Raw genomic sequence first — 144,179 nt, 5'->3', positions numbered from 1 at the left:
GACATTCAACATCCAAACTGATATCCAAATCTTAGCCATGTCTGATGATATTTCTGAGTGGAGAAGAAATTAAACAATCAAATGCTGTATTAGTATTCATGCTAGGCAATGGACTCAATAAACAAATGACAAAAATATATTCAAAATTATACCATGGTAGTTTCACTTCACACCCCAAATTTGCTACAATTTTCCTTCCTTAAGTGTTCTTTATCAAAAATAATGAATTATTAGTTTCATATCTGAAACAAAATATGAAAGAAAATACTTAGATGTTAAACTCTACCCTAAAATGTTCCTTTTATTTCCTTTTGTTTTCTAAGCCTTTCTTTGTCTGAATTAAAGCTATTATAAGCAGATACAATAGCCTGGGTAATTTTAAAGCTTCTAAATTAATATCAAATCTAAATTAATTGATCAAAACTTTCATGTTGAATCCAAATTACAACTGATTCATTTCAGCATCACAAACATTATAATTTAATAGATTTTTGACTCAGGTTTTTAAGAATAATAGAATATTGGTCATCTTGTGAAACTATTTCTTTGTTTCTGTATAACTGAATCAATTATAAACTAATGAAGTAATGTGATCTGTATTTGTATATATTTAATAATATGAAGGTCAATTGTCAGTTTCTTTGTGATCCAATTTGGGTTGATTACATAATCAACTCACTAATTTGGCTGAAATGTATAAAGATTTCATAAAAGCAGTTGAAATGCTGGGGCAAGCACTTTGGTGTTGCAGGTAAAGCCTACAGTGCCGGCATCCTCCACTTCCCATTCAGCTCTCTGCTATGGCCTAGGAAGGCAGTAGAAGATGGCCCAAGTCCTTGGACCCCTGCACCCACATGGGAGACCAGAAGAAGCTCCTGGCTCCTGGCTTTTGGCTCCTGGCTACTGATCAGCACTGCTCCAGCCATTGCAGTCATCTGGGGAGTGAGCCAGAGGTTGGAAGAGTACGCTCTCTCTCTGCCTTTGCCTCTCTGTAACTCTGCCTTTCAAATGAAATAGATAAATCTTAAAAAAAAAAAAAAGCAGCTGAAATGCTGTGGATGACTTCCTACATTTTGAATCATTGCTTCGTATAACATAAATGGAGGTTATACATACTCATGAAATCTTGCAAACTTTTTGTGTTTTTATTTTTTGAGAAAGAAAGAAGTTATATTATTAAACACACTGAAAATTTTGTTTTCTATACCATTGTGGAAATGGAGAATTTTTTTTTATTTGACAGATAGAGTTTAGACAGTGAGAGAGAGAGAGAGAGAGAGAGAGAGAGAGAGAGACAAAGACCTTCCTCCCGTTGGTTCACCCCCCACATGGCCGCTACCGCTGATGCACTGTGCTTATCCAAAGCCAGGAGCCAGGTGCCTCCTCCTGGTCTCCCATGTGGGTGCAGGGACCCAAGCACTTGGGTCATCCTCCACTGCCTTCCCGGGCCACAGAAGAGAGCTGGACTGGAAGAGGAGCAACCGGGTCTAGAACCCTGTACCCCTATGGGATGCCAGCACCACAGATAGAGGATTAACCAAGTGAGCCACGGCACCAGCTCCTGTTTTTGTTTGTTTGTTTGTTTGTTTTTTTAAGATTTATTTTATTTGTTTGAAAGACAGAGTTACAGAGCGAGGTAGAGCCAGAGAGAGAGAGGTCTTCCATTCCACTGGTTCATTCCCCAGATGGCTGCAATGGCTGGAACTGTGCTGATCCAAAGCCAGGAGCCAAGAGCTTCCTCCAGGTCTCCCATGAGGGTGCACGGGCCCAAGGACTTGGGCTATCTTCTACTGCTATCCTAGGCCATAGCAGAGAGCTGGATTGGAAGAGAAGCAGCCAGAACTCAAACCGGTGCCCACTTGGGATGCTGGCATTTCAGGCCAGGGCTTTAACTCGCTGCACCACAGCGCTGGCCCCCAAGGAAATGGAGGGTTTACTTGAGTTAATACAGTAATCAATATTGGTGTGATCCATTACCAAACACATTGCTATATTGATTGTAGAAATTTGTATATATATAATTTGTAATAAAATTTTACTAGTTTGAATAAATGAGTAAGAACAAAATTATTTCCTTTCTTTTTAGATGTATGATTTGCCCAAGAGATAAGTAATTTGCTTCAGATGATACCTAGACCAGGACCATAACTGTAGTAAGAAAATCAGTGAAGTCCCAGAAATCCTTAGAGTCTAAGTATTTATCAGCATCTACATCTGGAAAATACTAAGTAAAATATATTCAGTTTGGGGAGACATATAAGGCTTTTTCATCCATTTATTTCATCATATCTCTAGTTAAAATTTTTCTCCATGTTTAAAATTATTTGTTTATCAGTGTAGAATGTGTTTCCTTCCAAGTAACAGAGTAACCTCGCAAGTAGTGGTTGAAATGAGTACATCCAGAACAAGACCTGCTGGAGCTTGTGTGTTTGTTCTATATTAGGATTCTTCTGTTGCTCCACTCTGCTATCCTTAGATGGTCTTTGTTCTCAATTTGCAAAAGGCTACCCACTTCCATCCCTTACTACTGCCTGCTACCAATTACCCTATCACCAGCCACACTGAACCATTTTAAATTCTTTGATCGGGACAGGTTTATCCCAGGCTCTGCCCCAATTTTTCACTCTTCACTTCATTTCTGAGTTTGGCAGAATCACACGAACCCTTCAGACCTCAGCTTAGACAATGGCCTCTCCAGGGAATCTTTCATGATGGCCACACTCAGGGTTGACTGTGCTTTTTAATCCCTCGTCTCTCACAGCACTGCATTTCCACTGTCTTACTCCCTGTCTACTTGCCATACTGAACAGCGTGTCCTGTGAAGACAGACACTACACGCATCTCATTCACTGCTCCATCCCCTTGGTCTAACGTCCAATAATAATTTGGGTTTAGGGATTTATTCAAATATATACTTATTTTATAACTCATTTGAAATAAACTCTAAATAAGAACTCAGTTATTGTGATCTCTTAGTAGCTCTTTGCCTTATAAATGTTACTGTATACTTGCCTTGTGAGAAACAATGGCAATGGAGTTCACTGATTGTACATTTTGCAGACAGTTAATAAGGACACCAGGAAAATGTAGAAGAATTCTGAAGAAGCATCCAGTAGCTATAATGGAGAGTCTAAAGACAGCTCTCCAGAATACAGGAGATTGAAGTTGTAACGGAAACAACTTTTTAGTCTTCTTCCATCACTCGGTCCCCATGGGGTGCCAGAGAACAATGCTGTGCATGTCATAGCTTACCAAATCTCTTTTAAATATAGAAATAAATTGTTCACAAAGAAGGGGGGAGAATGAGATGGTTTCTATATTAATTCAAAATATGGAAATAAATCTCAGAAAAAAGTCAGGTTAAAAATGATATTGATTATGTAGATGTTTGAGGTAAAAGTTGTCATCACCAGTTTAAGATGGGATAATTCTCTATTTTGCAACAGAATTGACTTCCCTTGCCTTTAGATCCCTTTAGATCCAGGTTATGGATCTAAATAATAAAGCAATCATGATTGTATCTGATAATACTGATGTGGCTTTCTACTTTGAATTTAAATCTCTCTGAAAAGAAGAACACTCCCAATGTCTTTTTGCATATGTATGTGAAAACCATTCCTTGTGTTAATTACTGGTGTGAAAGAATTATCAGGTTAAGCTTGAATATCAGAAAGGTAAAATGAGGCTTTCTGGATATTACTGAATCTTGTATATTCTAGAAGATTGTTTTATAAAAAGAAATTTTGGGAAAAGAGTATCCAAGTTTCCAAATGCACATGTACATACAGACACAGATACATGCAGGTTTACATATCTGGATGTAAAGATTAACAGTCAATAATCGCAAAATTATTGTTTTAATTGCCAATTCACATCACTAGGGTGTGGCACAGATCCAAGTAACTACTAGATTATTACAAAAGTAGTGGGTGGCAGACCTATTCAACTTGTAGGTTTCTGGTTCCTTATTATTTCTATTTCACTCTGCTGTCCCAGGGTCCCCAGGACTGTGTGTACATCTTCCCAGTGCTGCCAAGGTGGGTAGCACTCAACTGTATTTGCAAGTCGAGGTCTGGTGAATTTTTTTGCATCTCTGTCCTGGGGTCCGGCATCTTGACTCCTGAGAGGCCTTCCAAGCTTCAAGGAAAGCCTTCAAAGTTCTGTAATTAGGATTCTTGATCACTCAGCAAGCAGGCTGAGTGGAAGGGTGCAGTGGTTAGGTATCAAGACTGGCAAAAACTCAAGGCCTTTTGTATTTCTTTTTGCCTCTTCTTCATCTTCTTACTTCCTGCCACAACCTGCCCCACTATTAACAAGTTTAAAAGGCTGTGTAAGCAGTCATTAAATGTTGATGGGAAATTTCTGGACCACTCCATGTCTACAAACAAAAGCTCAGAGCTGGGAAGCATTGAACACTTTCTGGCTGAAATAATTCATGGCTTCAAGTCCCGAGCACAATCTTGGCTCAGGAAGAAAGGTGGGAGGGTTCTCTGCCTTTGAGTTCGAGAATTCATATTCCCTGAAGTGAAGAGAGAAAAGAGTAATAGATGGGGGAGATAGTGTAAAAACACATTCTTTTATTACGTGGGAGTGGGAGTTCAGGGATGTATTCTGTGGGTTTTGTTTCAGTGCTTTGAAATGGGTCCTAAACAAGTATAGTTGTAGTCTAATGATACACATATGTTTGTACTAGCTATGTGGAAAAGATTGTTAAGAACATTTGGTTCAAGGGACAGAGGCCTTCAGACAGACAGTGAGAAGTCCAAGTGGCCATTATGTAATTATATTGAGGACTTTTTTGAATGAGACTTATTTATGGGAGTTTCGCAAGATAGTTGAAAGCACACAGAGCCTTCCCAAGTGCGTTTTCTCAAGGCTTCTGAAGGTTGAAGCCCAGCAGCATCTCCCATGTGAATGTCGTGCTCCCAGCCAGTTTTCCAGGTGTTTCAACTACGGCGCAGGAAGTACAATTCACGCAGGAATGCGTGTGAAATCTTCCTCAGCCAGTTATGTTGAAGATGGTCATGGGTTTATTTACTTAAAAGTTCCCATTGTTTTTATTAAGATTCTAATAACATACTTGAGAAAATGAGTGTGTCTGTTTCTCTCTCCACTGCAAATTCAGTTTGTGGGTAATTCCTGAATTTTCTCATGCTACAAAATCAGTTACATGTTAATATAAAAACATTTGAAGAGATTTTCCCCTTCTAGGAAACAATACTACATGGAGAATCTTGTAACTTTAGAGCTTGGATTTATAAATCCTTTCTAGTTTACCAGATAATAACTACTTCCTTCTTAACCCTCTGCTTAACTGTAAGGCCTATCAGCAGAAAACATAATAATCCATAAATATTATGAAAACCTCTTCAACATGAAATAGGATGCACAGATTAGTAAACATCAAGTAAGTAATTTCCAAAAGTGTGGGTAAGAGTGGAACTTACGCTTTTTTTTTGGGGGGGGGGGGGTCTGGGGCAGTCTACACGCCTACACTATCTTAAGAACTTAGTCCAAGTATTGAGAAATTTTTACAACTGGAGATACAAGTGTTTACGACTGAAGAAAGAAAGAACTCTTGTGCTGGTGGGTGACTATTCTTGAGTTCCCTTTCCTCAGCTGTTGGAATCAATGTCTGAGGCCAGCTTTTGGCCTAGTGGTAAAGATACTCTTTGGGGTACCCACTTGTCATAGCACAGTCCTAATTCCACTCTCAATTCCAATTTGCTTCTAACGGGCACCCAGGGAGATAGCAGGTGATGGCTCAAGTCCTTGGGTCCCTGCCACCCACATAGGAGACCTGGAATGAGTTCTGGGCCAACAGACAGAAGATCTTCGTGTGTCTCTATCTCTGTCTCTCTTTTTCACTCTCTGCCTTTCAAATCAATTCAATTCAAAATATATTTTTTTTTTGACAAACAGAGTTAGTGAGAGAGAGAGACAGAGAGAAAAGTCTTCCTTCCATTGGTTCACCCCCCAAATGGCTGCTGGGGCCGACGCATTGTGCCGATCCAAAGCCAGGAGCCAGGTGCTTCTCCTGGTCTCCTATGTGGGTGCAGGGCCCAAGGACTAGGGCCATCCTCCACTGCCCTCTTGGGCCACAGCAGAGAGCTGGCCTGGAAGAGGAGTAACCGGGACAGAATCCAGCACCCTAACTGGGACTAGAACCCGAGGTGCCAGTGCCACAGGCGGAGGATTAGCCTAGTGAGCTGCCGTGCTGGCCCAAAATATTTCTAACATTACTGTAGTTTTCCAACTTGTTTCATTGACACCTGTAATGAACATCCTCTTTTTATTAACTGTACGTTCTTCAGGCCCACCGTCCTCTCTCCATTGACTTTTGAATTTTCTGTGACTTCATGATCTCTCTTCCATGTTGAAGACTCCTTTCACTCTTAATTTAACACATTCCTCTTCTGATACCATCTTAGATGATTTTGGCATCCTTATTACATGATGTTTATAGTTATAACTATATAGTTACTTAATAATAAACTCTCGGGGCCTGCGCTGTGGAACAGCAGGTTAACACCCTGGCCTGAAGTGCCGGTATTCCATATGGATGCCTGTTCTAGTCCTGGCTGCTCCATTTCCCATCCAGCTCTCTGCTATGGCCTGCAAAAGCAGTAAGAGATGGCCCAAGGACTTGGGCACCTGAACCCACGTGGGAGACCCAGAGGAAGTTCCTGGCTCCTGGCTTCAGATTGGCACAGTCCCGGCCGTTGTGGCCAACTGGGGAATGAACCATTGGATGGAAGACCTCTCTCTCTCTCTCGCTCTCTCTCTCTCTCTTTCTCCCTGCCTCTCCTCTCTCTGTGTAACTCTGACTTGCAAATAAATAAATAAAAATCTAAATAATAATAAACTCTCTCCATTTCCCTGAGCACATCCTAGCATTAGTTGTCACATCTCGCCAAAGAAAATTGGAACTTTTACTCTGGTGGTAGCAGAGTTGTACTGGTAAGGACTGAACAACTGCCTTTATTGGGATGGGCAGTATAAAAGGAACCGCCTGATTTATGGCAGTTGCTGATGATGCTGGTCTAAGTACTTCCCCTGTGGCTGCTGGGAAGAGAGGCCTGCAGTCAACCCTTCAGCCGGTGCAGGCTGACCTCAGCACACCACTGGATCATAGCTTCAGAGTCCAACATCTCCTTGCCTGTTTTTTCCCTCTTTCAATCTTCAATCTCTATTATTGCCAGCACTTCTCAGTCGATAATCCTTTTTTTTCCTTCTGTGTTAAAGTTTATTGGTGATCACCTCAAACACAGTTCCCCAAAGAATCAAATTCTCCAGCTCTTGTCTTTAAATGGCACATACCCTTCAAAGCCAATCCAGGATCAACCAGGATCTGTCTGTCTGTCTGTCTCTCTCTCTCTGGACAAAGTCATGTATCTGTTCATGAACACTATATCTTAATGAAGTCTCTAAATTCTAGTGAGTCTGTTTTTTGTCATTACTTTGAGTTACATCAATCAACTCGTTCTGTTGCACCCCTGAACAGCCCTCACCACCCTTCGCTGTTGCTTGTAAGTCTCACACTTTAGCTCTAGTCTTTCCGCAGAATTCCTTCTTGAAGAACAAAAGAGCCCGTGAGTGATGTCATACACTCCTCCCAACTTTACTTGTGTCCCTACTCATCCCTTCCTACTCTCCATCTGCCTTAAGGAGAAATAAATACCCTCTCTTTCCAAAACGTAATCATTTCCTTTTCATTTCTGAGGAATTTCGTCTTCTGGTCTTGATTTGCCTCAACCTATCAATTCCCTTCTTTCCACAGAATATTTTTCAGTCTGTCTCCTTCTGCTCTTATCTTCCTCTTTCACTAAAATCTGATGGAACCATCCCCAGCTTTTAAACTAAAGCAAGCAGAATTCCTTTTCAACATGTTTTCACATAAAAGCACCAAATGTTGCTTTTTTCTTTTATGTCTCCCTATAAATTTTTTTTTTTTATGTTTTAGATGTTTTTCTCTTCATCTCTCCTTCTTTCCTTCCTTTGTGGGACTATAATTTCATTGGATGTCAGACCATAAACTTCATGGGGATATAACGTCTATGAGTTTGTAGGACCATAAACTTCAGGAAGCCTGGCACTGTATCTTTATTGTTCATAGCACTTTGGAATATGTGTAGGCAAATTATAAACACTCATTGAAAAAATAGGTACCATCATGCTATCATCTGTGCTGAAACTACTCTCACTTAAGCTATCAGTGACTTCTTGTAATTTCAAAATGAGTCTTTTTTTTTTTTTTTTTGAGCAGTCTATATAGCTTTTTGTTGCATGGGAACCTTCTAGAAACTTCTCAAAATCCTGTTCTTGATTTCTGTATACATATTCTGTTTTGCTCCTGTCTTTCTGCACACCCTTTCTTATTGGCAATTTTTCTTCTACCTACATCATAAATTTTGATGAGTACCAATATAATTTCCTTTCTGTTTTAGTCTTTTCCCTGTGAAGTTCCATCTTAATACATGAAGAATGTCTAGGTATTAGCTTGTCTGTACATCAAAGGCCAAATCTACATGTTTGAAGCTGTATTAATTGTTAATATAAAAATGTTGGAAACAAAGGCAAACAGATCAATAGACTAGATATATTCATGTATGTAAAATCAATTGATTTTTGGTAAAGGCACTCACATAATTCAATTACAATTTTTAAAGAAATTATGCAGTATCAACTGGGTATGAGAATATTTTTTAAAAATTAATGAAAAATGGAATTGAAAGATAGTTTTGAAGCAAACATTTTATTAAATATATGCATTTTTTTTCGTAGTATGCATTTTTCAATAAACTTTTTGAAGTTCCTTCATATGAAAAAGCGTTATCTTGATCCCTCCCTGGCAATAAACAAATGTTAACTTGAGATCCATTTTAAACTTAAATGTAAATGCTAAAACTATCAAGTTTCTAAGAAAGCAGATCTTTGTGACCTTGAAGAAGACAAATTTTTCAAAGCAAAATTTAAAAATCACTAAACATAGAAGAAAAAGCAGATTTTATCAAAATTTTAAAACTCTGCTCCACTGAGTAAATTATTATGAAAACAAAAAAATGTATATAGAATGTGAAGGAATATTCTCAATATATACATTCAACAAAGGAGTTATATAAATCAGCAACAACTTAAAATCAAAAAGGGGCTAAAAACTTAGCTTTGCAAAAAATAAGACACATTAATGGCCAATAAACACCTGAAAAGATTATCAGTATAATGGGTCATTATATACGAAATTACAATAACAATAGGCTATTTCTATATATATAATAAAATGACTAAAATGAAAAAAATTGACAGAAGTGTTATACACTTTAGAGGGCAAGGAGCAACTGGACCTTTTTCTTCCTGAGTATGATACGGTGCATTCACTTTGCAAACTATGTTAGCAGCTCCTTCTGAAGTTGAACTTGTACCTGCATTATAATAAAGCAATTCTACCTCTAAGTATTTATGACAAAGAAATTGAAATATTTGCCACACACAAAAATGTTTAAAAGAACATTCATTTCATCTTTCTTATGATATCAAATGTTTGGAAACAACCTAAATATCTGTTTATGGGAAAACAGAGAAACATTTGTGGTATTTTCATACAGTGTATTATTACTCAGCAATAAGAATAGTTTAAAGTATGAGCTCCTAATACACATAGGCAAATCTTAAAATCTATATGTTGGATAAAAGAAGCCAGATCCTCAAGTCTGTATAATTCCATTTACATGAAGTTCAAGAACAAGCAAAGCTAATTTATGGAGCTAGATATTCAAATGTGAAAGGACATCAAGAAGGTCATGAAAAATGGAATTGAGAGGTAAATTTATTTTAGTGTGCAAAATTTGATATCCATGAATAATTTTCTCATTATATTCATTGTTCATGAATGCTTTGAAAACCTCTCAAGTGTATGGAGTTCAATTTTTTTTTTACACGAAAACAAGCTTATCTTTTAGTTTCATTTTCCATGAACTTTTTGAGGTATCCTTGTATAGGTTGTCCATGAGTGGAGGATGATTTTCTATGAAGAGACAATCTGGAATCTTCTAAAGTCACGTCAACGCTTTGAATCTTAATGAGATAATGGTAAGACAATCTATATTATGAAAATCCATGAACACTAGAGTTAAGAGCCATATTTTATTCCATTCAAGTATAACAACTAAAATTAAGGTATTACATTTTCCATGTCTCATATCTCAGAATCTAAATGTTTATTGAAAATTATTTATAAAGTATCTCTACTTGTATAGCTCTAATAATGGACTCTGTGTCCCCCAGCTCTCAATTTTTCTTCTCTTTGGTTTCACTCTTGTAATTAACAGTGTCACCAAAACTTCGGTTTGCCAGATATTGGCACATTTGATCTATCATTGTCTTCATCTCATCTGTTCCATTCTGTTTGTCAGATCTTAGGAATTCCACTTCCAAACCACACCTTCTCTCTTATCAGCTGCTTAGCTTTGCTACCACTTAAAAGCTCTTACAAAGATTTCCATCTAATCCTCTTGCTTCAAGTATGAATTCTTTCTCTCTGTTTTTCATACAACTCAGGGAAATCCAAGATGTTTTCAGAACATGACTACGAGCTCCAAAGACTTTTTACTGTGTACAGCAGAGTCTGAAAACTGCTGGGCCATGAACTGAGTTTAGTCAAGGTATATATCTGAAACTTGGGATGTTTTTCCCATAAAAATTTGAATTGTCAGTTTCTCTGAGCAAACTCAGAAGGTCCCACAATGGTTAGTCTCACAGAGCTGAGCTGTTCTGAGTTAGCCTCATTTTGCAAGGATGCATATGTGAGATGGTCCCCACTGTCCCTCTCGCTCCCCAGGACATGTGCTCCTTCACACAATCACTGAGTTGCCTGGTGACCTTTCACAAATTTGCCCCACATGTTCCTTGAAAGTTCATAGGTTTCTTTGATTACTTTTATACCTTTCTTGAATTTTCATCTTTCTTCTAACATCACTCCATCTTCCCTTTCTTCCTATACATCAATTTCTCTATTTAGAAGACTATGACTCCTACATAGTCTTCAAAAGTTTAAATCTTCTCTCATTCCTCCCTGAAAAATAGTATTTATTATGATTTATATATTCCCGAAGTACCTTATATCATCATGCAATTTTGGCTACATTTCTGTTCTCTAAACATCACAAAGTGATCACAGCTTACTGATCCTTGGATCTCCAGGAACTGGCACCTGCTATGTACCTATGAATTATTTCTTACCAAAGTGTTCCAAGCTGGATATTACTGCTTCTGGTACATTTGAAAAAATTGCAGTTTGGATTATATGTCTGATCAGTGAAGTGTGGATCTATCTCCAAATTTCTAATCCCTGTGATTCTATGATTGACCTAGAAGGGGATGAATATGTTGCTGAACATCAATACATTGTGTTTCCTCCAGAGAAAATAAATATAGCAAGAAATCTTTCTCCCATGAGGAGTTGAGCTTCCTGATGGGTCAAAAGACCACAGAAGTCAGATCACAACATAATCATCAAATGTGCATTGCATTATGTGTTTTCCAAACAGCTGATAGCATCCAACAAAAGTTGATTTAAAATTAAAAAAGGAGAGAGAGTTAGTCTCTCTGACTTTTGTTTTTTTTTTTGTACCATGAAGTCAAACTGCCTGTTTAAAATATGAATGACAGACAGTGATATAATAGTTTATGCAAGAAAAACCTAGGGGGAAATTTAAATAAGTGTATTGTTTTAAGTAGATATATTTTTGTATAGTGGGAATTATGGTCATTTTAGCACACTTAAGAAGTGCTATTTAAGAACACTTAAAAAGTAGTTATTTAATGAAAGGTAGACTATTCCCTGTAAAGTAGGAGTAATGAGCTCATCAGTAAGAGTAATGGGCTCTCTGAGGCTAATTCACCTGCCATTTGAGCCCCAGACAGCTGCGGAAGCTGTTGGTGTAGAACGTGTTTCTAAGCAAACGGTCAACTGAACAGCCTCTTAAAAATACTTTCATGAGAGGTCGGCATTGTGGCATAGTGGGGAAAGCTACCACTGTGATGCCAGCATCCCATATGCATGCCAGTTCATGTCCTGGCTGTTCCACTTCTGATCCAGCTCCCTGCTAACGTGCCAGGGAAAGTAATGAAAGACGGCCCAAGTGTTTTGGCCTCTGCAACCATGTCAGAGACCCCGGTGAAGTTCCTGGCTTCAGCCTGGCCCAGCTCTGGCCTTTGCGTCCATGTGGAAGTGAACTGGTGGGTGGACAATCTATGTCTCTCTGTCTTTCCCTCTCTCTCTGTAACCCTGACCCTCAAATAAAGAAATAATTTTTTAAAAATACTTTAATGAACAATCAAATCTGTCTCATTATTGTCCAGAGCCTCAGCCTCTTTCTTGAAGTAAGGGTCTCCCCACATTGTGTGGTTGAGCTCCCCTCTCCAGCCCTGGGCCTGAAAACAATGCCTCCTGCAGCTAAGCCTGATCAACCAGACACACTCACCCCAGATCTGGACTCAAGGCTTGGTGACGCTAGGAAGCCGTATTAAGCAAAGTCCATTGTGACAAGGGTGGGACCAGTGGCAGTTGCTCAGTGTTGGTGGCCGGTGGGAAAAGCTGCCCTGTCTGTGCCAGAGGAGTGTCAATGCGGACTCATCTCTGGGTTCCCTAGCATGGGCTTGGCATGGCTTCCTGTCAAATCTCTTAGCCTGATCCCTGGTAATTTTCGGTAATTCTAAAGACTATTCTATATCTCCCCACTTGCAATAGCCAGGGTGGGTCGCTTCTGTGTCTGGGAACCCTGATAAATATGTCTCTGAAATGATGACCTTGGAATCTCCACACAAAAATCCCACATAGAGAGGGTATGGGCATCCACATTGCCCACATATGGCTTTATAAGCTCTTCTCAGGGAAATCACATAGACATGAGGAGTGGTCCCATAACACCTCGTAAATATGCACTTAATTATGTAAAGCTAAAAACAACAAGTTGTCAAGTAGGGACATGATCATAATAATTTTCAGTTTCTTCTGACAATCACACCAAAAAATACTGCCATTGCTCTAATGCACCACTTCTGGAAACAGGCATGGAATGGTTGTAATGTGCCTATTTAGTTCTGAATCCATGACTTGATTGGGTAATGAGGGTGGAAAATTTTCCAATTTGAGAACAATATGCATTCAGGGTCAAAATGTAGTTCTCACAGAGAAACTTGAGATAACTGTAATAAAAAACCCATGCAGAAAATCTGAGGAACCCTATCATCTAATCCAGCACACTCCATTTCTTGCACAAGTTAAGTTCTTCCCATTTTGAAAATGTTCCTGTGCAGCAATGCTTGTAATTAAAGGCTTGAAATAAAATGAAAGCTACCACGGGAAACATTTTATAATGCTGAATGAAATGAGGATAATGATCAATGGTGAAAAAACATATTTGTACATATAGATTTGTGTGTGTGTGTAAGACATCTTCAAGATATTCATGGAAAATAGATAGTATGTAACAACTCTGCATGGATTTCAAATTATTTTCACCAGAATAAACTCAGGCTAACACAGAAACATTATGTGGACCTGTTAGTGATGCATTGCACACAGATGGGTCTAGGAGGAAATGACAAGGCCAGGAGGATTTGGAGAACAGATTTTTCCCAGCATAAAGGGCACAGCATGAGTCCCAGGTGCTCCTGGATCCTGTTGGCTGCTAGATCCCTGGAGACAACGTAGACTAAACCAAGTGGATGCTGAGCACACAGCGGATCAGTCTCACAACCGAGCGACCCCAGGTTACAAGACCCCTAATGTTATGACGGGGCTGCTTGTAAATTTAAAGACATGAAAAAAATCAGAAGCCACCTCATGACAGATTTTTATCTGATTATCCTTTCCTTCTGGTCGGGAAACAAATCTTCCATTGTAAGTAATGTGACTTCCATGGATGGGAATGAGAATTTATGTTGAAGCTGAAAGCTTTTAATAATTCAAATCAATAAATAGCAAATTAATCTACTTTAAGTATGAATTAAAATGATTTTAATTGACAATATTCTTCAAATTGTCTACAAAAACTGCAAAACTTCTTGGAAAACACCTTGTTGATATTGATACATTTATTGAAAAACACACTGATATTGTAAATTTAGCATGAATTTCAGCAGCGTTACTTTAAACTGTTTTAATATGCATCACTTTCCAGAGCTGGTTTAGGTTAACATTAAAATTGAATGCGAAGGACATAGATAGATTTCCCAAATTCTCCCTTACCCAACATATGCACAATTTGCCTTCTTATGAGGTCCCACATCACAGTGGAACATTTGTTATGATAAACAAACCTATATTAACACACATGACACTCAAAGTCCACGGTTTATTGTTAATGTTCATTCTTGATATTTTACATTCTATGCATTCTGACAGTTTCATGACATATATCCATTGGTTTCACTGCCCTAAAAATCCTCTGTATTCTGCCCATTCATCCTTTTGTCCTCATTAACCCCAATCCTTTTGCTGTCTCCATAGTTGTATCTTTTCCAGATGTCATATAGTTGGAATCGTACAATATGTATTCTTTTCAGATTGTCTTCTTTCACTTACGAATATGTTAAGTTTCCTCCACATCTTTCACAGGTTGACAGTTCATTTCTTTTTAGCACTGAATGATATCATTGTCTGAATGTACTTGATTGTTGCCAAGTTTTGGCAATGATACATAAAGCTGCTACAAACATCTGTGTACAGATTTTTGTATGGAAGAAGTTTTCAACTCCTTTGGGTAAATACCAAGAAGCGCAATTGCCCGATCCTGCAATGGGAGTATATTTAGTTTTATGAGAAACCAACCAAGTTATCTTCCAAAATTGTTGTACCACTCTGAATTCGCAGTGGCAGTGAATGAGATTTCCTGTTACTCCACATCTGGGCCAACATTCCGCGCTGTCAGTGTTTTGAATGTTGGCCATTCTAACATGTGTGTAGTGGTGTCTCATCATGGTTTCTTCATCATTGGTATCTCATTATTGATTTTCTAGATTTATTTATTTATTTGAAAGGCAGAGTTACAGAGAGGCAGAGGCAGAGAGAGAGAGAAAGAGAGAGAGAGAGAGAGAGAGAGAGAATCTTCTATCTGCTGATTCACTCCCCAGATGGCTGCAATGTCCGGAGCTGGGCTGATCCGAAGCCAGGAGCCAGGAGCTTCTTCTGAGTCTCCCACACGGGTGCAGGGACCCACGGGCTTGGGACATCTTCCACTGCTTTCCCAGGCCATTAGCAGGGAGCGGGATGGGAAGTGGAGCAGCCGAGTTTCAAACCAGCACCCTTTGGGGATGCTGACACTGTAGGTGGCGGTTTTACCCACTGCGCCACAGTGCCGGCTCCTCAATATTGTTTTAGTTTATATTTGTCTGATGGCATTTCACATGGATCATCTTTTCGTATGCTTGCGGGCCTACCTCTCTGAGGTCTCCACTTCAGCTCCATTCTCACAGCTCCACTAGGCATCACTCCATTGGATCCTTCCTGCAGGACTTCAACCTCCAAACTTTATTTTCTTGGCCTTTCAGGTCTCCCTCTGAGATTTGGCTCATCATCAGGACCCCGTAACTGCTGAATCTTGTGGATCTACAAATTCTGCATCACAGGGACACCAACACCAAGACTGTTGCCAGCACAGGCTATACCTGGGCTTGTCTGAGCAACAGCTGCAACCATGGAATGCTTTGCCTGCTGAACACAGGGAAATGAGTCCCAAAGAATTCCTGTGTGACAAGCCAGCAGAGAACATCTCAGGTCTCTTCCTTGAAACTACTCTGCCCTGGAAGTTCTCTGAAACAAGTTGTTCACTTAGCGGCCACTGGACCTGTGATACAAAGATGACCTGGAACTTTCTGTCGTGCCTTCCAGGCCTTTTTCTAATTGTGCTGGTACAAAGCATTTGGCTTCTTTATATTGATGCAATGTCTTTATCAACTGTTCACTCAGTCATACCCTCCTTGGCTGTGCCCTTATACACATTTTCTTTGCTCCTTCCATAGTCAGGCTGAAAATTCTTCAAATCTTTCTGCTCTGTTTCCATTGATCCCTAGTATGACTGTAAATATGAATACAATTGGCCAATATTAGCCATGCTGCAGGCTGAAAGCCGTGCGGTTCAGAAATCTCTAGAGTAAGTTAGCTCATCATCCTTAAATTCAGTACTCCACACAAAGCCTTAGGACATGGATACAACACAATCAAGTTCTCTGCCAGTGTGTAACAATGGTTACCTTTAGTTCAACTTCCAACAGAATTCTCCTTTCCGAGACCTCATCTTCAGGGTCGTTACTGCCCACATTGTTGTCCACATTCTTGTCAGGACCACTTTTCTAAACTCTGGGACTTTCTAGCTCTAGCCTACTTGTCTTCTGAGCCTTCACCAGAGCTGCCCATCATGCTCCTCTTGCAGTACTCTAAGCTTTTCTTAGCCTGCTCTCTCCAACTCTTCCAGTTTCAGCTAACTGACCAAGCCAACGTTTCCACCACCTGATATCAATTTCCTATATCATTCAGCACGTTACCTTTGTTTCTTTTTTAAAAAAGGATTTGCTTAGTTCATAGTTTCAGACGTTCAAAGTCAAAGATCAGGTGGTCTCATTGTTTGCCCTCTGGTGACCACATAATGGTGGATGGCATCATGCCATGGCTGGAGCACATGTCCAAGGAAGCCAGAGACTTCACTTGGTAGGGCCAGACTCAAGCTTTTATCACAATCCTCTTGCAAAAACTGCCAACAGTCCTTTAAGAAATTCTTTATACGCTTAAGGGCACAACCACAGTTGTCTCAAGGACTAACATCATACTGGGTTCCAAACTCCCAACACATGTATCGTTGATGGACACACCAAATTTAAAATGTAGCAGTTGATATACAGGAATGTAATTGACTTTTCTATATTAACCTTATATCCTGCAGCCTTGCTGTAATTGCCTAAGCATTCCATTAGCTTTTGGTTTTGATTCTTTCTGATTTCCTTTTCAGATGATCCAGTCATCTGCAAGGACAATTTTATTTCTTCCTTTCTAATATGTATTATAATATTCCTTTGTCTTGTCTTATGGAATTATCTACTATTTCTAGCATAATGGTAAAAAGGAGTGGTGAAGGGCCAGCACTGTAACATAGCAGATAAAGCCACCACCTGCCGTGCCAGCATCCCATTTGGGCGCCAGTTCGAGTCCTGGCTGCTCCACTTCCAATCTCGCTCTCGACTATGGCCTGGGAAAGCAGTAGAAGGTGGTCCAAGTGCTTGGGCCCCTTTACCCACGTGGGAGTCCTGGAAGAAGATCTTGGCCCCTGGCTTCTGATCAACACAGCTCCGGCCATTGTAGCTAACTGAAGAGTGAACCAGCAGATGGAAGACCTCTCTCTCTCTCGGCCTCTTCCTCTCTGTCTTTCAAATAAATAAATAAATCTTAAAAAAAAAAAAAGGAGTGGTGAGAGAGTATCTTTGTGTTGTTCCTATTTTTACTGGAAAAGTATTGATTTTCCTTTGTTAAATATCATGCTAATGGTGGTTTTGTGTATAGATATTCTTTATCAAAATGAAGTGCTTCTGTATTCCTAGTTTACAGACAAGTTTTACTATAAATGAATGTTGGATTTGTCAAACTGTCTCTATGTCTATTGATATGATTATTCAATCTTTTCTGTTTTTAACCTATTTTGTGATAGATTACATTAATTGTCAAAAGTTGAATGGTATTGAATACATGGGATAAATCTCAATTGGTCATGGTGAATTATTCTTTTCATTGTTGAATTTGACTTGCTAATATATTGTGAAGAATTTTTGTATCTTTGCTAATAACAGATAATGGTCTGAATTTTTTTAATAAAGTCTATGGTTTGGGTACTATGGTAATATTGGTCTCAGAATAATTTGGAATGTATTCTCTGCAAGATAATTGACACACTCAATTATTTTTGTTTATTTGGAAGAGAGTTTATTATTCCTTCACTTTTGAAGTATGATTCCACAAAGTGCAGAATTCTATGTTGATAGTTTTCTTCCCTAAAAAGTTTAAATGTTTCACTGTATTCTTATCTTGCTTGGATGGTTTCTAAGGAGAAGTTGGATGAAATTCTTATCTTTGCTTTCCTGTAGGTAAGAATTTTTTCCCCTCTGACTTCTTTCAATATTTTTCATTTTCTCCAGTTTGAATGTGATATGCCCTAAGCATAGCTCTTTATCCTGCCAAGTGTTCTCTAAGCCTTAGCACTCAAAATATCCTGTTAAGTGCAAATATATACTGTATCATCAATATTTACCATGAAAAAAGTAAAAAATTATTATATTTTATTAGTTATATATGAAAATTATAGCATTTAAATATATTATACTAAAATATATTGCTAGAAATAATTTTATTTTGCTTCCTCCAACTTTTAAAAATATGGCTAATAAGTAATCATATTCAGTTTACATTGAAATTCTACTGGACAGAATTGACAAGGAATCATCAGTTACATAACTTTTCTTTTTAATTCTTACTTTACTACTTGACTTTCCCCTATACCAGCTCCATTGACAATAAGACAGCCAGCATGGAGACTGTATTGTTAATGAGCAGGAAACAGCCAGCACAGCTATTATCAAATGCTGTTAAGCAAGGAATGTTAGAGACAGAACTTTAAAGTAATGGATCCAACCACATGGACTGAGTATTACTGATTGGCACTCAGAATGCATATCAAATGTCTTTAATATTTTCTTTATATTGCATGCAATGCAGAATTGGAATGTAAATTTTCCAGCCTTCCCAGCCACTAGGCTGATTGAGGGTCCCTGTCAATGAGATGTGACTGTGTAATTTTTGGAACTCAGGAGGAAGCTAGAGGCTGTTCCCTTTCCTGCGTCGGTGGTTCTCAGGGGCATAATACTCTAAAGTGCATTCTGTAGTCATCAGTTTTGGGGTAGTGGCAGCTATTAAATTGGTAGCAGCTTCCTACCATTTCCTGACCTCTGGATGTCAGCTGTAGTGGTAGCAACTTGGCACCTAGTGACAGCCCAGTGGTGTCTCTAACTCTTTCAAAAACTTCCCAAGCAACTAATGATCTGTAGAAAGAAACTCTTTGTTAAAATACTTAGATTGATTTCTATTTTTTTTCAGTAAAATTATAACACTCCTCATTTTCAGATAGAGAAAAAATTGGACTAGAATTAAGCCCTCTCATATTCTTTATGATACCCTACATCTGTACATATTTAAAAATTACATAGTAGAGTAGAAAATAAATGCTTAGTATTAAGTAGACTGCTGTTTGAGTTCTAGATATTGTACTAACTAGCTGTGTGGTCTGTGGCTAGTCACTCGATTTCCCATGCTTTCAGTTTCTTTATCACACCAGGTTACTGTAAATATTGAGATAGTATTTATTAAATATCTTAACACATAAAAAGCTAATAAATGCTCAGTCTTTTCCTTATGTTATAAGTGATATAAAAGATAATTGCCACACTCATTTACAACTAGAATTAAAGAAGAAATATTTCATTATCCATGTAAGTACTTTCCATAATCACTATACAATATGCAATATAAGTTGTATGTACTTTATACATTTGGGACTAAAAACAATGAGGTATCCTTGCATATTGTGATCAAGAGTCAATATTTTCCCCAGGCTTTATAGACTGATAGTTACTAATATATTTTGTTATAAAAATGTTTCTTAGGTACTCATTTTTAGCTGGGTTATTCTCAGTTAGGTATTATTAAATAAAAACAAGTATTCACAAGTATGTTGATACTGGTTCTCATAAAATTCATTTGGAATTGTAGATCTTCAAGGAAATATAAAGTGATAATTAGTCACTCAGTAGGTGTCAATAAGCCTCTAAAAATTTTTTTAATATCAGTACTAAAGCTTTTCTTTAGAAAATATAATTTGTGGGTACAATGGGAAGAATCACTATATGCCTAAAGTTGTACTTATGAAATGTGTGAAGTTTTTATTCTTTAAATAAAAGTTTTCTGGGGGAAAAAAAGATTCTACAACAACAACAAAAAATATAATCTCATTATTACATGAAGCATCTATTAAAAACCAGGTATCAGAACCTTTAAGAACAGATAGGAGACAATTCCAACAATTCAGACAAATTGCCACAAGGACTGGAGTTAAGTGAAATTTTGCAATAAAACTTTATATAAGTTCAGAAATGTTGGTCTTGGGGATGGGCCAACAGTGGTTCCAAGTTTGCAAGATTCATATAACAAGGGAGTAAACCAAGAGGGTGGGGGGAAGGAGGGATATTTAAAAATTCTGCATTGGCAAGTACAATGAATTAATGTTGAATTTGGTTAAATTTGAGATTCTAATGGAATATCTAAAGAGAAGAGCTAAGAGAAAATGCAGGTGACATAGAGGAATTGACCCTGAGGAACATAAATGATCCTGAAGAAGAATAGATATGCAGAAAAAAGATGATATGACTAAAGGCAAACTCCCAGGAGGCTGCCCATGTTTGGAACTGCAGGTGAAGAACTTGTAAAACAGAGAGCAGCTGTGAAGACAAGAAGTTAGTAATGGCGTACTGAAATGTTAGAGTGCGAGGAGATGACAGACAAGTACTCAAGAAAGCTGAATCCTAGAAAGAGAAGAAGAAAATGGGACTTGGGAAAGGCAATGGCTTAGCAGTGAGAAGGTGAATTTGTTTTGAATCCCCAGAGTGGAAGCCCAAAACTAAAGGCTAAAAACCAGAGTGAGTGGTGGCTGCCAGAGACACGGAATCCAGGCATTTTTCAGTTTAGCATTTCAATGCGCATGACTTGATGCACGTCACCTGTATTGTCCATTGTGCGCCTTGACATGAAAGAAAACTGTACTTTTTAGTTCTTCACAAATTGCAGTCGAACCACAGGCAGCCCTCCATGAAGATGAGACAAGAAGCGATTCCTGATTGAAATGTCATGTGAGCCAGTAGACCTGATGTTTGAATTCTAAGATAGCATCACTAGTAACAATTTTCTGAGCTGACTGATTTAAATTTCACTCCCCTTTCTAGAAAAGAAAAAAAAAAAAGAGCTATATGGTATCCAAAATATTGTCACAGAAGCAAAGGAGAAATGTCTAAATATCCTACTGTTTCTAATGGAGTTATTTTTTTCATTTCTTTGTTGGTTTTGTTTTTCTTTGGTAATTTTCTTTGGTAATTTTTAGTGGTGGTAAGGAGGAGCAGTAATAACAAATAAATAATTAACACAGGATTAACAGATCTTATTTCTTTTCCGCTGTGCCAGCTGGTGCCACGGTTTATCAATTTGAGTTATGTCATATTGCCATATCACATTTATTTCCACTCATTGCCTTAGGCAAAGCTACCAAGCACCAAAGGTTCATATTGCATCTGTATGCTGCTGTATTTCTCCTAAAATGGAGAAAGAAACAAAGGCTAAAAATGATACCTTCAACTTTTAGACAAAGTATTTGGGTTAAAGAGGTCATGGCTGTTATTCATGAAGAGAGAAATGATAAGAAAATGCTTCCATATGCTTCCATTTATGTAACTGGTAAAAGCGATTAATCTTGATTTAATTATGTGACATTTAAAAACATGTGTACATGAGATGTAAGTTATTAAAGTTAAAAATGAAATATAAACAGATTTTAGCATATTTTTAGAAATTAAGCATCTGCATTGTCATATTTAAGCCCTATAAAGAATACTTGAATTACAACTCAGGACCTACATTTTAAGTATCCAAATATATGAATGCTCTGACCATGCCTAACCGAGGTTTTCAATTTTCATTATGCTAGAAAAGTTACAGACAGAATTCACTGCACTTTTTTTGGGTGTTTACTTTTGCTGCAGTAATGTTTTTGTAAGGTTTTGAAACATGCTACCTCATTAGAACTACTTTATACTGAGAAATATTTATTTTGTTGCCAAATGTGTGAATTTAGGTAACTAAATGTATATTATGAGAGAAATATCTTTGTTTTTTATTTTTATTTATTTATTTGAGAAGTAGAGTTACAGACAGAGAGAGGGTGAGAGAGGGAGAGAGAGAGATCTTCCATCTGCTGGTTCACTCCCTAAATTGCCACCATGGCCGGAGCTGGGCTGATCCGAAGCCAGGAGCCAGGAGCTTCCTCTGGGTCCCTAACATGGGTGCAGGTCCCCAGGAGTTGGGCCATCCTCTGCTGCTTTCCCAGTCTCATTAGCAGGGATCTGAATGGGAAGTGGAGCAGCCAGGACTCAAATCAGCTCCCATATGGGATGCTGGCACCACAGGCAGAGGCTTAGCCCACTACGCCACAGCCCCAACCCCAGAATATCTGTTCTATTTAAATTAATATGACCTTTGCATGCTGATACACCATTTTATTCCATTATTTCTAGTTTGGATTATGATATTACAGCAAGAGAGGGTGTAAATTTTGTATAACACCTATAGTTTCACTGGATATAAAGGATACAAAGAAATCACTGCTACAAAATAGGAGTTCTCACACTGTAATAATAGGGGACTCTAAACATAAGGTAAAAATCCCACATGAAAACTGTAGATTTGGTGCTTGGGTAAACATGGCAAGATTGAACTGAGGAGATTTAACTATAAAATGTATATTTAATAAATCAAAATGATAGTGAAATATTCACATAAGGAAAAAAGTAAAGCTTATTTGAAATTATTTTTAATAATATTCTCATTAAGAAAAATAAACAATTAGGAGACTGGCATTTAGCCTAGCAGTTAAGATGCCTATATTCTATACCAGTGCTTCTGTTGGAGTCCTGGCTCCAGCTCCTGACTCCAGCTTCCTGCTAATACAGATCCTGGGAGGCCATTGTCATGGCTCAAGTGATTGGGTTCCTACCACCCATGTTGAGAATCAGATTCAGTTCTGGGATTCTGGCTTTATTGTGGCCTGTCATTGCAAGCATTTAAGAAATAAACCAATATAGGGGAGTCTCTCTCTCTCTCTCTCTCTCTCTCTCTCTCTCTGTGTGTGTCTTTCCTTCCCACCATACACAAATAAGAACTAAAACAAAACAAAATGAAAACAGAAGTTGGGAACCTCTAAAAGATACAGCATGATATAATAAGCCTTCAGAAGAAGAATGTATACTATCATTTATGGTACAATCACTGTAAGAATAAAAACTAAATAAATTGAAGTTAATGGAATAAAAAGTAAATAAGAGAGTATTTAACCAAAATAAGGCAAAATTAAAGACAATTGTAAGATGATAATCACAAGTCCATATATGTCATTAATCACATTAAAGGCAACCTAACTACTCTTAAAAGTCTAATATTATCAGTGAATAATAAAACAAAACTCTATCTTGCTTGGAAAAAATTACACTTTAAAAATACATAAAAAGGAATGAAAACATACTTTGCAAATACTAACAAAAAAGTTGATAAAACTGTAATTATATTGGACAAAATGCATTTTGGAAAAATAAAAAGAATTATTTTATAATGAGAAAAGATCAATTTAAAGATACCACAATCATAAATTTGAATCACATAAAACGTAACTTTCAGTTATATAAAGCAAAAAAAAATTGACAGAATTTAAAAACAAATAGACAGGGAGTAGTGGGTAAAACTGCTGCCTGCAGTGCCAGCATCCCATGTGGGCGCCAGTTCAAGTCCTTGCTGCTCCACTTCTGATCCAGCTCTCTGCTATGGCTGGGAAAGCAGTAGAAGATGGCCCAAGTCCTTTGGGCCCTGCATCCACGTGGGAGACCTGGAAGAAACTCCAGGCTCCTGGCCTCGGATGGGATCAGCTCTGGCTTTTGCAGCCGTTTGGAGGGTGAACCAGTGGACGGAAGACCTCTCTCTCTCTCTCTCTCTGCCTTTCTACAATTCTGCCTTTCAAATTATAAATAAATCTTTTTTAAAAAATTTGTGGAAAATGGAATAAAATGTTTATTTTTTAAAATAAAATAAAAAATAGACAAATCAGCAGACATATAGACTTTAGCACACTTCTTTCAACAGTTACTGAAATAAGAATGAAACATCAGTATAAATATTTAAGTTCTAAGCAAAAATTTTAAATTACCTAATGGATTTAACAATATTGCAACCAACAACGGCATAACTCATATTTTTTTCAAGTGTGCATGTAACATTTATCAAATACACTGTATTTGGGGCCATTGAGAAAGCCTTAATTGATTTTGACAGTGGAAATAAGCTAGGAAAATAATAACAACACACCAATTCACAGAAAACTGCAAGAAAAATATATAGTTACAACTGTATGACCTTAAATAAATTTTCAGGAAGAATGTAACTAAACATATGTGGCTCAAAATTAGACCTCAAGAAGCCAGAAAAAAAATAAATCCAGACTTGTAAAAGGATAGACGTGATAAAGACTGTATCAGAAGTCAACAAAACAGAAAAGATATATTCAAAAGACAAAATGAATGGAGCCCAAAGTTGGTCCCAAAAAGAGTTTATATGAATAAACCTGTGTGAATAAATTTATTTATTCATTCTTAAAGATTATTTGAAAGGCAGTGTGACAGAAAGAGAGGAAAAGACACAGAGAAGAGAGAGATTTTTCATTCGCTGGTTCACTAGCCTAAAGGTCATCAGGTCTGAGTCTGGGCCAGGCCCAACCCAGGAGCCTGGAACTCCACCGGGGTCTCCCACATGGGTGCCATGGGCCCAAGTACTTGGGCCATCTTCTGGTGCATCCTCAGGTGCACTAGCAGGGATCTGGATCAGCAGTGAAGGGCTGCCGGCGCTGCGGCTCACTAGGCTAATCTTCCGCCTTGCGGCGCCGGCACACCGGGTTCTAGTCCCGGTCGGGGCGCCGGATTCTGTCCCGGTTGCCCCTCTTCCAGTCCAGCTCTCTGCTATGGCCCGGGAGTGCAGTGGAGGATGGCCCAAGTCCTTGGGCCCTGCACCCGCATGGGAGACCAGGAGAAGCACCTGGCTCCTGGCTTCGGATCAGTGCGGTGCACCAGCGGCAGCGTGCCAGCCATGGCGGCCATTGAGGGTGAACCAATGGCAAAGGAAGACCTTTCTCTCTCTTTCCAGCCATTGCAGCCATCTGGGGAGTGAACCAGTGGAATGGAAGACCTCTCTCTCTCTGGCTGTACCTCGCTGTGTAACTCTGTCTTTCAAACAAATAAAATAAATCTAAAAAACAAACAAACAAACAGGAGCTGGTGCCGTGGCTCACTTGGTTAATCCTCTACCTGTGGTGCCGGCATCCCATGGGGCTCCAGGTTCTAGTTCCAGTTGCCCCTCTTCCAGGCCAGCTCTCTGCTGTGGCCCGGGAAGGCAGTGGAGGATGACCCAAGTGCTTGGGTCCCTGCACCCGCATCGGAGACCAGGAGGAAGCACTTGGCTTCTGGCTTCGGATCAGCGCGATGCGCCGGCCACAGCGGCCATTGGAGAGTGAACCAACGGCAAAGGAAGACCTTTCTCTCTGTCTCTCTCTCTCACTGTCCACTCTGTCAAAAAAAAAAAAATTTTAAAAAAAAAGGAAGTGAAGAAGCCAGGATGTGACTGAGCACTCTGATATGGGATGGTGGCGTGGTAAAATGGTGGCTTAATCCACTGTGTCACAATGTGGCCCCCTGAATAAATTTAATTTCAATGAAACTTACCAACATGGGCCAAAGGAGAAATTAAAAGTATGAATATTAGTCTTACAACTAAATAATTCAAGCAATTATTATACCATGCTCTAATAGGCTTCTATTGTTTAGCTTATAGAATCTTGCAGTTTTAAGGTTAATAATAGACAAATGTTAAGCAATGTCTTCTAGAGAAATATTTCCAATAGTTTTGGAAAGGCTAGTTTATCTTAATGCCAACGCTTGCTGAAGGATCTTACAAGAAAGGGGTGCTGTTGGTCAGTCTCCCTTATGAACACAGACAGTAAAAATGCAAGCAAAATCCAAGCATAGTGAATTCATTTGACTAAAAAGAAGAAAATGCACCATGACCTAGTAGAGAAAATAGAAACAAGACTCTCAGAATCAAGTCCTTCCTGTCCTGACATGTATCCAACTTCAACCACAGGTAGCACCACCCAATCAGAAGCCAGGTACGGCCACATCCTAACCACAGAAGACCACCTAGTACCATGTTGGAGAATCCCCTAACCCACATGCACCCCCAGATTAGCCCAATAGGACTGGTGTATGATCTTCCTAGAGAGGTACTGAGCAACAACAGTATTTTGGGCTTGTTGTGTACAAAAAAGCAATTGTGCCTGTGCAGAACACTGAGGCAGGTGCAAACCCAAGTGCCGTGTTAGAGGGAGGCCGCCATAGAGTTGTTTTTTTTTTTTTTAAGATTTATTTATTTATTTGAGAGTCGGAATTACACAGAGAGGAGAGGCATAGAGAGAGAGAAAGAGAGGGTGAGAGAGAGAGAGAGAGAGAGAGAGAGAGAGAGAGAAGGAGGTCTTCCATCTGATGGTTTACTCTCCAATTGGCTGCAACGGCCAGAGCTGCGCCGATCCGAAGCCAGGAGCTTCTTCTGGATCTCTTACGTGGGTGCAGGGGCCCACGGACTTGGCTCATCTTCTGCTGCTTTCCCAGGCCATGGCAGAGAGCTGGATCAGAAGAGGAGCAGCCAAGACTCTAATCGACACTCACATGGGATGCTGGCACTTCAGGTGGCAGCTTTACCTGCTATGCCTCAGCACCAGCCCCAGTAGTTGGTTTTTTTAAATGAAATATGCTTAGCAATGGACCACCAGCTGAGAAACCATCTTATCACTGAAGACTTGTGTCAACACCAAATACTCTCTATGGGTGAAGTCATGGGATAGAAAGCACCCGAAGTGCTTTCTGAAAGAGAAATCTAGGTTTGAATGTTCAGTGTCCGTTGGAAAAGAGCTGCTTTCTCTGAAATCCTTCTTCACCAAAGAACTGCTTTTCTACCCAATCTTTTCCCGCAGTTTTGGTAACTTGTTGGGTTAAAAGCCCTGAATGGTTACATTTGCTTTTGTTTATAGAGTGTTGTCAAGGTGACAGAAACAGCAGCTACAGCAAGCAATTAAACTGACTTCATGATACTGCGTTGCTACAAAACTGAGGTTCCAATTTTCCAGTTGTACTTGGATCTGAAATTTGGCTTCACACCAGCTCAGCCTGTCCCAGAACAAAGTGAAGCCAAGTTTACAGTGTGTACTAAATGCTCCCCTGGTTGACGTGATTTTTTTTCAGAAATAAGATGCATTTTATGAACTGGAACATAATAGTTTGGTAATAAAACTGTAGGACTTGTTTAAACATTTTTCTAAATTTGTCGCTCCTTTTATTCCAAAGTGTTTCTTCTGACATTATATTTTCCCTGATTTTTTTCCCATTGCTATCTTTCATTCAATAAAGAAAACTGAGATATCTTAAACACTGGAAAGAAAAGGTCAAAGATAAGAACTAATCAATCCCCAGTAATTCTTTCCATTCATTTCTTTAGTCTCATTGTAAGTTTCTCACTCTGGGTCTCTGAGACTTTAAAGTCAGAACTCTATCGACTCTGTATTAACAACAGATGGTTTGTGTTTTGTTTTTGCCACGGATGATGTAAATGTGAAGCAGACAGTTCTGAGGTTGACATAAGGCACCAGAGCTCCTAAAAAGAAGAGACTTCCATGTCCTAGCCCAAGAATTACACACCAATCCCACTCTTGTCTCAGGGGTAAAAGCATGTCACCCTTTAAGAGGAAGAGCTGGTTAACCGCTAAGGATTAAGCTCTGATTTTAAGGCCTGTTATGACACTTCATTTTAGCATATCTGATTACACCCACTGGGTGTCAGTTTGAATGTGTAACTAACAGGAGCTGAAGTTACTTAAAGCAGTACATAGATGTTCTTCACTCAGCATTTGTCACCGTGGAGTTTTGATTGAAGTTGCGTCTGTACGTATGCCTTCTAAGCTATCTGAAATATTCAGAAAGAAAGCTTTGAAAATGTCAAAATTCCTTAAAAACAAGAAAAATAAAACTCAAACACAATATCCATGTATTTCTCCCACTTAAAGAAATGAAGATTGTCAGTTTAACTGCTTTAGACTCAGGTTGTAGTGCTTACCAGTGTTGGCTGGGTTGAGAGGAATAGAATGATGTGGCTTTGTGGATATTTAATAATCACATCAGGTCTGTTATTTTTTTAATTAAAAATGTATAATAGACACATAAAAATTATATATGTTTATGTGCTACCTTGTGATGTTTTGAGATTTTGTATGATACCTTCTTGGGGACCATCAGCACTGATCAGTAACTAGCAATTGTGTGCTTGCATCTCACTCAGGATTGGAATCCAATTCAACATGAACAATGACCCAAAGATCAAATAGGATAGATGCTTTAGTCCAATATTGAACAAGAGTGAGAAGAGACTAGGACATAGTATTAGAGCCAGAATGAGGAAGAATGAGGGAGCCATGGTCCCCTCCTAGCGCCCTACTTTCTTACTTGTTTGATAAGCACTGGTTAAATGGAACACAGATCATGAATCTAAAATTCAACATCTCAATAAACTGAACTCATCTCCCAGGTGCATATTTCTCCCTCAGTGTTCCCTTTCACTGCAGAGGGACCACCATTCTCCAGCCAATCAAACGTGAACGTTGGAAGTAATCCTTGGTGCTTTATTCTCCCTTAAGTTACACATCTAGTCAACAAACTGTTTTTACTACACTAGAAATACGTCTGGAATGTGAATATTACTTTATATGTAGTTGTCATGGAAATGTAAGAATCACCTGTGGAAGAATATGAGTCACTTGCCTTCTCCAATTCACTGTTGGTCCGGAAGTCAGAGTCACCTTTTAGAAAATACAAATCTGGTTTTTACCATTGCTCTTCTTAAAAAGACAGTAGAGCAGGAGTTTGATACAGTGGTTAAGATACTACTTGAGGGGCTGGCGCAGGTAAAGCCACCACCTGCAGTGCCAGTATTCCATGTGGGCCCTGGTTCTAGTCCTGGCTGCTCCACTTCCAATCCAGCTCTCTGCTGTGGCCTGGGAAAGCAGTAGAAGGTTGCCCAAGTCCCTGGGCCCCTGCACCCGCATGAGAGACCCGGAAGAAGCTCCTGTCTCCTGACTTCAGATCGGCACAGCTCCTGCCGTTGTGGCCAGTTGGGGAGTGAACCATCAGAAGGAAGACCTCTCTCTCTCTCTGCCTCTCCTCAACCTTTGTAACTCTTTCAAATAAATATAAAATCATAAAAAAAGAAAGCTACTTGAAACTCCCGCATCCCGCAGCAGTCTGTGGGTTTGAGTCCTGGTTCTGCTCCTGACTGCAGCTTCCTTATAATGAACACCCTGGGACACAGCGTCTGATGGGTCAAGTTGTGGGGTCCATGCCATCCACATGGGAGACATGGATTGAGTTACAGGCTCCTCGTTTCAATCTGGTTCAGGTCTAGATGTTATAGGCTTGGGGGAGTGATCCAGCAGATGGGAGATCTCAATGTAAGTCTCTCTCTGTTTTTAAAATATATAAAAATATTTTTTAAAAAAACTACAGTTGAGGGTCGGCGCCACGGCTCAATAGGCTAATCCTCCTCCTGTGGCACCAGCACCCTGGGTTCTAGTCCCGGTTGGGGTGCCGGATTCTGTCCCAGTTGCCCCTCTTCCAGGCCAGCTCTCTGCTGTGGCCCGGGAGTGCAGTGGAGGATGGCCCAAGTGCTTGGGCCCCTGCACCTGCATGGGAGACCAGGAAAAAGCATCTGGCTCCTGGCTTTGGATTGGCTCAGTGCCAGCCACAGCGGCCATTTGGGGGATGAACCAAAGGAAGGAAGACCTTTCTCTCTGTCTCTCTCTCTCACTGTCTTTAACTCTACCTGTCAAATAAAAAAAAAATAGTTAATTTTTTAAAGAAGCCTTTCTCATTCCTAAACAAGCTTAAATCTTTTTCTTTAATCTCAATTCCATTGCACCTTAAATCTCTTCTTTTCTAAAGTTCTTGGCACTTCAATTTCCACTTTAGCAACGACACTTGACTCTGAGCTACGCATCTGCAGGGACTTTGTCTTTCTTGTCCCTATTTGGCCTCCTTGTTTCTATGAAAAATCCTGGAACATGATAGATGTTTGATATATGTTGCTTGAATCAAGTTGCTTGAAACACATCGAAATGATGATTAAAAAAAAAAAGAAGAAGATTTGATATTTCAAAGCCTAAGACATATTTTGTTATTTCCATATTTTATTTCTGTGGTTCGCACTTTTAGCAATGTTAGTAATTGCATGAGTGTGCATGCGTGTGTGTGTGTGGAGGTGTGTGATAGAGGCTGGAGTGTGGCATGAATGACAAAGGGCCGAAAATGTTTTTTTGCCACTTTTATGAAAAACAGAGTGGGAAGCACGTTGCTTTTCTTCTATCAAAGGCCCTGCCATATTCTGAAGCCTTTTCTAGAATTCTTGGTGTAGTGTAGATAATCCTGCATACCAAAACAAACGAGGTTATAAAATTCAAGTAGAAATCCCCTTGAGAATCAATCATAGCCTACCCTGATATCGTTATCTTTGGTCCTTTAAAGATGTGAGGATCTGAGAGAATATATAAAACCTAATTCCTTCCTGTGGTTTTAAAGAAAATACTGAAAACAAACTGCATACCACCCTCAGCACATGCTCGCAGGCACTCCAAAGTCAATGTTTCCTTTGTATGTTGGGAGAAGAGTGATTTTGTGACTCTGCTTTTGAAAACGAGTTACATTTTTTTGAAAGACAACCTCATTTAGAAGTGTCTGAGGGGACTTCCAGAATGTGTTGAAAATAGAAATAAAAGATACTACCCATTTTCCGTGAAGTTTTGAAGTCCTTATTTATATACTTTAGAAACATTGCCTTTCTTAAACTCTATCTTTTGAAATAGTATTGTCCTTGAGATATTTAGAAGTTAAAAGTCAAAGTCGCTGTATAATTGGGTTGGGGAGGTATTTGTAATGTAGTGTATCATATTATTAAAGGTTTCATAAGTATTGTAGCAAAATTTGAGTAATATATATGAACTTTGACTTTTCAATCATTGTATCACATAACCAAACCCTGGTGGTTTTTTAATGTCTATTAAAATCTGTGTCACTAAGAAAAGTTGACAAAATTTTAGGATAATGAGAAAGAAATCAAGTTCCAAAATAGCAACTTTAAGAGTCTCCAAAACAGAAAAAAATGCTCATATAAAATATAATGCCCAGAATTTTGTAACTTCAGTCAATATTTGTAAAATGATGGTAATCACATCTTTCACATAGTAGAATAAGAAGAATTAAATGAGAAATATTCAAAGATCCTTCCAAAAGTTCATGGGACAATGGAATTTAAAAAAAAAAAATCAAATTCCTTTCTGCAACAAATTTTTTTAGAAACCCATGCATAATTTTTTTTCAAAATACCCATCTTGAAGAACTCTTTGAAAACCCCTTGTGTGCCAGACTTCCAATTCAAAACCACATTTTCTCTTCTGAGCTCCAAACTACGGGAGAAAAGTCACAACAAATCATTTTATATGAAAAATATTGAGCACCTTTAGTCACCAATACTTCCTCAGAGGGGAAATATTACTAACTTTGAATATTAACATTTGTGCAAATCCTTACTCTGCGATGTCTTTTGCACTGGGCTAAAGGTGGAGGTGTGTAGAAGTTCTGACCGTTGCCATCAAAGACTGTGGCGCTGAATGGCAACGCTGGGAGTTTGTCCTGCTTGGGGACAACCCAATTGCCAGTGTGATGGAAGAACGGGGAGATGCGCTTTGCCGAGGAAAAAAGAAACCGTGGGAACAATGGCTCTGAAGGCTCATCTACATTCCTGTCACTCTCAGCATGTCTGTAACTCATAAATGGGCTTCAAAGAAGGAAAAGTCGGAAATTGGAGCCCATAGCATATGCATTCCTGGACAAGTCTACATGTGGAATGGGGAATTCCTGAATTTGATTTTCTTGTCAAAATTGTGCCTGCGCTGGAATCTGACCCGTGTGCCCTCTCCTCCAACTCCTCCTTGATTCTCCTTCCTGCTCACCAATATCAAACACTTAACGTTTGTGGGAAGGAGAACTCAAGCTAACAGGAAAACTCGAACAGCACAGAGCAAACACTCCCGGTGTCCTCTGCCTACAGAGTCCTACTTCAGAGAGAACAAATGGCCTTTTCCTGAGAGATTAGCTGCTAGCAAATGCATGATGGTTCATGGGTCTTTTCTCTAGGGAAGCTTCCAGAAACAGACTGGAAATGGAACTACAGGAGTCTTGCTTACTTGAAATTTCAGAGATTTCTGCATGTTCATTTTTGCTGAAGTCATGTTTGAAAAATATGAAAGTCAAGCCATAATGTCTCTTTACAAAGACACACATACACACACAAAGATATTAAACAGCTCACTTGGCTAATTCTCCGCCTGAGGCGCTGGCAACCCGGGTTCTAGTCACGATTGGGGCGCTGGATTCTGTCCTGATTGCTCCTCTTACAGTCCAGCTCTCTGCTGTGGCCCGGGAAGGCAGTGGAGGATGGCCCAAGTGCTTGGGCCCTGCACCCACATGGGAGACCAGGAGGAAGCACCTGGCTCCTGGCTTCGGATCAGCATGGCGTGCGGCCATAGCAGCCATTTGAGGGGTGAACCAACGGAAAAAGAAGACCGTTCTCTCTGTCTCTCTCACTGTCTAACTCTGCCTGTCAAAAAAAAAAAAAAAATCTAAGACTTTGAAACGATGGATTGCTTTGTCTTGTTACTTTCCATGACCCACAGATCTGATAACATGTAAGTTTTGGCATTGCTTCTCAGAAGACAGAATAGCAGACTGGCAAATAGCAAAGTCTATGTAAGTCTTTGCAATGGGCTAGCACTATTTCATCTGATGTTAAGGTGGGAGAAACACAAGACACAGAAAATATACCTATACCTGGCGTGCTAGGGACGAGTCCACCTGAGCAATGGAATACTTCAGCTCCTGAAGGCTAATATATGTCTTTTTTTTCTTTTTAAGATTTATTTGAAAGCCAGAGTTACACAGAGAGAGAAGGGGAGGCAGAGAGAGAGAGAGAGGTGTCTTTTACCTTCTGGTTCACTCCCCAATTGGCCGCAACAGCTGGAGCTACTCCGACCCAAAGCCACGAGCCAGGAGCTTTTTCCTGGTCCCCCAGGCAGGTGCAGGGTCCCAAGGAGCTGCCCCATCTTCTACTGTTTTCCCAGGCCATAGCAGAGAGCCGGATGGGAAGTAGAGCAGCCGGGACTTGAACCGGTGCCCACATGGGATGCCGGCACTGCAGGCAGTGGCCTTACCTGCTACGCCACAGTGCTGGCCCCTAGCATATGTCTTAAGGAAGAATCATAAACAAGTTTATTTTTCTATATTATATTGCATTTTCTGTGTTGATTTTTGGAACATGACAAAACTATCATCATTGACCCAAATGCAGTATAAACTTCTTTTTTCATTTTTTGGTCTATTCACATTGTTAGTTATTTGTTTAATAATATGACTTCCTACAAACCAGCTGCCCAAATCCAACACTAGAAACTTACCAATAACTTATTTCTAAGGGCTCCTCTGCCAAACTATTTCTCCATCTTCCCCACTCTCAGAGGTAAACCTGTTTTGAAGTTTTAATTTATTATTTGTAGTAGATGCTGGGGTAAGCAGCCTGGATCATCTACTCAATTGAAGAACTGGTAGTATTGGTAATTGGCAGTTCTTTTGGCCTCCCCTTCTTGGAATGACCTAAGAAGCTCCTCCTCCAAGGTCACCTCACTTCTCAGAAGCAGCAGGCACCCAATCAGTGTACCTGGATTGGAGGAGAGGTTGGAGTGTACAGGTCTGGCAATTGTGCTTCAATGTAGCACAATTCCAAGGAGCCATCCCAATTTCACAGCTCTCCAAGGGGACCACTGAGACTTTTTTTTTTTTTTGAGACTATATCTCTGCCAAATCTTTTAACTCTTTCTTTGAATGAAAAATATTCTGAATAGGGAAAGCTGGCTGGGTTCATGTATGGAATCACAGCCCACATGTGCAGTCTGTTGCCCTGTTTATAATATAGCTTAAGAAAATCCTAACCTGGTCTGCATTACATGTACATTTTTGGCATGCAGATCCAGTTCATTAAGGCCATTTAGAAAAAAAAAAAAACACAAAACAGAATGGACACAAGTGCAGAAGTGCCTAATGCATTAATTAATAAAGATGTTTCCCTTTTCATTACAGTGAGTTAGATTAGAAAGTGCTCAAAACCAATATTGTGGGTACTGTAAAATGTTTAGCTGATGTCATTAGGACCTGCCCCAGCTGTAGCCGTTAAAGAACACTGATCCTTTTGTGAATTACAAAATTTGAGTTGCTGACAAATAATCAGTCTATTCTGAAGCTTTCCACTTGGCAAGTTATCAGGAAAGTCTCCACAGAAAATAAGCTCATTGCTTTCATTATTTACTGCTGATACTCTTTTTTATTTAGGTCATTTCATGTGCTTAAATCGTTTAATCTAAAAGAAACTCCATTCCTATTTGAACCCTAATGAAACCAAAATAGATACTGACCAAGAGTATGTGTCTAATTTAACCTGTTCTTCGTAACTAAGACATTTGATAAGGTTGACAGCAATTACTGCTCACAACTTTTCAACTTTTTCTCCCAAGCACATAGTTGCCCCTATCTACTCTCAAACACATAGTTCCAATCACATAATAGCTGCTACCTCCCATCTTAAAAAATGTCAACCATTATCCGTTGATTTCAGTTGTAAATGTTTGACCTCTCTCTCAAAGCCGGGTCACCTCCTAACTGGGTATGAATGGACACTAACTCTTTCTTTCATGTACCTATGTGGCAATCAAACTCCACGGCTGGTATATATTGTGTGGTTTGTAAACATTTTACTTATGTATCTGAGAGGTGGGAAGATAAGGAGAGAGGAAGAGTGAGAGAGCGAGCTCTTTTCTGCTAGTTTACTGTCTAAACGCCAACAGTAGCTGAAGCTGAGCTAGGTTGAAGCCAGGAGCGAGGAATTCAATCTAGGCCTGCATTTGTGCAGCAGGAACCAATTACTTGAGCCTATACTCTTATCTTCAAGGGCATGAATTAGCAGGAAGCTTGAGTCAAAATAAATCTGAAATTGAACCGAGGTACTCTTCGTGGAAAGCAGGTATCTTAACCACAAAGCTAAATACCTGGTTCTTATTCTGTTGTTTAATCATGCTAATTTCTCTCTTTGGCTGGTCTTTTACTCCATCTCTACATATTCCAATATTAACAGTCATCTCTTGTTCTGCTCCGGCTGTATTTCACTTTTTCAATGAACACTGCTGTAAGCCCTTCCAAAGCTAAAAATATCCTCTCCTTCCTCTGAATGACTTACTAGTACATTATATGTGGAACACAGAAAGCATGATTTATATTGTGCTTTGCATATCTTCAGTTTCCCAGTATTCTTTCAACAATGATTAGCCAAGTGACTACTGCGCTATGAATCAAAGAGAATGGAGCATCTAACATTATCCCATGTAGAGAAAGACTTCATGTAGGCAAGTGTGAGACTAGATCTGTTTTAAGATTTATTTTTTATTTACTTGATGGTGGAGATACACAAACACACACACACACAGAGAGAGAGAGAGAGAGAGAGAGAGAGAGAGAGAATCTTCCATTCACTGGTTCACTTCCCAAATGGCAGCAACTGGGACTCCATCTGGCTCTCTGAGGTGGGAGTCAAGGGCCCAAGAACTTGGACCATCTTTTGCTGCTTTTCCCATTCGCATCAGCAGGGAGCTGGATCAGAAGTGGAGCAAGAGGCCTGGAACCAGCATCACAGGTAGTGGCTGAACCTGCTGCACCAAACGCCAGCCCCTGAGACTTATCTCTAGGACAATAAGGAAGAGTTTAAAAGTCAGGATGGATAAAACAATAGGACAAAATAACTAACAACCTATCTGAGGTTTGTACAAATGTAGAATAAAACTTCCGGTACAATAATATGAATGTTGAGAGGCGTTTTTCAGCTTAGGTTTTCCTTCTAAAGAAAAAAAAAAAAAAAGCACAGAGTTGTGTACAAACTTAACAAACTATCCTTGTGAATTCAAAGAATTCAGGTTACAAGTTTGGGCCTCATTTTGCAGACCAGTGTTTATCAAATTCAGAGAGCTGACACATCCATAGGTGTTTATGAGTCTGCAAGAGGTTTTCTAAAGTTAACTTAAAATGCTGATAAATATCTAAAAATGCTGAGTACTCTGGCTCATTGGATGACCACTTAAAATGCTGACACAGTGGCTGCCCACCTATGTGCTTCTGTCCTACAATTATTTTCTTCCATCCGGGCATAAAAAAAGGAAAACTTCCTGCCTCTATCATGGACTGAATCTTTCCTGCATCCCTGAAATATCAGCTTCTTTTGGCCCCTCAAGAATTTCCCTGCTGCAAGTCATTCTTTTCTCTCTGGCTTAATCAGTTTCTTCCTTCTTTATGACTCATTTCCTTCTGTACACAAATTTGATCTTTTAGCTTCAATTTTGTAAAATCTCCCCATGGTCCAACATGATCATCTATGTTGTATCCTGTCTCACTACTTCCTTTCTAGAAAAAAATCTCTAGTGATGATGCCTTGTTCCAGCTTCTACTTTATCACTTCTCATTGTATCCTGCATCACACCCAGTTGGGCTTCGTTATTCATAATTCCTCTATAATTTCTCTTGTGAAAAATCAGCAGTTATCTCTGCCTTATCAAACCAAAGCCCCGTTCTCCATCATGCCTTCCTTATTAAAAAGAATTATTTGAAAGGCAGGATGAGAGAAAGAGAGAGAATGCTTGCATCTGTAGGTTCATTCCCCACATGCCTACAATGGCCAAAGCTGACCAGACTGAACCCAGGAGCCAGGAACTCCATCCAGGTCTTCCATGTAGGTAGCAAGAACCCAAGTACTTGAGCCATCATCTGTTGTTTCCTAGGTGCCTTAGTAGGATGCCAGTGTCCCAAGCTGCTTCTTAAGCTGCTCTGCACAACTCCTACCCGCTGTTCTTTATCATAATGAACTTTCGACAGTATATGTTACAGTTGGAAATTCACTCCCTGTTGAAACACTTTTGTCTCTGCTCCCAGGAGACTACAGTCTCCAGACACTTTCTTGTGATCAGAACCTCCATTCTCAGGATATATTTGTCCCCCAATCTTTAAGAATTTAAGTGTGTCTGTACCACTGGGCAGCAGTCTCTCCCCTTAGGGATACAGTTTTAGTCTTGACCTTGACCTTCAAACTCATCCATTCAAATGTCAGCATGGCATTGTTATGTAAATATCAAACCTAACAGGTCCAAAGCAGAACTTCTGATTTGCTCTCTAAACTTGTTCTTTATCTTTTCCATCTTAGAAAAGGATGACTTTGTTCATCCAGGTTTGAAAGGCCAATTACTCATTTCCCTGCTTACTCTACCTAGTCCATCACAAAGTTCTGTTAGGTTTACATCCAAAATACAACACCCATCTTTCCAGATTCCTCCATCTCCATCTTTCCCCTCTGTCCTATTTCACAACTCATTTCTCTGCTACTTTTTTGATGCCCTACCTACATCAAATTCTCACAGATGAGCAGAGTGATTGTATTTTTATAAAGGAATTCTAATCATGTCATTTTCCTACCTAAAATCTACTAATGTTGCACCTCACACATTGTATAATATCTATACTATCAGAAAATGAAGGCTTTCCAGAACCTGATACCTAGTGCTTTCTCTTAGAATCTTCTACCATTCTCTGTGTAGTGTTATTCTCTCACTTTCCTTGGGTGACTGCTCTATTTTACCCAAGCCCTGGTTAAGAGTCATCTCTTCAATGTGGTGTTTCTTGACCACACAATTTAAAGCAGCATTGCCAGGCACTTACATTCTATCCCATGAGCCTATGCTTTATTTATAGTCCTTAAGACTATCTACAATTATCTGACTCACTCTGCCCATGGATACATAAATACCAAAAGGGTAGAGAATGTTCCAGTGTGCTCTGAATGTACTCCCCATGCCTACAATAAGGCATGCAGTGTTGGAAATGTTCTCTGAAAGCATAAATGAGTGATCAGAAGGGCAGGTAACATGTTTCAAAATGGGCTTGTTGAGCCCCAGCAGTCCATAGAGATATGCTTAGGAGTTTGTGAGCGCTCAAGTTTGAGAGGCACTGTTTTAGTTCATGGAGACCTAGCAACACATTATACATAGGGAAGTGTGTCAGGTTCCAAGGGCTATCAAAACAAGGGATTACAAACTTGGTTGTTTCAAACAGCAGAAATTGATTTTCTCACAATCTAGAGGTCAAGGGTAGCTGGGTTGTAGTCTGGCTGAAGAATGCTGGGGAGAACCTTTGCTTGTCACCTTCAATTTTGGGAGTCCACAGACATTCCTTGACTTGTGGTTACGTCATTTTAATCTCAGCCTCCATTTTCACATGACCTTCTCTTTTCTGTTTTACTCTGGTACCTCTTCCAAGGATACATGCCTTGGGATTTAGAGTCCACTTGGTTTATCCAGGTTTTTTCAGCTGTTGATACTTCATTGCATTTGTGAAGGCCTCTTTACTAAGCCAGGTAAAATTCTGGGTTTGTGGACATGATAGTTTCTTTTGGGGAGTGGAGCACAGTTCAACCCATTATAGAAGTGATATTATGTCAGTCAGTTCAATCTGACCACAGCATGTAGCAGTCTAAAGTGGTCAGTGAATGGTGACAGCGACCATCAAGCTGTTGCAAAGTACAGACAATGATGTCTTGAAAATATCTGTGGCAAAAAAGAAACACGATGATGAGGGACTCTAGCCAAGCCATTTATTAAGTAAAACCAATATGATTTGAAAACTAATCCAACTCCACAGGTTTATTTCCTTTGAGAATGTTTATTACTTGATTTATTCTAGAAATTGTGTCCACTAAGGTGTCACCTTTCTACAAATGGCAACAGTGACAGCAAAACTGGACAACTGGCCAAGATGTAAGACAGTGGCAGCAAAGGCCTTTTGGGATCCAACACCACTAGAACAAATGCATATTTTTGCAATAGTAAAAGACTTTTAAAAAGATTTATTTATTTATTTAAAATCCGTGGAGAGAGAGAGAGAGATTTTCCATCTGCTAGTTCACTCCCCAAACGGCTACAACAGCTGGGGCTGTACTATGTGGAACCAGAGGCCAGGAATTCTCCCCACGTCTTCCACATGTGTGGCAGGAGCTCAAGCACTTGAACCATTATCCACTGCTTTCCAGGTGCTTTGGCAGAGTGCTGGATCAGAAGCTGAGTAGCCAGGACTTGAACTGGTGCTCTGATAAGGCATGCTGGCATCCCAAGCAGCAGCTTAACCCATCTCAGCACAACACTCGCTTGTAGGAAAAGCCTTCCAAAACTGGATTTCTTTCTCCATTTTACTTCTTACGGTACTTCCATTAGTAGACATATTTTACATAAATCCATTGCTTTAAATTATTATCTTTTTTGTTATAAAACCATGCAATTAAGAATGAAGGAAAAGTGGTGATTAACAAAATATTTAAAAATTAGAATCACCAATATTTCAACACCCAGAAGGAACTAAGATTTTCATCTATAAATATAAAACATCACTCTCCATCCCTCTTCCAGTCCATTATGAAAAACAGCTATAGAAATGGCACCAACTGTATTGGGGCTAGCACTGTGGCAATGTAGGTTAAGGCTCTGCCTGCAGTGTCAGCATCCCATGTGGGCACCGGGTGGAATCCCAGCTGCTCCACTTCTGATCCAGTGCCCTGCTAATGGTCTGGGAAAACAGTGGAAGATAGCCCAAGTGCTTGGGCCCCTGTATCCACGTGGGAGACCCGGAAGAAGTCCCTGGCTTCTGGCTTCCAATGGACCCAGCTCTGGCCATTGTGGCCTTTGGGGAGTGAGCCAGAAGATGGAAGACCTCTATCTCTCTTCCTCTCTCTCTCTCTAACTCTGCCTCTCAAATAAATAAGTCTTAAAAAAAGAAAAAAGAAATGGCACCAAATATAGAGGTAAGTTCATGATCATTTGAATTAAACTTTCAATATCAGGACAAATATAGTGTGGAGCACTTCAAGTAGAAAACCTAAAATAGCTCCTTATCCACACTAGCTACAATTACTTTTCATTTTAACTAGTAAATGCTGGTATATTTGTTCAACAGTTACTTTGTCAGAAAACAGTTTTTTTTCTAGATTGAGTAAAGAAAAAATTTTAAAATATTTAGTTATTCATTTTTATTGATTTGAAAGACAGACTGACTTCCACAAGGGAACTTCCACAATCCGCTAACAGGACATCATACTTAATGGTGAAGAACTGAGTGTTTTCTATGTAAGATTAGGAAAAATGGTTCTTCCTACTTTTACTCCACATTGCACTGATTGTACTAGTCAGCATAATTAGGGGTAAATCACAGGAATCCACACAGGAAAAGTAGAGGTGAAACTTTCTTTATATCCATGATATGACTTTGTATATTTAAAATGCCCAAAGAATTCACTAAAAATCATTAGAATTAATAAGTTCAGCAAGGACATAGAATACACAGTAATGTACAAAAATCAATTGTAGCTTTTAAAGACTTTTTTTTGTTTATTTGAAAGGCAGAGTGATGGAGCAGGGAGACAGAGAGAGAGAAAGACAGACAGGGCAGGGGAGAGACAGAGAGAGAGAGAGAGAGAGAGAGAGAGAGAACCTTCCATCCATTGGTTCACTCCCAGATGACTACAATACCCATGGTTGGGCCAGGCCAAAGCCAGGAGCATGGCACTCCATCTGGTTCTCCCACGTGTGTGACCGGGGCCATCTTCTTGGGCCATGTTATGCTACTTTCCCAGGCACATTGATAGGGAGCTAGATTGGAAGTGGAGCAGCTGGGACTCCGTGCTCTGGTATAGGATGCTGGTCTTGCAGGCAGCAGCTGAACCAGATGCACCACAATGTGGACCCCTCAATAGTATTTTATACAGCAGCAATAAGCAAGCTAAAATAGAAATAAAGAAAGTAATATCATTTACAAGGACATGAAATATATTAAGGAATAGATTTATAAATTAGACAAAGTAATTGTAACGTATATACTTTGAAAATTAAAAACCAATATTGAATGACATTTAAAGGAATCTAAATCAATATAAAATTTTTTGTGGCCATGGATTAAGAATCTTAATAGTGTTAAAATGGCAGTACTCTGCAAATTAACCTACAGTCTCAACACAACTTCTACCAAAACCCCCGCTAGCTTCTTTGTAGACATTAACAAGCTGATTCTAACATTTATATAGCAATTCAAGGGACTGAAAATAGCCAAAAAAAAATGTTTAAAATCAAGAACAGATTTGGAGGACTCACAGTTTCTGATTTCAAAATGATTACAAAATTACAGTAATCAAGATAGTGTGGTAAGAAGCATAGATATATACAAGGATACTTCAAAAATTCATGGAAAAAGGAATTAAAAGATAAATTTATTCTGTGTGCAAAACTTTGAAGTCCATTCATAGCTTTTACCGAGTATGCATTTTCCTTGAATTGTTTGAAGACCCTTTATACATCAATGGAGGAGAATTGAGAGCCCAGAAAGAAATCCTCATATATATAGCAAAAAATTATATTGATTTCTGGCAAAGATACAAAGATAAATAAATGAGAAAAGAATGCATTTTCAATGAAAGGTAATGGAAAAATCGATAACCACATGCAAAGGATTGATGTCTGAACTCTGTGTCATACTGTATAAAAAATGGATCAAATACATAATTGTAAGAGCTAAAACTATGAACTAATTGAAGGACGCATAATAATAAATGTCTAAAATTTTTGATTTGGCAGTTTCTTAAGATACGACATGAAAAGCACAAACACCACCAGAAATGGGTAAGCTGTGTAACACCAAAATTACAAAGGAAAAAAAGAAAAAGAAAAAAAAAACAAACCAGCAAAAACTTTTTGGTCCAAAAAGCCATCATCAAAAAGTAAAACACCCTGGGGCTGGCGCTGTGGCGCAGCAGGTTAAAGCCCTGGCCTGAAGTACCAGCATCCCATATGGACGCCTGTTCTAGTCCTGGCTGCTCCATTTCCGATCCAGCTCTCTGCTATGGTGTGGAAAAGCAGTAGAGGATGGCCCAAGTCCCTGGGCCCCTACACCCGCATGAGAGACCCAGAAGAAGCTCCTGGCCCCTGGCTTCGGATCGGTGCAGCTCTGGCCGTTGTGGCCCAATTGGGGAGTGAACCAGCAGATGGAAGACCTCTCTCTCTCTCTCTCTCTCTGTGTGTGTGTATGTGTGTGTGTGTAACTCTGTCTTTCAAATAAATAAAATAGATCTTTAAAAAAGAAAAAAAAAAAAAGGTTAGGAAAATGGTGCAGTTTTATCTATGGCATGATCTACACCCTGACACCATCCTACTAGCTCCCGCCACCATTGCTGGAAGCCAGGTGGCCACATGGCCAACCACAGGTGTCAAGCTCCACCCCCATTCTAATGGGATTCGCTGCTCCTGCTTCCCTGCCCGCCCTCTGGCAAAGTTGGTTTTTTTTTTTTTTTTTTTTTTTTTTTTTTTTTTTTTTTGACAGGCAGAGTGGACAGTGAGAGAGAGAAAGGTCTTCCTTTTGCCGTTGGTTCACCCTCCAATGGCCGCCACGGTAGGCGCGCTGCGGCTGGTGCATCGTGCTGATCCGATGGCAGGAGCCAGGTGCTTCTCCTGGTCTTCCATGGGGTGCAGGGCCCAAGGACTTGGGCCATCCTCCACTGCACTCCCTGGCCACAGCAGAGAGCTGGCTTGGAAGAGGGACAGGATCGGTGCCCCGACCGGGACTAGAACCCGGTGTGCTGGCGCCGCAAGGCGGAGGATTAGCCTAGTGAGCCGCGGCGCCGGCCTTCTGGCAAAGTTTTAAAAGGACCTGTTGCTGAACACGTGGCTCTCTTGGCTCCTCTCTTCTGCTCTCTTCTCTCCTGCTCCCTGTCTCTTCTCTCATCTCTCTCTTCTCTCTGCTCTCTCTCTTCTCTCCTCGCTAGCTCCTCCTTTCTCTGTCTCTCTCTTATACTCTTCTTCTCTCTCTTTTGCCCTCTTCGCCCCTTTCTTCTGTCTGCTGGGTTTTCCCAAATAAACCCTTTCCCTTACTCCGGTGTTTGTTGTGTTGTGTGATGGCCTAACAAAAAACACCCAGAATGAGAAAAATTTTAAATTATTTAGCTTTTGATAAATAACTTTATATGTGATATACAAACACCTCATAATACAGTAATAAAAGCCAAGTAAAAAGTAGGCAAATAGGAATTGACATTTCTCCAAAGAAGACATACACTGGCCAAAAAGTATACAAAAGATCAACATCATCAGCCTTCAAAGAAATTCAAATCAGAGTCCCATTGAGATAGCACTTTGCACCCTCTAGGATGACTGTAATAACAAAGACAGATAGTAATGTTGGCAAAGACGTGCAGAAATTGTAATCCTTATTCACTGCTGGTAGGAATGTAAAATAGTGCAGCTGTTCTGCAAGATAGACTGGTATTTCCTCAACTGATTTCTCATTTACCAGGAGGCCCACTAAGAATGTAGCAAAAACCTTGGAGACATACTCTCCACACACAAAATGTTGTACATAAATATTCATAGCTCAGAGTGGAAATTATCTGAATATTCATCAACTGATGACCAGATAAACAAAATTTGGTATTTCTGTAAAACAGAATATATCTCAGTCCTGCAAAGGAGTAAGGTACTGATATAAACGAGAACATAGATGGACATCCCAGACACTATGGTAAGCAAAAGTAGCCAGTGACCAAGGACCACACACTGTAGAATTTCATCTATGTGGAACCTGCAGAGTAGACGGGAAGTTCATGTCACAGGGCTGCAGTCAAGGGGAATAAGAATGATGGTTAAAGTGTATGGAGTTTCTTTTGAGGATAAATAATACTGGTGATGGAGGCACAACTCTGGAGATATTAAAGCCATTGGACCATGTGGCTTTAAAAAGCAAGTTTTTCCATTTGTGAATTATGACAATAAAGCTGAAAAATAAAATAGCTGCCACCATTTGCCGCCATTTATAAGAACACTTTCTTGATCTTAAGCCATAGGGATAGAATAGAGATGGCTCACCCAGGAGATTAGAAGTCCTGTAGGTATTTCAGACCGCGGTGGGTTGAATGCAAGAACCTTGATACTCATAAAAGTGTTGGAAGGACTGGGAGGCAAATGTGGGGTCTACCACTGGCGTTTCGGTTACAGCAGCCACTGCAACACCCAGAGTCAGGGTGTTGCTGCCGCTAGAGGGCAGGAAAATGCTGAAAATGCCAGCCAGCGCCTCAGCGCCCCTTGACCCCCAGGTGGCTGGTTTGCAGGGCGAGCAGACTCCAGACTGGCCTTGTGAGGGCTTCCCATCTGCCTGGTCACTACGCCTCCCCTTCTGGAAAAGGAAAGTTGGGTTCTGTATTCTACCTTTCAACTCACCTACTCGTTCATGCTCATTGGCCGAATCTAAACCATGTCCAAGACAGGAAAGCTCATCAAAGGGGACGGCAACAGGAGCTGAATGCTAACTTGTGACCCACAGCAATTTAAAAGGCAATGCTTAGGATCTCAAAACACTTATGTATGTAAAATGCCATTGAAAACATCCCCAGAAAAATGAAAAATGTAAGATTTCTTATGAAAGAGCAAATAGCTTTCCTATATAAAGGATTTAAAGCAATGGGATAATTTGGATAATTTTCAATACAATAAAGAGAACTGGAATATGAGTAAACAGGTATTTCAAAACATAATTTTGAATGGCCAATAAAATATTTAAAGTTGTGTTTTATTAGAAAGCATTGTCAATGAAAAGTACCGAAAGATTTTCTGAATGTGTATAACATTTGACCCAGTAATTACCATCTAAAAATGTATCCTGAAGTGCTCACTAAAAATTCAATTAAATTCATAGGCTTAAAATTTTTTAACAACACATGTATAATTAGGGTAAACTGGCAAGCGTCCAATAAATTTTTCCAATAGAATCTTAAATAGAAATTTGAAAATAATAAAGCATCTTTATGACCATGAGTCAAATTAACATTTTAATTAATGGGAGAATTTCAAGTCTTTTTTTTTTCCATTCCCCATGCATCTTCCCTAATCCTCCACCCTATTTATAAAACTCTCCAAAGAAAGTTAAAATTAATTGTTTTAACTCAAGAATTTTTATGGTGTAACATTGATGGCAGCATATTCTGCTTTCTCTTAGAAAGTTTCTCTGCTTCCCGTGGACATAGAGTTGGTAGAAGATGGTCCCAGCGTAAGGGTTTCTCCTATTCCTGCCGTAGTAACTGCATGAAATAAAGTCCAGAGGGAAGGAGAACAGTAACTTCCTAGGGCAGACAGAACATACAGAAACAGAGAGCCATAGAGGAGAAGAAAGGAATAAAAACTGAGTGGTAAATGTTATGGTTCTCTGGGAGTCATGGCATGAACTGGAAAAAGTGATGGATTAGTGACCAGTCCACACCAAAACAAAACAAAAGGAAAAACAAACATGAATCAAAAACCTAGGAGATAGAGCCCAGTCTGGATGACATTAGACTTTTTAATGCATTCCCAAAGCTGATTCCGGATTACAAGCGGCATCACTGTGTTACCCACAGTGAAGATTTCCAAAAGGTGTATGTGTCCTAATCCCCCAAGTCTATGAATGTGTTATGTTACAATCAGAAGGGAATTCAGGATGCAGAAGGAATTACTAATTAGTTACTAATCAACTCACCTTAAAGTAGCATAATACTGCATTATCTGGGCAAGATCAATGCCTTCACAGGGTCCTTAGAGTGGAAGAGGGAGGCAGAAGAAAAGTGAGACTTAGAGGAGTGTGCGACATGGAAAGGGCAGAGCGATGTAATGTGAGAAGGGTCTCACTTGCTGTTGCTAGCTTTGAAGGTGGAGGAAGAGTCAAAAGACAAAGAATGCAGCTTAAGCTACTGCACAGGTCCGAACTTAGAGCCTTCAAGAGGAACACAGCTCTCCTGACTGTAACTCCATGAAGCCCACTTTGGACTTCCGGACTCCAGAGCTGGAAGATAATGAATGTACATTGTTTAAACACTAAATTGGCATTTATTGGTTACAACAGTCATAGATACTAATATATCTTGTTTGCTATAAACTCCATGGAAGGAAGTCAATGTTTCTTTTCTAAAGGTTAGATGTTTCATAAACTTGTTTTTGAGAGGTAGATTAGGCATGTTCTTCTTTTCTTTTTTTTTTTTTTACAGGCAGAGTGGACAGTGAGAGAGAGAGAGAGAGAGAGAGAAAGGTCTTCCTTTTTCCGTTGGTTCACCCCATAATGGCCGCTGCGGCCAGCACACTGCGCTGATCCGAAGCCAGGAGCCAGGTGCTTCTCCTGGTCTCCCATGCAGGTGCAGGGCCCAAGGACTTGGGCCATCCTCCACTGCCTTGCCAGGCCTCAGCAGAGAGCTGGACTGGAAGAGGAGCGACCAGGACAGAATCCGGCACCCCGACTGGGACTAGAACCCGGTGTGCCGGTGCCGCAGGTGGAGGATTACCCTATTGAGCCGTGGCGCCGGCCCTTTTTTTCTTATATTTTCAGTATTTTTCAATTTGTCTATGATTGAATGCAAATAGTTATTTAAAAAGTAAATATTGTCCTAGAGGAGAAAAACAATTTACTTTGTTCCCTTGGTGAATAATTGTCTTATTTGTACCTTGATTTACCCAGACTTGTTCGACCTAGTGAACTAAAATATGTTATATCATTTAATACAAAAGGATTTCAAATTGAATTAGAAGATAATGCACATTTTCCATGAACTTTTTGAAGTCTCTTTGTAAGTACTATTTTACAATGAAGATGTTTCTGATATCCATTAATAAAAACCATGATAGCAAAATATTAAGAGAACACTAAATCATAACATAAACAAGATACAAGATAGTCAGGAAAGGAAGATGAAAATACATTTGGACTAGAATTTAAGGAACTCGTATGCTAATTCTGGTTTTCCTATAAATTAAAAGGGAGCAAGCCATGTTCTCAATTTACTCTTCTATGAAACAAAGAATGGACTTTGATATAAAATTCAAAGGTTCTAGGTCTCCCTGTATCAAGTTACTTGTTTGCCAAATGTATTCTTTCAAGTTGGCAAATATATACAGGGAGAGGACATACCATGTTCATTGAGAGGCACATTCACCTTTTTACCCTGTAAGTAGGGGTAGTCATGGAAACAAACATCTCATTGGGAGCCTCAAAGACTGGTGAGACATGCAGAGGAACTTAGCGCACAAACTGGAGACAGTAGCAGAAGAGCACCATGGGTTTATAGCCCCTCTGCTCTGCCTGGGAACTCGGCCTCAACCACACAGAATGTGGGCTGCAGGAACCACTAGATTTGCTAGTGTAGCACTTGAGTTAGCATTCTCAAACCACATGCCTATATAGCTTGCCCTGGCATGTGCAGTAGGTGGAAGTCAGAAGTGATAAATAAAATTGAACCATAAACAGAAAAATCAAACACAGTTACCAAAATGAACACATTTGCAGGACAGATTAGGAATCCACTGAATATTTCAACATCGGCATTTTTAAATAACCCGTTAACAAATTTTCCCCAAAATCTCTCTCTTCAGAAAAATGAGAATTAAAAAAATCTAAAAAACAATTGATACCTGTTTGAGAGCATTATATATTATATAATACCTATCCTTACTTTTATTTGAGATTTAATTTTTATAAGGGCATTATAGTTTACTTTTGCAGTTAATCGAAGTAGAAAATGAAATTCTATTTTTGAAAGGAGAAAATGAAGTGACAAAGTAAAACTGGGGACCAGCACTGTGGCATGGCAGGTGAAGCTGCTGCCTGGGGTGCCAAAATTCCATGTGGGTCCTGGCTCAAGACCTGGCTGCCCTACTTCAAAGCCAGCTCTCTGCTGTGGCTTGGGAAAACAGCAGAAGATGACCCAGGTGCTTGGGCCCCTGTACCTATGTAGGAGACTTGGAAGAAGTTCCTGGCTCTTCGCTTCTGATTGGCCCAGCTCTGGCCATTGCGGCCATTTAGGGAGTGAACCAGTGGATGGAAGATCTCTCTCTCTCTGTCTCTCCCTTTCTCTCTGTGTGTAATTTTGCCTTTCAAACAAATATATATTTTAAAAAAAAAAGTAAAATTGATCTTCAGTTATTTATCTTTAAAGCATTTTCTTTTTTGTTTTTACATATACTGAAAGAAAAGAAAAAATTAATATATTTTATGTTAAAAATTAATATATGTTTATGTTATATTTTATGTTAAAAGCACTACCTCCATTAAAGGTAGTGCCAGCTTGCCTTGGTAACACCCACAATGGCTTTGATTCACAGTAAACATAAACATGTAACCACTGGTGCCACAGATCTATACTGTAGAGGCAGAGACAGATTTGATTACATGACACTCTTCATGCCACATGAAAGTAAATAAACAAAGATACTTGTCCAAAGGCCAGCAGAGATGACAACAGAACTGTAAATGGCAATTTAATCCCAAATTGAACTGAGATTATATTCATGTGTAATTCACAGCTTTGTCAGTAGAGTTTACAAGTTAATTTTTCTGGAGCACAAAAGCCCCAGTTACGATCTAGGAATGATTTAGTCTCATTTTGGAAAATAGATGTGGATGTCGTTAATTTCCCCTGAGGATTCAGAGCTGATTTTCATTTAGCATGCACACTCGAGTTCCAAATCTATTCATATGATTTGTGTTGCTTTGCGTGGGATTGTCACCTGCAATGAACTCTTCTTTTCACTTCCCTGTGATGCCAGGGAATATTTGTGTCCCTGCTGCCATCTGGTAGCCATTCCCAGTCTCCCCTTTTGCTTCCTCATATTAGTCATCATAGAGAAGTGCAGTATTCATGGGAAGGCCTAGTCTACAAATGAGTGGAAAGAAGCCAACTGTGCTCAAAGTCAAACATAAGAAAGTAGATGGAATTGTTGTGGGGTGGTTGCAGGGGCGGGGAGGTGGGGAAGGGGGCTGCAGGATAGGCTTCTTCCAGGTTCTTCCCCTCATACCTGAAAGAATTTCAAAGGTGGAGGCATAGAGATGTACAGGGGAGCAATGTATTAGAACTGAAACAAATGTGGCACCTCAAAAACCAAGTAGGGCATGAAGAAACAGCTAAAATGTCTCAGAGAACAAACCTTGGTGGAGGAAACATTTCCAACAGTGAAAAAAGTCCTCAGCAAAGGAAAAAACTCCCTCCACAAAGTTAGCCCCACCCTTTATCCCCTCCAAAGGCATAGGAGTGATGCCCAGGATGGAATCTAATTTAATATTCAAGAGGGAGTGGAGCTAAGGGTAGGGCTCAAGAACCTCTCATTTCTTTATCCTTTTGAGGAAGTCTCACTTGGGGTGTCATGGCAGCGGGTACATGATGGGTGTGCCCCATGGTAATTTATTAAAATGACAAAGTTTATGGGTTGAGTACAGACCCCCCACCTAATGTTGGATATTTCCAGCTAGCACTGATTGAGTTTGCAACATTATGGAATTCACAGTTCATGCTGCTCACGAAGGGGCAGGGGCTTACTAGTATGTGGGAGGTGCACCTGCACCATGCACCGAAATAGAGGCTTTGGTTGTGTACAGAAAGTGAAGGAATCTGGATGGTGCACAGGAGAGGACTTGTCAAGTAGGAAGGGCCAGGCTGTCAAGTGTGCCTGCTGCAGGTGTCCCGCAGTGGGTCAGCCATGTCTGTTGAATCCTGAATCATTGGCCCCTACAGTTGATGAACAAATATTAACACATTTGAACAGAATGTCCTGTTGGATGAGGTGCAAAAGAAACTCTTGTCTGATCAACAGAGACATAAACACTAAGGCAGACTTAAGGGTGGTATGGAAGTTAACTAACTGGTGCAGCTTTTTCGTCTTCCTTTTTTATGCCAGGAGGATCCTAAGACAAAAGAATGAATGAACCAGAAAGAAAAGCAGAGCCATTTGTGAAGACATGTTAATGAATGGTTCCTGTGTGCAGAACTGGATTGCAGCACTCTTGCTCTTGACAGATCATAAGAGCAGGTCTGCGCATTAAAGTTTCAGGTTGTACACATCTCAAGTAAAATGACCTAAGTGTGTGATGGTTTTATTCAGCTGAAAACGGCTTGGGTTGTCACTGAGTAGCAAGTAAGCGTGTACGTTGCTTCCAGTTGACTCAGGCTATGTCCCATAGGAACCATATCTCATTGCTTAGGTGATCAATAGGACTTTCTTTACCTGGATCCACGTTTAGGTGAAATTTTATTACGATATTAACAGTGATAAAATTCATTGATGAGATAATGGTTTACCCTGTTGCCAGCATTCTAGGGACTAAAGATAGTTTCTTTTCTATGCAATCATGTAAAGAATTAAATTGAACTGCATACTATGAGAAACATATTTCCCAATTCCATATCTTATTCTTCTAACCCTAATTTATTTGTTCAACATCACATATTCAGGGCCGGTGCTGTGGTGTAGCAGGTTAAAACGCTGATCTGCAGCACCAACATCCTATATGGGTGCCAGTTCTAGTACCGGCTGCTCTACTTCCTATCCAGCTCCCTGCTAATGTGCCTGGGAAAGCAGTGGAGGATAGCTCAAGTCCTTGGATCCCTGCACCCACATGCGAGACCTGGAAGAATCGCCTGACTCCTGGCTTTGGATCGGCTCAGCTCCAGCTGTTGCAGCCACTTGGGGAGTGAACCAACGGATGGAAGACCTCTCTCTATTGCTACTTCTCTCTTTAACTCTGTCTTTCAAATATATAAAATAAATCTTTAAAAAATTTTAAAAAACCATCACATATTTACACCATATTTTGTTACGCACTTTCAAGTCTCCCCTGCAAAATTACAACTGTCTTGGGGTTGGAGGGTCCCAGAACCATATACACTTTGACTAAACTGTCTGAAGCATAGTATAAGCTAAAGGTGAGTCACGAGTTCATGGCAAATTGCAGAGCAGTGAAGGAGATTTTGTATGCTTCAGGCAGGGATTTGTTAAAAGATAAACCTGGGCCGGCGCCGCGGCTCACTAGGCTATTCCTCCGCCTTGCAGCGCCAGCACACCAGGTTCTAGTCCCGGTCGGGGCGCCGGATTCTGTCCCGGTTGCCCCTCTTCCAGGCCAGCTCTCTGCTGTGGCCAGGGAGTGCAGTGGAGGATGGCCCAAGTGCTTGGGCCCTGCACCCCATGGGAGACCAGGAGAAGCACCTGGCTCCTGCTTTCGGATCAGTGCAGTGTGGCCATTGGAGGGTGAACCAACGGCAAAAGGAAGACCTTTCTCTCTGTCTCTCTCTCTCTCTCACTGTCTACTCTGCCTGTCAAAAAAAAAAAAAAAAGATAAACCTGAACAAACAGGTCCTCAATTTATTTTCTTTATTCTCTCATTGTTACTGCTACACCTTTGGTTACAAATTATTGAACTCTTTTTTAAAAATTTTTGTTTATTTGAAAGGCAGAGATAATGACAGGGGAAAGAGAGAAAGAGAGAAAGATAGGGAGTCCATCTCCCCTCTGCGGGTTCACTTCCCTGGTGCCTACAAGAGCCGGGGCTGGGCCGGGTCCAAGATGAAGCTACATCTTAAAAAGCAATAGGCTTGTAGTAGGCAGAGCAAGGCTAAAGATGTTATTCAAGGGCATAACCTGAACGCAATGAAGACTGACTGTACTGGTAAAGTGGTGAGTATGCAAGATATGTGAGAGAGGGAATGAATAGTCACTAAAGGATTTTTAAATATTTTTAAAGATTTATTTATTTGAAAAGTACAGTAAGGGGGGGGGGGGATAGAGACAGAGAGAGCTCTTCCATCTACTCTTTCATTTTCTAAATGGCCACAACAGCTGGGGCTGGGCCAGACTGATGCCAGCAACTAGGAATTTCATCTGAGTCATCCTTGTGGTAGCAGGTGCCAAGCAGTTGGACCATCGTCCACTGTTTTCTCAGTTGCATTAGCAGGAATCTTGATCAGAAGCAGAGAAACTGGACCTAAGCCAGCACCCTGATATGAGGTGCTGGCTTCCCAAGTGACTACGTGATACTTGATGCAGTGTGCAACAAAGTCAGTCCCACCATTAATAGTGCTAATTGTAGAGAGGTGACTAGATCTGAATTACACATTACTCTGGCAATGGAATTTGTTCATTCACATACACTCACCCAGCACTTCCATAATAAAGAAGCATTCATTAAGTTCTGTGAGAGATAGAGTAACAGACATAATAAACCTGCTTTCATGAGAATGCAATTGTCAAATATATGCCATAGTTGCGCCAACTAATACAAGTGATGTATATCTTGAGTACGGGGAGAAATTAAGAGGAAGGGAAAACTACTTCTGACTGTTAGAAAGACCAATATGGAAACTAAAACCACCAAAGTAACTGCATTCCGGATGGAGAGTGCAAAGAGAAGAGATGCTAGGAAAGCCAGCGTGGCGTTTTGATTGGTTGGGAAATGGAAGTCGAGCTAAACAGAGGAACGTTCTCAAACCTAGTCACCAAGATTCACCCATCCATTCATTCTTTGTTCTTCCTTTCATTAAGTAGGTGGATATTTACATAGGGATGGTCCTGGGCCAGCATTCATGCAGTTGTCATGATAAAGGCTGAAAATGTTAGTCCTCATGGAAGTTACTTTTGAGTAGCATCCTGTGATCAAAACTGGGAACCAGAGGGAGCAACTGGGTAGAGAAGAAGATAAGCTATGAATTTAGACATAGAGGTAGGCCAGAGTGATTGGCTGTGATTTGTCCAGTGGAAATAGCGCAAACCATGAGGACGAATGAACTCATCAAAGGAAAAATTGAAGTAAAACAAGAATAGGTTTAGGATTGAATCTTAGGAAATGGGATGATAAATAAGAGTAAATTAAGAAAACAGAGAAAGAAGGATGATAATTTGGAAGCAATGATAAATTTGACAAAGATCAAAGAAAAAATTATTTTAAGAAAAAATAGGAGCTTCCTTGTTCAATTCAGCAGAGAGGAGCATGAGAGTTATAAGACAGTAGTGGTGGGAGAAGCCGGTTTCTAAGTCAATCTTGGATGGAGAAGGAGTACAGAGACTAGAGAAGAGTGTGGGAAAGTTCTTTTTTGACTAGTAATTATGTGTGTTCACAAGTAGAAGAATGGAACTATAGGGAGCAAAAATGATGGAAAAATCAAATTGAGGGAGCGTTTGATGGATCAAGGAGGAAGTGTGCAAAGACTGAATGGAGATCCTTTCTTCAGAAGGTCCGCATCCCATGGTCTGAAGGCCCGTGTGCTCTGGAAGTCCCATGTTGGCCGCCTAAGTCCCAGGTTCATGCTGTTAGGAAGTAGGGCCTTTCTGGATATGATTAGGATGTGGGCTGGTGTCCCCGCGAATGGGATTAGTAGCCTTGAAAAGTGACCCCAGAGATCTTCAATGCTTCTTCCACCATGTGAAGACACAGCAGGAAGTTCCCAACTATGAACAGAAAACAGCCCATCATCAGACAGCATATCTGGCTTGACCTTGGGCTCAGCAGCCTCCAGAAATGTGAGCAATAGCAGTCTATTTTTTAAGATTTATTTTTATTTATTTGAAAACAGAGTGAGAGAGAGAGACAGACAGACAGACAGAGAGATTGTGTACCTGCTGGTTCATTCCCCATGTGGCGGAAACAGCCAGGATTGGGCCACGCCAAATCTGGGTGCCCAGTACTCCGTCCAGACATCCCACTTAAGTGGCAGGGGTGCAAGCACTTGGACCATATTCTACTGCTTTCCAAGGCGCATTAGTAGGGAGCTGAATCTGAAGCCAAGTAGCTGGCACTCAAATTGGCACTCCCATATGGGATGCTGGCACCACAAGTGGCAGCTTAATCCACTGCCCCACAACACTGGCCCCAAATTCCTATTGTTTCTAAGCTACCCAGTTCATGGTGTTTTTTCATAGCATCCCAAATGAATGAACACAACAAAGAAGTTCTAAAGGGAAGCCAAATGGGAGTAATTCATTTTCTCATACATAGAGTCAAATGTCTCTCAAAGTGCACTAGGGAGGTCACAAAATATACAAAACATAGGAGTAGTGAGATGGAAAGCTGAGGAGACTTCCATCAAACAATTCGGATAGTTTTGGTAAATTAGAAGGAAGCAGATCGATCTATTTGAAGAGTGTCGGTTAGGCTTACAAACATAGAGCGATGGCATTTTAAAAGGGCTGAACTATCGCTTCTCGGCCTTTTGGCTAAGATCAAGTGTAGTATCTGTTCTTATCAGTTTAAAAGGGCTGAACTATAACATCACATTATGACTCCCCAAGAGAGGAACAGAGTGATTCTCACCAGCCTGGCAGGTTCCACTGGACTTGGTGAGCATGGATCTGGAATGGCCCGGTGTATGTGACTGTCATTTCCTCTGGTAAGCATTGGCTACCGGGTAGCAGAGGACGCAGTCTGGGTGATCTCAAACTCTCCTTTCTCATGTTCGACCAATCTTGCTCCTGGCAGGGACCAGGGTGATCCATCTGGTGTCAGACGGGATACAAAGGGTTTTTCTCTTCCTGTTCTCCACGGTTTGCTTTAGCTCTTTGATGGCGAGGAGCTCTATGCCAAGGGAAGAAAGCAGAGTCACCGCCACAGCAGCCCGCTCATCCGTCACTGACAGTGTTTCAGACACATTCAGCGCGGCCGCCGGGCTGACGAGCGGGGAGAGAATTGCCAGACACCTGAGGAGAGAAGTTCTCAGAAAGTTAAACCATGCGGGAGTAATTCATTCTCGCGCACACGGAGTGAGGCGCCCCTCAGAGCACCGGGGGACGGTGGCACTGGACCCTCGGTAACCCTGGGTCTTACACGCAGGGGCAGCGAGTCCTCTTTGTCACTTCTCTAACTCCGCGGGGAGCCTCGGAGGCTCCTTGCCGGTCTGTGCTCCTCCAGCCTTAGGGACGCTTTAGGCTTTGGCCTTCTGTGCATTTGTCATTCAAAGGCACGGGGCGCTCGCTTGCGTGATTGGGCTCGGCATCAGAACCCGGTTGGGAGCGGGGTGAGTGTAGTCTCTCACTGTCAGGAGAGGATGAGTGTCAACTACACGGTTCGTGTAATAACACGGGCAGCAAAGCAACCCTACACAACTTTAAAGGCCGTTTTAAACATACAGGCTTGGCGAAAGGCATGGCTTCATGTCATCCATCCCACTTAAAATGAAGGGAAATCTCTCATCGGGCAATTTCAAGTCCTATAGCTTCTCTGGTCAGGATGTGGCTAACGGTCAAGTCCCTCACTGAGGCCGTATCAGTCAAGCTCAGCTGTGTTCTTTCCCAAGCAAAGGCTCTATTGAAAGGACACGGCAGCAAGGCGAAGAGAGGGCTCCTTTGTGCCTTTGACGGAGTGAGACAGAACGGCATCAGATGGGGGATAACGTTAAGCACTATCGCCGCCGCAGGAGGAGATAAGGCAGAGAGCGGGCAGTGTCTCTGAGTTGTTTTGAACAAGCCCAGGCTTCTGCAAGGAGTATCTGTAACTGGAGACGGCTGCAGGCGGAACTAAGAGCTGCCCTTGGCTGTGAGCGGTGCCTGCTGTGCCCGAGGTCTGTGTGATTGCTTCTGTTATCTGATGTCTTGGTTTCAAGGCATGCGCTCTTGGACTTGGGCGCGTTTGTAAGGGATGGTATGGTGTAAATTGTATAACCGATGGAGACAACGAAGAGGAAGGGCTGCAGGTTGAAACCCTCTCCACCACTTCCTCGGAAAGGGGGGAAGGAAGCGATCTCACATGAGTGATAGTGACTGTTTAGGCGTCCGGCTCTAACGCAGGGGAGCATCATGACTTTGCTTCTTAAGTACGGAAAGCTCATTTTTGGATGATGACACTGAGGCGTAAGTATTTAAGAGCCTTGCTTCGTCACACAGTTGAAAGGAGCAAGCCTGCCAGTTGTATCCATCTAATTTATCCTTGCTTAGATGTCCTCAATGTATGGGCTTAGGACCAGCTGGCCAAAAGGCCACACTGCCTCTCAGGAATTCATGCTCTCCCTGCTACATTAGCAACCCTTGGAAACTTGCTAGGAATAACTCTTTTTATAAATTTTTTAAAGATTCTATTTTTTTATTTGACAGGTAGAGTTAGACAGTGAGAGAGAGATACAGAGAGAAAGGTCTTCCTTCCATTGGTTCACCCCCCAAATGGCCGCAATGGCCAGAGCTGTGCTTATCCGAAGCCAGGAGCCAGGTGCTTCTTCCTGGTCTCCCATGAGGGTGCAGGGCCCAAGCACTTGGGCCATCCTCCACTACCCTCCTGGGCCATAGCAGAGAGCTGGACTGGAAGAGGAGCAGCTGGGACTAGAACTGGCACCCATATGGGATGCCTGCACCGCAGGTGGAGGATTAACCTAGTACACCAGCCCCCAATATTTTTATAAAATTTTAAAAAATTTTATTTATATACAAATTTCATGTATTTCATATATACAGATTTAGGAAGATAGTGATTCCTCCCACCCTACCCTCCCTCTGCCCATGCTGCAATCCTTCTTCCCCCTCCCTCTCCTAGTCCCTCCCTTAATTTTTACAAAGATCCATTTTCAGTTTACTTTATACTCACAAGATTAACCCTGCACAAATTAAAGAGTTCAACAAATACTATGAAGAAAAAAAAAAAAAACACAGTTCCTCAACCTTAGAGACAAGGGCTGTAAACAATCATGGAATCTCAAAATGTCCATTTCACTCCAAAACGTTTAAATGTTAGGTACTCTATTAGAAATATCAGTTCTTAGGTACCATCCCAGAGTTGCTGAATTAGAAATTCTGAGGGTGGGATTCTTTTGAGTGACTTTGATAACTATTGAAGTTTGAGATCCATTGAACTGGTAAAAGGGCCACACTGCTTCTCAGGTAACCATGCTCTTCCTGCTACATGCAAATATTAAAAATTAGAATATTAAATTGGTATGTTTTGAGGACACTTTTTTGCATTCACAGTTTCATCATTCAAGTAGCCATTTTCATATGTGTTCTTTCAGTCTTCCAATAAGTAGTTTATAGAGTGTTTCATACTGACAATAGATAAGTTCAAAGATTAAGACTGGTGTTGAAGAAACAGGGCAAGCAAACATGCATCAGTTATGTAATAATATAAGACAGTGACTATTAACTTCCAGAAAGAGGAATTCAAAGACTTCAAGAAGAAGAAAATGATGAAATTTTCATGGTTAGACAAGGTAGGATTTAGCATATATTAGAAATCAGAAAATATAAAAAGTGGTGGTGGTAATTACCTTAGCAAAATCTTGCCACATTGGAGTAAGTGTTCACAGGAGTTAGCTAGGTATAATGACGGAATCCCGGAATCAGAATGAGGAGACTGGGTTCTCTCCTCTCACAGCTGGTGAATTTCGTACACCTTCCATTTCCTTCTTTGTAAAACAGGAGTTATAGTACAATACTTATTAACAAAATTGTTGAAAAGATGAAAGAAAATAAACCCTATCAGACATTCCCAGAACAGTCATTATGTGTGTGTTAGAACAAAAAGTTCAATTTTTAAATACATTTGAGAAACAGTAAGCTGAATTATGTTCCAGGAGCTACAGGATTTCGCAGAACCTTTACTGTGCTTGAGAAACCATGAGTCTATCAGAGGGAATCCATACGTGTTGCATCCCAAACTTCACTGTGCAATGATATCATGTATTTGAACAGAATGCTTTAGCATCTCCTAGGACAATGACTGCGTGGAAACAGGCTAACAAATGCTATCTGTATGATATTCTCTGGGCACAGGGCAGTGTCCATTATATTTGAATTCAATTGTATTTTATGCAGGCCAGTTATAGTCCATCTTAGATCTCAATGCACAATAATGGAAATGGTATAGTAATCCAAATACGATGTCAACCAGTTTAAGGTCCCACAATTCTAACTCATCTTTTATTTTACATATTTTTAAAAAATATATATTTATTTATTTAAAACAGAGAATGAAATAGAGGGAGAGATAGAGAAAGAAAGAGATCTTCTATCCACTGGTTCACTTGCTTGATGACTACAACGGCCAAGGGTAGGCCTGTCCAAAGCCAGAATCCACACACTCCATCTGGGTTTTCCATGGGTAGCAGAGTTCCATCTTCTGCTGCTTTTCCAGGAGCATTTGCTAGGAGCTGGATGGAGGTGAAGCAGTCAGGATTGGAAACCCAAGCTTATATAAGATGCTGGCCAGCAGGCAGTGACCTAACCCACTGTACCACAATGCAGTCCCCTATTCTCTACATATTTTCAAGCTTTTGTCATCTTAAATTCTCATCAACATTCTGCTGTTCCTGACAGTACTATCCTCTAGACATCTTGCAGTCTGAGAGATGTGAAATTACCAAAATCACATCTCATCAATGATCAGCTGATAAATATAACCTGCTAGCATTTCCTATGTATTGAGAAATATTTACATAGAAAAACTGTGTACAAATGAAATAATGTAGACAGTCTTATGTTTTCTATGGAGAGCTGTATCTGATCGAGTATTATAATTGGTGTACATAAATAGGGCAGGATTTGTACATTGTATGTTGCAATTAGTAAGTAGGTTCTTTTTCGTGCAGTGCATGCTTCAAGCACTGGGCTGGAAAGTTTGAAAAACTGGACTTGGGGATGGCACTGTGGCACAGCGGGTTAACGCCCTGGACTGAAGCACCGGCATCCCATATGGGCACCAGATCGAGACCCGGCTGCTCCACTTCCAATCCAGCTCTCTGCTATGGCCTGGGACAGCAGTGGAGGATGGCCCAAGTCCTTGGGCCCCTGCACCCTTGTGGGAGACCTGGAAGAAGCTCCTGGCGCCTGGCTTCAGATCAGCTCAGTTCCGGCCGTTGCAGCCAATTGGGGAGTGGACCATCGGATAGAAGACCTCTCTCTATCTCTTTCTCTCCCTCTCTTTCTCTCTCTGCTTCAGCTCTCTCTGTGTAACTCTGACTTTTGAATAAATAAATAAATAAATCTTAATAAAAAGAAAAACTGGACAGAATACTTTCCTACAAGATATTCATGATTTAGAGGAGGAAAGTGATGCCAGTGTGTACCCTAGGTACCAGGAGAGGGATGGGCACCCTGTGGAAACCAAAGAAGTGGGCAGCACATTCTCATGGAGGGGGTGCAAAGGAACATTTCCTCCAGAAGGTGATTTAAATATGTTTAGGAGGAAAATGGAAGGACTCCAGAGAGGGGAACCATTTGGAGACAGGACAACAGCATTAAAGTTTAAGTCCTATAAGGAGACAGTAATCTGTGTAAGGAAAGAATCAGATAGGAGTAAGAGAAGCTGGAGACTTAGACAGGTCATGGATATCTAAATGAGATTGTGAAGATTATTAGTGGCAAAGCAATGAATTCAGACTTCTTTTCTGAAGAACATAGGGTGGCAAGAACAATATTTTATGCAGATGACTCTGACTTGTCATTTGACATATTTTTTTTTCAAAAGTGGGTCAAGTATCTAAATGTAAGGGATAATGACAATAAAATATCTACCCATAGAGCACTTAAAATGTGCTCAGCCATCACAGTATTCTGTGTCAAGAACTTTGTACATATTGTTCCTTTAAAACTCACACAAGAAAGGTAGAAATTATCATCCCTATTTTAGATAATGTGCTTAAATTTATATACTTTATAATTACAGAGCAGAACTCAAATCTAAATGGAGAAAATCAATACTCTTGGCCAGTGCCGCGTCTCACTTGGCTCATCCTCCACCTGCAGCACTGGCACCCTGGGTTCTAGTCTAGTCCTAGTTGGGGTGCCGGATTCTGTCCTGGTTGCCCCTCTTCCAGTCCAGCTCTCTGCTGTGGCCTGGGAAGGCAGTGGAGGATGGCCCAAGTGCTTGGGCCCCGCACCCACATGGCAGACCAGGAGGAGGCACCTGGCTCTTGGCTTCAGATCGGCACAGCGCTGACCATAGCGGCCATTTGGGGGGTGAACCAAAGGAAGGAAGATCTTTCTCTCTGTCTCTCTCTCTCACTGTCTAACTCTGCCTGTCAAAAAAAAAAAAAAAATAGGAAGCCAGTACTCTTAACAAGTATCCTATGCTACCATCCATATAAAAATCATAAAGTAAGTAGAAGGAAATATAAGTAAAGGTTTTTTTTCATTCTTGAGGATGAGAAAGGACTTTCCCAACATAACATCAAAGTCAGAAAGAAGATGGATTGGGGGGGTAGTAGATTCAATTATGTAAACATTAACACCTACATAGAATAATTATAAACAGAGTAGAAATGCAAGCAACAAATTAGGAAAACCCATATGACAAAGATTTAATCAAGCATGTAACAAGAATTTCTAAAAATAAAATTTTAAAAATAAAGACTCCCCTAATTAAAAGAAAAAAAAAAAGCAAAGGACAAGGACAACTAGATCATGGAAAGAAATTACCACTAGGGTTATTTACAAAGTGAAGAAATGAAATGAACATATTCATAGCAAGTTGTCCGTGGTATAACGCTGTACCATCTTTCTGTAGGAAAGTTTGACAGCATGTATCATAATGGAAAATGTGAGTTGTTATATGTCAGAGATTGTTCTTGAAAAGATAATAAGATATAGTTGAGTAACAGAGGCAAAATATAAAACTGGTTGTGGAAAGAGAGGGTTTGCAAGATAAATCAAAGTCTTATGGATGTGAGTTATCAATTGCACTCAAATTATTTCCTTTTCTTTCGAATGTAGTAGACAGACTCCTCAGCCTTCGGTGTTCCTCTGACATATAACAAGCCTCCCGGGAGAGATTACGGGTATTACAGAGGGCAGTGAGCTAATGAGGGACCTTCGTAAAAGTTGGCTCAGAGACCTGGAATTCAAAGTCCTGGCCCTCTTTTCATATGGAGTAGATTCTGCAGCACTGGAATACTAAAAAAGCTAAAGACTACCAGGGATCGTAAAATGCATGCATTTTTAAAATTCCCCAGTGCCTACATTCAAGCTCATTAACCCAAGGTCAAAAACTTTGAAATTCAGATTTTTGAATGCATTTGTTGGAGCTTCATAGCTTAAAGTTGCAGGAACCAAGCCTTTCTGTGTGCATATTATTCAATAGGCAAATACCATATTCTTGGCACATGGTTTCCTCCTTTCCAATAACCAACCTGCTGGGTGGGTAAATACTAATATAGCTTCACCTAGATATCAATGTGAAGCTTTAAAATCTTCTGATCCTTTTTCCAAAACACAATTAAATAAAAAGCAAAGTCAAGAGTATTTGAACTTGAAAGGGACTGAATTCTATAACCCCTACAGTGCAGGAGGTTGTGCTACAAAGACATTTAAATAACTGGAAATACTTCTTGCTCTTAAAATGCTATCTCAGTTGTTTAAAAACAAACACATGGAGCATTTCTCTGTACTTTAACATCCTCTTGCTGTATCTCTTAACATAACTTTCCCACTCATTTGAATTTCTGCCAGTCAATGCCTTTGGCTCCTTATTATCGTTTCTATTGAACTAGGAGAAACTTCTAATCTTTGCTCTCTTCCAAGAAATACAAATGCTGCACAGTAGTTGCATTTCCTCTGTGAGAAAAGCAGGAAGCAAGCATCCTTTAGTAAATACTTCTAATGAAAGCTTTATCCTGACACATGTAAAGCAGCCTGACTCTGCATCCAAGGTCATTGTTACCACGTGAGCTGGTAACCAAAATCTCACCAAGAATCTAATATAGATGTGTGATTCCTATGTGACTATGAGATGCCATATTGGGTTTAGATATTTGGATCTAGTTACTTACTGGATGATGTCTGGAAGACAAAAATCAAAATTATAGCATGCTTATAAGGCCTACATATAATATACTATTTTGTTTTTAACCTAGCATGTCTTTCTTAAATAAAATTGTAGTAGTAAGGAATCGCTCATGTCATGTCAAAATGATTTAATTAGTTTTCATCAGTGACTTCTAACACAGGACAATCCAGTACAATTCAGAAACTTGGCTGATTTGGGAAGGCCCCGGGGTGACTTGGATCTGCTCACCAGCACATGGATTTAGCTGCCATGCAGCCTCTGCTATCTCTGTCTTATTTTGTCCAAATCATCTCTTTGTAGGGGAGCTGATCATCACCCCTGGGCATCACTACTTCTTCTAGCAGAATCTGCCATCTCATCATCCATTGCCTTCTGCTGTGTTACAGCTTGCCTTTGAATGTTTATATATTCTGGTTGAGCTTTTATTTCAAAGAGGAAATTGTTTCTTTAATTTCACAGAGAATGTTCAGTCAAAAATGGAATCTATGTAACAGAGCAATTCCTTTTCTTTTCTTCTATTTCCTGTCTCTTTCATGCTTATTATTTTTCTTTGCTTCTTGCCAATTTTATTCTTGATACACCTGTGTTTGGGTAACATCATCAATGTTTTCTGGCTATTATGATTATAAGACATAGGGTTTTATTCTGGGACCACCTGCTGAATGACAAAGATCTATTTTAGTGAAAATCTTGGATATAGATTTTTTTTGTCTCAGAAGAGTTTTCTCTCTAACTCTGCTTCACTGAGTGCAAGCAGATGGACAGATGGATGCAGACAAAGGGCTTGCAGTTAAGACTACAATGATCCAGGCCTTTCCCAGAGGGACTCAGCGTTTCATTTCAGAAGGGTTGAGTTGATCCTCATGGGATATTCCTCCTTTAGCCTTCCTCACTAATAATTGGCTTCTTGCAAAAATCCTTGTTTGAATGAATGAAGGAATGAAGGAATGAGTGGAAATACCCCTTGGGAAAGATGATTTGCCATATTGCTCATAGACATGTTTCTCACTACTGTATTTCCACAACTTTTGGATATTAGCTAATTATCATCTCATCAAAGGAGGCACTACAGGCTACCTTCCATATGTGTAAGTTTTAAATTTCATGTGCTCCAAATTACAAACAAAAATTAAAAGATAATGAAGGTAAGTACCATAAACAGTGTTGTGTTATGTGCCAAAGTTCACATATTTTTGATCATCTTAAATCCTTCCATTTTTAATTAGCTTCATGAGGTTTTTCAGGTCTCATGTTTATATAATCCACAAAAAACTGAATAATTTATGTAACTTAACCTGAAACTTGAATTTTAATTATAACAATAATAATTAACATTTATAGAGAGCTTCCTATACGTCAAACACCCATCAGATACTTTACATGAATTGTTTTTATTTAATCCTCACAACCTTATGAATGGGTATAACATGGAAAATTGATGAAAAATTTTAAGCTAATGGTGAAAAGCTGAAACTATTTACTCTCAGATCTGAAACAAGGCAAGGATACCCACTTTCACCACTCTTATACATATAGCTTTGGTAGTATTAGCAAGAACAATTAAGAAGAAGAAATAATAATCATAAGAATTGGAAAGGAAGATATAAAATATGCATGTTTGCAGATGAAATGATATTGTACATGGAAAAACATAAACACTCCCCAAAAGCTGTTAGAACTGATAAACCAAAAAAAAAAAAAAAGAACTGAATAACCAATTCAGTAAAGTTGCTGGATACAAAATGAACACACCAAAAGAGTAGCATTTGTATGCACCAATAATAATTGCTGAACGAGAAATCAAGGAAGAAATCACATCACAAGAACCACAAAAAACCCCACATATTTAGGAATAAATTCAAGCAAAGAAGTGAAATATTTCTACAATGAAAATCGTAAAACACTGATGAAACAAATAATCAAGGACACACAAAGATATGCCTTGTTGATGGATTAGAAAAATTAATGGCGGCGCCGTGGCTTAACAGGCCAATCCTCCACCTGCAGCGCCGGCACATCGGGTTCTAGTCCCAGTTGGGGCGCCGGATTCTATCCCGGTTGCCCCTTTTCCAGGCCAGCTCTCTGCTATGGCCCGGGAAGGCAGTGGAGGATGGCCCAAGTGCTTGGGTCCTGCACCCGCATGGGAGACCAGGAGAAGCACCTGGCTCCTGCTATCGGAACAGCGTGGTGCGCCGGCCGCAGCGGCCATTGGAGGGTGAACCAACGGCAAAAAGGAAGATCTTTCTCTCTGTCTCTCTCTCTCTCTCACTGTCAAAATAAATAAATAAATAAATAAATAAATAAATAAATAAAACATGGTCTTTTTAAAAAAAAAGAAAAATTAATGTCATTAAAATATCTATGCTAACAAACACAATCTAAAGAGTCATGCAATTCCTATCAAAATATCAATGACATTACTCACAGAAGTAGAAAAAAAATCCTAAAATACATATGGACCACAAAAGACCCAGAATAGCCAATGTGATCCTGAGCAAAACAAAAAAAAAAGGCAAAAAACAAAAATCAAGCTGGGGGTATCATAATACCAGATTTCAAAGCATACTATAAAGCTATAGTAATTAAAACAGCATTGTACTGGTATAGAATTGAGATATAGCTCAATGGGACGGGATAGAGCCCAGAAATTAATGCACATTCATACTCCAAACTGATTTGGACAAAGTCAAGTACATCCATTTGAGAAAGGGTAGTCTTCAAAATAAATGGCACTGGCAGGACTGGACATAAATATGTATATAAATGAAATTAGATCTCTACCTCTCACAGTATGCAAAAATCTACTCAAGATGGTTCAAAAAGAAAATGTAAGAGCCGAAATGATGAAAGTGCTGGAAGAAAATATAGAGGAAACATTCCAGACATTGGTGTAGCTGATGACTTCTTGCATAATACTCCAAAAGTGCCCACAAGAAAAGCAAAACTAGACAAATGGGATTATATAAACTCAAAAGCTTCTGCACAGCAAAAGAAATAATCATTAGCATGAAGAAACATCTAAAGAATGAGAGAAAATTTTGCAAGCAAAGGATTATTATCCAGATTATATCAGCAACTCAACAACAACAGTAAAATTCCAATCCAATGAAGAAATGGGCAAAGAACCTGAATAGAAGTTCTCAGAAGAAGAAATACAAACAGCCAACAAATATATGAAAAAATGCTATCATCATCCATCAAGGGAATATGAATCAAAACCACAAGGAGATATCATCCCACCCCTGTCAGAAAGGCTGTTATAAATATCCGAGAATAACAAATGATGGTGAAGATGAAAAGAAAGGGGCACTTATACACTGATGGCAGGAATGTAAATTAATGTAGCCAGTATGGAACACAGCATGGATATTTTGTAAAAACTAGAAAGGAACTGCCATATGATCCAGCAATTCCACCACAAGGTGGAATACCCAAAAGACATGAAGTCATTGTATCAAAGGGATACCTGCTCCATCATGTTTTTAGCAGCATTCAGCCAAAACAGCCAAAATACGGAATCAACCAAGGTGCCGGTCATCAGATGAATGGATAAAGAAAATGTGGTATATATATTAATTAATACTGGTCAACTTTGAAAATGAATGAAATTCTGTCATTTGTGTACAATGGCTGGAACTGGAGGATATCATGTCAAGTGAAATAAGCCAGACATAGAGAGACAAATACCGGATGTTTTCCCTTATTTGTGGGAGCTAAAAGAAAAAAAGAAAACCCTCAATCTGAAGATAGAATGTTGATTACTAGTATCTGGAATGGTGGGAGATATAAAAGGAGTTTAGATAAAAAAAAAAAATAGAGGAATCTTGGTGCGGTTCTTTACTTGTGACAAGTACAATAACACAAGCTGTTAACAGGAAACAGGGGGAGGTATATATGGAGACTCAGTGTATTACTGCTCCATAGTTTTGTTTTATAAATTTAAAATTAATAATAGTAAATCTGAAAAAGGCATATTGTTCCAGCCCAAAAAGTCTGATTACAGAAAGTATCCCATGACTTCTTAAAATATGAGTTTTCTTTAAGAAAACTTTGAAAAACCTACATTAGTTTTCCATACCAACTTAGCTTTTAATATTCAACTTTTTCTAGTTTATTTAGGTTTATTTATTGATGCTTACATTCTTATGTTAAACTATTTGTCAAGCAATATTCTAGATACACACATCCTCTTGTCACAATCTTATCATACTTAGGAGGAAATCTAACCATTAGATAATTTTCTCTCAATGCTCACTTTTATCTCAAAGAACATGTAGGTATATAATGCAAGTAAATCTATCTTCCTACATGCAAAACTCTAGTTTGGTTTATTGAAAATAGCTAGGACATTGCATACCAGGTAATAGTTGGATTCAGGGACCCTGCTTTTGTCAAAGACCAGTGATGCTCCACATTCACTTAGAACTAGTACGTGGAAAGCAAAGCATTGATGCTATGAAAGAAATGAAGTGTAGTGGGAGTCACCCACCTTTCAGGGCTAAGATTTGTTCTAGAAAGTCAGACACATCGACACAGACATGCAAACAACCCAATGTGAGAAAGCAACACAATTCTTGTTGCACTGAAGCTAGAATGGCTCAGTAGTGAAAGCGAATATTTGTCCTGCATGGTAGTTGGATCAGGGGTAGTTTTAGAAAGATGACTTTTGAATGATCAACAGCGTAAAAGACACAAAGGAAAGGTATTACAGAGTAGTCTATAAAATGTGTCATTAAATGAATTGGAGTCCCCTACCAGAAAATATGCCTCTCATTATAGCTATCCAGAGAAGTCAGACAAAACATGATTGAATAGCCAATTTGTTAATTTTATAAGGAATGAAAATATTAATTTTTTAAAAAAAATTTGAGATATGGGGGTGGGGGAAGGGTCAGTAGAGTGCTATCCTGTCCACTGATTCATTCATCTAAATACTTGCAGTGGCAGGGGCAGAGCCAGAGAGAAGCTGGATGTCAGGAATTCAACACAGGTCTCCAATGTGGGTAATAGCAGCCCAACTATTTGAGCCCTCACCACTGCCTCCCAGGGTCTGCATTAGCAGGAAGCTGAGGTCAGGAGCCACAGGTGAGTAACAAACCCAGCGCTCTGGTAACAGATGAGAGCATCTTCATCAGTGTCAAATTGCCAGGCTAAATGACCACCCTGAGAATCCAGACTTCTGTAGCTTTTGTGAGCATGCCGATGCATTTAATAAGTTAACAAATCTTTATTTAGTAGAGAGTGATTCTAGATTATGATGAAGATAGCTTTATTAAATACTGATTCTGCTAGTAGTAGTGGTAGTTGGGTGAAGTGATGTTAACTCTTCTCTGAGTCTCATAAAATGGGAGAAAACAATGCTTTTATTAGTGAATTGATGTGTGTAGGGTTTTTCATGTCATTGTCTCTCTATCCCTAAGAATATATTCATATGAATGTATGTGTATCTATTTGCAGGCCTAAATAATACAATATATAATATAATATAATATAATATAATATAATATAATATAAATGTATACACACATATATTTATAAAGTATGCATGGGTTTCAAAATTATTTTACACTAAAATAAATTTATCTTGTAATTACATTCCCATGAATGTTTTGAAGTACTCCATGTATATATTTATTTGTTATTTACAAAAACTAACTCCTTAAGAGATTTTTGAAGCCCTCAAGAAAAGAAACATCTCACATATCTCTAACTCCACTGTGCATAGTATCAAAACATTTAATGTAAGAATGAATGAATAAATAATAAGTATATAAATGAATGTGAGGAGTGGGGATGTGAATAAATCGTCAGTATTTGAATTCTTCAACTCATTTCCTTCAAGAAAATACAGTTGCCTTTGGAGTATTCTGCTTATTAAAATTAAAATTTGATTTATCATTCAGTCCAAATTGCTGTGCCAGGAAGGCATGATATTATTCATATATTATGATGATATTTAGCCAGATAATTAGAACAATATAAGTCTTGTCCTTCTCCATCTTTGCTTTTAAGGAACATCCAGAAAATTTGATATTATTTAATTGCATGGACATAATATTTATATGAATATTCTTCTTTAAAATTGTTTATGTGGGGCCCGTTGCTGTGGTGCAGCGGGTTAAAGCCCTGGCCTGAAGCGCTGGCATCCCATTTGGGTGCTGGTTCAAGACCCGGCTGCTCCACTTCCCATCCAGCTCTCTGCTATGACCCGGGATAGCAGTAGAAGATGGCCCAAGTCCTTGGGCCCCTGTTCTCACATGGGAGACCTGGAAGAAGCTCCTGGCTCCTGCTTCGGATCGGTGCAGCTCCAGCCATTGAGGCCATCTGGGGCATGAACCAGCGAATGGAAGACCTCTCTCTGTCTCTACCTCTCTCTGTAATGCTGTCTTTCAAATAAATAAAATAAATCTTTAAAAAAAAAAGCATCTCCTGCAAATAGTCCTAACACATGATATTGCAATGTTCCCAAAGAGATTGGTAATATTTGGAGTTGGGCACATTTCTTTAATGGAGAGCTTGCCTCCCTAATTGTGTGTTTTGTTTTTGTCTTTCTGTCTCTTTCTCTCTTAGTCATGCTGAAAGGAATGTAAGGTAAGACTAATTCTATACTGTGCCTGACAGAAAGATAATACACTGACTGATAAGGAATACAATACTGAATCTAAAGCTGCTGGCAATGGGAAGATTAGAACAGCTACAGAATTACCTAAGAAATTAACCAAAAGAATGAAAGATTTATGAGATTTAACCAAACTGAAAGAGTGAAGAAAGTAGATAAAGCATTTGTAGTGTGGTATGAGATTTAGAACGGATGGAAAGTGGTCAAAACGCTTGTGGCTATGGAAGAACATTTTCTCCATTGTGAGGTTTAAAGGTGGAGCCCTGTAAGAAAGGCCACTTGGTACGGATCAAAAAATAAGGGAGGAAATCAAGTTTGTCAACATGAAAGCAGGACGAAGTTGAATCACTGATGTTCAGCTTTACCTGTGGAATTCAGTGATCAAGCTAGGGCCACAAAATTAGTTGTATACAGCATGCATCCTGAAAATGACAATATCCTAGCTGAATACATGTTTGCCACAGAAATAGCACACAAGAAGCCATTGATGCATGCAACCATGGGCAACGCAGGAATCTGGGAGTATGTGACTGCTGCATAGGAAGTGAAGGAGAAAGGTCCTGCCATGAGCCTTGTGCGTATTCTTACATCCACCTTCATGACAAACCTATGCAGCGAGTACTTTTATTCCCCCTATTTTACAGATAACTAAGAGTTAAACAACCATCCTAGATGAGTCAGTTAGTTAGTTAAGGAGCTGATCTCAACATTTCGGTCATCCCAGCACACTGCATCAGAGGAGGACCTCTTGAAGATGGCCCAAAGCTCCTCCCACCTCTGTGGCAGAGGGGAGTGCCTTTTGAACATAATAAGGACATCCCCTTGCTCAGGTGTGCAGACCCCAACTCAGGACCTCGCTCTGCAATTCTTTCTGAAAAGGAAACCAATCACCCAGTACCTACAACCTGAGAAGTATTCTCTGTAGACATTTTGTTAACTTTACACACTTAATATATTCCCAAATTCTATTGATATCACTTTAGATTCCCAAATTCATCAATTTCTGCTTCAACTGCCTTCAAATTTTCTCACCTAGACTTCCGCAATAGCTTTTCTTTCTGTTTTTCCTTCCAAATTCTTCCTCCCCTCCCTCCCCCAATACATTCTCCACTTTGCAAACAGAGAAATAGTTTCCAAGTGTTGATTTGGTCATATATCTCCCTGTTTAAAATCTAAGTGACTGCCCTATACTTAATGTATAAAGACTATTACTTATGTAGGGTAAGCAAACTCAGCAAGAATGTCTCCAACATTCCATGACTTGAAGCTTACTGCTCTCCAACGACCTGGGAAAGGAGCTCCAAGCTGGCAGAGAATCTTCTGCAGGCAGAGACCGGGGGTCATGTGACACCTTCATCACACAGCTTCCAGTATCAGAGTGCTCTCAGCCATGGAGCAAATAGAATGGAGTGTGAGCACGTGGAGGAAGCTCACCAGCTGCCTTGCCTATGGTGACATCATTTCTATTCACCTTCTGTTGGAGAGAAACCAGTCACGTGCCACTCTTAAAGCTAAAATGATTGGCAAATGTAATCTCTGGCTGGACAGTAACCTGCTGCTATCTGAAAGAAGGGCACATTTTGTTGGACAGTTAGCTGTCTTGGGATGCTTCCTAGCTTCATTCTCTGCCCTCATCCTACTTTGATCTCCGTGCTAGCCAACACTGTATGTTTAGATGTACGTTTAGTACACCATCTGTACTTAATGATCCCCTTCTCATCCTGCAGGTGTCAGGTCAAATACTGTTGTTCAGAGTAGCCACTGTTTTCCTGTAGATTAGTCAGGTCCCACCGTGCAACACATGGCACATGCTCCTTTCCCGCAGAGCACTTAGCAATTTGATGTCTTACATTGCATGCATGATGGTTTCTTTGCTACATTTCTTAGTCACTAGACTGTAAGTTCCTTGTAAGTAGTTCCTGCTAACTTTCATACAATGCTGTATTGCTATCCAGCACAAAACATGAATAGCCATGTAGTAATTTATTGTTTCAATATTGTTTTTGAGGTTCCCTTATTAGTTTTTCAAATGATACTGTGTTATTCCATAGAACATTTTCTTTACACTGCCTTTTACCATAAGAAAAATGTGTTACACCACATAAGGTACAAGGATGCTAAGTGTGGGGAGAAATGGAAAATGTGATCTTTTTTACTATATAGTTGAGGAAAGGGTACACACAGATCTTGGGCATAAAATAACTTTTTAAAAAAGGGTATTGCTGAATAGTACAGGAGTAGGTACCAAATGAGTAACATTGACACAGAAGTTCAACTGAGTGAGGCTGCTACGCTGGTCAAAGTTTCCTGAAGGAAGTCTGGAATGAAGCTGGACTTTATCTGGGGGTGCAGGAACGGCACCCAGACATTCTGAACCCACATGGGTCTTTAGAGATATCAGCCAAATGTCCCACCTGGAGCTTGAGCTGGTCCAACGTTCCCCAGTGAGTATGATCAGGAAAGTCCTTCTGGAATATCCTCTGACCTCCTGTGACCTCTTCTAGGAAGTCGCTTTGAGTTTGGACTAGAGACAGGAAGAGCCACTTGTCCTGGGATATGTCCAAGCAATTGTGTATGAATGGTTTGGCCTTCTGTGCTGATTAGCCCTACAACTCAGCTGTCAACCTTCAATAGGATATAAACTCTCCACAGTTTAGTGGATTTGTTATAGCTTAGCCAAACACTGTAGCTTAAAGGAACTTCGTCAATATAAAAATGTCTGGCTATTTTCAAACTCTAGAGGAAGATTTGTGGCCACTGAAGCTGCTGGAAGGTGAGGCCAAAAGAGTACAATGTCCAGATGGTGAAGATACATACGTGCTGGTAAGCTTAAGGAGACATCCAAAGGAAGAGAAAAAATAAAGCTCTCACTCCATCAACCAAGATTTAGCAAACGGATAACTGGCTGTACTCAGTAAATGCAAGTTGTGATGAACTTGACTGCATCCTCTGTTATCTAGCCTCACCTTCCATTTTCCTGATGGAACCCTGTTCCCATTTGCCAGCCACAGCCTACTGGGAAAGCTTGTAGCCATGGAAAGACCAATGCCAGCTCGCTGGGAATTGAGATGTGGAATGGTTTGGGAAAAGCTTTCCTTTCTAACTGAAACAGTGACCCAAAGAAGCCATTACATCTTCTTCACTGGGGCAGTCATATCTGTGTCTCTGTGTCACATGAGGCACACCTGAGATGAGATCATAAGAAATGACAATGCTGACATGTTAAGGTAGACCAAGAATTCAGATGAAAACTTCCAGTAGAAACATAAATATGAAAACATGATGGTCGGTTCAGATCCTGGCTGCTCCACTACCGATCCAGCTCCCTGCTGGAGCTGGGAAAGCAGCAGAAGATGGTCCTAGTGCTTGGGCCCCTGTCACCCACATGGGAGACCTGAAAGAAGCTCCTGACCCCTGGCTGCAGCCTGGACCAGTCCTGTTGCAACCCTTTGGGGAGTGAATGAGGGGATGGAAAATCTTTCTCTCTTTCTCCCTCTCTCTGTAACTCTTTTAAATAAATAAATCTTTAAAAAAAAAAAAAGCACGATGGTGACATCACCAAGTCAGCTCCCTACCACTGGCCATCCAGGGCAGCACTGTATGAGTATGATGTGAAATCATAAGTGCCTTTATCACTTAGGTCATTTTTTACTTGAGTGTTCTACCTTCAGACCAAAGCATCCCATTTGATACTAAGCAAATTCAGTTAGATTAAAATGAAGAGAGTTTATGGATCAACATAAGGATTTTCAACCTGATTTATCAGAACATGTATTTCATATTACATGTGATTGTACAGTAAGTTAAATCTATCTATGTAATAGAGTGGCAAGACACCCAAGGACAATTTTCCTTATGTATCTGAGCAGCTGAGGCGTGTATTCCTGTTGAATTTCAGTTTGCAGCATTCCAGAATTGACTGGCCAATTTTCTTTATGAAATACCTTAAAATCTCTTCAGTCCTCTAGATATTTAGTTGAAAGTTCATTTTCACTCCATTTTGCATGTAGAAATGTTGCCTCCACTGGGCTGGTAAGAAAGTGTTCTACTTGGAAAATCTGCTCAATAATGATCAAGTGAGACAAGTACCGCACAGGTACTTGTCACTCCTTATAACAATGTCTTTATACAGTGTGAAAAGGAATTAAAATCACAAATGAAAATCACTTGTGGGCCCTTTAAGGACCCATCCAATTGAGAGACCCTGAAGTCTTACAGCCTCCTTAGCTTCACCCTAGCTCAGCCTCTGACAATCACTATTGAACGCAAAAATACCCAAAGCTTCTGTCAATAGTGATATCAAACTTCCTATCTCAGGCTCCAATCTTGAACAACTTGAATAAACACCATTAACCTCAAAACCTAATCTGCAAGAAAAAGCTATTGGGTGAACCAGGCTCTGGGCAATCTTTCTTCTTTTCCTGAAGCTCTGTGTCCCATCATTTTTCTTCCCTGTATTGTCTGGTGTCTCAAGTTGGGTCATAAAACTCGTTCCCTGACAGCAGAGAGAAATGAGGACCTAAGGGTTTGATGGATGCTGCCTGCCAAGGGCACTCGTCCTGTTGGGGAGGAGGAGGAGCTGTGTTCTGTGGGTTCTTGGGTTACAGCCTCTGTTCCTGCTCGCGTCCAGCAGGAGCCCAGTGCCCTGCCTTTATTTCTGACCTCTGTGTTTACACTATCCCCCTCATCCCCATGTTTTCCCCGCCTAGCTCTGAAATGCTTCTAATTCCTAGCCTCAGCGTGTGCACTTCCTGCCAACTCCCAGGGGCGCTCAGTAGATACCTCCCTTCTTAGGTTCCTCCCACAGAGCTTCCTGCTCAAACATTTAACTGTTTTTCTACATAGACTTCTGATTTCTGGGCCCCTACTTAGGCTCTCTTCTAAAGTGGAAGAACTTTGAAACCATCAAATGTTTATCCTTTCTCTTCTCCACTAGAACCTCCTTCTGTTTTTAACGCAACATCCTCTAACTAGAGTTGGCCTCAGTCCCTGGACTCTGTCCTCGTGATTGGTTTTGAAGTGGAAAGTTTTTGAGAAAAACTGGGCTTTACTCATTTACGTACTTCAGATCTAATATGCTAGTCATTTGGAGTGGACTTTTAAATTACACTTGACTACGTTGTAGATCTTTAAAAAAACATTTATTTAGATTTTTGAGAAGCAGAGAGAGAAAAAAGAGCGAGAGAATGCTCCCGTCAGTTCACTGGTTCAATCCTCAGACGCCTGCAACAGCCAGCACAGGCCCCCGGCTGAGCTGCATCTCTCATGGCCTCCTGCGCCCCAGCAGGAAGCTGGAATCAGGACAGAGCTTGCATTGGAACCCAGGCACTGCGCTATGAAATGCATGCATCTCGCGAAGCATCATACCTGCTCGGCCAAACATCTACCCTATCTGGTTACTTTTTAAAGGAAAATGTGATTTTACTTGTTATATGTTAGAGAAGGAGCAATTAATTCATGACTTGATTTTTTCTTCTTTACATGTTACCCACTTGTGCCCACGCTTACCTACGACCTCTGCTCCTTTCTTTTTCTTTACTTGGTTACAAATATCACTAGGGTACAATCTAATATTTGCATTTCTTATTTTCAGCAAATAAATCTTGCAGTTTTTATTATTAAAGTCAGGTCTCATTTTAAGACTGAATGGATGTACAGAATAAATCTGCTATTTTTACATGCTGAGTTTCATTAAGGTAATTAATAAATAGAGCAAGGAAATAAATTTCACATACGCCTTCTAAGATTGAGGGAAATTGGGAGATGTGATGCACACTCGGCTTCAGATGCACCTCTGGTATCTTCAGCTGTTACTTAGCTTCTCTGAAATTCAGCTTTCTCATTAGAAAAACATAACACATAAGGACCTCAACTGCTACTTAAACTAGTTAATGGTATTAAAATATATAAAATATCTAAGACATGGTGGATGCTGTACTGAAATCAATTCTCCATCATGTGTTGCATTATTAAAGGATTTTTTTTAAAGTCAGACAGTTAACTATAAATACCAGGACTTGATTTTAAAATGGAAAAGAAAAGTTATCCTGTTTAAATAATCTATTCCAAATGATTTGGTTGTCTATAACTGAGGATATTAAGATTGTACAAAGTTCATGTTTTTATTTAAGAGTTTGGTATTTTATGGGTAACAAGTGAAATAAGGTATTATTTCTATACACAGTGGAATTTGTAAAACTGAGGAATTTGCTTAGGGACTCAAAGGGAGAAATGTGCTCCTACTTGCCCTGAGTCAACGTTTCAGGCACAACCAAATCCATCTGTGATCAGAACAGGCAGTGACTGATGTAATAACTTGGAAGTTTTTGGACGTTTTGAAAGGATTTTAGCTCTACATTATTGGACACTTTAAAAGAATTTTGGCCCTACATTACTGTTCTGAATTTTAGTATGGATAATTCCCGTTCTGTTTATGGCCCGTTAATTCCAGCAGTGTGGTAAACTCTTTGGCTCTGGATCACATGTTCCCAAACCGTCACAACCCCTTTCTCCTCCTCTGCACCATGGAAGCTTGGAAGATGGAGCGCAAATCACCACATTCCACACGCGTTCCCAGTTAGGGGTAATCATGTAGCTGAGTTCTAATCAAAATGATTCAGTTGAAATCCCAGGCTGACCCCTCAGAGTCTTCATGAAAAGGAGGTTGAAAAGCCCTGTTCCTTGGCTCTTTCTCCCCACTTCTTCCACATGGAAAGCTCACGTGAGCCTGCAGAGCTGCAGCCATCTTAGGACCCGAGAAACATCCCTGGGGGCCGACCTGCACACGCCAAGACTAACTAAACAGAAGAAAGGGAAAGTTCCCTGGAGATCTGGACTATTAACTCCCTATTTCTGGCTGCCTGGGATAAATAACCCTTATCCATGTAAGAAACTGTATAGACTTTTGGTAGCTTCCATTTGAGTTCAATTCTAATCTCTAGGAGTTTGCACCTGAACCCAGAAGACAGACAATGGTTTAGAGACTAATTTTCCCTTTTCTGTCAAAGATAGTACCGAACAAGAACAAGCACCATTCAGATGCATCCGAGTGAAGCTGATTCATTACATAAGGTGCATAATTAGGGCATTGGTATCTACTTCTCTTCCAGGTCTGGTAGCAAAATGTAGTGCTAAAGCCTTGCTATATAAAATACAGTCTGGAGACCGACAGCAAAGGCACCATCTGGTAATTTATTAGAGATCTGGAATCTCAGAATCTCCCCTCCTCATCTGGATCAAAACCTGCATTTTAACTATGATTCCCACATGACTCATGTGTACAGTAAAGTTCAAAAAATTCTGGTTAGGGGTACTCTTTTGGCATAATGATAAAGACACAACTTGAAACACCTGCATCTCATCTTAAACTGCCTGAGTTCAAGTCCCAGTTCTGCTCCTGATTCCCGATTTCTGCTAATGGGTGTTCTGGGAGGCAGCAGGCACTGGCTCAAGTACTTGGGCCCCTGCCACCCTTGTGGAAGATGCAGATTGAGTTCCTGGCTTCTGGCTCTATCCTGGCCCATTCTGAACTGTTTTGGGCATTTGGGGTTCGAAACAGTGACAGATGTCTGTCTGCCCCTCTCTCACTCTCTTTGCCTTTCAAATAAATAAATCATTTTTAAAGATTTATTCATTTATTTGAAAAGCAGAGTTATAGAGAGGCAGAGGAAGAAAGAGAGAGAGAGAGAGAGAGATATCTTCCATCCGCTGCTTCACACCCCAAATTGCCCCAACAGCCGGAGCTGGGCTGATCTGAAGCCAGGAGCCAGGTGTTTCCTCCAGGTCTCCCACATGGGTACAGGGGCCCAAGCACTTGAGCCATCTTCTGCCGCTTTCCCAGGCCATATCAGAGAGCTGGATGGGAAGTGGAGCAGCCAGGACTTGAACTGGTGCCCATATGGGATGCTGGCACTGTAGGTGGCAGCTTTACCTACTATGCCACAGCACTGGCCCAAAAATAATTTTTTAAGGTAAAAAATACCTTCTGGATAAATTTTAAGGTCAAAAGGACTGATTTTTTAAAAAGATATTTTGTGTTGTGCTTCCTGTTACAATGTCTAGATGTTACATAATAAGGCCAACCAAACATTTGATCAATGAAACACAGCACGGGTTTTGTGTCAACCATTAAATTGCGTTATAGTTTTGATGATCAGAAATCAAATCATCTACAAAGCTGAGATTATGCTCTAAGGAAATGACTAATGGGACAGAGGTAAAGTGCTGAAAAGTTACAAAGCGTTGGATGTTGGCTGTAGATGTGCACAGACATTAATTAGTTGTCAAGAAGATGAGCCCGTTACAGAAAGTAAAGGAGAGAAAATTGAAGTGGCAAGTCATGGAGAGCTGTTCCTGCCAACAGACATTCTATTACCTGGACCTATCTTGATTTATCTACTCAAGGTCAATGACTCTCCAATTTGGGAGAGAGTGAGGATTCACCTGACCCTGAGGAAAGCCAGGAATATCTCAGGAAAATGCACTTATGCACACACACACACACAAGTGAGGTAGATATCTTTATGAAGCACATGGACCTAAGATATGCCACATGTCAAAAAGAGCTCTTCATGAATCTTGAATTTCCTGTACAACTGATCAGGAACTATGATAACCTATTAAATCTAAAAAATGGTTCAGAGAAATGGACTGAGCCTACCTCCTCACATACTCTAAATGCTAAATTTTTGCCAAATTTAACTTTTGAATGAATCGATTGAATTGTGTCTGTTCCCCACGTAGCAAAAAGATTAAAGACATAAACCTAAAACCTCAGAATGCAACCTCATTTGCAAAGAGGATCATTCCATATAAGAGGGGTCTTCAGAGAGTTATTGGAAGATGCATATAATGAAAAAAACTACACATGGATTTCAATTTTTTTCATTAAAATAAACTTACCTTTTCATTCCATTTCTCCATATCTTTGTGTAGTACTCTCTTAAAATTAATTAAAGCAGGATCATACCAAAGAAGGACAGACCCTGGAGCCAATGGAACTGGTGTTGTATTGAAGAGACACAGACACAGGAGGGAAGAGTGTTGTGTGATGATAGAGCCAGACCCTGAAGTGTTGCCTGGGCAAGCCAGTGAAAGCACAGGGCTACCAGACTCTGGATGAGGCAAAGAAGGAGCCTACCCTGCAAGTCTAGGAAAGAGCATTGCCCAAACATCTCCTTAATTTATGAATTATAGAGTCCAGAACTGTGAGAACATAAGTTTCTGATTTTTTACACCAACCAAGGTTGTGGAAATTTGTTATTGCAGCCTTAGGAAACTAATACAGTGGGAAAACCAATTCCCAACTATAACCATTTATTTCAGAATGGCTGTCATGGTTACTAAGAAAAACATTTATTTACTGGCATGCATTTCTTTTTCCTTCTTCACAATTTGGTGGATAAAAAATTTGTTCCCACCATGTGCTTTCCTTAAGTAGAGAATTTTCACCTTTTTCGCTTAAAAGGAAGCACTCTACGGCTCTCTTTTTTACTGAATTGCCAGCATCACTACTCTTGTACTTTAAGCAGAGGAGAGTCACTTGGGCACAAGCACGGAGACCTGAGACAGCTGATGACAGGGAAGGCTTCTGAGTGACCAGTGGGCAGGTAGTATGTGGTGTGGAGACTGGGATGATTCACGCCCCAGGCTGGATGAAGCCAGATGGTGTGATACCATTACGCTATAGCGACAGCCTGCCGTTTAGAACATGAGTTGTTTATTTCTCGAATTTTCCATTCACTCTTTTTTGGAACACAGTTGACCATAGGTAACAAACTACAGAAAGCAAAGCTGTAGATAAAAGGGAGCTATTGTATTAAATGCCCATAGTAAGTGCTCAATAAATGTTAGCTTTTCAACATAAAAAAATGAAAAAAGAAAGAAAAATATTTATTCAACAAGTACTTATGAATACATCAGTCTTCACTATGTGATTTCATTGATGTTCAGTTTTCTTTCTTTTTTTATAGAAAGCTTTTATTTAATAAATATAAATTTTGTAAATAGAACTTTTAGATTATAGTGGTTCTTCCTCCCACCCCCAAACCATCCCACCTCCTTCTCCCATCCCATTCTTCATTAAGATTAATTTTTAATTATCTTTATATACAGAAGATCAACTGTATACTAAGTAAAGATTTCAACAGTTTGCACCCACACAGACACACAAAGTATAATGTACTATTTGAAGACAAGTTTTACCATTAATTCACATAGTACAACACATTAAGGACAGAGATCCTACATGGGGAGTAAGTGCACAGTGACTCCTGTTGTTGATTTAACAATTGACACTCTTGTTTATGACGTCAGTGATCACCCGAGGCTCTTGTCATGAGCTGCCAAGGCTGTGGAAGCCTCTTGAGTTCGCCACCTCTGACCTTATTTAGACAAGGCCATAGTCAAAGTGGAAGTTCTCTCCTCCCTTCAGAGAAAGGTACCTCCTTCCTTGATGGCCCTTCTTTCTGGTGTTCAGTTTTCCATTTAACACAGCAAAATAAAAAAGCAATGAACTCTACACTAGGTTAATCAAGTTTGAGCATGATGTTTTCTCCTTAAAAGTCTTTTAAATTGTGCTCCTTTCCAAGTGGTTCTGTGAGGTTAAAACTTAAAACCACTCCATATATACACATGTAAGGACATACATACTCTCTTTACCGTATTCTTATTCTTAGAGAAAATATGATGAATTTTTATTTTAAAATTAATTAAGCTCATCTCTTTCTTCAGTAAAATGGATATAAATATTAAACATAAAAAATTTCTTTGGGGGCCGGCGCTGTGGTGCAGTAGGTTAATCCTTTGCCTGCAGCTCTGGCATCCCATACGGGCACCGAATTCTGTCCCAGTTGCTCCTCTTCCAGGCCAGCTCTCTGCTGTGGCCCAGGAGTGCAGTGGAGGATGACCCAAGTCCTTGGGCCCTGCACCCACATGGGAGACCAGGAGGAAGCACCTGGCTCCTGGCTTTGGATCAGCGCAGCGCCGGCCGTGGCAGCCATTTGGGGAGTGAACCAATGGAAGGAAGACCTTTCTCTCTGTCTCTCTCTCTCACTGTCTATAACTCTACCTGTCAAATAAAAAAAATTTTTTTCTCTGAGTTCCAAATTTTTATCAGATCATAGATCAGAATTGATTGGTAGTACATTTGCTAGGAAATTATCTAAAATGGACTATAGATTTTTAACCTGAAGAAGAGAAAACTCGGGGAAAAAATAACCTTCCCTTCCAATAGCTGAAAAGCAATAAAGGGGAGGGATTGGCCTCAGTGATAGAGAGGAAGTGGCAGCCAGCCAGCCACACTCAGCATGTGGAAGGACTTGTGACTCCATCCTTTTTCAGTACCTGCTACAAAATACTAGAAATTGGGCAATGTGTACAAAAAGAGGGCTATTAAACTATCAGTTCTGGAGATCCAAGATCATGGAGCTGGCATCTGTTCAGCTTCTGGTGAGGGCCTCAGGCTGTGCCAGCTCATGGCAGAAAAGTGGAAAGAAGTGAGTCAGTGCAGAAAAACACACAACAACAGTCTGCTCTCCTCATAGCAAACACACTCTCCTGAGATCAACATTAATCCCCTCCCAATGGTGGAGCACCTATGACCCAATCACCTTCGCAAGCTCTACCTCTTAAAGGTCTCGCTACTTCCTAGTGCTGTTACACAGGGGTCCAAGCTTCCAGCAAACAAATCTTTGAGAGACAAGCATATCCAAACCCCAGAAAATTGCTAGTGATTTTAGCTTGAATAATATATTCAACCCTTTAATTAATAAGTTCTTTGTCAATTTTTCTGGACAATCATTTGCCGAAGTGGCATTACATCATTTCAAGCATTCCTACGTTGGTTGATAGTTTCCAGTACTGTATTTTCCAGAAACTTCAGCATCCAAAAGGATATGTATATACATTTAAAGACTTATTTATTTATTTGAGAGATAGACTTAGAGACAGAGGGAGAGACACAGAGTAGCTCTGTGAACAATATCATAGTCTCATCTTCCTCACTTGTGAAATACTACCATTAATATCAGCATTAAAGTACTGCTCTGAATTATTAAATAATGCATACCAAGGAGATAGTCACTAGGCAGCTTCTAACAAATGCTGATCCCTTTCCTTGCTGTGTTGGTCGCTATGTTTGTATCTTCTGCTGTTGACTGTATTGGGATTCAAAAATAAATTTCTATGTGAAAAAAGAGATCACCACTTGAGAATATTGTGGGGACAATGATTTTTAGACAAGTAATAAAGTACATACCTCCCCATATTAATGTTTACAGTGTAAGGATATAGAAATACATCCCTAATCACTCAGATTCGTCCAATATTTCATCCTTCAAGGGAACAATAATGCTTTCACCAAAGCATTTAGCCTGAAAAATCTTGACCAAATATTTTGGAGTTAGAGGAAAAGAATAAAGGTTCAAAGATACTGCTAGGCTCTGGTCCTGAGAAGCACCAACCAACCAAGTTAGAAGTGATTTGAGATCAAAAATACCTTCCAAGTATTTTATCTTGCAAAGTGATTTTTTTCTCTATGACAACTGTGCTTTCAATTTGGGGAAACATTCTCTTCACAGAGAGGAAATTGGAAGTATATCCTCAGCTTCTGTAATATAAAAGCTGTATGATACAATTTGACAGCCATTTTGTCTTTCTGCTGTCATGTTCTTGATTGGGAATTCCTTCAGTATTACTTTGCACTTCTCCACTAGAGTTATAATGTTTTCCCACACATTCCTAGAAACAAAATGAAATATATATATATATATATATATATATATATATATATATATGTTGCAGCATCTAAAATGATACGATCTCTAGCTTTCTCTGTATAAAATAATACCAACAAGAAGATACTTTAAATTTTATTTGTATTATTTTGCATGTTAAGTTCTGTTTGGGAATGGAGAATAGGCCCTTCTTATTCAAAGACATTTTGAGTTTTGCTTTTATAAGCTACAATTGTCCTGCCACTAGTACATTAATGTTAAAATGTCATTACATGTGTGTGTGGGGGGGGGGGTAAAGAAACTTGACTTGGACTTCACATAAATGTATCTCAGAACTGTACATGAGTTCCGCTTTACCCAAGTGGTGTGACTGATCCTGGAAAACTTACCTCAGTTTTCTGAATATTTCTTTTCTTATTTACAAGAAAGAAAATTACATATTTTTTCTGCAAACCTGAGAGTGGAGAAGCGCAAATGAAGCATCTATGTAAAATTTCCGTGCAAATTTTTAAGCGTTACACTGATAACACATAACTACTTAGCATATTATTATTTTTAAAGATCGATTTATTTATTTGAAAGAGTTACAGAGAGGCAGAGGCAAAGACAGAGAGAGAGAGAGAGAGGTCTACATCTGCTGATTCACTTTCTAAATGGCCACAACAGCGGGAGCTGGGCTGCTCCGAAGCCAGGAGCCTGGAGTTTATTCCAGTTCTCCCACGTGGGTTCAGGGTCCCAAGGACTTGGGCCATCTTACACTGCTTTCTCAGGCTATAGCAGAGAGCTGGATTGGAGGTGGAGCAGCCCAGACTTGAACCAGAACCCATATGGGATGCTGGCACTGCAGACTAGTGCTTTAACTGGCTATGCCACAGTGCCAGTCCCTTAACATATTATTATATGTTCATCCCTAATTACCATACTTGTCTTTTTCTGTTATGTCGATCTCTTGTATAACTCTTGCTCCTGTTCAGTGCCTGGCTTGTTATTCTGAAAATCTTAAGAACATCTCTCACCAAAAGAGAATCAATTTCCCATACAACAAATTTATTCATTCAAGGACTAATGATCAAACACCAACTATGTATCAACTGCTATGCTAAAAGATGGGTGGCTCACCACAGTGAAAAATACAGAACAAGTTTATGTCTTCCATCAGCTCATATTCTACTGGGTGGGAAATAAATAATGTAAATAGGTAAACCACTGTAGGTAAGGTGCTGATAAATTATAAGAAACAAAAGTGGAGGAAGAAGGACCAGCACTATGACACAGTGGGTTAAGCCACCACTGTGATGGTGGCATTCCATATGGGAGTCTGTTCGAGTCACAGCTTCTCTGCTTCCAGACCAGCTCCCTGCTGATGGCCTGGGAAAGCAGTGGAAGAAGATCCAAGTGCTTGGACCCCTGCCGCTCATGTGGGAGACCTGGATGGGGTTCCTGGCTCCTGGCTTCATCCTGGGTCAAAAACTCCGGCTTCTGCGGCCATCTGGGGAGTGAGCCAGTGAATGGAAGATCTGTCTCTCCCTTTCTGTCTCTCTGCACCCCCTCCTCTATTTCTCCTGCTGTCTCTGTAACTCTGCTTTTCAAATATACGAATAAATAGATCTTTTGTTTAAAAAAGTAGAGGAAGAGTGTGTGGATGCGATTTCACAAGAGGATGAGTAGGAACATCTGGTTCAGAAAGATCTGGACCAGCAAAAGTGAGGAAGAGGAAGAAATCATGCAGCTATCTGGGACAATAGGATTCCTTCCAGGCATAAGGAATAGTGAGTACCCAAGTTCCAAGACAGAGAAACACACCGGAATGGTATATATGCCTGCCAGCCATGACCCTGTTTAACAGCAAATTCCTAGTCAGACACTACTTCACTGCAAGAAGACACTTTTCAGCTGTAGATCCTACAAATGGAAGAATGAACAGTGTTTTCAAAATTCAAATATTAGCTCCAAACGAGCTGTTGTTACCTATTAAAACCATAGCTGAGGTGTTGTGACCTACTGAAGCCATAAACAACCAGTACCCTTTACCACTAAATAGGAGACATTACTAAAATGGGAAGTTGTTGTAGCAGAACGATTTTATAGTCAAGAATATCATATAGTCTGTGTTTCTTGCAATGCACATATCTGGGAAGTAGCAAATGGAAGTGTAATAGCCAGAGCAAGAAAAAAGTTTACGCATCTGTCTGTCTGAACTTTAGTGATGTGTGAAGAGGCTGAACCATCTACAAGAGATATCAGATTAAAATAAGAAATCACAATCTTGTGTGGACTACCAGGGACGAGTGTGAGAGAGGAGTAGCTCCAAAGGGCACACAGAAACAGAGCAGGTGACAGAGACACTGGGCAAAGGTGAGGAACAAATAGGCTTTAGCCTTAAAGACCTATTCTCCAATGCCCATTTATTTCACCAGTTTCCACAAGGAAAGGACTTGGTTGCAGATTTTAGAAATATAGGCAGAGATACATATGAAGTGTGTGTGTATGTGTGTGTGTGCGCGCGCAGAAGCCCACATATGCTAGGTGTCTTAGCCCCACCTAATGTTACCACACATGCCATCTCTACAATCCTCGGTATCCTAGGCTTGTGCCCAGAGGTGTCTGAGTATAAGCAAAAGTTTTCGTCTAACTTGTAGCATTTGCACATTTTGTCTGGCCTATGGCTATGGCCACTCTCCACTGGGCCACACTCTGTCTTCCAGGCTCTGCTGTACCGGTGCTGGGCATCCTCACTACTCCTTGCTGGTATTTCTACATGTACTGTGCAGTCTATCCCCTCTTTCCAGAGGCTTCCATGTCCATCGTTTAGCTTCCTCAGAGAGGCCACGGCCCTTGCTGTTGCAAGGCCTGGAAACCAGTGAGGTGCTAATCCTTCTATTGCGTCTAAGTGATTGTTTTCAAGGTGGCAAGACAAGGCTCTTCCCTAGAATGTCCATGTGATAAACTTTTGCCATGTTCTATGTAACCAGAAAACCTCTCTTTCTCTATTCCTATCTCTCTCCAATCCCTCTGCCTTCTCACAAAGACAAGAAAATGCTGCAGTTCACACACAATATTTTATTTAGTTCACTTCAACTTAATGATATGTGTATGCAAAAAGTCAGACATATAAGTTAATCAAGCTCAAATGTGGTATTCCTTTTTTTCGATCTTAGGACTCGGTAAGGAAAATAATATTTTATTTCCCATGTTATTCTTAACATCATAGGACACTGAAATAGTTTGTAGTCAAGTCGCAAGGTTTTCATCAATTCAGACCACATTTCAGAGTGCCACCGCGAGCTCCTGCACCAGCTGCTTCGCAGCTGCAGTGGATTTGCCATGCTATGAAATCACCATGGAAAGCCAGCTCCCTTGGAAGCACAGGGGAGAGCCTGAGGAATAAACACTGTAGCTGCCACGCTGGACAAATCAGCAAAGACATCTTAGCGAGAATGTGCGCACAGTTATCTTAAAGAATCCCAAATAGGAGTGGCTGCATTTTTAGATTTCATTATAAATATATAGACAGCATATAAGTTAATAACATTCTTCAATAATTAATTATAAGAATGCTCAAATATAGAGAAAAGTTGAAATAGCATTAAAAGAGGACCTATATCAGTAATCTACTACTTACCACCATTCTACTAAGCTTTCTTTGTCACAAATTTTCCAACTATTCTTCTAGCTGTTACTTACTATGTAGTTTTTGTTACATTCCTAAGTCTACCTAATATGCAATTTAAAAGAGTAAAATACAGTGTGCCAGCGTATAACTGTAGGTTCCTAGTTTGATGCTCATGGATTTTTAACTCTGGAAAAGAACTTCGAAATCACTTTTTTTTGTAATTCATTTTTCAGATATAAAAATCAAGACATAGTGATTTTAAAATTTAATTAAGAGCACCCAACTAATTAATATCTATATCAAGATTAGAATCATTACTCCAGGTTTTCGTAAATATGCACTTATTGTAAGAGAAAGTCATAGCATATGGGTGAAATGAGAAAGATGGTTCTTGGCAAGTGTTTTGTTAGAAAATTGAAGTGACTTTAAGTTAATGGATGAAGGCACAGTTGAATTCACAGTGAGCTTTCAGAAGAACCAGAGTAAATGAGTTAAGAGCTGAACATCTGTGAGAATCTTCCCACTGTGTAATCAAAAGATATAAAAATCTGCTACAAAAGCCCCAATTCTAACATATGTCTTTTTGTGTGTGTTCAGTTTCTAAAATTACGGTGTGTCATGGGGATGAAGAATTAAAGGCAAACTGAACACTGGAAGCAGGAAATTTTAGTGGCAGACAAAGAGCATTTGCTACTGAAATCCAGGTTGACAAACTCACTGACTGTCACAGTAAGCTCTGTTTTGAGAGCATAGACGGGCTATGAACTATAGCTTATGTCACCTCTTGAATAAGAGGCCCATTTCCAGAGTGATGCTTAAAATTAATTTTCATATATAGCTACAAACTATTTATCTTGTTTTAAAGCATGGTTTAGTTCATAGTTACAACTCTTCAGAGAAAAAACATGTCACAATTTAATGCACTAATCTCTTATAGCCACTTTAATATTTCCATGTTTTACCACCTATTTTTAAGGAAAAATTAAAATTAATGAGCAAACAAATGTTGGTTTACATTTCCATTCATGCTTTGAAGTTGGTTAAGAAGAAGCTTACTGCTTTCGCCATCTCTTCTTTCTCTCTTATATAGCCTTTAAAATTTATCTGCTCAGACTCCAACTGAATGACTAATATGTTTCTCCTGACACCACAGTTTTAGTAATTTATGGCACTTAACAGCTTACATGGAAGCATTTAAAATATAGCTTTTTCAGCCCAACCTTAAAAGTGTCCAGTGTTCCATATTTTTAACTCCCCAAAAAATTCTTTAGATGACCAATATTTGAGAGCTACTGGGAAACACAGCTCCATGGATCTCTGCGCCTGGATCTTCTGCGCCTGGATCTCCACCATTATTGCCGCTTTGGTTGCCCCATGCAAGTCACTTTCCTCTAGAAACTTATCCCCTGGAGCATATGGCATGGTTTATAGATTGTTGACAAGAGACATGCAACCATGCTGCAAAGGACGTGGCATCATATATTCGCAGGATTATTGTTTACGTCCAAAGAGCAACTTAATTGACTTAATCGTGAGGCCAAAGATACTATTGAAGTACCCTGGCAGAGGAGGTCCTCTGCTTTGCATGAAGGAGCTGTATCACATACTTTGAGACTCTCTAAGTCTACTTGGAAGTGATGGTGTAAATAGGATCCCTTTTCTGCCTGAAAAATCACAGTAAGAAATATCTTTGATTTGTTAGACATAACCAATATATATGAGTACTTCTAAACTGAATTGGTACAAAACTGTTTTAAAATCCATGAATAGTCTTTATAACATGCATTGTCTGAATTTCTGAAGTGCTCTTGAATGTTTCATGAAAAAAAAATACTTGCCTTGAGCATAAGCAATAATGGGATTTTTTTCTGGTTTACTTAAAAATGTTGTCATAATCCAATAACTTGATTTCATGCTGATTAATATATCTTCCTGAATTTTGAAATATATTTCCATAAGTTCCTATGGAGTTCCTCAAGTAGTATAGCTAAACATTCAGTGATCAATCCAATATTTCACCCTTAAAAAGAAATTGGGTAGATTAATTTATTTTTCTTATAAATTTTTATTCTATGACCTGGTCACCTGTCAACTTGAAAACCCTCTGGCTGGATGTGTAAGTAGTAATACATTCTGTTTAGGGGGCGGCACCTTGGCACAATAGGTTAATCCTCTGCCTGTGGCGCCAGCATCCCATATGGGCGCCAGTTCTAGTCCCGGCTGCTCCTCTTCCAGTCCAGCTCTCTGCTGTGGTCAGGAGGGCAGTGGAGGATGGCCCAGGTAGTTGGGCCCCTGCACCCACATGGGAGACTGGGAAGAAGCACCTGGCTCCTGGCTTTGAATAGGCTCATTTCCGCCATTGTAGCCATTTGGGGAGTGAACCAACGGAAGGAAGACCTTTCTCTCTGTCTCTCCCTCTCACTGTCTATAACTCTACCTCTCGAATAAATAAAAAATAAAATCTTTAAAAAAATACATTCTGTTGAACTTCCATTGATTTATTATTTATATTTCATGCAGATAAGTTTTGTAGACTTTATAATGAAAATAATATTAAATATTATCCCTTAATGAGTAATTATTATGCAACAAGCAGAAAGGTATTTTCTGTCATTTAGTCTCATCCTAATGAAATTTTTACAAGATATGGACTATTACTACCATAAAACTGATCAAGAAATTTAGTAATTAAGAATTGATTTGTCCTAATTTTCACAATGAAATGGTGGAGCAGGGATTTAACTATGGGTTGCTACAGAAGGGAGAACATTTTCCATGAACTTTTTAAAGCTCCCTCATGTGGCTGCAAAGCCAGATTTGGGGGGCCGGAACTGTGGCACAGCGGGTTAACCCATGGCCTACAGTGCCGCCGCCCCATATGGGTGCCGGTTCACATCCTGGCTGCTTCACTTCTGGTCCAACTTCCTGCTAATAAGCCTGGGAAAGCAACAGAGGATGGCCCAAGTCCTTGGGTCCCTGCACCCATGTAGGAGATCTGGACGAAGCTCCTGACTCCTGGCTTCGACCTGGCCCAGCCCTGGTCATTCTGGTCATTTGGGGAGTGAACCACTGGATGGAAGATCTCTCTCTGTCTCTCCTTCTCTCTCTCACTCTCTTTAACTATGCCTTTCAAATAAATAAATAAATCTTTAAAAAAAAAAACAGATTTTTATTGATGACCTTTGAATGTTGATGGTATAGCCCTCTAACACATTGGTCTTCAAAGTGAGAAAGGTGATTTTCTGGACAGATGCAAATGATTTCCAAGACACATACAAGCAGATAAAGTTGGGATTTTTCCCCTTCAATGCATATTTATTCATTTTCAGTTTTATTTGATGGGCAGAAAGACAGAGACAGACAAACAGGGAGAGAACTTTCATCCACTGGTTTACTCCCCAAACGCCTACAACAGTCAGGAATTCATTCCGGAAGATTGATATTCAATCTGAGACTCCCACATGGGTGGCATGGACCCAGCTACTTGTGACATGATTTACTCCTTCCAGGGGTATGCATTAGCGGAAAGCTGGACTGGAACCAGGAGCCAGGACTCAAACCAGAGACTTACTTTATGGAATACAGGAATCCCCAAAGGATGATTTAACCACTTCACCAAACGCCCACCCCTCTTAGGAATTTTTGGTTCAAGAAACTCAGTAGCTTCGAGTTCTAAGATACAAATTGGTTTTTCACAATGATCAATAATTTCATTATAATCTTCAGTATTTTTATGTAAGACTGCTATAGATATGGACTTCTGCCTTTGGCCTGATTTAACTCTGGCTGTTGCTGAGATAGGAGAGTGAACCAGCAAATGTTCTCCTGTCTTTGTCTCTCTGCTTTTCACATAAAATGAAAATAAATCAGAAAAGTTTTAAATCATTGCAAAGAGTAAGAGGTTTTGTTAAACTGAAAAGAGGCAGTGGGATTTTGAAGACTAGGAATTAAGGTGTGAATCTGGACACTCTTTTTTGTGGTGATAACTACGATAAATTCTTGGGAAGTGATTTTTTTCCAAAAAAAATGAAATATTTTAGTCATATTATATGGAAAAAGTTTCTCTCAACATTTTTCTTCCAAACAGGCTTTGCTATTCTACAACCTTAGAAGCTTATTAAAATTGTTAGTCACACTCTCCTTTGAAATATTTTTATTAAAAATGATTTGAGATCATTGCCCCTACATTGTTATTATCAGAGGAATCATCATGATTGACAGCCACCATGTGAACGGTGCTCAAATTAACTGGCAAACATTAAGGACATTCTAATAGTTACATACTGCTCTAAGAAAATTCCATGCTATTAATGGCATTTTAAGAATACTATTAATCAAAAGTACAGGGACAGTAACACCGTCTAGTGAAAGAACGGTAGAGTAGCAATTAAGCTTGGGCTCTAGAAATCCCACGGAACTTCACTTGCATCTCTGCTGGGTGCCTGTTGAGCCTTGGAGAAGAACTGAAACTTGAGTTTCAATTTTTTATATTAAAGATAATACAATAAAAATATTCTTACAGGACTCATGCTAGGTTTTTTAAAAGTTATCTAAGAACTTATCATAATATGGAATACTTGATAGTGCTGAATTCATGATGATTGTATGCTACCCATTAAAATTTAGCCATCTATGTAAATATAGATAAATATTTTTACATTGAATTGCACTATGATTATGTAAACTATCATTAAAGAAGTCATTCATCTCAGCTACTACTGAAGACCTGTCCTAGAAAGTGCTGACAGGATTAAAGCAGGTGTGACCCCCTCTCTCTAAATGCCTCAGTGATCATAGTTTTATCAGATCACTCACTGGGTTTGGGCTTCCACAAATGAAGGGCACGTGGTCCACTTAGGGAGAGAGCAAGGAACACAGAAAAGGTTTGGGTCAATAGCCTCAGAGAACAACCACAGGAAATGAATGCATTTAGCCTCAAAAAGATAAGCTGAAGGCGAAACAATCTCTTTGACTCTCAATTTCCTCATCTTCCAAGTTGGACTAATGATCGCTGGGCCCAGGTTCAGGAATCAAAAACAACTGAGATGAAATTCTGTAGCATGCCGGGGTGCAAGCTTGGGTCAACCAGGTTACCTCTTAGAGCTTTCGTTTCTTAATCTGTAAAATGTTAACTAATGCTTGGAAATACCTTAGGGCCTTGGGAGAACGCTTGATGCATGCACAATATACAGTTGACACTCAGTGGATGATAGCTAGTGCCACGGGTGTGTGTGTTAGTTTCATATGGCTGATGTGACAGGCTGCATGACACAGACTACCTGACTTAAAGCAACAAACCTCTATTGTCTCACAATCAGGATGTCGACAGGTGAAATGTGCAGGTGAATCCAACCTCACTTCCTGATTTCTCACTGCTTGCTGGCTTGCAGCTCCACAACGCCAATGTTTTTGTCTTTGTTTTCATGGGACGTTCTCTCTGTGTGTCTCTACCTTCACGTGCCAATCTTACAAGGACAACAGTCATATTGGACTAAATATGCCCTCATCTTAACTTTAATCACCTCTGCCATGACCCTAGTCTCAAGTAAGTTCACTTTCTGAGGTACTCAGAGTAAAAATTTTGACTTCAACATTTGCTCGTTACTATTTTACCAATAACAGTGTGTCACTGTGTGCTTTGTAGGGGTTATTACAAACGTTGTGTGAGATGTCAAAGATGAGTGCAATCAACACACAAAAAATATAAATGTTACAACTTCTTTATAAAAGCCTCCACATGAAAAGGAATCTTGGGGATAAAAAGAAACAGAAAACGCAAACATGTTTAAAACTATCAAAAACTACTTACGTGACACTTTGGAAAAACATGACAATACTGATGTTTCTGAAATGATAGGGTACATGCTCCTCAGTCATCTTCTACTTGGAAATGGATAGTGTCATTAAGCAGCTTAAGTAGTATCAGGAGATTCTGTTTTTCTAAGAAAAGAACATTGCTATGGTCTGGATTCTAGCTTGAATGCCCCCTTTGGATTCATGTGTCAGAGGCTCAGTCCCCAGAGTGGAGCAGCTGGGGAGTAATGGAACCATTTAGGGAGGGTGGAAACCAGTGGGAGTCCTTAGGTGATTGTGGGCGTGCTCTCATAAGGTGGGTCTCCTGTGACTGCTTGAGCAGAAGTTTCCTTGAGTTTGGGCTCCCAGTCTCTCTGCTTCCTGGCTTGCCATGTGATCCTGCCTCACACATGCTCTGTCATTGCCATCTGCTACCGTCATGGTAGCCAAACCAGCTGCGCTGCCTGATCTTGGACTTGTGCATTAAAAACTATAAGCTAAAGGGCGGGTGCTATGGCACAGTGTGTTAAAGCCCTGGCCTTAAGCGCCCGCATCCCATATGGGTGCCAGTTCTAGTCCTGGCTGCTCCACTTCCAATCCAGCTCTCTGCTGTGGCCTGGGAAGGCAGTAGAGGATGGCTCAAGTCCTTGGGTCCCTGTACCCGCATAGGAGACCCAGAAGAAGCTCCTGGCTCCTGGCTTTGGATCGGCACAGCTCCAGCCATTGCAGCCATCTGGGGGAGTGAACCAGCAGATGGAAGACCTCTCTCTCTGTCTCTACCTCTCTCTGTAACTCTGTCTTTTAAATAAATAAAGAAAAAATCTTAAAAAAAACTATAAGCTAAAAACATTTCTCTTTATAAAGTTAGATGCCTCATGTATTTCATTATAGTAACAAAAACCTAACACAGAAAGTATAACTCTAATATTTCAAATTGTAAAGTTCATATTTTATTCTACTATCTACATGGAACAAATAATAATGTTCCTCGGATATATACCAATTTGTTAACAAAGCCTTTTTTTCTAATTAGTGATATGAACAACACTTCCTTGGAGCTACACGGAGTAGCGATTAGCACCCCATCTTCCATTCTTCTCTAGAAATGAGAAAAGTCGTATGAAAAACATCACCCATGGGTAAGCAGAAAGGCTAGAATTCAAGTTTTGAATGAAAAATTTTCATTTGTTGCTCTATTTGTAGTTTTGTGATTGTTCTGTGGCTCGTGATGTGAGTTGTGAAGCAGCAGCAACAGCAGAGGCTATGACCAGGACCCTCTGATGCACTGATCAGAACTCCACATGGAGAGACACACCACACCTTCGTAGGAGGACAGCAATGTCCTCTCTTGAAAATAAATGCCTCCTATCGATTTTTGTTGTTGTTAATTACTACAGTTCCTCAGTTAATACCCAGTTAACATGAAGGATTTATAACTAGTTCACTGGCATGCTGAAACGTACGGTGAGAAAGGCACAAACTATCTCACTTTTGCAGCCATCATTACTCAAGTGATTTTGGATCTGCTTGACTCCAACGGCACCCTCAAGGGGATATGAGCTGAACTCAGTAAACGTCAGGTGCAGGTAGAGGAAATGGGCCGTCAGCTTAATTCTGCTGGTTCCCCCGCTTCCCGGGAGAACTCTTAAGCAGATTTATACCATAATTTTACTACAGTGGGTTGACTTACAAAAGACCTTTCCTATACCAAAACAAAAAATTACGTTCACCCTGGGAAAACACAAGGATTCATCTCTAGGAGCTATTTCCAGCTGGTTTTCCCTAACCAGATCCCAGTAATTGGACTGAAGACGTGCACCATAAGGAAGGATCTAGCAAAAGACCAGATTTGCAAAGTAACATCTGCAGAGAAATTATAAGCCAATCTAAAAACATGTGCATTGTTATTGAAATAGTGAAGCTTGCATTCTTCTGAATTTTTCTGCTTCAATGGTTGTTCTTTATTCATAACCACTTCAAGGCATTGAAAATTTTTCCTTTATCATTTGATATGCAGAGAGGGAGTGGGGGAGGAGAATGCTCCAGTTCACCAGTTTACTCCCCAAACGCCCACAATAGCCAGAGCCGAACATCTCTCCAAGGAAAGCAATCCAAGTCTCCCACGTGGAATCCAGGAAGTCCCTTACTTGAGCCATCTCTGATGCTTCCCAGCATCTGCACTGGCAGAAAGCTGGAGTCCAGAGCCAGAACCAGGAAAAAACCCAGGCACCCTGATGTGGGGCATGGGCACGTTAACCACTAAAAAAAAAAATCTGCTTCCTACAAGGCATTTGTTTTTGGAACACGAGTGTCTGAGTCATGCCCTATTCATTTTATTCTCATAAATTATTTCTTTGTAATTAAAAGTCTAAAGTTCTACAGTGATGATTTAAACTTCCACTTGCAAAAAAGGAACAGGAGCAACAAGTATACATTCCATGATTTCTGCATCCCCCCCCCCCCCAAAAAAAAAAACAATTACTGAAACTCTGCTTAGATTTCTCTAAGGTTTATGTGCTGTGTTTTGTCAACCATGGTTATATGATTCAGGCAACGGTGCTTGACCAAAATGTCCAAGACTAAAGATAGTGACTTAAAACCATCTGAGTTTACAAGAATCTTCAGTTCTGTAGACCTATTTGATCGTCCCGTATATAGATGGGCTTCCGAAAAGTTATTTCATTTAAAAACTTAAAGTCATCCAACAAATATGGATTATTTTCTGGGTACCAGGAGTTATGGAAAATGCAAAGGATATGGGCATCATAGAATAATTTTAAGGTACCTAAAACCTCTATAATATAGATTTTCTGTTTCAACAGCCATGGCATATAAATATGAAACAAAAAAGAGCCCCTATTTGATAAAAAAATCCAAATGCAAGGTTCAGAAATTATCTCCAAACTAAAATTTCAGTGTTTAAGTCTGTGTTGTATATTATAAAATATTAGTAAATTATCTTTTATATAACCTATTAGGTATCTTTACTCAAAAATACTTTCTTAGCTAAACATATAATATACACTTTCTTTGGGAAAATGTTTCAATGTTGAATAATTGGTCAAAAACATTTTAATTCTCCATTGAAAAACAAAAAGGATTTTTTTTTCCTCTACTTCATACATGTGTGGGAAGTTGGGGCAAGACACACGCAGGTTCCATGACTTCTTTCTTGCATCAGGTGGATTTTCACTACAAGAATGCAACTCTGAGATCCAGTGCACCTGAGATAGAAACAGTCCACTCCTGGTAAAAGGAAGTTGCTCAGGTTTGAGTTGAGAGACAGCAGTGAAGAAAATGTCTCTCGCTGCTTTTCTCAGTGAGAGTCCTGTATTTCCTTTGCAAAGTGTCTGCGAACTATGTTTGGTTTTGCCATCTTCAGGGTTCTGCTTTATTCAGTCTCACTAAAGTCCCAAATCAACACACACACACACACACACACTCTTCAAACACCAAGAGATGATTTTACAACCTAAATCTTCAGTTTAATTCTCGTATCATTCTGGAAACCTTGTCTAAAGAAAATCAATAAATCCACCCCAATGATCCATCATTGATTGGAAAAGCCAACCTCCTTACTGCTCACATCGTCCCATTTGAACGGTGCTTCTTCCACATATGAACCTGTTTTGCTCTACTCACTGCTGTGCTCAGTGGGTAGGACAGTGCCTGGCACATACTATGTCTTCAACAAACGTTTGTTAATAAACAGTCCACGCGCCAGAGAGAAAAGCTGCATCCAAAGGCGGTAAACGACTGTGGGCAACAGAATACGTTCAATTTCTACATTTTCTGTTGTCACTGCTTCCGTTTGCACAGGGAATCACCCACGCAGCGCCCTTCCCTGCCAGCTGCCTGCCCCCGCTTCTCCACCCTGACTTTGAAGAGCAGAGAAACCCCTAGGGGGAGACTAGAAATGCAGGATGTCGGGCGTGCTTTGCGAAAGCCTGAATTGCTAATCCTGTGTTCCCCCAGCCCCACCAAGCCCCCTGCTGAGGAGCATCAGGCCCTAGAGCAGCAGGGGCCGAAACCCCAGCCGGGGGTGCGCGGGATGAGAGTGGGAAAGCCACTCCCTGGCTCTCCTTGGCGCACCTGTACAGAGCCTTCTGCTGGGGATGTATCGCCTGCACTGCAGACAGACAGCACGGAGGCAGGGCAGCTGGTACCCAAGTGTGTTCTGGTGCCCCTGGCCCTAGGCTGAGGGAAGGAAAGCTTTTCAAATCGGACAGTGAGGATCCTTGCAGGTTGTAGGAGGGATTGCTCCGCAAGTCGCAGCTGTTGCACAAAGCTGCCCTTTATTCCCACACCGCCTTCTGAGGGGCTGAGCCCCCACCCCGTGCGCCGCAGCAGCACCGCCAGGAAACAAAGACACTAACATGAAATTCCAGAATCTTCTGGCTGCGGTTACGGCCGCCTAAGCCAAGTTTCCTGTGCACAACGAATTCTACTCTTCAGTGTCTGTTCATCTTAAACTACAGAAAGCTGTCCGAGCCTCAGGCGTTGAAGCCTTGCGCCCAAGGTCGCTTTCCAAGGCGCTGGCCTGGGCATTGTCTGAGAAGTGCCAGCAGGCGCCCTCCACGAAGCCGTCTGCCACCCACCGTGGAAGCCGTGGAGGCGGTGCGTGTCCCCGTCCAGGGGAGCGTGGGCTGTTTGTAAACACGCGGCAGCCCCACCGGCTTCCTGTCTGTTTATTTCTCGAATCGTGTTACCCCAGGCAACTAAAGGAGGAAGTCAGCCCTCCTTTTCCTTCAGTCCTGCGTTTTGCAAATAAGATGAGACCTTCCAGCTGCTCTGGTAATTGAGACAGGTTTTTGTGTCCCTGTTCTTTTTCTTCTTCTCACACTCCAAAGAGGAGGAGAGGGGTCAAGGAGGGAGAAAGAAAAAGAGAGAGGGAGGGAGGGAAGGGGGGAGAGTTTTTGCTTTAGTGTTTCGATTTGCTGAAGACTGGATTGCATTGAGTTGATAGGAGTGGCTGCGAAACTTTCCGTGGGTGTGGACTGAAAATGCACCATTTTCCGTGATGTTGAAGCCGCTTCGTGCAAGAGAAACTTGGGGAAATATGACCACGAATACAGCTTCTCTTGTATGGCATACGAATGACACAGCCCTGCACATCCGTGGGTCTTTGGTGACTTCCGTTTGTCGGATAAGCGGAAACAAGTCACATAAATGCATGGACGGATTCAGCCGTGCAGGTGGCGGAGGAAGTGCTGTGTCAGACAAGGTGCCTTCTTATTTCATCCCCTTTAGGCTGACACCTTTTCCGTGGGGTTCCAACGCTGGTGATCTCTGCCACTCCGAGGTCTCTGCACGTCAGGGTGCCCGGTGTATGCGGCGGTGCAGGGACCATGTGGCAGAGGGTTTGAGGGCAATAAAGCAAACCGAGGACGTTATCCCTGAGAACATGGAGCAATTAGTACTTCACGCTCGTGTTCCCTGTTCTTTTAATGGGAAAAGCCAGCGAGTGGTGGCTAACAACGACCTTTCAGAATGTCGCACATATAATAGTGCAAAATGAAAATGACACTTAGGCAAAGTAATCATCTGACCCAGCTTTACATTTATAGTCATGTCACCTAAAACAGGGAGGAAAAGCCCATGCTGCAGTGCTGTTCAGGGTGCTGTCCTTAAACACTAAAATTTTCCGTCTCGTGGAAGTCATTACCTAATGAAGGGCGACCAAAAGGATTCCTCCTACACACCATGTGGCATATGCCTTCTCCTTCTCAGAGGTCTTTCAACGTATCACCTTATCTATTCAGCCCTTAGGTAGTTTCTGTGCATTTTTTTAACCATCTTGGGATTACATTCATACTCAGGAAAGTGGTCAGATTTCTCATTACCCTAAGCAAATTCCTAAATATTTTATTAAGCAATCGGCCATTTGCTCCTCAGCCTCCGCTGTAAGTAATACCTTTGAGGACACTGGTAAATTTGGGGCACTTATCCTTACATTACAATCCACTAGCCTTTTAAAAACTTTACAGTCTCATAAAATTCTTTTCTTCATGTGATTAACATTGCCATTCATACCTTATATTGCTTCAACACACACATTCCTGGAATCAACTCACATCATTCATTATGTATTATAGAATTCAAAATGCCTGTCAGTATCTATCTTAAATTCCTGCTCATATTAATACACTGAATTTGACATAAATCTGTAACTTCATTAGTTTGTTAGATTAAAGCAAAGATGAATTTACCATGATTTAGCCTCTTACTTTCATAGTCTTTGCCCATCAAAGGAACCCCAGCAATGCTCACAAGGTCATAATGATTTTTGTAAAACTTGTAATGGTAAAGTGAGACACTCCAACCACAACTCATCAAGATGGCAGTCTCTCTCCATCCTGACATCCCCAGTGTCAGGGCCAGCAAATGTGTTTGGAATCTGACTACAGGGAACCTAAGTTGTAGGCACTTCTAGTTTGATCACTTTGACTAGTGAGACGGCATTGGTACATGCCACCTTGATGGGATTGAATTGGAATCCCCTGACACGTTTCTAACTCTCCCATTAGGGATAAGTCCGATTGAGCATATGCTGTCTGTTCTTATTTTCAAAAACTGTTTACATACATCTAATTTTGTCTTTGTAATTTTGCATTATTTTTCTCAGACTGGCTTATTTTTTAACCTTCTGTAACTAGAAAAGCTGAATTCAACCCTTCCTGATTCCTGAAGAAGACCTCATATTTTTTTCTAAATATGCCACATGTTTATTTCAAAATAAATTCAGTTACCAAAACTGAAGATTTGTTTACATGATCCCTTTCTTCTAGAGCCCAGCAAGGTGAAGAACATTTAAATAGTTACTACTCAAATGGCAGTTCAAATGTGTTTCTTCAAAACCTGGTCATGTAAATCCAAGAAAACAGTTCCAGAAATTCATGGGAATTCCCTGTTGCCATCTTTTGAATGACAGTAATGGATGCACCCCCTGCCTTCCAGTTCCTATGGTCTCTTTGATTATTCATCTTGCTAGGGGAAAGAAAAGAAACATACTCACTACAAACAAAAGACAAATGTACATTGCAAATTGTAATTAGGACAAATTTCTAACATCTCTGTGGTTGTAGGTTTTCAACAATAATTTGGAACCATTCACTTGTACCTCACAGGGATGCATAAAGGGTTGGTAACATAATACCATCATAAAGGATTTAGAAGAAAAGTGAGGTTGTATTTTACGTGATGTGTCCTGAGCAAATTGGATTATTCCAGAATGGCTGTAGGCCCTTAGGTGAATGAATAATCCTTTAAAAGCAAAGAGATAAACCCTGGGGGTTAAATTACAGCTTTCTGAAATACTTGAATTGAACAAATTTGGAATTCAGACTTTGTCACACTTCAGAGACATAGAATAGCTACAACTAGGTCTTCTGTTTTCCCAGAATCCTGTCCTATGATTCTGGCCTCTCTTCATAAATGGGAGTTTGTATATTAACTTTACATAAATTCTGCACTCACAGTAGGGTGGCTCCCACCAGATAAAATGGGGTACGAAATATGTTTTCATGCACCATTGGCCATAACCTTACATTTTTAGTCTTTTCTATTTCTTTGCCACCCACTCAATATCTTTGTTAAAATAACAAAACACAGCAGTAAACATTTTAAACATTTACTCATATTCCTCCTACTCAGAACTGCTAATACTGTCAGATTTCAGAGAACAGAAATTTTTAATGAGTTTTAACTCTCTCTCCCTCTTTTTTTCTGAGAGACAGAGAGAGATACAGAGAATGACAGAGAACTCCATTCTGCTGGTTCACTTCCCAAATGCCAGAAAAGGGCAGAATGGTCAGATACCCAAGCTAGGAGCTGGGAATTCAATCCAGGACCCCTACGTAAGTGACAGGGACCCAAGTACAAGAGCCGTCATATACTGCATCCCAGGGTGCATGTGGGCGGGAAGCTGGAACCAGGATTGGGAGCCAGGAATCAAACCCAAGTACTCAGGTACTCCAATGTAGCATGCAGGTGGCCAAACACTGAGGCCAAAGACACACTCCCACAGGAGCTGTAATTTTTCAGCCACTGCGAGTTTCAATCTTGCTCTAACTCATTGGAGGTTTTTCTCCAAATGCAGTCATTCCTTGGTACACCATGGACTTCCAATGCTAGCACTTGGGGGCTTTAGCACAATCTGGAAAGAAACAGCCCTGGCAGAACTGTCTCTCTAAGTGGGAGACAATTTTCAGTACCACTCCCAGCTGATCAGAGGCAAGACCTTCACCTCCTGCCATAGAGCTGCTGATTAAATTCACAGCCCTCTTAGCTCACCCCGGTGCATTTCAGACTTCCACAACTTTCTATTCCTTGTGGGTTCAGGGAGGAGAGAAATCTCACTCTTGGTGAATCAGCCTTTTAAGGAGGCAGCACTAGTCCCCCAGATTTGACGAAACACCTCTGAAGTTCTTTTTCTGGTAAGGTGTTGGCTTTCCCTAAGTTCTCCACTGTTCCAGGAGATTTGGGGCCTTTTAAGAGGACCGGTTGGCATAAAAGTGAACATACCCCAAAGTGTGTTCTCCAGCCTTCTGTGTTATCCCTATTCCTTTCTGGGACCCTCTGTCACCCATTTACGTCTTGAAGAGATCTTAGACTTTGCTCATAGCCTCTATTTCTAAAACAATAGAACAATATATTCATACTGAAGAGACCTTTATAGAAAACATCTTACAGACTTTTACAGAGTTTCCTCTCTTAATTAAAGAGCACATAGTCTAAATCAAAATTCAACTACCAAGACTCTCTCGATAACCAGAAAAATCTTACTGCTGGAAATTGGTTTAATTCTCCTGACAACGCACACAATTCCCAGCTAAATAAAATGAATATTCATAAAGATATTCAGTTATGAAGTGGCTTTCTTTTGTTTTTTCCTGGCATTTACTGATTTGATAACTCTTAGTTAAAAAAAAAAAAAGACACAGCTACAAATATGAACATAACTTTCCTGGATCCAGATTTCTCTTGTGTTTTCTCTCTTACCTCACATTGGTAGCTATGTGCTGCTTTATAGAGCATCTGTGACACTGTTAACTTTATTTCTCCAAGTAAATGGGGTCATTTTCTCTAGCTCTGCTCCAGTAGCTGGAAAAAGCCACAGTGAACACCCAGGTATCTTCCTAATTAAAGCAAACACTGAACTCTTAAAGGTCCATTGGAAAATTCCTCTGTGGTTGACACTGTGGGCCAATGAGAGCTTCTACTCAAGTCTCCTTAAACAACAAAGGCATTTCTAGAATGTGAGCCAGATAGTTCACAGGTACTGCTCTTCCAAAGAATTCCAGAGGTAACCCTTGGTTTCCTGAACTGGAAAAAAAAGACCTCTTATTTATATCTGAATCCTAAGCTATAACTAACACCTTACCTTAGGAAAATATCCATCGAAGCTGCTGCTCTTGGTATAAAAACCCAGTTACAAAGAAAAACTCATCCTTAACTGGAAAAAGCCTTGGTGTGGATATTGAAAACACAGACTGCTGAAGCTGGTGAAGGAACAACATCTCAACTGGTCTTTTATTGATTCAAAGAGCTGTGACCTCTGGGGGCACTCAACTTATGCCCCACTTAACAGAGCCAATTACTCTGGAACTGCCTCTTTACTTAAGGGACTCTTGAATAAAGCCAGACATGTGTTTCTCTTCACAATGTTAGCAGCAATTCCAGATTTAAAAACATGTGCAAAGCAGCAGCATGGGTGTATCTGTTTTAGAGTTGTCCCCTAACGCGAGCCCACATTTTACTGTGTTTGTTCCAGCAACCAGAGCCATGCTGCACACACAGGAGGCTCTTGCTCCAGCCTTACCCCCACAACCTGCTCAGGTCTCGTGGTCCTTTGTAGCTCCACATGTCAGTCTTTGTTTTATGCTGCCACAGTTTTCACAGGAATATGTCAATTTGGTTGGGAAAAAAAGGCTGCAGATGGTCCCCCTTTTCTTGCAGATAAAATTTCCAAGACCTCAACCTACTGCACAAATCCCGATCCAGTGTAGCCGGTTCCTGATGGGAATCTATTCCCTCCTGCACCTCTCCTTGCACCCCGCACCTTATCCTGCCTAAACACAGCTTTCTCTCTCCAACTTCTGCTCCTTAACTCAACTGTTCCTGTTGTCTGAGAGGCCCTTCATCTCATAAATACCCTTTAGGCATCAACTAATTGAACCAGTCTTCTCTAAAGACATTTTCTCAAATTCCCTAGCAGACTAACACTCTCTTGCCATCTTCCACATCCTACAGCATTTCTTAACACTATGCATTTATAAAAGCTATTGCACTGAACCATTTCAGTGGTTTTTTAAAAAATATGTTCCTGTAACACAGATTGTTTTATATCTTACCTATGTTTACAGGACTTCCTTCCAGACCCTTCCATCCCAAGACCTAGGAAGGAGTTTTGCACCTAGTTTTTCTCCCCACAGTATTTGCTATTTAGTTGAATTATCATAGTATAGTGCCTTGTGATGGCCATTTCTATGTGTTGGGCTAAAAAATAGTTTAACGTACTTGGTAACATAAAGAATACATTAATTTATGAAAAGCTGTGTCTGTTAAGAACATTGGCAAACTTTGTACTCTCAATTGATTCCCTACAAAGTATAGAAAATTTTTCCAAAATTGTGGAAGACCCAATTGCTTGGACTATATTGTGCAAATGTACTCAAATTTTTTTTCTTGCAAAAAAAATTATTTTAAATAAAATTTAAAATACCAACTTAAAATTTTATTTTAAAATACCAACTAAAATAACTATAACAAAAATGTGAGGAGTGGGCAATTTGGTGCAGTGATGAAGTTACTGCTTGGAATACATACACTCCATATTGGTATGCCTGGTTTGAGTCTGAGCTCTTCTGCTTCTGATCCAGCTTTTTGATAATGTGCATTCTGGGAGGCAGCAATAATGGCTCAAGCAATGATCCCTGCCATTCATATGAGAGTTTTAGGCTCTTGACTTTTGCCTGGCCCAGCCCAGCCCTGGCTTTTGTGGGCATTTGGGAAATGAACCAGCAGATGGAAGACATGTTTCTCTCTTTCTCTGCCTCCTCTGCCCCTCTCTTTCTCTCCCCCTTTCTCTTTCTGACTCTTGCCCTTCATTTCTGTCTCCCAGCCTTTCTAGGAACAACCTTACTACTTTTCAGGGTGACCTTTTTGAGAGTCCTCACCCTCTTTCTCTTCTAAGAATTGATCATGGTTTTGTGCTTTCAAACTAGAATGTTTACTTGACTTGAAACAAATGTTGGTTTCCCTGGGTTCCTGTGGCTACCAGTAAATTCCTAAAGCCTTCCAATATTATCTGTAAAACCAGTGAGTTCTCTGGGGAGGCCTATTTGTCCCCACAATGTCCACACACATATACTTAGAGAATCTAGGCCATCTTAGAGAACCCTGGTACTAAGCACGAATTACAAAAAAAAAATGAGAGTGTCTTTTGAGTGTCTCCGATGTAGCCAACATAGCACTTTATCAGGCAATCTTTGTGTTACATGATTACTGCTCACAGTGCAAAATGGTCTTTGTGGAATGATGTTTAAGAGCACAGGGTTGGTCAGTTTCTGGAGCGGGACTTACCACAGCCTCATCAGACTCCAATTTCAAGGAGAGTCTTGAATTGCAGGATTATATAACTCTTTTCCTCCCAGGGTCATCTACAAAGCCAATGGTCCACTGTCTTTTAATCTTGAGAAATTGTCTTTTTAGATTCGGTGCAACCTAGGACTACTGGCAAGGAGGAGGATTTGGTTAAACTCTCACATGGACCCACCCCCAGAGACTAAATGTTCTGCTTGTCTTTCCAGCTACCTTGAGTTCTGCAGTTGTGGCAGGGAACACGCTTTCCAGACTGCCTGGTCTCTGATTGAAAGAGGGCTTCTGGTACCACAGGAGACGAGGAACAGAGAATCCCAGCATGAAAACCATTTCACATCCCCTACCTAAGCACTTCTGGAGCAGCAGTAAGTCCGTTGTGGTAACTCTGGTTGACTGGATGGCACATCCATTCTAAGCAACATATTGCCCCACTCTTCACCCCAGAGTTCCAGTTTAGGATTGAAAGACAGCAATGTATATCAGGCTTAGAACTGCTCTATTCATGTGTGTGTTTCTATTCATAAGCTAACATGAAAAACTTATGTGTCTACAATTCTGAGACAATGGAGGCTTTCTGGTAATCATCACATCCAGTCAATAATAAAATAAGAAATGCTAATGTCAAAATATCAATTCTATTACAATTGCAACAGTTTGTTCTTCAAAATAATGTGCATGAAACCAATTAATTTGAAGAGGAATCAAGACACTAAGAAGAGATTTGACCTTGGTTTTCCATACTGGCAAAAATAGGTCATCTAGATATATGTTCATTCGGCAAGAACTAGAACATTCACAGAAGAAAGCGCTTCCTTCAGAATAAGATTAATTTGCAGCAAGTCAAATTCTAACACTGCAAATTTGCCAGTGGCAAATTTGGAATCATTCTTCATATATCTTCAAGCGTCTTTTTTCTGTACTCTGGATGGTCTGCCAAGCATGGATTCAGTATCATTAAACTGATAAATGGTCTTCAAGAGATTTTCCACACTCACTCTGGAAACTGCTGAAATAGCCTTTCCCAGGATGGAGAACTATGAAAGGCATTGGAAAGCCAGTCAGATGTAAGATTGCATCAAGAAAGAGCACGCTCTGTTCAAAGTTCTAAATGCTAGCTGCCAGAGACTACCTTTATCTTTTTCTTTAGATTTCCCAGTTGTCTTTGGAGAAAGGAAGGAGTCCAAAAGCTATAAGTACAGGATAAACTCAACTCAGCATGGGGGAATAATTTATACATTAAATTTAAGTGTTAACTTCCTTTCTTGGAGTTATCACGACAAACTACAGAAGCTAGAAAGTTGTGTTTTCTTCTATTGTGTTTCACTGTGTTTCTTCCTCTAGTGCAGTTTGATTTTTATCAATAGGGTGTTGACATCATTTCCTTTGTGGGTGTCCATTGTTCAACACTGATGGAGAGAGACAGGAAAAGGGCAATATATTTATTTATATAAAGGCTGTAGTCAGGAAAATGTTTTCTGGGGAACTTTATTTCCTCATTGTGAAACATGAGCATTTTATAAAAATGGAATGAAAGTGTTTTACATCTAACACAAAGCTACTGTGGTTTTTTTCTGCTAATGGAGTTTTTACCTACTTGTACATCTCTTTTTTTCAAATAGACAATAATAATATAACAATTGTGGGCTTTTATGGGCTCCAATGTGATGTTTTGATCTATGCACAGATTGTGGAAAGAGTCAATCAGGCTATTTACACACCCACTCTATCTCCTTATTAACAGATACTTTCTTTTTTGGATATTACTTTTTATTCTCTCACAAATGCCAGAGAGATATTTGGATATGAGAAGCCACTGAAGTTTAAAAAAGAAAAGGAAAAAAGCACAAAAATCAAATGCACTCATGTTTAGTGAAGATTGAGTTGTCTTCTGTAACTCAACAGGCTATTCTTAGAGCAAATCCAGCTAAAATGGAAAGGATTAAACTTTGAGTAGATCAAAAGATTGCAGGAGGCTTGGGGTTTTAGCTGGACTTATAGAATGAGTTAGAAAGCAGAGTGAATGCAGAAATAATGAAAAAGTAAATGATTCCTTGAAGTACATGTTAATCCTTTTTTTTTTTTCTTCCCATTGCCATGGTCTCTTTCAGAAATGAGATTCAGAAAAGAAGGGCAGAATACGATATTTGGGATCAGACAGGAGGTCATTTTTACCCTATCTTTAATGATAGTATAGTGTGAGATATGTCCTTTGTCATCAGTGAATCTGAAGTTAATTCTTTCACTTAATAATAATATTAAAGTTTATTTATTCCTACTAAGTTTTAATTACTCAACTAAGTACCTGAATTGAATTAGTCATCTTATCTTCACAACACCACCGTGAGGTTGGTTTTGTTATCAACTCCCATCTCAGAATAAGAACCTGATAAATTAGAGAAGTGGGATTTAAATCCGGGCAGCCTGGCTCCAGAGCTTGCCTAATGGGAGATGCTATCCACCAAGTGCAAATGCATCTGTTCTTAGTGAACACTGACTGAAATGTATTGAAGAACATGTGATATAACGTACGTGCCCTCCCACCCCCACCCCCACCCCCATCCGCGCCTCAACCTTTAAGAAAGCAAAGTAAGAATGGGCATTTGGCCTAGCGATTAAGATGCCAGTCTGGACACTACATCCCACATCAGAGAACTGGATTCAACTCTTACTCCAGCTCCTGATTCCAATTTCCTGCTAATGGGAAGCAGCAGTGAGGACTCAAGTGGGCGGGTTCCTGTTTCCCTCCTACGGCCTGAGTGGATTTCCTGGCTCCTGGCTTTGGCTTGGCCCCATCCTCAGCTGTTTCAGGTGTTTGGGCTGTGAACCAGGGGATGGGGACCCTTCGTCTCTCTATTTATCTCTCTCTCCACCTCTTTATTGAAATTAATTAATTTCAGTAAAACAGTATGTATTATAAGAAATCTAGGCACTGTGCTAAGAATTACAGAAAATAGATGAATGATATGTATTTTTCTTTCTTCCTTCTCAAGGCCTGGTGATGGAAGAACCTACTCTATGTAATTATACATTGGATTGTATGGTTTCTAAAAGGACTCAAGGACTACCTGGGATAATAGATTGGAACAGGTTTAAGAATAAATCTTAACATTTTGCTGACATGATAATCTTACTTTTATGTAATAAATATAAGTGATACAAATACATGACTGTGTAGTGGTAATGCATTTATATTACTCCAAAAGATAAGTTCTGTCTCATTCCTTCAAGCAAACTGTAACATCCAACTGACAGGCACAAGATCATTTTAATCTCTATAGCATCCTAATGAGCTTTTCCTTCAGCTTGTAGTCTTAGTGGGCACCACAGGTGCTGACACAGTGGCCTGGTTAATCAAGAGGCATTGCAATGGAATGGAATAAAACAAACAGACAGGCACTATGGCCGGAAGGCAATGTTGCTAAACTATGTCTGGCCCTGCCGGCAGTGGCTACTTAACCTTCCTATGTTCTCATCTGTCAAAGCATGGATACCTCTCCTAGTTTTAAAAAATAAATGAGGTGTAAGTTAAGCACCTTACAGTCCAAGTGGCTGTGGCATTGTCCATCACATCACGTATTTCAGCGAACACCAGTCTGTCATTTGTGGCAATATGTTGGCTGACTTAACACAGTTTCTACAAAGAACCCAGTTAGTGTCATAGTGCGAACGAGTTTGATGGGAAATGATGGCAGAAAGGGTAAAGCAGATGAGGCTCAGGCCTTTCTCTGCTTTTGATCCTCTCCAGATGTCTTGCAAAGGCTGCCTTAACCTCCTCCCATTGTGTTTTCCTACTGGAAACATACCATTTCCTACTGGGACCCCATACCACAGAAAGTATGAGGTCGGACAGGCTATCCTTAACCTCTAGGGCACATGAAAAGACCCTACTGGGGGTCTTTCCTACTCTGATATGAGCATGATCCTTATAAGGAGGTTTTCCAACGATTAAAGTTAAAGACATGTAGAGCAGAGGAGCTCTTACATAAGCTCTGACCAGATCTTTCTTTATCCTTGTATGGCCACGAAATCCTTTTTAGAGGTTTGCAAATCCAGGTTTGCATGAGACTATAAACTCAGCATGAAAAAGTGGAGTGTGACTCACGTGTCTTCATTTCCAAGCCATTCTTCCCAGGCAACACACAGTTATCAATGTTTGCGTGACCAATCTACAGCTAAGCACTTGTGGCCTAATCTTTGTTAACAGACACACATTTAAAAAATCTCAGCCCAATGACCTTATTTATTATTTGATTTTATTTATTTGAGAGCCAGAGAGAGATAGAGATAGGGAGAAAATTAGAGGGAGGGAGACTGAGAGACTAGCTCTCCTATCTATAAGTTCTCTTCCTAAGTACTTGCAACAGCCAAGGCTGGGCCAGGACCAAAGTTAGGAGCAGCAACAAAATCCAGGTCTCCTATATGAGTGGCAGGGGCCCAGTTCCTGGAACCATCACTGCTGAGTACCAACTCTTGTCTCTGACACCAGTGATAATTTGAGCACAAAACATTGGTAAAAGTCAATAGAGGAACAGATTTATTTACGTGTAAAACAGAAGTAGATACTCAAGAAGGGATATGGGCATAGAGAAAGCTGTACTCAGTGAGGTTTGTGGCAACCCTTCACGTGATATAGAGGGTTGGGTGGGATGTAGATGCTTTAGGTGGGATTTAGCTAAATATTCATAAGAGGCAGAGTTTGGGGTGAGGCCTGAATACCACCATTTCTTTGTCCATTCTTGGAAATCTCAGGAGTATCACGGCATCAGGTGCAGGAAGAAAGCAGGAGTGCCAGCCACGGCAATTTAGTTATAATGATCTTATAAGATGCAGCCAGCAGCCATGTTGGTTATTTTTGGCCAGGGCTGGTCCCAAGCGGTGGTTTCACAGAAGCTGTAGGTTTCTGCTGCATGAAAAGGGTGGGGAGGCCGGGCAGGTGCAGACGGGCTGCAGATGGGGACTTGGGACCTCACCTCCTCCTTGCTAGCTACCTCCTTACCTCCATCAGGTCTGCATTAGCAGCAAGTCGGAATCGGCAGCCAGAGTCGGCTATGGAACCCAGGCACTCTGATGGTGTCTTACTGCTAGACTAAATGCTCTCTCCCAGTCCACTGGCTTTAAACAATAATACGCATCGCCATGGTGAGCCTTCCGGGCAGGTTCAGAGGATTTCTAGGCACTATTTCAGCACAACTCTTTCAAAAATCCTCTGGAAACATTTCCCATCTCTGGAGTTCAACTGCTGAGACAGGAGCTAAGAACATGACGGAACCCCACCCCGGACCCCCAGGCACACGGCCCTCCCTGCTGCTCTCATCCACCCGCTCCCATCCGTGCCTCGCTCATGGCTGCGCCTTCTCTCTGTGAGAAATGACCTCGTTCTCCACTGGAGTTCTTTGACAGCAAGCAATGCCTCCCTGAGAAGTACAGGAACAGGGTTCTCCTCCACCACCTCACTGTGTTCAGGTTCACTTCCACTTACGATTGATTATATAGTTCAACTCTCCTCCTACAAATTCGCTATCATAAAAATGAATAAAGAGTTAGGTATTTGTGCTCTCAGACAGTAGCAAAATGTAGGCTGTTGTGGGGAGAGCCCCAACACCGACTTGGAGCCACTGAAACCTCACTCTCAGTTGTTGTCAACAATAATAATAATAATAATAATAATAATACAAACGCATGGACTGTAAGGGGAGAGTCAGTTACTAGGGCATTTCCGGTTTGCAGTGAGTACGACCTGCCGCATTTTCTCTTTATTTTCGGTTGCCTTTTTAGGTGTCTCATTTCTGCACCCCCCACCCCCGCCTCCTTTTTATTTTTTAACCAAGGATCTACTCATTAAATGGTCAGGCAAGAATAAACGGCTGAACGAGTGAAAGAGACTAAAGAAATTATTTTTTGAAGATATTGAGTCCAAGGCAGAGAAAAAGGAGAACAGATTATCCAAGTCAGCAGCCCGCCAGCCCAAGAGCCAGGCAGAAGTCCACCCATTGAGTTCTGCTAATCAGCGCCCTGCCTCCTGGATCAGCCCACTCCTCTGTTTTGGAAAATCCGTGCAGGGACACAGGGCCCACAGACCCATCTCATCCACTGTCTGGGAACACAGCAGCGTTCCTTCTCCGCCTATTGTTAGAGTCAGCGGTGGCTAACAGTTCCCATCTGCCTGACTCCGTGCAGGCTCTCAGCTGTGAGGAGGCAGCTCCACCAGGCTCAGCTGGTGGGGAGCAATCAATGCCCTTTCCTCTCAGCAGCCATTTCCCTGGAAAGCAAGCTGGGGCTTAGTTATGTCTCCTTGGACTAAAAGCTAATCCATCAGATGGGTGAATTCTTTAGATTCTGCTGCGCACCACACAGTGTCTAAAGTAGCCTAAATCTGGGTCGGTCAAACCTGACCTTGAACTTCCCCCCCATCACCAGTTAACACATGGTCTGTATTTACAGGCAGAGCTGTCCTTGTGCAAGGGGATACAAAAGGGCAGCTTCTAACAGCTCTGATAAGGAGGGCGCACACTGAGAAAATTGCCTGTGGCTGCAACACCTATATTGCAAATTCAGCGTTGAAATGACAAAAGTGACTTAATACCATAAACAGACACTGTGAACTTTTTGAAAATTCCATCTCCCTTATCTGATTGAGACGGATCCCAGTTATCTGAGCAGCTAAAAGGCAGTGCATTTTAAATGTAACAGGAGGCAAATCTAGATACTTTATAGAATATACGCACAAGAAAAGAATTGGGGGAAAAAGCACATTCTACTGCCTTATCTCACTTACAGACCCTTTAGGAAAAGAAGTGTTATTCTGGAAGAAAAAAAATTAGCTGCTGGAGTTGCCAGTTGATAGTTTCATGGCTTTTAATAATTGGTGCGCCAAATTTTTGCTTTCAATTTCAATGAGGTAAAGTGATTTCAAACTTAAGAATAGTTTGAGCAAGATAAGCTGAAAAACCCAGCAAAATAGCCTCCCAGTGCTCTCACAGTTACTTGCCACTGCCACTAAAGTAAAATTGAGATTGAACATTGGATAACGGAATTTGAACTTGGAACAAGTAACCCTGAAAAGGCATTCTCTTTTCTTAGAAGAAGGACTAAGGGCTATGCAACTACGCCTGGGCGTGCGCGGAAAAAGCCGTCAGAACGTCTCACCTGGATGCGAAGCAGACATTACCCGGCCTGTGGGAATCCCCAAGAAATGAGTGTTCTCTCTCCTCTGGGCTGGTTTTTTTTTTTTTTTAATTTTTTTTTCCTCTTAAAGTTAACAATGCCATATTTTTATAAAAAGGCAACAGTTCAATGAGTTAAAAATTACCTACCTTCAAAGAAAACTGGTACTAAATTAAATGTTGAGGCAAGTTATGGAGGTGTGGTGGCATTGGATGCTCACGTTTCATAACAGAGTGCCTGGGATCATGTTCTGCCTCTACTTCTTGTTTTTTTTTTTTTTTTTTTTTTTTTTTTTAAAGTTCAAGTCAACAATGAAGTTTTTAGACTTATTTATTTATTTATTTGAAAGGCAGAGTTACAGAGAAGCAGAGGCAGAGGGAGAGGTCTTCCATCCATTGGTCCACTCCCCAAATGGCCGAAATAGCCGGAGCTGTGCCAATCCAAAGCCAGGAGCCAGGAGCTTCTTCCGGGTCTCCCACATGGGTGCAGGGACCCAAGGACTTGGGCCATCTTCTACTGCTTTCCCAGGCCATAGCAGAGAGCTGGATCAGAAGTGGAGCAGCCGGGCCAGCACTGCAAGTGGTATCTTTACTTGCTATGCCACAACGCCAGCTCACCCCCTGCCTCCACTTCTGATCCAGCTTCCTGTTCATGCACCTGAGAGAGGCAGCAGATGATGGCCCTGCCACGCACGTGGGAGACCCAGAGGAGCTGCCAGCTCCTGGCTTTGTCCTGGGACAGCCCTGGCTTTTGTGGGCATTTAGGGACTAAACCAGTAGATGAAAGACATCTCTCTCTCTCTCTCTCTCTCTCTCTCTCTTGTTTTTGCCTTTCAAATAAGTGAATTTAAAAAGTTAATGAAACATACAGTCATTACTACAGGAAAAGGGTTCAAAAAATCATTTTTAACACTAGTATATCAGATACTAGTATAGACTGATTTTTATCACCTGCTATGATTTGTGTTTACTTATCTACATATCACATTCCTAATAACTTTATAAACATCAGATGTTCATCATAAAGAAAACCTGTCCAATTTAAAGTGGAATTTAAAATCAAAGCTATTTTCAAAGTGTTGAGTCAAAAAAATTGTGACCATTTGGGTTTTCTAAAACTCACTGAATACAGAGGTCACTTTAGAAGAATGACTGTGTCATGTTCAGTGAACATGAATAAAAAGAAAGAAACTCGATCAACATGAAGTATTAGTTTTTGCACAATTTTACAAGCTAGCTTTTGGTATGTAGGACAATAAGTATTACAGTCTTAAATAAAGTATAAAGAAATAGTCTTTAAAATTAACTGGCCTATAAAGCATGGTAGCAAGTACCAAAACATGAAAAAACAGCAAAGAAATATGTATATGAATAAACTTTCCATCTAGAGTCTAAAAGAGAGCTACCTAATCAGTGACATAACTTTTTCATGTGGTAAGTGCCACTTTTCACATTCATTTCCACCCAAAGTCTTCCTCTTCTAGGTAATCTGTGTGAAACCATTTATAGGGATTGCCATTTAGACTCAGAAGCACAGGTGATATTAAAAATAGATGACTGTTGGCCGGCGCCGTGGCTTAACAAGCTAATCCTCTGCCTTGCGGCGCCGGCACACCGGGTTCTAGTCCCGGTTGGGGCGCCGGATTCTATCCCGGTTGCCCCTCTTCCAGTCCAGCTCTCTGCTGTGGCCCGGGAAGGCAGTGGAGGATGGCCCAAGACCTTGGGCCCTGCACCCGCATGGGAGACCAGGAGAAGCACCTGGCTCCTGGCTTCGGATGAGCGTGGTGCGCTGGCCACAGCACGCTGGCCACAGTGGCCATTGGGGGGTGAACCAACGGAAAAGGAAGACCTTTCTCCCTTTCTCTCTGTCTCTCTCTCTCTCACTGTCCACTCTGCCTATCAAAAAAAAAAAAAAAAAGTACCACCAAAAAAAGAAAATTAAGTAGTATCAACGCCCTTAGGAAGGGCTAAATGATACACGGACTGATAAATACCTAAGTGTCCCAAATTAAGAAGCAATAAAACAAATGCTAAATAATCAATATTCAATTATACAAAAATTCTAAATTGTCATAAAATTCTAAAAGTGGTAAAATACTCAGAAATTATTTGTAGTAAATATAAAAAGGATTACATTTCTAAATAAAACTTGATAGTAAAATTGGGAAAAATACTCCATCAACGAGGAATAACTTACGATTGGGTAATTCCTTCAAGAGAAAGTACACCTTGTAAATTAGCATATTTAAAGTCTGAAATCTCAAAATAATTCATTAATAGAATTAGGAAAAAAACAGCATGACAGCTTTTTACATAGTTAGCTATTAAAAACTGTAACAACATAATAAAACTAGTACAGTAAGTCATACTTCGCTGAGAGCAAAGTAAATTAACATGATTCTTTTAGTTTTCATTTCCTAAACATGCTAAATTTTAAGGTATTCACCAAAATGGAAAAGATCTACTTCAGTATTTTATCATTAGTAATAATCGTTACATTTAAAATTATTCAAATAAACAGATTCCATTCATATTTATTCTCTGTTTCCAGTTCACTTCCCTCCCCAACAATGAGAGTAGTCCTCTATTTTCATGTTTCTGAACTGTCATGTTCCTCTCACGGGAACTGGCTAACCCTGTTTAGTTTTGGCAGTCACAAAATATGTTCCCAGGACAAGTGGCCCATGTGCACTGTGAAGAGTATACACAATCCCCAGCTCTGAATAATGCTACATGTTAACAAGCAGATGCACACAGCTGGCTTTGTAAAAGACTTGGCAAAGTTCACTCTTTGTTCAGCTTTCTTAGGCTTAATCCTTACAGATTTTTTCCTGAATATTTTACACTGGCTTTACTTTATACCAGCAGACTGAAATTGAGAAGAAAGAAAATTAAACACATACACAGGGTAGTTATACAAAAAATTAAATTCTGGGGTAATTTATTTGTTTGGACTTGGATGATCAAAACTTCGATGTTGCTATTTCTAGAAATAAATACTGCAGATGCCACTTATAGCAAATGAAGTATAATGAGGCACCAAGAAATGTCAGAAATGTTTATTAAAATAAGTGCTACTTCAGTGGGATAAAAGGCAAAAAGTAGACTTTTATTTTGCCAAGCTAGCTAGTAAATATGTGAACATGGAGACAAGCAAACCTTGCAAAACTTCCATTTGACTGCACACAAGAAGAGCATGTAGTTTCTAATATACATGTTTTTTTTGCACCAATTCTTTTACAGGGTCAAAAGAAACGAGCTTCTCCTTAAGGCTTTATGATCTAATTGGTCATAGCTCAAAAAGACAGAAGGGGGGGGCGAGGAAGGAAAGAAGGGAGGGGGAGAGGAAGGGAGGGAGGGAGGAAGGAAGGGAGGGAGGAAGGAAGGAAGAAGGGAGGAAGGAAGGAAGGAAGAAAAGATAAAATAAGCACAGTGCTTTATGTGAGTAACAGGACAATTTCTCTAGCAAACCCATATAAGTTTCCTTTTAATTCTAAGACATCATATTTAGGCTATACAAGTATATACATGAGAAATTAAAAATAGATGTTCAATGTTCAAATATGACCCATGATATATTCTTCATATATATAATGATCACGATGATGAAATGTTTAGTTGAAAAATTATCCAAGGGAAAATAGATAACTCAGGAATCCCTGTTTATTACAAGCTAGTAGTATGACAGGCATGGAATGACAAATACTTTGTGATTCACATATATGAGAAATATAAAAAAAAAAATCATCCATCTCATAGGCGCACAGAGTAGAAGGGTGGTAGCAAGGCCAGGGAGGAGGCCGAAATGGGAGGTATTAGGCAAAGACCCACAGTTTCAGTTTTGCAAGATAAATAAGTCGTACGGATGCACTATACAGTAAAGTGCCTCCAGCGAAAAATATGAACTGTGCTATATACTTAAAAATGGATAAAAACTTTATGCCATAAGTGAGGTGCTCTTACCACCAATGATAATGTTAAAAATGGAGGAAAATTTGGAGGTGACGGTAAAAAGTTGATCATGGTGGTGATTTCATGAATATCTACTTATCCAGATCTCAGTAAATTGTATGCATTAAATACATACAGATTTTTGTACCTCCATCATATTTCAATAAAGTGATTTCTTTAAAGAATTAATAGTTGAAGAAAAAATGAGAATAAGTATCATATTGATCCTAAATAGTTTGTACCACAAGGTTCTACTCAGAGTCTATTTCTCACCAGCCCCTCCTTCACAACCCAGACCAGTCTTCTTCATTCTGTCTGGCTCCTCAGCTGTGGGGAGCTTGCTTCCTCTTCAGGACCTTTGTGCTCTCAGAATGCTCACTTCACCCTCCGCCTGGCTGTGTTTCTTGTTTCTGGAAGACTTCCCACCTGCATAGGAAGTGCTGCTCCTCTGGTTCCCTTAAGGCCTGTGTTTCTTTGTTGACCTGAAAATACCACAGCGGCTCCAGAAGGAACAGGGAACTGAACTGCACCTATTGAGTTCACAATTGTCCAGCACAAGACTTCATGGTGTGCACCTCCTGCTCAGTAACGTCGGTGACATGAATGAAACCCTGATGGGAGAGAGGATGAACAAATGTCCTGGGGTGCCAGAAGACCGTAAGCTTACAGGAAGAGAAAGAAATGTGCCCGAATCTTTGGCTTCTGCATAGCATGGAACTGTTCCTTGCGTATGAGAAGCCCTACTAGTGATGATTCAGCTAAAAGAAGAAGTGGATGGATGTTGGGAAGGATGGAGGGAAGGTTCGTGGGCAGGTGGTAAGGAGATGCATGGTAACAAGACACACAGTCCAACATCTTGGAGTAAGAGCAGTATTTGGGAGAGCTAAATATAGAGTTCGTCAATTTGCTAAAATAAATAAAGCAGACACAGAAAAGTTCGCTGACACACATGCACTGAACGCAGCCTGTAAAAAGAAAACAATGCCAATATCTCTCATGGAAAACTGAAAAAAAAAAAAAAGAAAGAAAGAAAGAAAAAATCGGGGGAGGGGATAGTCCAGCCTCTGACAATTCTGGATTAGAAGATGTTAAACCTGTCCAGCAAATCTTCCTGGAAGATGGCTGGGCAGGGTGTTTCCAACAGAAACACCCATATTCATAAAGGAAACAGTAACTTGCATGGCGTGTGTACAAGGGAGCAGCCATAACACACATACTCAGACATTGGCTTCAGCTGTGGCTGCCATCTGGTAAGTCGCGGTGTGGGAAAAACGAGAGTTGTGACTCCAGGGAATAAAGGAAAGCCTGGGAACTGGAAAACCACGGTTCTGTTCTTGATGCTAGCATGCTGAGTGCTTCAGTCTCCTCATCTGTGAACTGGAGCTAAGAAAATCTTCAGTAAGGAAAGGCGGGATGGACTTGGCTGCCGAAAGCCCTTTTTAATGCACTACTATTTTGAGGCAAGCATGGTAGACACTGTTTTCCCCGTTCTGTTTTTCCCCGCATGCAAATATGGCTAAACATCCTGTTATTCTGCAGTTTCATGGAGTCTGTGTATTACATAAAATTACATTTCACGAGCTGCTGACTACAGTGATTCTTCTTGCTTTCAATGAGAAATTCTACAGATAACAGAAATAAATGGAATGAAGCAGCTGCTAGCTTTCCCATTTTTAAAAAACAATTATGAATGATTTCATTTTGTGTATTATTTGCTGCTCTCACATTCTTTTTTTCCTGCAGCCTAGAACTAAAGACTTTCTGTTATAAGCCTATAGAGATTAAGAATTTAATTAAGAAGCAGCAGAACTTGAAGCTGGCGCAATCCCCAGTAAAGATGGTAGGAAAATACACCAATGAGCAGGAAGGCCAAGAGCAACCGGGAACCATCCTCCTAAAGGCAGTCCCGACAGTGGGGGGGGAAAACCTGGAGAAAAAGGGATGGCATCCTGCAGAGCCTGCCCCAGCCCTGGGAGCGACTCAGCAGAAGCTGCATCCAGGAAGACAAGCACGCTCTTTCCCACATACCTCTGGCATCTCTGACTGTGCATACTCAGGCTGGGTACTTGTCCTCAGTGGAACTTTCCAAAAATGGCTCTGCATGTGTGATCCACGTAGCCCCAAACACTACTTCTTTCCGTTTCTTTTTCTCCATTAATTCAGCACTTTGTTGAAGATATCCCTTACCCTTCCTAGGTGGAAACATCTGTCCTGTCTTTATATCTTCAAGAGAATACAATTCTTGTTATTTATCTTTATGCCTTATATGAGTTTGCTGAGAATAGGTATCGCGCTCTGCACGTCTGTTAGTTTCTTGCCTGGGTTCCTGGAACCTTCTGGCTTCAGGTTGGCTCAACTCTGGCTGTTCTGATTATCTGGGTAGTGAAGCAGTGGATGGAAGAACCTCCCCCTTCTGCGTGTGTGTGACACTGCCTTTCAAATACATAAAATAGATCTTTTAACAAATGTGAATGTCTTCTCAGTCTGTGAATGGGAGGACCATTTTAAAAATTGAAATGTGGGACTCACACCACCGTCAGATGCTGCCTGGCCTCCAGCGAGGCCCATCTCCTCTTCATCAGGAACCCTGTGTGTGTTTATGGAAGTTTGCACACGGCCTCCTTTAGAATTCATACCTGGCTGTTCTCTCCGCTCCTTACTACAGAGTAAGAATAATAAAAGCATCCTACATCACGGGCCCGGCATTAGATTAGCTCAGTGTGTTTTCCATGTAAAGATCAATGAAGAAAAATAGAGAGCGATTACTAATTAAATGGACAGAAGATGTTTTCCTGGGTCAAGGCCAAGATGGAAATGTTCCAGCATTCCCCTCCAGCAGTGTCCTAATTGGGGGGAAATGGAGGATGTTGGATTTTTAGAAAGACTTACAGTACCCTACACTAAGGGATGAATGTCTGGTATTGGGGTAGCACAGTGTTTTGTTTTTATGCACTTACAGACCCTTAACAAGTAAATGTGAGATCTAGAGAATATAAATGTTTATAAAAATCTCTTTGGGTTGTGTTAAAATAATATGGGCAATTTCAAATTGAAGCAACCAGATATAGTACATTCTTCAGCCAAGTCACTAACAGCAGTGTACCATGCCAAGGACTAAATTGTAGAAATTATGATGCTCATTTCTGAAATGCTACCCATTAAACAGCACCCTCGTTTTCAAGAACGGCTAAATAAACAATAACACTGGCAACTTCACCGAAATTGCTTCCTGTCACATTTCATCGACATCAAGAGACATAATTTTATAGAAGTAAAGCAATAGGCAATTTTATGGAAGAAAAGATTTACATTTTCAGAATTTCATTACCTCTACAAAGTGCTTTCTATCCTCTGTCCTAGGCTATTTGCATCTCACTGCTCTCTACTAAGTAATAGCAACAGTTGAAATAGATCTCAGTTAATGTCTCAACTAGTCATCTATTGCCACTCCCAGATGATTTCTCCAGAACACTTATTTTTAAAGTTTTTAAAGTTAAAGCTGGTTCACTTCCCAAATACCCACAACAGTCAAGGCTACACTAGGCTGAAGCCAGGAGCCTGGAACTCCATCTGGATCTCCGATATGGGTGGCAGGGCCCCACGTCCTTGAACCATTACCATTGCCTCATTAGCAGGAAGCTGGATGGGAAGTGAAGGTGATACTTGATACTTAACCGAGCCACAGCAACCACCCAGTCTCTCCAGAACATGTTAAAAGACTCAGTCGACCTGTCTAGCGCACTTGGACCTCATTCCTTCGTAATCATAACCTCTACTCTACCTCCAATGGCTCTACTCTCAACCTGTGTGTACTGATGGTCCTCTTCCCCACTTAATGCTGTATAATTGTTCAGACCTGGTAAATGCCACTCTTAGGATCATTGGTTACTATCTTCACCCTGTCTTTTATGACCTTGTCTAAATATAATCAGAGTCAGAGCCTAGGGTGGTTACTGTCGCCATAAACTAGAGTGTCAATTTGTTGGGTCAACAACAGGAGTCACTGTGCACTTGCTCCTCATGTGGGATCTCTGTCCTTAATGTGCTGTACATTTTGATTTAATGCTATAACTAGTACTCAAAAAAAAAAAAGACTCAGTCGAACAGTACATGGAGTTGATGGGCACACCTAAGAGATCAACTCATGAGGGCACTGCTTTCTTAGAGAGCTCCTGGAAAGGCACAGAGATAAGATGGGAAAAAAAGGCAGAAGAATCCCGCGTGATGTTCTGCCTCCTTCACCATGAAGGAATCGAGTGTGGAAGAACAGCTGGTGTTCTGTGGTTGAGGAGATGCCTCAAGAGTGTCTGAGTAAAATGTAGCATCTACACTTCATGGTGGTTTTGACTTAGCATCAAGGCCACCGGTATTGAAGGCGATCAGCTGCCAATTTTCTTTATCGACCCACAGCATAGCCAGCCTGTGCCTGCTGTCAAATTCTTTGTACACATAAGCATTCAGAGCATTTCTTTGAGGATGATGAATATGATGAGTGTGAATAAGATACATACAAACACACATATATTATATAATTTATATATATGTGTATGTGTGTGTGTGTATATATATATATATATATGATTAGTGTTAGTAAGCCCTGCGGAGCAGAACTTGGAGACAGGAAACATAAAATAGAACACATAAATTGCCTGAACTTCTGAAAAAAAAGCAAATATTTCATCATAAAGTTGATGAAAATTAATGACAATATAAAGGTACTTGTGATTTTAATTTTTTATGTAAATTACCATAGTTCTCCCTTATTCACATACTGGAGTGCCAGTTCAAGTCACAGCTACTCTGCTTCCAATCCAGTTCCCTGCTAATACACCTGACAAAGTAGCAGATGATGGCCCAAGTACTTGGGCTCCTCCCATCCCTGTGGGAGAACTGGATTGAGTTCCTGGCTCCTACCTTAGCCTGGCCTAAACTTGGCTGTTGTGGCCATTGAAAGTGCTCTCAATCTCCCTCTCGCTCTCTCTCTCTCTCTCTCCCCCCACCTCCCCCTTTTTATGTTGCTCTGCCTTTTAAATAGGTAAATCTTTTTTTTAAAAAAAGTTTGTATGAATATTTTAGTTATTTAAGTTAAAATTCATGAAAGAAAGAAAGAGAAAAAGAAAAAAAAGGAAATTTTTTTGATTGATGAATTTGATTTTCCTCTAAATGAAAAGGGAGAACTTCCGTGAGACTCTGTTTTTCAAACATTTTCCCTCATTTGTGTCTTCAGCCCAGATCAAGTCTGGGTATAGCAGAGATAAAAGAATATGCTTCCTAAATCCTTATCTCACAGTCCTCAAACCTTTGTGAGTTTCGATGTGGCTTTCTCTCTCTCTCCCATGGCTGAATTCTCCAAAACAAGAAAACTGGGAAGAGGGATTTAGCTGGGAGAAGAAACAAGCCTTGCCCTGCTGCCTCTTTCCCCCACATTCTCCTTCCCCTGCCACTCCAGTTCCTGCTTTCCTCATCTTTTCCAGCACACAGCACAATAAGAACTTGATGAAAATGCAAAGGGACAGGAGACAGAAAACTATGCAGCATCTGCCTTCCTTCTCCATAGACTACAGAACAGGATGCGGCGGGAAATTAATTTCAGTTAACCCATGTGATCCCCGCTTGTGGGAAGCTGTAGCCTGGAAACAAATCACTTCCCTTAACTGTAATGTGAGAAGATTCCACTGAGAGACAAAATGCAACTATGAGAATGGCAAGGAGCACAGAGTGTCTGGAGTAAAACTTGTCTAGAATCCTTAACGGGTCTGAAAAAGCCCCAGTGTTGTTCATTGGTGTGGGGCCGCGGCTAACCTGACAGAAAGGATCCAAGCCTGCAGCTGACGCCTACAGAAATCACCTTCTGGATGTGACATTGTTTAAAATATTTTCCTGGGATGATATGGTTTCAAAAAGAGCTGGCAAGCTACGAGATGTAAATGATGAATCGAAGCTATGCGTCCAGCGCAACTTAGAGTCAGCCTATTGTGATACGAATTTCCTCCACAGAAACCCAGTTCATCAAAATGCAAACGGATGAATGCAAGCATTAACAGGAGCACAGCAGACAAAGTTCTGATTTTTCAATTAGTGCTCTCACTCAGAAGGAGATCTATTGTGAGAATGCGCATCATACCCCTGAAACTCCATTCACGCCCCGAGGCAGGAATCTTCCAGCTGGACAAAGAGGTGGTAACTCTGCATTTCATTCAAGGGCAGAAGTTCTTGTTTATTTCATCTCAACTGTATCTTGCTGAAAGAATGTCTTTCTCAACCCCCAAACAGGGAAACAATGATTAAAATGTGAAGGAGAGCAGGGGTTTGAGTTCCAGCTCCAGCTCCAGTTTTTTGCCAATGGAGACCCTGGGAGGCAACGATGATGGCTAATGTCACTGGGTTCCTGCCACCCACGGGGAGACCTAGACTGAGTTCCTGGCTCCTCACTGCCACCTTGTCCTGGCTGGTCGGTCACTGCAGGCGTTTGGGGAGCGAACAAGCAGATGGGAGCTCTGTCTTTCTTTCTCTCTCTGCCTCTCTGCCTCTCAAATAAATAAAACAATAATGATTTTTTTTTTTAAATAAGACTAGTCACATCTATGTCATCTCCTAAATGAACTAAAACACTGCCACAGGCTGTTTGTGGCTTTAGTTCTGCTTTATCAAGGGCAGTGAGAACTAAGCAGCCCTTGGCAACCATAAGACAGTGCAGCTGAGAAGGGGACTGGGGCATGGAGCAGGAGGACTCCCTGGGGACCTGCTGGTCTGACTGTGTATGATGTTCACCCTGATGAGAGTATGTCCACAAGGCTATGTCCACAAGGCTATGTCCACAAGGCTATGTCCACAAGGCTATTCTAGACCAGAAGGTAGTAAATATTTTCTGTTAAGAGCGAGACAGTAAGTGCTTTAACATTTGCAACCCATATGATCTCTATCACAACTATTAACCTCTGCCATAGACAAACCATAAACGAATGACTGTGGCTGCATTCCAAAAGCATTTTATTTAGAAAAGCAGGTGGCCTCCCACATTTAGCCTTTGGGTCATAGTTTGCCAACACCTGTTCCAGGGGGTTTGGCCTGGAATATGTTTCATAGTGTTACTGCAGCAGAGTCTCTGAATTTTCTCCAAGTACCATAAAGAACAGAAGAGGGGGCATTCTACAGAGTGAATACTTGGACCAAAGAATGCCAGCATGCATACAGAGGTCAGAAACTGGAGACATGGCCACAGGACTTCAAAGTCATTCCCAAGTCTTTGAGGACATTCTGTGGCAGTTAACAAGATGTTTAAAGCCAGCATCTCAGATCACATGTAACCATAAACTGAGATGAACTGTGGACATTTCTACTGTTCCATGCCTTTTCCCTTAACTTCACTGAATTTAACATCAGTTTAGATTCAGAAGGACTCAGAGGCAGATCAGGACACACTGTCCATCATTCATAGTCCACCGTGTATGACATTTAATAGATTCTTATATTAAAGAGTTTCTACTTAGTCATTCCACTTTGCTAGTTTTTAAAATCTAAGCTTAAGAACCCCTTTATATGTTGTTGAAAATACCCCTACATAAAGCTTTTTGTATCCACCAACAAAGGCAAGAATTCAAATCCCAAAATGGACAAATGAAGGCAGCAAGTGTCTCTCAATAAGAGTTGTTTTGCTTGGGGCCAGAACTGTGGTATGGTAGGCTAAGCCTCTGCCTGTGGTGCGGACATCCCATATGGCTGCTAGTTCAAGTCCCAGCTGCTCAGCTTCTGATCCAGCTCTCTTCTTATGGCCTGGAAAAGCAGTAGAAGATGGCCCAAGTCCTTGGACCCCTGCACTCTGATGGGAGACCCAGAAAAAGCTTCTGACTCCTGGCTTTGGATTGGCCCAACTCCAGCCATTGTGGTCATCTGGGGAGTGAACCAGTGGATGGAAGACCTCTTTGTCTCTCAATCTGTCTATCCGTTACTCTACCTCTCAAATAAATAAATAAAATCTTTTTTAAAAAATAAGAATTGTTTGCTAGCATTTTCCTTTCCTTCACATGCAACACATACTTCATGCCCCCCCAAATATAACCCTATGCACAAAAGCATCTTTGCTTACCCCTCTTCTGTATGTCCTCATATTGGAGAACCTTATAGTAATTCAACCAAACTGTTTACCATCCAACTGCACATATTAAATAACTGGAGACAATTATGCATTTCCACATTTCAACTCTACTCCCTTCAAATGTAAGATTAAAATCTAAAATACACACTTAAAACTGTGAGACAGATTACCTACCTATAAACTTTTTTTTTTAAGGGAAAGGGTTTATTGGTGGGGGAAACCCGACAGATCGGAGGGAAGGGGCAAAGAAGGAAAAAGCGTCTATAAACTTTTTTACTTTTCAAAATAACTCTCTTATTTCTTTATGCACCCCAAATCATCCAACATCCCTTCCACTTTCACAAGCAAATGATAACCTGACCATGTTCAAGCACATACAAAAAAATTTGGTTAATTAACATCAGCTTCAACTTTTCACAGTAACTCCTCTGGGCCTGGATAGTCACACAGGCCATCTTCTCTCCTGTTACAATCCCAGGACTGCCCCTGCTACCGTCATAATCAACACTTCAGTTTGTGATCAAGGTCATTTCTTTCTAAGCATTTTCAAGGGCTTCGATCCTTGAATTATCTCAATATTCTGCATCATCAATTTTTTTCTTTTAAGCGGTTTATATTATGACAAAAAAAAAAACCTGCTTTATTATCATTTAACTCTCCCTTGATCTCATCCAGTTGAAATTTCTTGCAGCAAACATTACAACACTGTCACCTCCTAGCAACATCTAGGATCTCTCTAATCCTTCATGTTAACTGTTGAACTATGGAATGAACCATAAATGGCACCTACACCTAGAGTTTCATAACATAGGTCTTTAGTGTGTATCTTCCTTACAGTATTTGTTGTTCTCTATTTTTAGAGATTCTTCTTGGAATGTGAGCTCCTAGAGGACCAAGTGGTGTGTTCTTCATCTTTATGCTCTGAAACCTAGCAAAGTGCCTGATGGTTGTGGGGCTGTTGATTCACAATGAAGAGAGAAAAAAAGGAAGGAAGGAAGGAAGGAAGGAAGGAAGGAAGGAAGGAAGGAAGGGAGAAAGGGAGGGAGGAAAGTATAGAAAGAAAGGATAGAAGGAAAGAGAGAGGGACAGAGGGAGCAGTTTATATTTCTAGTAGCTACAATATTCCTGGAGGTGATGGCATAAATACTTGGGTCCTGCCACCCACATGGAAGACCTGGATTGAGCTCCAAGCTTCTACTTCAGGCAGCCTCAGCCACTGTGGATAATTTATAAATTAAATATTTTTCCCCCAAAATTAAAAACTTAAAGTGACTATAGTATTTGAAGAATATATTTTGTGGACATTAACAAAGTAGTTCTTTCCATAAGACTGCATTTGCAGTTAAGGATTCTCTAACAACTTGCTATTCTCATTTTTCCTCCACTTGCATTTCTCACACTCAGTCAACATGGGGGAGTCAAGCAGAGTTCTGAGTTATCACCGCAAGGTTTTATTTGTTCCATTGGCTACTTACCTCACTGCTGGAACACACAAGGTGGGTGCAGTTTTCAGGCTCATTGTCTCATGGGATGGTTTGTCTTGAAAGAAACTTTGTGGGTAATGCAAGGAAGACAGGGAGAAAGGGAAAGGGAAGGGGGAAGATGACTATCTAAACTAACACAGCCTTCACTCATCCTAGTCTCTGCCATTACAGGCAGGGCCTCTAGAGCTATAGCACCAGAGTTTGAACCTTCGTTCTTGGATTTTTGTGACACTGGTCAAATGATTAAACTTATTTTGACCTCTATTTTCTCACCAGTAAAATGGGAATAATAATAATAAGTCCTAGTTCATAGGTACATTATCATGATGAAATAATCAAATATTTGCAAAGTGCTTAGAATAGTATTTAACAAGTAGCATGCAATCCAAAGTGTTTGTAAAATTTAATAAATAAATAGAGGCACTACAAAGTTGTACTCTACTGTGAATCTTTTTATTTATTTATTTGAAAGAGTTACAGAGAGAGGGAGAGACAGAAAGAAAGAGAGAGAGAGAGTCTTCACTTGCCAGGTCATTTCCCAAATGGCTGCAATGGCCAGGGCTGGGTTGGGCTGAATCCATGAGCCAGGAGCTTCTTCAAGGTCTCCCACATGGTTGCAGGGGCCCAAGGACTTGGGCCATCACCACTGCTTTATCAGGTGCATTAGCAGGGAGCTGGATCAGAAGTGGAGCAGCTGAGACTCAAACCAGTGCCCACATGGGATGCCAGAACCCACTGTGCCACAGCACTGCCCCACTTACTGTGAATCTTATCCTTTTTATGCAATTGATGGGCAAGAAGATAAGTGGCTCAGCCAAGATTCTGCCCAGATTAGGATCATTCATGAACTATAAACATTATGACATCTGTGGGTCCTAGAGTAATGTCTGGTAGATAATAGGTGATCAGTGGCTGTTTGCTACATCCGTGAACATGACTGCAAGCTTTGGATCAGGGCTAGGCCATCACTAGACATCTTGAGGCCATGATTACAATCGTTAAGGTAAAAGAATTGTAAGCAGGATTGCATCCTACAGCAAAATCCTGTAGACATATGATGGGACTGGGTAGTTAGAACTTGTGCTAAATGCTTGTGTCATGGAGGATTATCACAAATCAGACGTACTCAAGAGTGGGAACAGGTAGGGATCAAAGAGGAAAGCCAATCAGAACAAAAGAAGACCTGGAAACCAATTAGGATAAAATGAAGTCTGTAGAAGTGCTCAGTAACAGACACAAAAAAGTACCATCTTAGCCTCTATAGGAACACAAAGGGTCATTGAAAAATATGTTCGCCTTTGTTCCTAAGATAACATCATTATATCCAAAAAGAGTGGACATTCTTCTTTGTCTTGATTCTTACCATGGGTGGAAAAATTCTCTCCCAATGAGATGTTATTTATTTTCAGGTAATTTAATCAGTGAATTATTCTTCAATATGTTAGATTCATTAGATCTAACCTCTGACACTTCCATATATAGCAAATGACTCTTCTACACAATTATCTTTGGCGTAGTTGTAGCCACAGTATAGCTATTTTTTCCTCCTCTCCCCCAGACTAATTATTCCCGGTTTCTTTACCTGATCTTCTTGTAACATGACTGCTTGCAGAAGCCAGAACTAAAACACTCAAAAACAAACCTAAGCAAATAGTGCAGGAAAACTTGAGGCTTTTATGTCCATATATGTGGACCATCAACATGCATTAATGAAAACTGTCTGCGTTAGACCAGGGGTCCACTCAATATTTCCATAAATGGCCAGAGAGTAATTAAATTTTTTGCTCTAGAACATTTTGTTGTAATACCAACTCTTTAGTAACATGCAAGCAGCTTTTAGATAAGATACAAATGAGTGAGCTTTCAATAAAGTGTTATTTACCAAAAGAGACAAAGGGCTTTCATTTGTTACCTCCAGTATTTGGTCACTCATGCTTTTTATTATTATTATTATTTATTTACTTGAAAGTCAGAGTTACAGAGAGAGGTAGAGACAGAGAGGTCTTCTATCTGCTGGTTCACCCTCCAAATGGCCGCAACGGCCAGAGCTATGCCAATCTGAAGCCAGGAGTCAGGAGCTTCTTCTGGGTCTTCCATGCTGGTTCAGGGGCCCCAGGACTTAGATCATCTTCTACTGCTTTCCCAGGCCATAGCAGAGAGCTGGACTGGAAGAGGGCAACCGGGACAGAATCCGGTGCCCCTACCGGGACTAGAACCTGGGGTGCCGGCACTGCAGGCGGAGGATTAGCCTAGTGAGCTGTAGCACCAGCCCACATTTCATTCTTAATGATAAGAGACTGTCCAATATCTTATTGGACTACAAAAGCAATATTTATATTATTTTTATAATGTGATGGTTTACTACTTCAACAAGAGGATGGAATTGAAGTCTTTTTGTGTAAGCTTTTACCAAGTTTCTCAGTAGTCTGAGCTTTTCGGTTTTCCCCACCCATTCATACATTTTGACTGTTAGGAAGTCAAATTGTAGCTTATAAACAATGAAGACATTTCTAACAGGGACAGTATTTAGAATTGGGAATGGATTGTATCATAAGAGCTTCCAGTCATTAAATGTATTCAGAAGATGAATGATAAAATACAAGGATGATTTAGAGTAATTATTATATCAGATAAATAGGGGAACAGATAACCAGAACACGTCAATCTCCCAGAGCCTGTGAATCTCAGAGTTTGTTCTGCCAAATAATCACCCAGGATGTGGCTCAGAAGCAGACTCTGGTTCCTCTACTGGTGTCTTCTAGTTGGAAGTGAGGTCAAATCCAGAGCGAACAAATGCAGCCCCCACCTCCTTTTGATTCTCAATCCCTTGTTATCTGCAGCTCCTAAGATGATGCTGACAATGGCTTCAGAAGACAGGAAAAAGCATGAAAAATTTCCAACAGTCTGAGAGCCATGAAATATTCATCTCTACACAGGAAAGGAAGAGTAGGCCGGCGCCATGGCTCACTAGGCTAATCCTTTGCTTGCAGCACCGGCACCCCAGGTTCTAGTCCCAGTCGGGGCACCGGATTCTGTCCCACTTCTCTTCTTCCAGTCCAGCTCTCTGCTGTGGCCTGGGAGTGCAGTGGAGGATGGCCCAGGTGCTTGGGCCCTGCACCCGCATAGGAGACCAGGAGGAAGCACCTGGCTACTGGCTTCGGATTGGCACAGTGCGCAGGTCATAGCGGCCATTTGGATGGTGAACCAATGGAAAGGAAGACCTTTCTCTCTGTCTCTCTCCCTCTGTCTAACTCTGCCTGTCAAAAAAAAAAAAAAAAAAAAAGGAAGAGTTGGAATGATTTTTTTTTTTTTTTTTTTTTTTTTACAGCTCTTACTAGAAATCCAGTAAGCTAACTTAGGACCTTAACCTACAGTGGAATCAGAACACAAAGGACAACAGACAATCCCTTCTCTTCTGTTTAGCATACTTCCCCAATCACAACTTGTATCAGGGATATTGCACAATTGTTTGAACTGTGGGAAGCATCTGTAGCTAAGAGGGTGGACTGAGGTAAAATTGTCATTAAAATCTAAAAGACTGCCTTATGATTATGTATAAGAATCTAACTTAGATAATTACTTCTCAAAGCCATTTTCATCAAATTCCATTCATTGGGAGAAAATAGCTCTTCCTCCAAGCAAAATAAATGAAAAATATACAATCACAAAGTGTTGAAATCATGATAGCATTCAAAAGCATCATGATAACTTGATTAAAATGCCATCAGAATATAGTTCTATCAGAATATTGAAACAAAAAATTCTGCTTAATTGCTTAATATTTTTGAATTCATGCAGAGTGCTAGACACTTGGCAGCATATCTTCTATCATTATTTCTAATAACCTTGAATAGTCATGGTGTGTATTTCCTGGTGGGTGAAGTACTATTCAAATTCTTCTTTAATATTTTTCTCCTCCCATTGGAAACCCTTATACTAAAGACCTTCAGTAATTCTATGGATAAGAAAAGCTGTAATTCATAAAGTTCTTACACAGAGTTTAGAGTTAGGAAGAGTGTTATGGGGGTCGGCTCTGTGGCACAGTAGACTAAGCCTTGTCCTGTGGTGCTAGCATCCCATATGGGCACTGGTTCATATCCCAGGTACTCCTCTTCTAATGCAGCTCTCTGCTGATGGCCTGGGAAAGCAGTGGGAGATGGTCCAAATCTTAGTCCCTTGTACTGCGTGGGAGACCCAGAAGAAGCTCCTGGCTTAGGATCTGCCCAGCTCCAGCTGTTGAGGCGATTTAGGGAGTGAACCAGCAGATAGAAGACCTCTCTCTGTGTCTCTCCTCTCTCTGTCTGTAACCCTACCTCTCAAATAAACACATACAATCTTTTTTTAAAGTGTTATGGCAGAAATCATGAAGTGTGGGACAAAAAATAAATCAGATTTTCTCCTGATCTTGCCTTGTTGTCTCTCACCAGAACAACATAATTCCTTCTAGAGTTTGGTGAGCCTCATTCTGTAAGAATGTATTCTTCTATCTGTTCAGAACGGGATCAATGTTTCTCCTTGGCTGCAATCATGCAGCTCAGGTAGAGGTTTCCAGGCGCAATGCCATTCCTACTGTCATCTGACCACTCAGCCGGCACAACCAAAGGACTGCACTCCCTGTTCTTTGTGCTTGGGTATGACATGGCTAGATGACTCAGGGGCTGGGAATCAAAATCATCGCAGGATTTTCTGAATTAAAACCTGCTTCTCCAAAGACAGCTCTAAATTCAGAGCCAAGGATTCATGAATTATACCAAGTAGAGAAAGGTATCAATTAGGATGATCTTGATTACAATTTAGAAAAAGAAATGAACAGTTCTCCTAGACAAGGGATTCAGAGAAGAGATGGTATCAGCAGGAAGGACCCAGTTAGAACCTCCAAATATCCTTGGCTTAATAAGAGCAGAAAGAATACTGTCAACATGCTCAAAATCAACACTTTTAGAACTGTGACACTTGCAGCCTGCATTTTAACCTGCCCCACTCCCACCCCTCCCTGTAATAGTTCTGTAACAGCCTTGAAAATCAGCAGCCTGCAATCCTGGTGGAAAATAGCTATCCATCAGGCAGGGGACAGGAAGTATGAGGGCAGGGCTCCTTGGGAGCTCTAGGCCCAAAGAGCTGTCATTATTTAATCTAAAAGTTCCTTGGAAAAATCCCACTCCAAAATTTACATTTCTTTGGCTTGAATCAGAGCTCGATCAGCTCTGATCCTTTTCACAGAGGTGTTTGTTAAAGATAATTAGCAGCAGTTGTTTAACATTGCAGTTGCAGGACACGCCAACAACAAACAGTTGGGGCAAACAACAAGAAAGAAAAAGCTGGGGCAGGCCATGGCCCTCGGGGAAGTTGAAAACCCGCAACCCATTCCCGAGAATTTAGGAATCTGGGAGCATGCGCAGAGCTGTGCACGTGACAACGGCTATGTGCATGCCCAGGAACAATGAAGAAAGCGCTAAGCACTCCGGTCTGGTTGACCTTGAGTCTCTGCGTGAGTGGAAAATGTAGGTTGAGGCAGAGTTGTAAACAGCCTGCCTGAGCCTTGAAGGAAAGGCCCAACAGTGTACAGAGCTGCTCAGAAAATGGGAGACTTGGCCGGCGCTGTGGCTTAACAGGCTAATCCTCCGCCTTGCGGCGCCCGCACACCGGGTTCTAGTCCCGGTTGGGGCGCCGGATTCTATCCTGGTTGCCCCTCTTCCAGGCCAGCTCTCTGCTATGGCCCGGGAGTGCAGTGGAGGATGGCCCAAGTGCTTGGGTCCTGCACCCGCATGGGAGACCAGGAGGAAGCACCTGGCTCCTGGCTTCGGATCAGTGAGATGCGCTGGCCGCAGCGGCCATTGGAGGGTGAACCAACGGCAAAAAGGAAGACCTTTCTCTCTCTCTCTCTCTCTCTCTCTCTCTGTCCACTCTGCCTGTAAAAAAAAAAAAAAAAAAAAAAAGGGAGACTTACAGATTCACATTTAAGGAAATGTTTGATCATGACCTGACCATTTAACTAGTCCTGCAGAAACTCCAAAGGCCCCCCCCCCCCACACACACACACACAAAAGAGTACAGGCTTCAAAGAGTTCATGTGTTCATTAAACAAACTAATAAACAGCCATAACAATAAGTTGCTATAACAACAAACCCTGAGGAGAGGAAAAAATCTAATTCTCTAGTTGCCACATTGTATTATTTCAATGTTCACGTTTGAAACAAAAATTATGGAACAGGATCCTACACTGTGGTTTGAGGGTTATCGCCTGCAAGGCTGGCACCCGGTATCTGAGTGCTGGTTTAAGTTCCCCAGCTGCTCCACTTCTCATCCAGCTACCTCCTCATGTGCCTGGGAAATCAGAATAAGACAGCCTGAATGCTTGGGCCCCTGCCATCTACATGGAGGCCCTGATGGAGTTCCAGCCTCCTGGCTGCAGCCTGGCCCAGCCACGGCTGTTAAAAGTCATCTAGGGAGTGAACCAGAAGATGGAAGATCTCTCCTTGTCTCTGTCTCTCCTTATTTCTCTGTAACTCTGCCTTTAAAATACAAAAAGTAAATTTAAATGAAATAAAGTAAAATATGCAAAGAGATAAAAAAGCACATTTTATACATAGAAAACACAAGTGACAGGACAGCTGATACTACCTGATGACACCAAAACATTGGAGCTCCTACTAAACATTTAATGGCATCTATTGTACATTTTCTCAGTTAGTTAAAGAACACTATGTTTAAAGAAAAAAGGGAAATATCAATATCTTATCAAATTGCAAATATCAACAAATAGGAACCATTAAAAAAGAGGCAAGTAATTAATGCTTTTTTTTTTTCTGTATTGCCATGAAGTTTATATCTATATTCATAAGGGATTTAGAAAACATTTAGTATTTCCTCAAAAGTTTAAACATAGAGTTCCTATCTGATTTGGAAGTTTGACTCCTTGGTATATACCCAAGAAGAATTAAATCATCTTTCCTCTTAAAAGATGTACACAAGTATTTATAGAAGCATCATTCATAATTGCCCCCAAATGGAAACATCAACAAAAATTCTCACCAGCTGATAAATAATAGTATGGATAATGAATAAACAAAAATGATATATAAAGGAATCATTATTTAGCCATAAAAATAAATGAAATATATTGTTGCATGCCAACACGTGGATTAACCATGCCAATACCATCACATATCATATGATCCCATTTCTATAAAGTGTCCAGAATATGCATGTCTGTAGACACAGAAAGTAGATTATTGACTTTCAAAAGCCAAGACAAGAGAAGAAAAATGGAAAATGACAGCAAATGTATGAAAGGTTTCTTTTTAAGGCAATGAAATTGAAAAGGAAATTGGGCCGTGAACAGAGACAAGGAAAACAAGACCCCTAAGGAGGGCAGATGTGCTAATCTCTGTTTTCTATAATCCCCACTCCAGTTCCCTATAGGTGTTGACACGTCTGGGCAGATGGCCCAATCTCTGTTCCTCAGAGGTGTGGACATGTCTGGGCAGGTGTCCTAATCTGGGTTTTCTGTAAACCCCTGTTCAAGTTCCCCATAAGTGTGGTCTCAAGTTCCTCATGGGTGGTCCTGGGTCATGCAGGCTGCAACCAAGCCCACCAATGCTGTAGCTGTTAAAGCACTATGCCGATGAACCTATAAACATAGTAGAAACCTGGGTTGAACGCTCAGTCTTGGGAAGCAATTCCCTGGGCCGGTAGACATTAATAAACCTCTGATCCTCCACTCAACCTCTGCTGCCTGTTTGAACTGAGGGAACTTCCCCTATCCAGCTTTCTGGAACAAAATGTCCTGAGATGAGATAACGGTGAGGGCTGTCAGTCGTGTGGATATATTAAAAAGCACTGAATTGTATATTTTGGAACATGAATTTTACAGGATGTGAATTTTGTCTTAATATAAAAAGAGGAAAAACAGTCTTAATGTGCATGAGTAACAGGCCAACGTTACAACGGTGCACATGGCACAATCCGAGGCTCCCTGTGTTGTCAAGTGGACAACTTGGAATTCTGCTGTCGAGGGTGAAATAGGCCTCTCTAGAGACAAGCGGAATTCAAGCAAATCTGGAGGAAGGTCACATGGATACTGGTGACGGGACAAACATCGGGCCGTCAGGATCTGAGAGACGGAACAGCACATATACACAGAGACAGGAAGACGGAGAGGGAAGCTGAGACAGATGCCGCTGGCTTCCACTGCTGCCTTCTTTTTCCTGGTTTAGCTATCAGTGCCAACAAAGTCTCCTTTTTTTTTTTTCTTTTTCCTACTTAAGTCATCGGATTAAGTTTCTGTCATTTACTAGCAAAAATCTGGAATAATACCTGTGTTTAAAGAAAACCAGTTCTCTAAGGGGCTTATGCAATTAGAACACCAAAAAATAGGAGCATATTGTATGGTGATGAGTGAAAGTGAAGATATAAGAGTATTGGATTTCAATAGCACTGGCTGGAAAGTTGTTCATGGATAATTTAAGCTCAGATCCTTAATACAACCATTTTGAAACTTGAGGAAAAATCTTGATAGGAACTAAAGCTCAAAATGTTCAGGAAGAATATGATTGTGGATTATCAAGCTTGAATTTTAAGAGCAACCTGTGCTTGACTAATCTCTACATTCTAAGGCAGTGAATGAGTCCTTGTGGCACAGTTAATGTATTGCTTTCAAGGCCACAGAATGAAGCAGTACAAACTGCCGCCCCTACAAATAGAAATTATGTTTAGCTTTTTAAGAAATGAAAATGTATTGTCCACTCACTAGTATGTTCAATACTAAATGGCTTAATTTTCAAATTTATTCAGATAATATTAATATTAATAAAAACAGTTGGCCTAGTGAGATAATGCTAGCAATTTTCTTTGACTCTCTTTGAATAAAGGGCTATGGCTATCAAATTTATTATTCATCTTTTAACATCTATTAAAATGTGTCTGGGGGATGAAATGGTAAAGCATTTGATGCTACAATGTATAATTAATTTTAAAGAAAAAATAATTGAATTGAATTTTATACTCCTAACCTCTAAGAATCCATATTGTCTTAAATTAGCTTGATCAATTTTCCAGTAATAATTGGGCATATAACAACTTCTCACCCCAAAACAAATAAGAAATAAAATGCAAGAGAGGAATGATTCATCTTAGTTGTGAAATAAGAATGTGCAACTATGAACTGATTCTAAATTCCATCCAGAATAAGCAGTCACTGATAAATGAGTAAAAGCACAGATATACACAAATGCCCACACAATAGAGGCAGATCTATAGTTTATAAAACTTTAATGAGCTACAGAACTTATATGAATTTGAATTATTATCCAACCCTACCTGGATTAAGTGGAGAGCTAAATATACTATGTTTGAGAGGGATGGAGATGAAGAGAGAAGAGAAATAGAAGAGTGATGTATTTTTGATAAACAAGTTTTTCACCCTGAGCTCATTGAAATGAAAATTACAGGAGTCCGGGCTGCCAGCAGGGAGTTCCTGACAGTAACCAACAATAGCTGGGAGACTAAAAGTGCAAGAAGTTCCTTGCTTTTTGTGGGGAAAATAGACCTTTATTTTGAGTAAATACATTTCTTTTTCAAAAACATTTTTGTACAGCTGATTCCTAATTTAAAGTTGTAGAGAAGATATATAACAATTCATTCAGTATTCATGTAGCAATTCCTAACTATGAGTCCCATAAAGTACCTTTCTGGTATGTGGGGAATTCTCTTCCTATTGAGTGATTATTGATTCTCTATGAATTGACTGGCTCATAGAGATTATTTAGCCTGTGGCCAATTTTTGTGAAACTGTTAAATTGATAGACAAGTCCACTGATCACTTTGAGTCAGGCTTCAATCCATAAATAGTTGGATTTTTTTTTTCTGGTCTAGAAAAATTTTGGCTCTACCATGAGCCTGCTGCCAACAGCTGATTCTAGTAGGTGTAATGCAATGTAAAGAAAGAGATCAGCACCTCCAGCACACAAAGAATTGCTTTACCTGTTAGTAGGAAGAGATAGTGAAGGATTTGTGAAAATTGTGAAAATTTTACCAGAGTCTAACCTGCTGAAAAACAAGAAAGTTTCAAGAAAGGTCAGTTAGAAAGTATCAAGAAAGGTCAGTTTCTGGGAAACTGCAACTTAGCAGATAACAGGGAATACCAGTTTGGAAACCCCCCTTGTGTAATGGTTAAGATAAGTAAAACTGATGTGTACTAAGATAAGTAAAATTGTTGTGTGCTAAGATAAACAAAAACCCCATTCCCCTTTGTATTCACTTGCTTAAGATAATTTTATGGTTTCTGCCTTTAAATACTGCCTGTAACCCTCGTCCAGCACCTCACTCTCTCAGGAGGGAGGGGTCCGTTTTGTGCAAAATGTAAATAAACCACCTCTTGTGCTTGCATCGCTGGTGTCCGGAGTCTGAATTTCTGGGTCCCCAGGGTGCTACCAAGGACCCTGCCAGCTTTGGGTCCTTCAATAGGAGAGCTGAAGTGGCCCCTGGCCCAGGTTTCTTAATGAAACCCTCTGGTTTCTTGGCTACCGTTGTGGGGCAAGTGTCTCCACAAGTACAGGCTGCCTTGACTCCTAAGGTTGCCTTCAGAAATGAGAGTTGTCGCATTCTATTGGCCAGAATTTTATTGAGGATTTTTGCATCTATGTTCCATCAGGGATATTGGTCTGTAATTCTCTTTCAAAGCTGCATCTTTTTCTGGCTTAGGAATTAAGGTGATGCTGGCTTCACAGAAAGAATTTGGGAGGATTCCCTCTTTTTCGATTGCTCTGAATAGTTTGAGAAGAATTGGAGTTAGTTCTTCTTTAAATGTCTGGTAGAATTCAGCAGTGAATCCATCTGGTCCTGGGCTTTTCTTTGTTGGGAGGGCCTTTAATACTGCTTCAATTTCTGTGTCAATTATTGGTCTGTTTAGGTTTTCTATGTCTTCCTGGCTCAATTTAGGTAGGTTGTATGTGTCCAAGAATCTATCCATTAGTGATAGATTTCCCTGTTTGCTGGCATACAAGTCCTTGTAGTAATTTCTGACGATTCATTTTATTTCTGTGGTGTCTGTTGTTACGTTTCCCTTTTCATCTCTGATCCTATTGATTTTGGTCTTTTATCTTCTTTTTTTAGTTAGTTGGGCCAATGGGGTGTCAATTTTGTTTATTTTTTCAAAAAACCAGCTCCTCATTTGGCTGATTTTTTGTAATGTTTTTTTGGATTCAATCCTGTTGATTTCTTCTCTAATTTTAATTATTTCTCTTCTCCTACTAGATTTGGGGCTTGTTTGCTGCAGATTTTCTAGATCCTTGAGATGAATGGAAAGCTCATCTATTTGGTGCCTTTCCAATTTCTTGATGTAGGCACCTATTGATATAAACTTTCCTCTTAACACTGCTTTTGCTGTATCCCATAGGTTTTGGTATGTTGTGCTGTTATCCTCATTTACTTCCAGAAAATTTTTGAATTCTCTTTTGATTTCTTCTACGACCCATTGTTCATTCAGGAGCATGTTGTTCAATCTCCATGTGTTTGCATATGCTCTAGGGATTCCTGAATTGCTAATTTCCAACTTCATTCCTTTATGGTCTGAGGAGCTGCATGGTACGATTCTAATTCTTTTGAATTTGCTGAGACTTGCTTTATGGCCTAGTATGTGGTCAATCCTAGAGAAGGTTCCATGTACTGCTGAGAAGAATGTAAAGTCCTTAGATGTAGGATGAAATGTTCTGTAGATGTCTGTTAGATCCATTTGGGCTATAGTGTCATTTAAATCTACTGTCTCCTTGTTGATCTTCTGTCTATTTCTGTTGATCTGACTATTTCTGAGAGTGGAGTATTGAAGACCCCCAGTACTATTGTCTTGGGGGTCTAAGTCTCCCTTTAGGTCCCTTAACAAATCTTTTAAATAAGCTGGTGCCCTGTAATTAGGTGCATATACATTGATAATCATTATATCTTCCTGTTGAATTGATCCCTTAATTATTATATAGTGCCCCTCTTTGTCTCTCCTAACAGTTGTTGTGTTAAAATTTATGTTGTGGCCGGCACCTTGGTTTAACAGTCTAGTCCTCCGCCTTGCGGTGCCGGCACACTGGGTTCTAGTCCCGGTTGGGGTGCCGGATTCTATCCCGGTTGCCCCTCTTCTAGGCCAGCTCTCTGCTATGGCCCAGGAATGCAGTGGAGGATGGCCCAAGTGCTTGGGCCCTGCACCTGCATGGGAGACCAAGAGAAGCACCTGACTCCTGGCTTCAGATCAGCGCGATGCTCCGGCCACAGCGGCCATTGGAGGGTGAACCAATGGCAAAAAGGAAGACCTTTCTCTCTGTCTCTCTCTCTCACTACCCTCTCTGCCTGTCAAAAGAAAAAAAAAGTTTATGTTGTCCGATATTAAGATGGCTATGCCCGCTCATTTATCATTTCTGTTGGCATGGTATATCTTTTTTTTTTTTTGACAGGCAGAGTGGACAGTGAGAGAGAGAGACAGAGAAAAAGGTCTTCCTTTTGCCGTTGGTTCACCCTCCAATGGCCGCCGCGGTAGGCGTGCTGCGGCCAGCGCACTGCGCCAATCCGATGGCAGGAGCCAGGTGCTTCTCCTGGTCTCCCATGGGGTGCAGGGCCCAAGGACTTGGGCCATCCTCCACTGCACTCCCTGGCCACAGCAGAGAGCTGGCCTGGAAGAGGGGCAACCGGGACAGGATCGGTGCCCCGACTGGGACTAGAACCTGGTGTGCCGGCGCCGCAAGGCGGAGGATTAGCCTAGTGAGCCGTGGCGCCGGCCGGCATGGTATATCTTTTTCCAGCCTTTCACTTTCAGTCTGCATGCATCTTTGTTGGAAAGATGTGTTTCTTGTAAGCAGCAAATAGATGGGTTTTGTTCCTTAACCCAATCAGCCAATCGGTGTCTTTTAACTGGACAGTTCAGGCCATTAACGTTCAATGTGACTATTGATAGGTAGTAAGTTTGCCCTACCATTTGCCAAAGATATTTTCTAATATATGCTTTGAGCTTCCTGTGATCTTTTGCTGTGAGGTTTCCTTCCTTTACCTTCTTTCATATTGATGACCGTGTTTCTGTGTTTCTATGTGTAACACATCTTTAAGCATCTTTTGCAGGGCTGGACGGGTGGCGACAAATTCTTTCAATTTCTGTTTGCTGTGAAAGGTCTTTATTTCACCTTCATTCACAAATGAGAGCTTTGCAGGATATAATATTCTGGGCTGGCAGTTTTTCTCTCTTAATACCTGGGCTATATCTTGCCATTCCCTTCTAGCTTGTAGGGTTTCTGATGAGAAGTCAGCTGTGAGTCTAATTGGAGATCCTCTGAGAGTAATCTGACGTTTCTCTCTTGCAGATTTTAGGATCTTTTCTTTATGTTTCACTGTGGTGAGTTTGATTACGATGTGTGGTGGTGAGGATCTCTTTTGGTCATGTTTATTAGGGGTTCTATGAGCTTCCTGTACTAAGATGCCTCTGTCCTTCTCCAAACCTGGGAAATTTTCTGCTAGTATCTCACTAAAAAGGCCTTCTAATCCTTTCTCCCTCTCCATGCCATCAGGAACTCCTAGAACCCGAATGTTGGGTTTTTTAATAGTATCCTGTAGATTCCTGACAGTATTTTTTAGATTTCTGATTTCTTCTTCTTTTCTTTGATTTGACTGTTTCCTTTCCTGTTCTCTGTCTTCTAATTCCAATATTCTCTCTTCTGCTTCACCCATTCTGTTTTTAAGGCTTTCTAATGTGTTTGTCATTTGATCTATTGAGTTCTTCATTTCATTATGGTTTCTTGTCACTATCACAGTTTCATGTTCTACTAGTTGTTTCATTTCATTTTGATTCCTCCTTAATATTTCATTTTCATGAGAGAGATTTTCTATCTTGTCCATTAAGGATTTCTGTAATTTAAGAATTTGTTTTTGAGAACTTCTTAATGTTCTTATCAATTTTTTGAGATCCACTTCTTTCATTTCTTCTATCTCATCATTTTCAAAACCTTGAATTGGCGTGTCTTTTTCATTTGGGGGCATTATAGTGTCTTCCTTGCTCTTGTTACCTCGGTTTCTGCGTTTGTTTGGCATATTGGAGATATTCTTTGGTTCCTTCGCTTCGGTGCTTTTTCTCGTAATACTATGACTCTAGATTAAGTGGACTGTCTGCTTTTGATGGATCCTTAGAGGTTGTGATGGGTGTGGCCAGAGAGCTCTGTTTCGTTCTTCAGGGTTAAGGGTATGCCAACGGTGACTCACCCAGATTGTTCTCTCGCTCGCTCCCTCTCTCTCTCTCTCTCTTTTTTTTTTTGACTCAGTTGGGAAATAATTACGCACAGCTGAGTGAAATTGAGGGTAGGTGATGTATGGGTATTCATCTGATCTACCCTCGGGACCACACAAAGAGTTTATGCAGCCCTCAGTGTGGTCTCAAATTTCTCTGCAGTCTCTCACCAGGTTGCCAAGGTTACCGAGTTCGTGTACTCAGTGAGTTCTCTTGCCCCCCCCTCAGATTTTCACAGTCTCAGTTCATTAGCTCCACATTTTCACTAGATCCTAACCTCCTGTTGTTTCTCCTCACCAGAGTCAGGTTTTTCTGGTTGGCTAATGGCGACCAGTATGTATGTAAAATGGCGCCTGCTCTTTGTCTTGCTTGGCTTTGTAAGGTGAGTGGAGAGAGAGAGTGTCCGTGCCGGTTCCCCTTATTTATTCGTTTTTTTTTTTTCTCTCCTCCAGTCAGCCTGGTGAACTTTCCCCAGTCGGGCCTCAGGCCTCATTCTGCCTTTCCACACCAATGTCTCAGGTTATTGAGGTTTTTGTCTCACCTCCCCTTCCAGCACTGGCGCAGACTCTGTGGCTGGGCTTCCACATGGTGGGCAACCTTGCTCTCCCTGTGTCACATCCACTAGATCCGGAAGAGTTTCCTCTACAGTTTTTCCCTGAGCCTTTTCCTGATGCTACAGTAACTCCACTTTTATTAAACTATCTTTTCCCAGACTATTGGTGCGCGCCCTCACTATTCTGCCATCTTGGCTCTGCCTCCCTTTCCTTATCAGAAAAATCATCCACCCAGACCAAGTGGGATTTATCCCTGGTATACAGGGATGGTTCAATGTTCGCAAAACAATCAACGTGATACACCACATTAACAGACTGTGGAAGAAAAACCATATGATTCTCTCAATAGTTGCAGAGAAAGCATTTGATAAAATACAACACCCTTTCATGATGAAAACTCTAAGTAAACTGCGTATGGAAGGAACATTCCTCAATACAATCAAAGAAATTTATGAAAAACCCACAGCTAGCATCCTATTGAATGGGGAAAAGTTGGAAGCATTTCCACTAAGATCTGGTACCAGACAGGGATGCCCACTCTCACCACTGCTCTTCAATATAGTTCTGGAAGATTAAGCCAGAGCTATTAGGCAAGAAAAAGAAATTAAAGGGATATAAATTGGGAAGGAAGAGGTCAAACTATCCCTCTTTGACAATATGATTCTTTATTTAGGTGACCCAAAGAACTCCACTAAGAGACTATTGGAACTCATAGAAGAGTTTGGCAAAGTAGCAGGATATAAAATCAATCCACAAAAATCAACAGCGTTTGTATACACAGGCAATGCCACAGCTGAGGAAGAACTTCTGAGGTCAATCCCATTCTCAATAGCTACAAAAACAATCAAATACCTTGGAATAAACTTAACTAAGGACGTTAAAGATCTCTACGATGAAAATTACAAAACCTTAAAGAAGGAAATAGAAGAGGATACCAAAAAATGGGAAAATTTTCCATATCATGGATTGGAAGAATCAACATCATCAAAATGTCCATTCTCCCAAAAGCAATTTATACATTCAATGCAATACCAATCAAGACACTGAAGACAGATCTGGAAAAAATGATGCTGAAATTCGTATGGAGACACAGGAGAACTCAAATAGCTAAAGCAATCTTGTACAACAAAAACAAAGCCGGTGGCATCACAATACCAGATTTCAGGACATACTACAGGGAAGTTGTTATCAAAACAGCATGGTACTGGTACAAAAACAGGTGGCTAGACCAATGGAATAGAATAGAAACACCAGAAATCAATCCAAACATCTACAGCCAACTAATATTTGATCAAGGATCCAAAACCAATTCCTGGAGCAGGGACAATCTATTCAATAAATGGTGCTGGGAAAATTGGATTTCCACGTGCAGAATCATGAAGCAAGACCCCTACCTTTCACCTTACACAAAAATCTACTCAACATGGATTAAAGACTTAAATCTATGACCCGACACCATCAAATTATTAGAGAGCATTGGAGAAACCCTGCAAAATATAGGTACTGGCAAAGACTTCTTGGAAAATACCCCAGAAGCAAAGGCAGTCAAAGCCAAAATTAACGTTTGGGATTGCATCAAATTGAGAAGTTTCTGTACTGTAAAGGAAACAGTCAGGAAAGTGAATAGGAAACTGACAGAATGGGAAAAAATATTTGCAAACAATGCAACAGATAAAGGGTTGATAACTAGTATCTATAAAGAAATCCACAACATCAGAACAAACAACCCACTTAAGAGATGGGCCAAGGACCTCAATAGATATTTTTCAAAAGAGGAAATCCAAATGGCCAACAGACACATGAAAAAATGTTCAAGATCACTAGCAATCAGAGAAATGCAAATCAAAATCACAATGAGGTTCCACTTAACCCCAGTGAGAATGGCTCACATTCAGAAATCAACCAACAATAGATGCTGGAGAGGATGTGGGGAAAAAGGGACACTAACCCACTGTTGGTGGGAATGCAATCTGGAGATTCCTCAGAAACCTGAATATAACCCTACCATACAACCCAGCCATCCCTCTCCTTGGAATTTACCCAAAGGCTATCAAATTGGCAAACAAAAAAGCTGTCTGCACCTTAATGTTTATTGCAGCTCAATTCACAATAGCTAAGACCTGGAACCAACCCAAATGCCCATCAACAGTAGACTGGATAAAGAAATTATGGGACATGTACTCTATAGAATACTATACAGCAGTCAAAAACAATGAAACCTGGTCATTTGCAACAAGATGGAGGAATCTGGAAAACATCATGCTGAGTGAATTAAGCCAGTCCCAAAGAGATAAATATCATGTTTTCCCTGATCAGCGACAACTAACTGAGCACCAAAGGGGAAACCTGTTGAAGTGAAATGGACACTATGAGAAACAGTGACTTGATCAGCTCTTGTCTGACTGTTGATGTGCAATTTAATACCTTATCCATTTTAGTATTTTTTTTTGTTCTAGTACTATTGGTTGAACTCTGTAATTAACACACAATTATTCTTAGGTGTTTAAATTTTAACTGAAAAGTGATCCCTGTTAAATATAACAGTGGGAAAAAGAGAGGGAGGAGATGTACAATTTGGGACATGCTCAATCGGACTTGCCCCAAATGGTGGAGTTAGAATCGTGCCAGGGGATTCCAATACAATCCCATCAAGGTGGCATGTACCAATGCCATCTCACTAGTCCAACTGATCAATTTCAGTTCACAATTGATCACACTGATAGGTCTAAGAGTCAAAGGGATCACACAAACAAGACTAGTTTCTGCTAATACTAACTGATAGAATCAAAAAGGGAGAGAACCATCCAACATGGGAAGCAGGAGACACAGCAGACTCATAGAATGGTAGATGTCCTAAATAGCACTGTGGCCTCAGAATCAGCCTTTAAGGCATTCGGATCTGGCTGAAGAGCCCATGAGAGTATTTTAGGCATGGAAAGCCAAGACACTCTGGAAAAAAAAAAAAAAGACCTAAATGAAAGATCTCTGCAATTGAGATCCCAGTGGAAAGAACGGGGCCATCAAAGAAGGAGGTACCTTTCTCTGAAGGGGGGAGAGAACTTCCACTTTGACTATGACCCTCTCGGAATAAGATCGAAGTCGGTGAACTCAAAAGGCTTCCATAGCCTTGGCAACTCATGACTAGAGCCTAGGGAGATTACTGACGCCATAAACAAGAGTGTCAAATTGTTAAATCAACAACAAGAGTCACTGTGTACTTATGTCTCGTGTGGGATCTGTCCTTAATGTGTTGTCCAATGTGAAGTGATGCTATAACTAGTACTGAAACAGTATGTTTACACTTTGTGTTTCTGTGTGGGTGCAAACTGATGAAATCTTTACTTAATATATACTGAATCGATCTTCTGTATATAAAGATAATTGAAAATGAAAAAAAAAACTTGGCTTTAAATTGGAAATTGCATAGAAAATTAATCAGTTTTTAAAAAATATCATGTAGGATCTCTGTCCTTAATGTGCTGTGCATTGTGATTTAATAGTACTCCAACAGTATTTTTCACTTTTTATTTCTATGTGGGGGAAAACTGTTGAAATATTTACTTAATATATACTAAACTGATCTTCTGTATTTAAAGAGAATTGAAAATGAATCTTGATGTGAATGGAAGGGGAGAGGGAGCCGGAAAGGGGAGGGTTGCGGGTGGGAGGGAAGTTATGGGGGGGGGGGGAAGCCATTGTAATCCATTAGCTGTAATTTGGAAATTTATATTCATTAAATAAAAGTTTTTTTTTAAAAAAAAAAAAAAAGAAATGAGAGCTGTCTTCAGAGAGCTTTTCTAGTCCATGATTTCTATTCACATTTCATAGAACCTTTGTACTACTTGTTTGCTATTTTGGTGATGAACTCAAATTAAACACTACTTATGCAGTAAAATTAATGTTGTTGCCCATCTTCAGACCCAAATCCAGCATTTTGTGGGCTACCCCCACAGCATTTCCACAGAGGAAATAGGTAAAATGCTCTCTATACTCTCACTGCCTTTGTCACAGTGGAGTTCAAATATACAATCACAGGCTATGTTAAGGATACTAATCATATAAATCTGCATATACTTTGATGGATTGAATGTCATATGTGCCAAAACATATAGGAAAGATAATATGCAAAGTTAAGAAATCTTTACTGTCAAGATGTATTTTCTATTAAAAAAAAATGAAAATCAGTAGCTTTAACATCAGCAACATGATTTGATGGACACCACTGTAAAACATAAGACCAGCGTTGTCTCAATTATACCCCTGCAATGTGGCGAGCATGCAAAACTTCACAGTCAAGCTAGTGCCCCAGATTGCCAACTACCTAATGTGGCAATGGCTAATGGTGCCTACTTTATACTTCACACACATAGGCAAAAGTATCCTCAATGTGTCAAGAGTAAATCTGAAAGAGATGTGAGGCATCCTCCTAAAGCGTCCGTTTTGATCAAATATTTGGTAACAACTTAAATATTTCAAGTTTTCTATAATATTAAATATTTTCTCATCAGGATCAGTATAGGTACATGTGTAGCAGAAAATGAAATGTATTTGAATTTTAGAGATAAAGCATGTAGCTTTCCGGATATATCAGACATGCAGAAAGTGGTGTGCCTGTGTTTTACAATATCTTCTCCCACACTGTGAGCTCTGAGCAGCCAGTACTTACAAGAGCTGGACTAAGTAAAGAACATCTGGATAGGGCTCCAACCTGGCACCCTTTCCTCTCTTCTCACTAATTAATACTGGAAGGATTTACTAATCATTCTTTTATAATGGTGACTATTATAATCACCAGAAGACTAGTCTACCAACATCAATTTTGCAAAAATTGTCCAGAGACTAAATAATCACTATGTACCAGTCAATAAACATAGATTCAATAGCCAAGCAATAGGAGCAGAACTCCCAAGAGATCAGTAAAGTATTTTATGTGGCACATAGCAAGCAATCGCTTTATGTGTATTGGATGAATTATTATATTTTCTTCTATGGCATTAGATTTACATCAGTGACAATGTTTGACAAATATTAAAATGAAATTTTTAAAGGCTTCTATAGCTCACAGCTATCCTCTGTATTAGAGTTTCCTTTGGCAAAGAAAAGCCATGTTACCTGGAACATCACCGTCACGGGCTGAATAATGAGAAAGGACCAGCTACGGTGCATTTAGACCATCCCTGTGTCAGGCCCAAAGCTAAAAATAGTGTTAGACTCCAACTGAGACCAATCTAAGGGCGACATATACCCTGCCACCATCAGCTGCTCTCACTCTTTTTCTTCTCGGAAGATTCTCCCACTGAATCACTTGCACCAGAATCACCACCCAGGCTTGGCTCCTAGACAACCAGTCATACACGGCATACATTGATCTGTCTCCATCTTCCTCTTCCCAACAATGTTGTGAGCTACTTTAAATCTCTGTAGTCTGTCCTTAGTGTTCAGCCAGTGCTGTCTGAGCTTAAGGCTTGTTCTCAGCTGCACCTTCTAAACACCCCTCCCGCTAAAACGTCAGGATCCTTTATGGTTGCCATAACACCTGTCTTGATTTGACTTTCTCCTCCTTTTGGACTGAGATCAAGTGGGACATTGTTCTTGTGTACCCGGAAGGGAACCTCAGAGGTAAATGCAGGCAGATGGGTGGCTAATCAATAAAGAAAGTCACCCCATTTCAGTTTTCATCTTCCTTGAAGTTAGCACATTTGTCTATATGTCCTGTTAAAAAATCTCTTCTGTGCTTCAAGCTTATTTTTGTTTTGTTTTGCTTTGGATCTAATCTTTTGTGAATGTGAAGAATAGCTCTTCAGTAAGTTCTTCATAAAAAGTAACCCATTAGATTTGTATCCGGGTCATTTCTCCTGAAACCAGTTCTTCAAAAACCAATGTACCAGGCAATCATCCCAAATTGCCAAATTTACTTGTTTCATTAACCATTTCAGTTTAATTTAAAAAGATATATATGTATATATTTATTTGAAAGACAAAGTTAGAGAGAAAAAAAGAGAGATCTTCCATCGGCTAGTTCCCCAAATGGCTGCAACAGCTGGAGCTGGGCCAGGCCAAAGTCAAGAGCCTGGAAATCTAGCTAGGTCTCCCACACAGGTGGCAGGAGTCAAAGCATTTGAGTCACCTTCAGCTGCCTTTCCAGGCCCATTAGCAGGGAGCTGGATTGGGAGTGGAGCAGCTGGACATAAACCAATGCCAGCATCACGTGCAGCAGCTTAAACCATTGAACCACAATGCCAGCCCATTAACCATTTAGTTTTAATGGATTGGTTCTCATTTGGTTTTCAAAATAGGCCTATGGGCTCAGACGAATAAAGTATTCTAATACCATTTTTATAAGGGCAAAATGTAACCAAGTTAACTCAAATTAATTGCTTATATAAAACAATTTAATGCTTATGTAAATTCTACAAATTGATCATTCCAAAGATGGTATTTGGCTTCTGGTAATTGGCTTACATTTCTTAGCTTCTAAGCTTCATATTCTTAATTTCTTTTGTATTTTCCTATTTAAAACTGATTTCCTCCATCCATCCCTAATCAACTTAACTTTTTATTTTTTTAAGGT

General features: G+C 40.4%; 1 pseudogene; it reads left to right on the top strand.

The window, feature by feature from the left end:
* Positions 1–54,186: 54,186 nt before the first annotated feature.
* LOC133766155 (U2 spliceosomal RNA) lies at positions 54,187–54,278 on the top strand (annotated as a pseudogene).
* Positions 54,279–144,179: the final 89,901 nt, after the last annotated feature.

The sequence above is a fragment of the Lepus europaeus genome, chromosome 8, assembly GCF_033115175.1.
Source record: "Lepus europaeus isolate LE1 chromosome 8, mLepTim1.pri, whole genome shotgun sequence".
In the NCBI taxonomy this organism is placed as follows: Eukaryota; Metazoa; Chordata; class Mammalia; order Lagomorpha; family Leporidae; genus Lepus; species Lepus europaeus.
This window is presented reverse-complemented; position numbering and strand designations above follow the sequence as displayed.